Source organism: Molothrus ater, chromosome 1, assembly GCF_012460135.2.
Source record: "Molothrus ater isolate BHLD 08-10-18 breed brown headed cowbird chromosome 1, BPBGC_Mater_1.1, whole genome shotgun sequence".
NCBI classification, from domain to species: domain Eukaryota; kingdom Metazoa; phylum Chordata; class Aves; order Passeriformes; family Icteridae; genus Molothrus; species Molothrus ater.
The window spans coordinates 141,355,782-141,486,038 of NC_050478.2; the positions used below are offsets into that span (position 1 = coordinate 141,355,782).

The 130,257-nt window shown below is 43.6% G+C and overlaps 4 protein-coding genes across 6 annotated transcripts; 1 reads left to right on the forward strand and 3 right to left on the reverse strand.

The window, feature by feature from the left end:
• Positions 1-4,544: 4,544 nt before the first annotated feature.
• Positions 4,545-7,480, reverse strand: ZHX1 (zinc fingers and homeoboxes 1). The gene is given in 2 exon segments (XM_036378953.2): positions 4,545-6,553; positions 6,556-7,480. Coding segments are annotated over 2 exon segments (2,622 nt in total). The 5' UTR covers positions 7,330-7,480; the 3' UTR covers positions 4,545-4,705.
• An 18,155-nt stretch (positions 7,481-25,635) lies between these two features.
• ATAD2 (ATPase family AAA domain containing 2) lies at positions 25,636-56,111 on the reverse strand. 2 transcript variants are annotated; one of them, XM_036402501.1, is made up of 28 exons: positions 56,097-56,111; positions 51,391-51,530; positions 50,819-50,868; positions 49,311-49,464; positions 48,190-48,286; positions 47,689-47,737; positions 47,260-47,370; positions 46,720-46,798; positions 45,690-45,782; positions 44,653-44,761; positions 44,310-44,425; positions 43,414-43,588; positions 42,685-42,773; positions 42,187-42,346; positions 40,782-40,872; positions 40,054-40,368; positions 39,005-39,110; positions 37,584-37,767; positions 35,899-36,084; positions 34,493-34,628; positions 34,150-34,346; positions 32,751-32,910; positions 32,264-32,386; positions 32,031-32,171; positions 30,548-30,901; positions 29,742-29,866; positions 27,959-28,087; positions 25,636-26,547 (listed from the first exon to the last, which is right to left on the reverse strand). In XM_036402501.1, the coding sequence occupies exons 2-28, from the start codon at positions 51,477-51,479 to the stop codon at positions 26,509-26,511; spliced, it is 3,657 nt and encodes a 1,218-aa protein (XP_036258394.1). In that variant the 5' UTR covers positions 51,480-51,530; positions 56,097-56,111; the 3' UTR covers positions 25,636-26,508. The 2 variants fall into 2 exon arrangements, with proteins under 2 accessions (XP_036258394.1, XP_036258385.1); XM_036402492.2 differs by lacking the exon at positions 56,097-56,111 and adding an exon at positions 55,607-55,887.
• On the forward strand, positions 56,050-69,496 carry NTAQ1 (N-terminal glutamine amidase 1). Of its 2 annotated transcripts, none has more exons than XM_054514665.1 (6): positions 56,050-56,286; positions 56,454-56,553; positions 57,194-57,244; positions 59,242-59,390; positions 59,724-59,848; positions 63,162-64,061. In XM_054514665.1, exons 1-6 carry the CDS (start codon positions 56,213-56,215, stop codon positions 63,302-63,304), a joined length of 642 nt encoding a protein of 213 aa, XP_054370640.1. In that variant the 5' UTR covers positions 56,050-56,212; the 3' UTR covers positions 63,305-64,061. The 2 variants fall into 2 exon arrangements, with proteins under 2 accessions (XP_054370640.1, XP_036258402.1); XM_036402509.2 differs by lacking the exon at positions 63,162-64,061 and adding an exon at positions 68,110-69,496 and having other exon boundaries at positions 56,055-56,286.
• Positions 69,497-81,420: 11,924 nt separating this feature from the next.
• Positions 81,421-105,564, reverse strand: FBXO32 (F-box protein 32). Its single transcript, XM_036403683.2, has 9 exons — positions 105,231-105,564; positions 102,093-102,205; positions 100,330-100,379; positions 99,566-99,658; positions 92,639-92,732; positions 91,634-91,818; positions 88,498-88,680; positions 87,157-87,300; positions 81,421-86,479 (listed from the first exon to the last, which is right to left on the reverse strand). The coding sequence occupies exons 1-9, from the start codon at positions 105,344-105,346 to the stop codon at positions 86,390-86,392; spliced, it is 1,068 nt and encodes a 355-aa protein (XP_036259576.1). The 5' UTR covers positions 105,347-105,564; the 3' UTR covers positions 81,421-86,389.
• Positions 105,565-130,257: the final 24,693 nt, after the last annotated feature.

The window sequence follows — 130,257 nt, forward strand, 5'->3', positions numbered from 1 at the left end:
GACACTGCATGAGTTTCCCAATAATCAAAGTTACCGTCAGTAACTCTGAATTATGAATTACAGTTCATAATGCAATGAAAAAGCAGTTTTCAACATGGTACCAGACAAGGTTAAAAAAGGCATGGCCTCACTTACTACAGTGTATTAGAGATAATATACTAAAGTCTAATAATCAGGTACTAGGTATCTTTCCTTTTCTTTGCTTTCAGACAAAGTGATTTCTATGTGCGAAAAAGGAGTGACTGTAATAATTTACTCCTGTCAGAACAGAAGGAGTTAAACTTGTTTTGCTTATCAACTTCTAGAAAAGTAAATTCTGCAGGGCAAGCAAAACTCAGAGCCTTCAAGCTTTTGTGTTTTCCCTTCTGTTCACTTCTTACAAGCCAGCACTGTTAGTTCATTCAAACCTCCAGGGGAATATAGGCCTGACTTTCCTTTTTCCAACACTAATTTGGGGCCATTGAGAGGTGATGCTGGGAAGAGAGCACTGTTTAAGATGGAACTGTGGTCCTTCAGTGCACTAGGAAGGGAGGGTGAAACATGCCATGAAGCAGGATGATGCTGTCATGGTGGCTGTCCTCCCTGGCTGTAACACTGCTTTCTGTCCTTCAGCTCTTCCCCTCTCCATTCTGGCACAGAATTATCTGTATTCTCTCTTTAGCTGAATTCCAGAGACAGCACAACTGGCATCATGAGAGCAGGTAGTCCTGGCAGAAACAGCAGATGAAGAGACATGCACTAGCTTAGCTCTAAAGGAACTGATGTTCACAACTGAATTCTGATGTAGTGGTTCCCAATGAAGACTGAGAAATCAGCCACCCAGAGGTAAGATCTAAGCAAGATCAGAGTTCCTCTGTCTCAGTGTCAGTGACAATCACTGAAGCCTGGCTCATAATGAGCTCAAACCTAAGAGGTGAAGCTCCACAGAAATACAGAAAACAATCCACAGGTTCATCTAGCCACAGTCCTTACCATGCAGGAAAATGAGTAAAGTCATGTGGACACTCACTCCTGGGCAGATGTACTTTCTTTCCCTTTCCTTTCCCACTGCCAGCATAACTCAGTCCAAACAGCTTCCAAAACACCTTGGAAGTGTGCATGAACTATAGGAGGGAGCCAGGCTTGCAGGGGTGCACTGAGGATGAGCACAGAGGTGATCAGAATCATAATAAATTAGGACACTTGCTGATGTGTTTAAGTTCAGGGAGTTTCCTGGGTGTGACTGGCAGCATGAGAAGGTGCCACATCCTTTGCACCCACCAGGCCATCTCTGTTTCTCTTGGTGACTGTACAGTGCCCACAGCAGCCTAAGGGTGGCTGAGATGAATCTGGGCTAAACCACTGTTACCAGCAGCTTTGAGTTCCCACCAGCCACAACCACAAATCACAGGTACAGCTGACCACAGCACTTTCCAACACTTCCCCTGTCATTCCTGACACAGGAGGCCTCTGGAAGAAGTTTGCCTTTCTGCCAGTGCAAATATACACATGCTGTAAACATGAAACACACTGGTAATTAATGGACTCTTCAGACAGAGATAACTGTCAGACTATGGGCAATAATGAATGCACACAACTCTGTCTTCAGGCTGAACCCACCCAGATTTTCCTCATCCTTGGCACAACTGAAGGGCTTAAAATGTGCACGTAGCCCAACATGCTATGTGTAGACTCTGCAACTCTCATTAGCTGATCCACAGCACATGGTTTAATTTACATTTTATGTTCTGCAAAGAGATAATTTTCTCACTGGGCTGTAAATACTGGTATAACCAGTGGAATACATGGAACTTTAATATTTACAACAACCAAAAATCCGGCCCAGTGTGCATCAGCCACTGTCTCTGACCATTCAACTGAAAGAAGACCTCCAATCCAACTATATTTAGTCTGATAAACAATGTATTTCCTCTTCCTGTGTTTTTCAGACCAGATGTGCTAAGGCCTACCTTTGTAGCTGAGTGTTATTTAATAGAACACTGCCAAAGTGGAAAATATCCCAGTTCAATCACATAATTAACTTGGATCTTTGTATTTTCCCCCATTTTTTAAATACTGAATTCCTAGCTAACCTAAATAAGTCTCTGCTAACAAAAATGGAGATATTTATTTGGACAAGCTGCTTGGTTGTTTTGGGTTTTTTTAAAGAAAATTAATTCTGGGTCAACTTCAAGGATTAAGGCAACTCCAGATTTTGCTTGCTAGAGGCATATTCCCAAGGATTTGGTTTAATATTTTTGGAAACTTAAAAATAGCATCTTTTCCTTCTAGCTTTGTTCTTTCCTACTCAGCAAGCACAGATTTTTGACCCTGTATTCCCAACAGAGCTTGAAGCTAGCATGAGTCTTTCTTGTATCTGCTGGCATCTACAACAGCACACTATTACCATCATGCACACTATTACCACACAAATGGGGAGAGTCCCTCCCAACCCCATGCTGAAAAGGCCAGATCTTGATCTCTTCTGTACCACCTCACATGCAGAGTCATAAACACTCCTGTGAAATCTGCTGACAACATGGGGTGGCTTCTGCCCCACTCCAAAGTTAAAATGAGGATTCTTGGCTATTCGTCTCTGGCAAGGCTGGCCACTTTGTGTCTCACCAACCTGAGCCTTGGAAGCCAGGGAATAGTTTCATCATCAAATTCATGACATATATCATAAGCTATTGCCTTTTTCTCCCCAGTAATCTTAAAACAGTAAGAAGAGGTAACCCAGTAAATGGCTTTCCTAAGAAACATCCTCCTGGAGCTCAGGGAGCTTATTCAATCTGTGAGCAGAAGGGCAGCTACAAGAGTCCAGAGAGGAAGGTCTGGGAGGTTAACAACATTTTTTGTCAGACATTACTCCCTTTCTTACTTTAGCCTGGGCTTCACCCACAATCAGATATGAAAACCAGATCCAACATGGACTCCTCTGCTTCACAATATCATGACTAAAAGGGCTTTCTTGGTTTTTTTGAGTTATAACAGTCCAGAAGAAAGACTAATTCTAAAATTCTAGCATAGGTTCTTGGAGATGGGGAGACATTAGGTCTCATTTTCTCTGCACTAATCTGTCCTCATTAGTCATCAGATGCAGAAGCCTACAGAGAAGATGCTGTCAGATGTGCAAAAGGAGATTGCTAGTATCCATTAGTGCCAATGTAAAAGCAGACAATGCTGGTGACAGCAGCACCAATTCATCACCATCTTTTGACATCTAAATATAAAGTAACTTATCCCTAAAAATGCAGGCTGGCAGTAGCAAAAATACAAACTACTCTTCCTCAGAGCAACAGTCCTCTAGAATGCCAAACATCTGCCTAAACTAAACCTGTGTGAATTTGGCCCATTGTTTTAAGTTGCTAATTCAAACTGCAGTATAACTTCACAGTATTGAGACTAAATAGCTTTTTTTAAAAATTATTTTATATACACTTATTTAAGATGGGAATGTTTTATATCAGATTAAACTACTTCTGGAGTTCAGTTCAGGTGGATCAAAGCACATCCAGAAATAGGTGTGTTCACCCAGCAATCCTGTGAGCAATCAGCACAGTGTGAGTTCAGTTAGGATGTATTACAGTTAAACCTGCACTCACATCATTCAACTGGGCTACCAGTGAAAAACAATTCAACACTAACGTGTTTGTAATTACTAAGCATCTAAAAGCCATATAGCTTCATTTTGTTTGTGAATTAAACGCCATGTCATTGCCACAACTTACTTGAACACCTTTCTTACTAGTACCAAGAGATGTTTTTCATCTCTGTATCTGTGTATTCTTACAAACCCCTAGGCACCTCTGAACAACTTTCAGGCAGTTTTTGTCTTTTGCTAACCTTAGACTCAGTGTCAGATTTCAAGAAATTCCTCTTTTTTTTTTTTAAATATAGGTACTTATTTTACCATTTCCAACAAAGGAAAGAATGCACAAGATAGAAGTGAGTGTTACTATTAACTGCATCAAGTCTGTCAGGCATTTAAATTAGATTGATGTGGGGATACACTGATTACACTGACAAAAAGCATCTTCTAGCATCAGACTCATTCAGTTAGCTCACAATTATCAACAAGGAACACTTCAGTCCAAGTTCTGTAAACCCAAAACACTCTAAAGATATGCAAAAGGTGCAGATATCACCTTATGTTCTGAAACCAATCAATCTTCACCCCTAGGTTCATTGGTTCCTTTTGTCACACTTTCCCCCTTCTCTTTTGTTTTCAACTCTTTCCTTAAGAAATAAATCCAGGCCTTGAAACCTTTCAGATGAAGTGATGTTTGCAAAAAGACATCTAATGTTTTTGTGTTTTCCTCCTTCACAAGCAGGCAATGTTCTCTTACAGCAACAACAACAACAAAAAAAGTGTCTCTGTTTTTTTTGGAATTAAACAACATAAGGCAATTAAATATTGAGAAGCAGTCAGGTGTATGATGAACATGAACCTTCCCATCGGTAGTGTGGAAAAGGAGCTGAACTTGATCTGGTTTGTAACCCCCTGTCCCAGGCCAGGCCTGAGGATGTTCATCTCTTGTAGCAACAAAGCAAACAGTTCTTGCCTGCACAGGTAGCATCTTGCCCATGTACTCTTCCATGTAGGTGGAAGGAAGATGCTGAGCAGCTGCTTGCTAAACTGAAGGCCATGAAAAATCATTTGGCTCTTCACCATAACATCAAACCTAATTCATAGGTTTTTGGCCCCCAAATTCCAAATTGTACATCAGTCTGTTTTCGAAAGTTTACGTTTAACATGTCTGGGGGGTTCCCAAGTATCACTATCATCTGTTTCTTCCTCATCCTCCTGATCATCCAGCATTTCATCTTCCTCCTCATTCTCATCAAACAGCTCTATTCCAAGTTCTAATCTTCTTTGTCTTTCTGCAAACCATTCTCTGACCTGCTCATATCCCATGTGAGATTTGGCTACCAGTTCATCAAGGTCTTGCTCATTAAGGAATTTGTGCTTCATGTAATAGTCCTTCAGGATTGCTGTTCCAGTTTTAAATTTTATGACAGATACACCTCTGTCCCAGCAATTTAACCTCTTGCTTCCCCGAGGCCTCCCCCGAGGCCTCCCTCTCCCCCTCCCTTTTGGTCTTCCTCTCCCTCTCTTCCTTGCAAAGCCTTGGCCATTCAGGCTGTTTGCACTGGCACTCTGGTAATAGTAATACCATTTCAATCCACCATTTTTCCAGGCATAGCGAGTATCTCCAAACCAGCTCACAATTTCTGATCTTGGAAGCCCAGTTTCTTCTGCCAGCTTGTTGTATTCTTGTGGAGATGGCCACTGAGTACGGACAAAGGAACTTTTGAGCATGTGCAACTGCTCTGGTGATTTTTTGCCTATTTTGCTTGAAGTAGAACACCCTGATTTTGTTCCTGCTGCTCCATCTCCCACAGATGTTTCTCCAGATTCCTCTTTTGAGCTGCCAGCATTGCTTTCATTCATGTCAGCTCCCTCTTCCTTCAAGACATTTGATTTCCGTTTTTCTGCAAACCAGGCATCAATCTCTCTCCTGGTCAGTTTTGTTTGGGCTCTTAATCTATTCATCTCTTCTTCAGTAAGGACAGGGTTATTAAGAAAACTTGCTTGGAGGACTTGCAACTGTTCAGAAGTCTTCTCTTTGAATTTCTGTGGGGTGAAATCAGGAAAAGTACCCCAAGATGGCTTGCTCTGTGGAGTGACTCCTGTTGGAGATTCATTCATTTCATCACTTGAATCAATAACAATGGTGGCACATGAATCACTGTTAAGATGAATCCCATGATTATTCTTTGAGTTTCTCTGATTGTAGCGTGTATCACTGAACCACTTTTTGATCTCTCCTTTAGTGAGGCCTGTTATTTTCATAAGTCTAACAATTTCTGAGTCTTGAGGAAACTGGTTTTTAAGGTAGCTGACTTTCAATTCTGCCAGTTGTTCCTTAGTTTTTTTTGCTCGGATGCCAAAGGAGTCGGGATTCATCAGCGTGGATTCATTTTTGATTAGCTGAGGGGCTGGAATGGCAGCTACTTGTTTGGTTTCTGCAATAGGCTGAGCACTGTGAATCTGACTCTTCTGTAACTGTGTTTGGTTTGGGACTCCTGCTACAGTCAAAGCTATTGGGGCTGTTACTGGTAATGTATTTGTACCTGCAACTTGAGTGAGAACAAGTCCTGGCTGACCAACTATTTGGCATGTCTGTAAAATGGAAGGTAAACCATTGCTAGCGGCCGAAATGTGTGCTGGAATAACAGTAATGGTCTGTGGCACAGTATGCACTGTGCCATTAAATTGTTTCCTCCTTGCTTCCTCCACCTCCTCTGGTGTCCAGCTCACTCCATGTTTCAGACGCTGAGCAGAAAACCAGATTTTAATCTGCTCTTCTGTGTACTTAGCTTGAGAGGAAAGAACAGTGATTTCTGACATGGTTGGATACGGGAATTTGTTGTAGGTGTTAAGCAGAAGAGGATTGTTATCCAAAGCAGTGTTATAGGCTGGAATGCTATTCACAGGTATTAGGACTTTGGGAATCAGGTTGGAGTTCTGTGGAGCTGTGACAGCTGTTATAACCTGTGCCACCCCGGCTGAAGCACTGGTGCTGGGGTCACTACTGCCCCGGCCACATCTGCTGCACTGCACACAACTGAATGGCTTGGTTTGGGTTCAGAAACTGCCGCTGGGGGGTTTTCTACTACTTCTTCAGAGTTTGGCTCATTTTCAGTTCCCTTTTCTTCACCAGGAATGTCATCAACTACATTGTGGAAAACAGCAATACGTTTAGCCTCGGGTTTGCTTTTCATCATTTTCATGATAGGAGTTTTGCTAATGGAGATCCCTGATGAGGGGACCTCAGAAGAGTCAGCCTGTCCAGCATTTTCTTCTCTAACAAAACTCCCATCAAAAGTGAGATCATTTACTGTCTGTTCAAAGATTGTCTGGTTATTACGTTTCACCATAGTCAATTTAAAATTCTCCTCTCCAGGGTGGTGCTTCAAATTATGCTCTGAGAGGGCATCATATCTTTTGGTAAGGAAATTACATTCTAAACAAACGTAGGATGAATTTAACACTACGTTGGGGTGTTCTGAATCCACATGAAAGGTAAACATATTGAGATCTGGAGTCTGAAAAGTACAGTATTTACACTCATAACCACCTTCTACTTTATTTGTATTTTTCTTATTGTCTGAATCCACATACTCATGAGCATCCTCATCACTTGTCACACTCTCTGCTGTAGGGTTATCTGCTGGTGTGAGCACAGGTGGTCCTTCCTCCAAGTCTGACACCGTTTCTAGATCTGGATCCTGCTCATTGGCTAAGACCATGCAGGGTGTTGTTGATTTTCGTTTACTTGCCATGACTGTTACTGTGAAAATGATAACGACTGGTCAGATACAGATTAGCTTCAAGCTCTTCTTGATTAATAATAGTAATAATAAAATAATAATAATAATGGCTTTCGGTACTTCAAGTCAGTTCTTGTAAAGTCTCAACATTTCTCCCATTAGCAGCTTTTCTTTCGTAGTGCAATCAGATTAAAAATAGTTGAGGATGAGATGTTGAGACACTGTTTTAAAGTCCACATCCACCACCTGTAGTAAAGAAGAGACAGTGGAATTAGTTTAATTTAAATAATAATTTCTATTTTGCTACATATTACAGTTTAAGGTAATTCAGTCCTTTGGGGTTTAGTGTGCCACTGCTCATCCCCTGAAACCAGCAGACCCATTCCAAGAGATACTGAAGCTATGATAGAAAGGCAAAATCCAATCCACTTATTACAGACTGAAATTTGTCTCAGTTCATGTTAATACAGTGACAGACCTAAACAACAGGGTGGTATAAAACAGGTAACTTCCTGATTGTTTCCCTTGCTTCAGAAGCCTTTTTATTTGGCACAGTGCTGAGGTCACTCTTGCCCTTGGACTGCTTTGCCTAAGCTATGACAACGTCTCTCAGCTGTTCTGTGAGCTCAAGTCCTTCCCATCACTATCTTGAGCCCAGTATGACATATCCACTACTGGCTCTGTCATGTCTTTCATGTCACAGGCTGTGAAGTGTCCCAGAAAAGGCAGGTTTAGAGTATTTCTCTATTGCATTATACATGCAAGCACAATCATGTGCAAGACCTTTCTTCCATGTCTGAAAACAGGCAAAACAATGCCTTTTTAAGGCACTCTGACAGACAAAAGACAACCATCCTTTCTTCCTAGTTTCCCAAATGTCATTCTCCAATTGAAGACCAATCCCAAACCAATAAAAGTTGATTACTAGCACTTGGCAATCAACTAAAATCTGTTTTCATGCCTCTATGCATGAACAGAGACGTGACCAATTGTGTCAGCTGTAACAGAGAGAGAAAAAGCATTAAAGACTGATATCCCAAGCAGAAGCCTTAGCTTCACATTTTTTCTTCAGGCAGAAGACCAAAGTGATCATCCCAGTTCACCCAGTGCTGCTCTGTAAGCTCTGGTTTTGAAACTGTGTGTCACCTTACTGCTTCATAAATATCCTCTTGAATGTTTTTAACAGCCACCCTCTGCACTACATCTGTGACTACATCCAAAGTGCAGAGCCTCACATGATATACTTTTTATGCCAAGGATATGGTTACATGGCATTAGGGACACTGAAAATGCTCAATTAATCTTGGGTAATCATCATTCCAGGATGACAATTATTTAATGGTACTGGAGTAGAAAGATATCCTTCTTCCACAAGTTAATAGTGGCAGTCTGTAAAACTGAGCACAGAAGTGCAAAAGATATTTATTTTCATGTATGTACAAAGTACCTATTGCAGGCCACCTCATTTCTCTTTGCAGAGAGAGAACCTGTGAAGCAAAGCTGAACAGATCCATTTGTCTCAGTGTCTCAAGGGACAGGAGGTAGAGCATTATTAACTGTGCTGCTTCTCTGTGGGGCTGGAGGGCTCTTGACAAAAGGGAAGACAACTGCCAAGACAACGTTGAGCAATGCTCTGGGGGAAGAGCTGGGTGGTATTACCTAATGTTTCTGCAATTTTGAGTAAAATTTCAGAAATGCCAGAAATGCCTATTTTAAAAAGCAACTTAACAGCTAGTTTTGCTGGCTGAAGTTGTGTTTTGAGGAGTGATTGTGGTATTCTGTAGTACCTCATCCCTAGCACAGCACATAGGATCTCTACACAGGGCAGTCTGAGTGAGCTTAGGTGCTTGCCAAGAGTCCCATTCTGGGATGGCCTGGAGTGCAAGTGAAAGCAACATTTGATCTGACATGCAATATTGAAGCATGCTGAAGGAAAGGCTGGAGACAAGGAATAAAATGGAAAACCTGTTCAACAAATCAATAAATGTTCTTCTCCAGTCTCCTTGTGTACCCAATGGTGTTCACAGTGCCTGTAAGCCAAGGAGTCTATGTGCAACTGCAGCACCTGCAGGCTTTTAGCTAAATCTCTATCCCATCTCTGCTGTGCTGCAGTTTTGCTTATGGTGCATAAGGAGATTATTCTGTCCCTCCTCTGTTTACCAAGATAGCAACACTTTTCTTTGATGCAAACAGGTCTCAGAAAACGAAAGCTCCATCTCTGTTCTTCTGACTACACTGTGTAATTTTTTTTTTAAAGGATGTTGTGATGTCAAAACTCTGTTTAACTCATGGCTATGAAGAGCTGTGAGATGCTGAAGAAAGTGAGATGCCTGCAACCCTTCCCAGCCTTCTTCCCTCTACTGACTTTACAGAAACCTCCATTCCCTCCTCACTGAAGCTATATGTGATTATTCCACCTGTAGCACCCTGCTTGACATGTTCTCTCCATTTAACAGGGGATTATGAAAACTCACATTTGAGCAGTTTATCCAACCAATTATGCATCATCCTTGGACTCTTCATTTCCTCTAAAATTCCTCTCCGGTTCTGCTTACAGGAATGTGTGGGACCTTGCCACATAGCTCAACTTCAATAAGGTCTGCAACATTCTGCACCACAACTCCAACAAAATGAAGTAACAGAGTGGTCTTGCCAAATCCACCTTTCTAGGGACCTTGTTACAATTTTGAGGCTCTTACAGACTGGTTGTTATTAAGTTCTTCCTGTGTTGAGCTGGGAATGAAGATCCCTCTAACTGACCTGAGACTCACTCTGTGTTCTCCTCTGCTCAAACATTTCCCCTGGTTAAGACTGGGCAGTCCTGTGCTTGCCTGTCTCTAGGCCACTGAGACCTCCTCCCTCATGTTCCATGAATTCCTGAAGGTCATCACTTCAGTGAAAGATTCTGCTTGTCCCTTACATACCTTAAAGTCAAATATATGACAAAATATTGCAAAAGATTTTATCTTTTTATCCCTCCTTGTGAAAACTGTCATTGTATTGTGTAATTTGGTTTGCAATTAAATAATCCAGGTGTTTATTTTATGTCAAAAGCAGCATTTTTTAATAAAGGAATCTGAAGAAAAACTTTATTTACACTGCATCCCCTTCTGTAATTTCACCTCATATTTTCACAGAATTGACATTCCTAGCAAATCAGCCCACAAAACAGATGTTTGTCTAGGAACATAAACCAGGAAGTGCAGGCATACTTTTTGAAAGTCCACAATCTGATACTTTATCTTTCAGCAGGCAATTCCTCAGGACACTGTTCTTCAGAAACAGTTAGCAATCCCAATTAATGAATAATTATATTAAGACAGATTCATTCCAGAATGGAATTCAACATTTAAAGTTGTCTTGATAGCAGATTTGTATGAAGACTTATATAAAGATTTTCTAAATGGAGGCAGAAACCTTCTACCCATTTGATTACAGTTTGAGAAGGAAAAGACATAGAACTGACCACAGAAGACACATATGAAAAAACTTGCTTCCAGAAAAAAATTTTTACTCACTTTCTCCCTCCCTCCCCCAAACAGGAGTACCTGATGCAGCAAGAAAAAGAAATGAGTTGACATAAAACGTTCACTGTGTGTTCAGGGTGTATGCTTTCTGCTGTATGACACTTCCATCCAGTGTACAGGAAAAGCATGCCAAAAAAATCCAGCCCCATGTAATGTGATTTTAAGGATATGCAGAGAGTGGCTCAGAAGATGAAGTAACAGAACCTGCTTCTAACTTTTAAATCCACCTAGATTACAAATTGCCTGCCACTTCAAACAGAAAATGCTGCCTTCTAAGAACCCATGACAATATGCAGTTGTTGATCCTTTGTTTAGCCTCCTTCTACTACCCTTTACTCAGAGTAGATGAATCTATGTAAGAAACTATTCTGCAGAGCTCAGTGTAGGCTAATACACTCTGATCTGTGCTGCCTCTCAGGGAGAAGGGTGAAGGACTTTGTTGCAGTGCCATTTTCTTCACTTGTTCCTTATCTGCAAAGTTCAGAGAGCCTTACTGCTTATGACTCCAAAATAAAGCCAGATCTCTGTTAATCATGTGATATTTACATTTAATTCCTCTTTTAAAATAAGGGCTGGTACTAATCCAACATGGGAGTGAACCTTATCAAACTGATTTCAGCAGAAGTCCTCACGTATTACAAAGATAAGGCCCACTTAGGTCCTTGCTGCATTAGACTGGCAATGAGGGAGGCAAGTTCCAAAGGCTACTGTAGTGCCCACGCAGAGCTGCAGGCGGTGCCAAAGTCAGAGCCGGGATGGAGCACTGGGAAGCTGACACAAAGCCCAGCAGAGGCTGAAGGGAGCCTGCCACAGGACATGTGACTGGGCTTTCCCAGTTACCTCCTCTCAGTGCTGGTTTCAATGGGTAACAAACAGCTCCATCACAGTAAATGTCAGAATTCCATGCCAGAAGCGACCGCTCCATGACCGACATTCCCTTTCTCTGTTGCAGCACATTCTGCAGGTACCCCTGCACAGAGCACAGGAACCTGTGCCCCTGCTTTTGATAAAGAAAGCCATAACCAGGTTCTGTGTCTGACTATATAAAGGTAATGACCAAACATCTCAGAAACCAGGGTACACTGACCAAGGGGCACCTTTAGCAGGAATGGTGCATGTCTCTGCTCCTCAGTCACACAGACAGGTATTTTCTGTATGACACAGAGAGGTATTTTCTGTGTGACACAGACCCCTTGGCAGCTACACTCATACAGGCAGACCTTGATTTTATAGACTGAAGTGCCCAATTCAAACTGTGAGCACTCAGTACTTCTAATGTCAGACATCTCTGCACGACTGTTTTTGAAAGTGAGTATCAGATTTGTGTAAATGCTTATCATACCCAATAAAATGGCAGCAGAGTCAGGGATTTTTTTTTTCTTTCCATAGTTACAGCTCTATTTTATTTTAATTGCTGTGCTGTTACATACAAAACAGAAAGGATGAAGAAATAAATTACTGACATGAAGACAAATTTTAATGTGTTCTGCATCGAATAAACATTTAATTCGACCCTCCAAATGTTTCATGTTGGCTTTTAAAAAATAGAACAGTAAGAAATTATTAATTTAAAAAACTGTTTAACAAAAAAGTTTCTCCTTAAAACACCAAAACAAAAGGTTTTATTATAATGGGATTTCCTTCTTTAAAATCAAACAATCTAGCACACATACAACTTCACAAAATGCTCCTTTCAACTTCATTCTGCCTTTTTTTTTTCTTCCAGATGAAAAATTTTTAGAGCCATTCCTTTTCCCAGGCCCTAGTCCAGTGCTGCAAGTACAAGCCTTTCCTTCGACTTCCTGGAGTTTGTGTCCCCTGACACCCTCAGCTCCTCCACAGACCCAAGCTGCAGCCCTGCAGATGTCTCCTCACAGACAGCCCAGCTCATTCCTGAGTCATGGCTGGTGCTGAGCAGGAGCCCCCACGATTTTGAGGTGATTTCACAGCCCAGCACAGATTGTCTCGCTCTCCTCTCCCCTCTCCACCGATTCCAACCAACTGCACGAGCCTTCGTCACACTGGAAACCAGATTTCACACTGGCTGCTTTCTGCTTTCATTAATATTTGGCTGTCACCACTCAAAATGGAGTATTAGTAGTATTCTACCCTTAAAAAGTAGGACTGGGTCTCAGGGCTTACAGCTCCCAATGCTTTTGTACCTTCTGCTAGGCCAGGGGCATTTGCAGAAGGCCAAGGAGCAGCAGCAGGTTAAGGATGACCCTGATGCATGTCCATACAAGAACCTAGATAGAGAAGGAGGATCCATTAAATATAGGTGGTTCAAAGCAGTCTGCAGATGTGCAGGACAGGAATAAAAGCATGATCAAGAGCAGGTGATAAAACATCCTGCAGATTCTACCTTGGATACAAAAAGGTAGTGATACATTAGGACTAATAATTCTGCCTTTTTTTTTTTAACAGTGGAATGTGCTTCTCAGACCTCAAGGCCAGATCCATGCCAAATTTCAAGTTCCTATGTCAAATCCCTGAGGCACAGAGCAGTTCAGAAAAAGAAAGATAATATGGCTTTTACATGGAGATTGCCTTTCTTCCTCTCCCTGCTTCCCTCCTCACTCTGTTAATTTTACTCTAGAACCAGCTAATGTTCCCCCAAAACTCAATGAACAGGGAATAAAAGCAGCCTCAAGACAGAAACAATGTGAAAATTTCTCATTCCATCTATTGTAAGAAACTGAAAACAGGGACTAGAGTGAACTGACCAGGTGACACTAATACACACTGCTACATGCTCCACACATGCATACACCAGAACACAGACCCATAATTTAAATAACTTGTAAAGGATCCCAAAATACTTGAAACAAATGTATAAACACAGTGTTTGTATGAACCAGTGTTTTATGAATGAGGAAAAAACAAGGACTTGGGAGTGTCAATTGAAAAGCAAAAAAGATCAATTCTACTGCATGAACTATGTAATCCCATGTCAAGGTGAAGACTGCAAGGCACATTTTCAAGGTTTCAACTGCTCTTTAGAATCTTCTCTACCACTTGGTCCACTATGAGCTTTTGCTCAAATGTGCTTGCTCAGAACCTTTCCTGTGTGCTTTGGATCCACCTGCTTGCTTCCTACCCCGTGTCCTCCTTAAAGCCCCCCCAGCCTTGCAGGTCTGCTTCCACTTTGTGAGAAGGCCAAGGAGTGCAGAGTGCATGAAAACTCCTTTATGTTCAATGGCATGTGATTTGCATCTCCACTTTGGATGCAAAAATTTTTACTTCAGGTCTGGTATTTTATAAGGTTCTTTTTAAGGTGCTCCAGAATGTTTCCAGTATAATACAACAGCTTTACAATTGTAAACCAAATCACACAAGAACAGACACAACAAAGAATTGACCCACTCCCTACTGGCAGACTCCTCCATAGTGGAAAAATGCAGAAGAATTTGATGTCCATGCTTGCAAGTACAGCTGATCTTATAGAAGTTCTCCCAGATGCCATCCTCTGACCTGATCCAAGCAATGCTGGTCGTGGAACAACACATTCGGAAGTCAAAACACAACAGGTAAGTTCCTGTCTCTGTATTCAGAGTACTTGGTTTAAGTGCAAGTATTCTCAGTGCAGCACTAAATTACTGCCAGGACCAGGGTGAGACTATCAAGCTCACTCAGGCCTGTCTTTCCTTGCAACACCAACATACTCTGTGACTGCTGCAGATGCCTTTAGAGGCATAGTGATGGTGGAGCAACAGCACTTCAGCACTGGTGAGGAACTGTAACCAGTTGTCTGGAGAGTTTGTAAAAATCTCCTTGGGATTTTTAAGGAATTTCCATCCTTGCAAGTTTTAAAACTTGGCAAGACCCTGAACAACCCTACCTACCATCACAGATAACTTTGCTTTGAGCAGGATGCCTAACTAGATAATCTTCAAAAGTCCCTTCGACTCTGATGCTTCTCCTCAGGATTTTGAGGTGTTCAATCATATAACAAAGAAAAAAGAGGATAGTCCAAGCTGCCTGCATAAACACTCTTGGCAGGTCTCAATTATCTAGCAAAATACCACTGTGTACCAAGTTAACCTTTATGAAAAGCAAAGCATTTTCATTTGCAACACTGATGTGACTCCATGCCCCTGCTGAGTACTGTACTGTACTCCTTAGATACTCCTGCTGATTTCTGTGGGAGATAATGTCTTATTCTGTGTGACAAGACCAATTCCCTCACCCCCACCCCATGCCCCTATCATTCATCCAGAGAGTTATAAACATTGTTTACTGCCTATCAGCCCAGTGACAAGAAAGGTAAAAGACAGGGGACTACAGAGGCTTTCAAGTACAATATGTGGATTGGAAAGATGAATCTGAAGTACAGTCCCTGCAGAAGTCTGAGAGGTGACTGTGTACTCAGGTTACCACGGGGTAATGAAGAGTCAGCAGATCAGAACAAGGATCTCAGCCTGTGGCACAGGAACAGGAGGTCTGCAGTTCCAGCATTTCCCAGGCACCGCTGGACCTGGCGCCCGGCAGTCCCACGCTGCTCCCAGCTCACCTGAACAAAGGCCTTCAATGAGCAGCAGAAACCAACAAGTCTTTCACCAGCCTGGCTCCCTGTTCCACCGTTTCCCAGGCTAATTTCCTAAACTCTGACTGTGAACCTGACCTCTGTGACTTACTCTGTGCCCGACACGTGACCCCTCTCATCACTCCCAGCGCCCTGGAGAGGACAATCCCCGGTTTGGGAGGCACTGGCTGAGGAAAGCTGGAGGCTGCACCTTCTGCCCTGCTCTGCTGGAGCTGCCTGCCATGTGAACCACCCCTGCAGGAGAAACACAAACCTCCCATGTTCAGTCCTGGCATGGAGGTACGAGACAGGGTCACCCCAAATGGACTGCCCTCTTTCACTTTGTGTCTCTCAAGTATAATGGTGGAAAATTAGCACAACATGATTTAAGTGGTAAATATGGAATTGACTAAAACACTGTACTTTAGTAGCTGTGGAGCTGCTTTGTTCTTTTTTGCATTAGATTTAAACACCATAAGAAAAACAGATTAGTTCTGTTTAAAAAAATACAGGTAGCTTAAAGCTGCATAAATATCCTAGGGTCAAAATCATACTCTCACTGATTTAAATGAGAATGAGCAGTAAATTTTTTAAAGGAATACTGTATGTGTTCATAACACATGTAAGAGGTAACAGAAAAGCCTAAAAAACATTACACAGCACAAAACAGCATGACAGATGGGGGGAAAGGAAGAGAAGAATCAGTATTATGTTTAAAACACCTATTATTTAGACTGTAAGTTTTAAACAGAAAGATTTTGTTAATTTACATTAATGTTTCAAGAACACACTGAACACATTCCCTCATAGGAGAAACACCTATCTTATTTACTGACATTAAACCAGACATAATCATTAAAAGCACCAGTTACTGTTGGAAGTTCTGTTCTAATTGCAAACAGCTAAGTTTTTACTAATGGAATAAAAAAAATCAGTAGTATAATGGGTAGTTTTAGTTCATGTCATTACTTTTTTACTTAACTAAGGTGGAAATTCTCAGTGAAAACACTGAATTATTGGCAGTTAACAACTAACCTTATACACAAAAGTTCACTTTGTAGACATCTGCACTGAGTGAAGGTAGAAATTATTTCCTGAATGACAGAAGTTCCTGCCTCAAACTTTAAAAAGCAGGACAGCTTTTTTTTTCTGTAGAAGATCTCCAATTCAGGCTTAAGGATAAACTCTGCCAGGGCTAAAGTCTTAACAGACATGGATACATCATCATAGAAACAATAAATTTACTCTAGGGAGTACTAAAAAAGTATCATAATTTGTCTCACAAATCAGTAGGTTAAAAAAAAAAGTCATGCTTAAATAAATGTACTCTTAGATATGCTACATATTTACAGTAGTTTAGTAATACTGATGTTATGCCATTTAGGTGCATATTAAGTTAATATATAATTTTAATTTCCAAATCAAATGTATTTTAGACATAAATTTAGAAAAACAGGAACTAATCATTACCTGAAAAACAAGATATGCATAATTCACTGTTTTCTAGGAAAAGGACAGAAGTAAAACTTAATAATCTGAGTGTATGTATGTTGAGATAAAGTAACAATCCCTGATATAAATTAACCCTTTACAAAAAAATCTCTGCACACAACCACAGTATCAAACAATGAGAATCACTTGTCATTTACAAAGTTATTGAAAGCATAAATTCAACTCAAAATTAGGAGAAACTGTTTATATCAGGGTTCCCTACATTCAGATTCAAGGTATGATCAAATCACCTATTCCATTATTCTGGGTTCCATACATTAGAACGGGTTTTGAATTAATGCATTAGTTAAATAATACCTGAGTAAGACAGGGAAATACAAAGACAGGTCAGAAGAGGTAAGATGAACATGTCTGGTATCATTGTTAAATCAACCAAATCAGAAGAGCCCAGGATACAACTGGGGTGTGGTACTCAAAGAGAATGTTTATAAGAGTGTCCAAGTTTAGCATAGAAAATAGGCAGGCCCAGAAACCCCATGGGAATAAGATGCATCTGTTGTTGTAAGCAGCCCCAGAAAAATGTTACTGGTTCACTAGCCTGGGGCAAGCTTTTTCTTTTTTCCCTATTTTCCGTTTTTGACAGCCAAGTACAATATTAGCTTGCCTTTTTTTTTTTGTCATCGTCAAGCTGAGGCTGGGTGAGAATATTTTGTGTCTAGACTAATAAATGTTTGTAAGGATTTTGCAAGACTGGTTTATGGGAATAGAACCCTCTTTTTGTTTTTCTGCTGGAAAAAGCAGCATTAAAAACAAATGAGCACCATCATGCATTTGTTTTAAATTGCATATTAGAGCACTGCTATTTTGTGTGCAATCAATACATAATTTGGAAGAAAGATGCTTTTAAAATTCAAAGCTATCCCTGAGCAGCTAAGGTTCTCTTGGAAACTGAAGGAGGAGTCTGAAATTATTGTTCTTTTGTTTGCATCCCCCAGTGGGAACGGCAGCACACAACTAGAAACCACTGTGCTTTGAGGCTGCACGAATCACTAAGAATAAAGATCAATCCCCCGTCCATTTAAACATTAGATATTAAAACTGAATCTAGGACAAAGGTAAGCTAATCAGACTCCTTTTCAAGTTGTAATTGGGTTAAATATAATATCAAAGAGATTACATAAATCTTGGAACTGTCTCTATAGAAATTTAAAAAATATATTTTGCAAAACACAGCCTGTCTAGACTCCAATTACAAGCATCAACTCAAATCAGTGGAAATCACTGGGATATGCACGGACCAAAACCTACATTTTCTTTTTAATATTTGTTTCGGAGGGCGGGGTATCTCAAGATGAAATGGCTGACTGAGCTTTTTATTTCATTGCTTTGGATGGAAATGACTGAATCTTTGCACACAAAGTAGTGCTGAAGAAGCTGCTCTGGTGCAAAGCAATGTTCAGCCCTAACCCTCCAGTGAGCTCTCACCCTCAGCCTCTGTCTCTCGCCTGCTCTCTGCAGCAACAGGGCTTAAACATTGCCTGGCGAAGGAGAGGGCTCCTGTTCAGTAATTCACAGCTAGTAACTAGTATCTGTAATTGAGCATTACATCTGGAAATAGGATAGTCACTCATATAAAGCAGCACATAGCTGCAAATCCTAAACTTAGAACTACCTTGTGCCCATATGCATCTGGCTTAAACTGCAGTCAAAGTATTCCCCACTCTTTGACAGTGAGTGTGGCATCAGGGTATGGTGCTCACACTGTCATCATCCATGCAAATATCAATACTGGAAAGCTTTCAACACAAAGGAATCTGAATTTCAGTATACAGAGTAATGTAAAACTTTTCTCTCTCTGGACTTTATGTACAATGATTAATATGTTTCTAAGGGTGTGTGCTTGTGATTAATTCTTTACTACGTGTAGAAAGAGTAAACTTACTCTTCCAAACCACTCTTTTCTCCCATCTCTTCCCTCCTCTCCCCCTGAAGAAACAAACAGCTGATATTAGCAAGGCCTTATATTTCCTATGGAGGAACCAAGGAAATAGAGAGCTTAAAAAAAAAAAAAAGCTACTTGTCAAGAATCAGAGTTAAAATGAATGGTTTTGGACTGATAAATACCCAAAGTTGTAGGCATCTCACAAAAATCCTCACCAAAAGTAGTCTCTTTCATGCTAAATTACTGCTTTTAATGCAATAAAAAATTAGTTCTCTATTCACCAACTAATTCCTCCAAAAAATTTAAGTAAAATGTATTAGTAAGTCAAATTTGAAAAACACTCATAAGGTACAAGTAGTGAAGCTGTGTGTGTTTGCATCATATTTAAGCAGATACCTAAATACCAGCAGGGACCTTGTATGGGCACCAATCCCTCAAACTGACCCATGAACAAAAACCCAAACGCACATGACACTCTAAGAGTGGTGAGCCTTTTGTCAGACCAGGTCCCCCTGAGAAGTGTGGAGGACACAGAAGCATTAAGTATTCAACAGAGCAGACAAGGCTGAACATTGTGCAGTGCTGAACCCTCCAAAAATTCCACTGCATCCACACATGCATTTTACCTCGCTGAAAATCCTGCTGAGAAACAGAAACACCTGAGCTTTCATGCCTGCTCCATCTAATTCACTTGGCAACTGCTGCCAAGTGCCCAACTCCTCTTCATACAACTTGGATTTGCAGAGCACTCTCAGCTTCCACTGATTTGCTGAGGGCATCTGATCCATGTATAAAAAGGCAGTATCTTTCTACTTTGAAGGTATTCTAAAGATTGACTAGAAATCTGGAGTCTTTGAGGAAGCACACAGTTGTAACTAACATTTTACTTCCAGTCTTCTACACTCAGTAGTTAATAACTGTTCTCTCCTGACTCCTTCCCCACTGTTTCCCCTTTACTCTTTTTCAGACATACAACATTCCTAGATCTCAACTAACATAATTACCAAGACAGAGCCTTACACCCATGCTCAGAGCCAGTAAGAGAGTTTTAAAATCAACAGTATTTTGAGGTATAAACCAAGTTCTTCCATTTTAACACAGGGAGGAAAGTAATCACATTAGTACCATATTTTGTGTACGTTAATCTATTTCATAGCTTTAAGAAAGGCAAGCTCAGAGACCTCTACTAAGATTGCCTTGGACTATACAAACATGCACTTCCATCTATGAAGTTCCTAGCACCTTTCTAAGCTAAAACAATGTTAAAATAATCCCAGTCCTAACCCATAAACAATGATTCAAGCCATAAAATCTCTATGATTACCCATTCACAGAATTCACGGTGAGCTAACAGCTATTTTCCATCTAACAAACATGGTTTGAAGATGGTGGAGCTTTTACCATAACCATCAGAAAGTTCAAAAGCTCATTTGTGTCCTTGTGTCTGGTGAGGTGCATTTGGTGCTCGCAGACCGACGCCGGCTCTGCCAAGCAGCAGGGCTGGCGTTACACACTCCTCATTACACAGCTCTGTCTGCCCCCTCCCTAAACACAACTGTCAGCCTTCAAGCCTTGAGCAATGCTTTCACACTGGGGGTCCCCTCAAGGCATGTGAAGTTCCTCCAAATCCTAGAGACACCATTAGACAAGGAAGGTGAGCAGCACACTGCAAAAGCCACCAGAGAAAACCAAGGTGCATGCAGTGAGCCCAGAATACCAAAGTCACTTTCTTAAGTGGCTCCAAACACGATGCAGAAGCTGTTCTTTTGAAGTAGAATACATAAAGTTCCTTTAGACCTGTCAGGCACAAGCAGAGATTATGCTAAAGAATGTTTGCAACATTAAGTTCTTTGCTACCTTTCAGATCTTTTAAGAAGTGCAAACAGCAGCAATATTGAAAGTTCTTCACAATTTTTTCCTGAAGGCTCTCCAATCACGCTTTGGTCGTCAGCAATTTTCCTGTCTTCTGTGCTTTAGCACGACAATGTGTCTAATAATCTTAATGGTACAATAAATGTAGGCTATGTTCTGCCCCTTCAGATTATACTCTTTTACAGTGAATTATACGGAACTGTAACATTTCCTATGATCTCAAAGCTCTTAAGGATAAAAGAGTGGTACACACCTTCTAACAAGTGACAATAGCCAACTTTTGCTCAGTTTGGGCTGATCTCTGAAGCTGGTTAGAAAGAATCTACTGGTAGTACAGGCACTGTTCTAAGAAATACATTACAGTTCACTGAACTCTGAAGGGTATGATAAAGACCTGAGTGGACCCCCTGAAGTGCCATCCAGTTCCTTGACAGAAAGACCACAGAACTGGAAATGAACCATCAGTGAAAGTGGTGCAAGGCATAGAATTATGAAATGCCATCTGGTTGGTACAGGATAAGGAAATGTATCATTTTGGTGGCTTCCACCTCCACAGAAAAATAAAGAACTGTTTATGCAGCAAAATGGTTTGACTATTTGGGAAAGTCCTCAACAAGCCATGAAAATTAAAAAAAACAAGAGAAAAAAGAGAAAAGATGAATTGGAATAAAAGAATAAAAGACAGTAAATTTGAATTAATGGAACTAATAATGCTGAAAACATAAGTAGTCACATGCCTTTAATGCCTAATTTGACAATATTAGAAACTTAAATAATAACAGAAAATTGTATTCTTAGAGGTGTATATTCAGCAAAGGTGACAGGACTGACAGGTAGTGGGGAGCTACACAAGTAGAACACTACACTCACTACTGCTGCCTATTTAGGAAATAGGAAGCAAACAAAAGGGAAAATGGGACTAAACTGAAAATTGCATCACTTGTTTACAAGTCCCTGACAACTCAGAAGCAAACCACCTTGGACATTTATGGATCAATGACCCTGCATCCAAAGCACAAGGAGAGGGAATACTGGCCATTTACATACAGAAGAGAACAGCATGTCCATGCACTCAGATAAAAACATTCAGAACACTCCCTCATGCCATGACTCCACAACTGTTATCACACAGGATTTTAACTGATCATTCTGAACAATTTACAGCAAGCTCAGGATTTATAAAAATTAGAAAACATAAAAATTCTGAATTTGATACCGTGAAATCTTTACTAGACCTCTGCTTGATGGTAAAGAGAAACTGATCCCCAAAATAAAGGTTAGCCATAGCCTAGCTGCATGTGATTGTCCCTCAGTTGTATTTATTATTCACAAACAAAAAAAATCCAGAGGTAATGTGTACTTGGTTCTTTAAAAATTCCAGCTTTATAAAGCTGCAAAAAATCCTGAACTCAGACTTAAGGAAAGAATCTGACTTCAAAGATGAACGACTGTTTTTCAAATAAGACTCTTCTAAAGTTACATACAAACAAACAGGTCACCAATCAAAACTAGATGAGAAAGTTAACCCAAAATTTAAACCTTTCCCTCAGACTACTTATAAACAAATCGTGGGAAACCCAGGGGAAAATCTCAGCCACAGCAATAAGCTTAACTGAAATGCTACAGAGGGCCCAGTGAAGCAAGACACAAGAAACAGCCTTCTGGGTACATGAGGAACAAAAGGAATCCTAGCACTATTACCAAGTCCATTATTTGACAGAAATTCTTCAGTGTGGAGAATCTATAAAAGAGAGAACCGTTCAGCACATAGCTCTAAGTCTCCAAAGGTAAGTATCGTGACAAACTTCGTGATAAATATTGTCTATTCCTGTAATAAACAACAGTTATAAACAGCAGTTAAGGCTAGATATCAGGACACTGGATCCAGCTAAAGCACTCACATCAAGAAAGGTGTTGCAAGAGACGAAATAATCCAGAACAGAGCCATAAGAAACATTAGGAAAGTAGAAAAGTAAGCCTCACAAAGGAAACCTCTACCTCAAAGTACTGTGTTTCCCCAAGCCAAGTTTGGGGACAATCATAGTAAATGTTATCCAAATATCAGAGCAGAGAGAGGGCTGTTCTGTCTAGCCAAGATACAAGAACCACTAGCCTACATTTAAAAGCAAATAATTTCAGTTATACAAAATGGCATCTACTTCTAATCCGCTCAGGGGAATTCATTTAACAGCACCAGCGGAATTGACTGCCTTGCTGGCAATGTTTAAAGAAAGTAACAAAAGGGTTTCTAAATTATGCATTTTGGCTCCAAGAGGTCTTAATTTAGGGCAGTCCTCTAGTCTACATCACACAGGTTGTTTTAAACAGGGTTTCTGTAAGTACTCACAAGCGTTCTTTTTTTTGGCATGAAATCCTTCTGAATCAAAACAAAAAACAGACCGCTGGTGAAAACCAACAGCAAAGCTTTTAAAATTCCCCTCTCATTCCTATGTTTGAGGGAATATTTGTTTTCTTGTACCAAGTTTCATAACAAAATCCACTTTTTATTTACACAATGCTTATATGCACTTTGAAATGCTTAATATACTCTCTGTATATGTCTTATTTTAAGAGTAAGTGGCACCTATGCCAGCTTGCAGACCAAGACATCTCAGCCTTTGCTATTTTACATGACACTTTCTACACAGTAAACTTCCCCATCTTTCTATTTAACTATTTAACCTACCAAGCAGCTCAGAAATAAAGTGCAAGTACCTACCAGATAATAATCTCTACTGCAGATACTCTGACCCCTTTCAGAGATCCAGAACTGCCTCCATTACATGGTTTATTGAAGTTGGTGTTGGTTTCCAGTGCTGCACTTCCTGGTATAGGGCAGAGCTGAGCATCAGAACGCACCCCAAAACCCAGGCACCCCCAGAGGAGTAAACCAGACATCGTCCCCAACTTTGCCTGCACATACACTGCACTGCTCCTTCATGCTCGCCCCCGCACCGCAACGCCACGGGATGCAAGATAACTCTGGAGCCAGAACTTCATGGCTCGCTGCCTGCCGTCAGTCTGTCAGTCTGTCAGTCCGTCCGTGCTCCGGAACGCCAGCGGTGACAGCGGGCAGGAACTCGCCGGCTCCTCCGGGATTGAACTTCTTGATTCTCCTTTCTGACTGACGAGTCAGACGGATTTTCCTCCGCCCTGAGGCGAGCAAAGCCCCGTGCAGGCTCCCGGTACGGGGTGGAGGAAGGAAGAAAGGGGAGAGGAGCTCGTCCTCGGTGGGGTTTGACCCCACTGCGGGTCGGGTCGGGTCGAGGGGCGCGCACAGTCCGCCTGCACGGGATGCCAGGGCTCTGCCTCCCGCAGCCCGCCCGGAGCCCGCCGCCCTCGACGGGCGATGACCCCTGGCCGCGGGGTAGCGCCTCCGCCAGACAATGGGGAGGGAGGCGGGAGGGCGCGGCCGCCCCACCGCGCGCACCCCGCGGGCTCCGTCCCCGCGGGGCCCGGCCCGCCCCCGCCGGGCGGGAGCCGCCCCCGCCCCGGGGCGGCAGCGCTGTCCCGTCCCTACCGGAGGAGCGCCCGGCCCGCTCCCGGGGGAGCGGGGGCGTGCGCAGGGCGCGCCTCCCCGGGCAGCGGGGTCACCCTCCCGCCTCCCGGCGCCGAGAGCCCCCCCGAGCGAGTCCCTACCTGCCGGCACCGCTCCGCCTCGCCCCCTCAGCCCGCGCCGCCGCCCGCCCGCCGCCTGCGCTCACGGCCGCGCCGCCATCTTGCGCTTCACAAACTACTGCACTTCTTTCGGGGCGGGGGGGCGGCGGATGGGCCGGGAGCTCCCAACGCCGCGGCCGCCCGCGCCCTCGCCTCGCCCCGCGGCGCCCACTCGCATCCTCCCGGCGCGACGCTGCCCCGGGGCGGGAGCGCGGCGAGCGCGGACAGCGCGGCCGCTGCCTCAGCCGCCCTGGCAGCGAGCGGGGGCGGAGCCGCTCCCGCCGCCCCGCCCGTCGGGCGGCGGACACCGGGCGCGGGGGCTGCCCCGGCACCGCAGCGCCGCAGCCCGGGGACACCGGCGGCTCCTGGGCGGCCCGGGCAGGAGCGGGGGTGGCGGGGTGGGAGCTCCGGGCAGCAGCCGCGCCCCCGCTGGCAAACTTCGGCTCCGCGCTCGGCCCTCCCGCCGCGCCCGGGACAGGCTGAGGGACAGCGTCGCCCCCAGCCCGGGAAGGGCTTTGCTGCCACTCCCGCCCGGAGCTGCCGCCGAGGGAGGGCACGGCCGCAGGTGAAGACAGAAGGAGCGGCTCTAACGAAAAAGACACTTCCCACACCTTGGGTTGTTGGGGTTTTTTTGTTAGTTAAAGAACTTGGAGAAAGGAGACCTCTCTCCCTTTACTACGTACAAAATCTTTTAATCAATATTTGGGTTTAACTCTCACTGCCCAGTTCTCAAAAATGTTGTTTCCCTACACTATTTTTCTCATCACTGTGTGCTATTTTGGGTCAGACACTAAAACGTGACACTTTCCTTAAGAAAGAAAAAAGAAATATATGGGGAACGCTTAACTGTTCACAGCTGGACACAAAAGATGGAAGATTTACACAATTGGGAAGCTTTTTAAAAATCTGCCTAGGTACAAGACCCTGTCGAGCCTAGTGACAGGAAGACGTGCTCAAAACAGAAGTTTTGATCCCAGGAATGTTTCTGGTTCCTCAATTCCACACTGTCAGTTTTCAAAACAGTGCTCTTAGGAGATGCACTCAACAGGCTGCCTGCCCCGAGTCACATTGAAATTGGCAATGGCAGCCAAGAAGGAGATCAAGTTAAGGACATTAGTTCATTTATTACATTGCCAATGTCATAAACTGCATTAAAATGTAAATTTTCTTTTTTTTTTTCTCTCCTGATCTTGTCTTTGCTGTATAATCCATACACTGAGTGGAGAGGAAGCTGATCACATGCAGTTCTTATTTTAAAACCATAATATTTGTCCTTGTGTCTTAAATGCAAGATTATCAATGATCAAAATTGTTCTGTGATTAAAACAGAGCAGACAACCCACCACTAAAAAGAGATGAATTTTTTATTAATACCCACCAAACAATACAGAGAAAAAAATCTACATAGCACATGAATGTTTGAACAAACACAGTAGAAGGACACAAAAAGAGACCACTGCTGACAGAGGTAAGAAACCAAACACAAAGAAGGATTGCACAGCTTGGCATTCAGTATTGCCACACATTGTGTACATGAGGTGACAGAAGAAAAGAGTGAACGGTCATGCCACATATTTTATCATGATTTATATAAAATTTTATTTTCATATAGTTAAACTTTGTCTTAATTTTTAAATAACTATCAAATTAACAGATAAATTTTCTCTGCTGGTTTGAAGAGAAATACTTCTTCAAAACAGGGTACTGCTTTGCTTTACTTCAATATATTTATCACCAACAATATATTCACTTTTATGTAATAAACAGATATGATTCTTCCCAGGTGACTAGAAAACTATTTACAACTGAATTCAACTACAAGCCATCTGATGAACTAACAATTTGTGTTAAAATTATTTTCTCCAGTATTAAGATTGTCATTATTACAAGCATGATTAAACTTTACCTTAGAAAGTTACAGTAGTAAATCTTGCTTTGTTTCAAGTTAGGTTTCCTTTTAAAGAGAGGTACTGAAATTATCTATTCAGATCTGCTGAGTTCAAAAGGCAATCACAGCAGTATGTCACATTAAAATATACATATCTGGAAGGGAAATATCAAAGTCATTAAATGACTTTATTTGAACTTTCTTAATAAATTTTAAGATATATCTGTATAAATATATATGTAGACCTAGTATTTATTGAACAATGCAAAGAAAAAACAGCATGCAATAAAAAGAAAACATTAGAGTGTGTCAGGTATGCTGAAATCAAGTATCATGGATAACTGAAGGCTGTAATTTCTTTCTTCATTGCCTAAGAAGAAAAAAAGACAAATGAGGAGTCAGGAGACAAACTTAAGAACCCTTGTTTGCTAATTCATCAAAAGAAGCAAGAATGTGTGCACACAATTGTTAGCAATGACTTAGCCAATGCATGTGCTACCACCATCACTGTTCTGTACTCAGTGGCTCCAGCACATCCTTATGCACCCAAAATAGAGAGTAGGCTAGGAAAACTGCAGGGATCTGTATCAGGGGACTATGGATCAATGGTGCTTTCAGCAATTAGAGAGGAGACAGTTCCCAAAGAGCCACAGCTAAAAGCTGAACTGTTCTTTTCTGCACTCTGAATAAATAATTGTTAAAGTCTCTGTTTTCATACAGTAGAACTTACTCCTGGACTGACTTGTGCAATCTCTCTGAATAGGAAATATTCTTTGGTCAAAGAAGCAGAAAACAAAGAAATCAAGTTCTGTCACAAAAGCTCACAAGCACCAGGATAACAATCATGCTAAATCATGTAATTTATGATGGATAGGAGAAGGGTGCATTTTTCAGGAATGGCATCCGTGCATCCAAGTAACCCTCACTGTTGCACAATCAGAGCAAGAGCATCTAACTCTCTATCAGATGTGGAAGGAGAGATCAAGATGACCAGGATCCAAGAGAAGAGGCTTCCTGGCTTTTTTAAGGAAAACTGAGATGCATAAAAAATTTTTAACTATTCTTATGCATGACCACCTGGAAGACAAATGGATTCAAGGACTTTGAAGCTGAAGACTGAATATCCAACCTATCTAAATCAACTCAACATTGGGAATGTCAGACTGGGACCATGGGTTACTGTGGAGTATTTCTGCCAAGTTCTGACAACGTGCAAATCCTCTCTTAAAGGAAGACATTACAGAATTTGACTTGTTAGCATTAAACCTTCATAGCCAGGAAGCTCCAATATATGAAATGAAAGATGCTTGAGCCATTCTAGCTAAAAAGGAAGCCTCTTCTTGTTATGCCTCATACTTAGTTTCTTTTCAGGAATAGAATGACTGCTATACAAGTGTTACCATGTGTGAGTGCCCACAAGAGGAGAACGAGGAAGTGACAGACTGAGAAAAGCCCCCTCCTTTCACAGCCCCCCCAGGACTGAAAAGGTACTGGAGCAGGAGTGGTGACAGACTGAGCTGAACTGCCTTGAGAGGGCTCTGGGGGGACCCATCGTCTTCAAACCTTTTCCTGCTCAAACTGCCAGCAGCTAAGCCAAATGCAACAATAGTTTTGCAATATGGAGAAATGTCTTCCAGACTCTAATGAACAAATCTTTTAACACAGGCAACTAAGCAGCAATGAGTAATACTAAATAACCATGACATTCAGGGCACATGTACACATGCATAACACACACACCTGTAATAATGACAGAAAGTGCTACAAGACAAAAAAAATACCTTCACTAATTCGTTTTTGTTACCATCTTCCCGGTGCTGGTAAATGCACTGGCTAAGGACAGCATACAGTTTCTCCATGCGAAATATACTGACGTTCTCAGTTACCACGGCAATAGAATGCAGCACTTGCTGAAGAAAAAAATGGAAAGCAGAGTTCAGAATAGCACAAGATAAGCTGCAAACAGAAAAGGTAGGACAGGTGTATGGCCAACTTCCCATGTGAAACTTTTTAAATGCTGCCAAAGAAGTGACTGCATGCTCTTGTACATGTTCATTGAGTTCTAGGCCTAATATCAAGCAAATAAATGAAAAAACTCAAAACCCCAAACGAAAAAAAAACAGCCCAAACAAAAACAAGCAGCTACAGTTTGGAAGGTCACCCAGCTTATTGTCTGCAAGTGAATTCCAAAGAGGCTCTCTAACACAAACAGCAAGCTCCAGTGCCACCCCTGTTAAGGAGTCAAGTTTTCTAAAAGATCCATTTGATGACTGTAGCTCTGTCCTCACAGCTGAGACCTCTGTAAGGGCTCTGTGGTACCATCTCTGCAGTGGGCAGTACCTTCAGAGCACACACTGCTGGCACCCTGACTCCAGAGAAACCCATGTGCATTGCCTACACAGACATGAACAACACCTTCCTCACAAGGGAGTGGAGGGGCAGGCACTGATCCATCTCTGCTCTTTGGTGACCACTGACAGGACCCTAGGGAACAGCATGGAGCTGGGTCAGGGGCAATTTAGGCTGGATATAAGGAAGAAGTTCTTCACCCAGAGGGTGGACAGGCTCCTCAGGAAAGTGGCTACAGCACCAAGCTTAACAGATCTCAAGAAACATTTAGACAATGTTCTCAAGCTCATGGCAGGATTGTTGGGGATGCCCTGTGCAGGGCCAGGAGTTGGACTCTATCCTTCTAGGTCCCTTCCAACTCAGGATCTCCTATCATTCTATGAACACAAACCCATAAAATTTGCTTGCTTAGGAAGCCTGTCTTGAAAAGTTAATTTCTCTCTTCTCATTGCATTTCTTATCATGGCAGGTAAACAGCAGCCCCCTCTGGTTTGATCCATCTCCAGGACCTCAACCTGGCAATTTCCTGAATTCCCCTCACTGCAACATCTGCAGAAAAAGGCCAGGTCCTCTCCAATTCATGCAAAGGAACTTCTTTGACCCCCTGCAGCTAGGCACAATTTTGACCCTTTCACGAACTGTATTGTAGGGTAACGACTTCTCTAGGGGACTGGAAAAACCTTGTAACACAGCACCTATATGAATGTAAAATTCTGTCACTGGATTTTGAAAGTGTTTGAGAAGATATTAGTATTTATCCAGAATGACCTTTAAGTCAACCTGCTAACTTCAAAGTCTTAAAGTCATCTCTGCTAAAAATCAATGTACTCTTTCAGTTCCTACTAAATGAAAACATGCAAACAGCAAGCCACAACAACGCCCTAGTCCATCATAAAAACTGCCAAGACACTAATAACCAACAGCACTACCAGTTTGTCAGTGGGCTATTTTAAAATCTATCAAGCCCTTACATTAACAATAGGAGATAATCCAGTCTCCTAAAATTTTAGTTCACCAAAAGCAAGAACAGCAACCTACACTAGCTGTGAAAACAACAGTCATAGTCCATCATGGGCTGAATTATTTCACCAGCTATAGATCCCTTCCATACTTTGTTTGAATTGGCACTGGTTAACAACTGACTTAATTTACAACTCTGTATGTAGCAAGAAAATGTCCTACTTTGGTATTAACAAAATTAAAATTTAAACTTACTTTGAGCTCACAGTAATCCACAAACACTCTCTGTGTGCCAATTTTCACTGCCTTCCCAACACATCCCAGCTGTTTCTCTTCCACCTGAGAAGATCTTGCACGAGTCATACGGTGTACCCACAAATCTGGAATGACACAAATTTCTCAAGTCAGGATTTCTCTGAAACACAGTAAGAGTGAAGTACCCTGTACTTGGAGAAGGGAACCTCTCTGCAACAACAGAGACAACTGTTACCATTTTCCACTGATAAATGCTTGATGCTTTTACCTCCTTTCTAGCAAAAATCTCTGCTCCATGAAAACTAGAGACTTGAACACAAAAAACCCCCAACACTAGACAAAAAGGCAGGGGAAAAAAAACAGGGAAAAAAATCTGTTGCCATTACAGCACTGTGCTGTAAAACTCCAAAGTAAGTTAAGTTAGAAAACACATCTTACACTGCAAACACTAGGACATAACTCTTCTATTCCACACATGACCCTGGGTGCACACTGTTTGAAGTACAGCCTTTTAACTTGCGCTTCTTATTGCTGGAAAGATCCTCATGCAGTAAAAGAAAGCCTATGTTAGTTTTTCAGTTAGGTACTATTTGAAAAATAAACTACAGAATCAGAAACTCAGCACCTGCAGAAATACACGAGTTTGGCTGGCACAACTCAAGGGGCAGCACCACTATGCAAGAAACACTGTGCACCAATTTGAGAGACAACTGAGAACAGAAATCAGGAAGGCTAAAACCTGGCAGGTAGTGTAACCCTCCTGGGAGGAATAAGAGGGTGAATGACCTGTTTGATCTCTCACTTACCATCTGAACGTCCATCTTCAGAAGTTCCGGCTTTTTGACAATCTGGCATCTCACTCTGCTCTCTTAGGTCCGAATGTTCTCTCCTTTTTCCAGAAGGAGATTTGCCCACAAGGGGAACTCTCTCTCTTTCATTTTCTGTCCCATTTTTCTGTCGTTCTTGAAGTACATTTTCATGCTCCTCGATAGGAGTATCCTGAGAGGATGCAAATTCAGTGCAATCTGTGCCAGACTCTTCATTGCTCTCCACTTCATTTTGGTCTTCAGGAATTTTATTCTCTTTATTGAACTGAACATTCCTCTTTGCTGCAATACTTGAAGACTCCCTATTCCTTTTGCGTTTTCTTTTTGACCTCTCTATGAAGAGATACAAGCAAAAGTAATCCAAAACAATACCAAAACAAGAAGCATGCTCATCTTACTTGTCTGACAAGGAAAATGACCAAGGGAGCTTAAATACCACTGCCCATCTCCCCAGACATGTGTCTAGAAAAAAAAATTGGTATTTGAGTCAGTTAGCTACTAGATTTTAAAAGATCCAGCAACAGAATTTAATTCACAAAACCAACAGCTTCAAGAAGTTATCAAAACAGAAGTCTTACTTTAGACAGAAGTCTTACTGCTAAGCAAGATTATTAAGTGACTTAGTCATCTAATATATGTGAACATAGAAACGTATTTGAAGATGAACCTTCAGAATCTGTAACCTTCACAAAAGTTAGAGACACATTGGGAAGAGCTGAAGAGGCACTTTAAAGGGAATATTTGCTGGAGAAAAAAATCCTCCATAGAGATTTACAGCTCATAAGCTTTCTGATTCAGTTACCCTTGTTCAATACAAACTTGTCATTTTCCCTTCCACAAAACCCCACCATCCTTTGTACTCACAGAGTACCACACCAGGCCCATGGGTCAAGTCAGTGGCAAAACTCCCAGATATGCCAGCAAGACCAGGAAATGTCACATCATGTCATGTGTTTTAAGCCCTTTTTTCCCCCATGTCCTATTCATGGTAAAACTGAAGAAAATAATGATCTTTCCTTTACGTGTCTATGATTATTGCTTATGTGTCTATGATTATTGCTACCCTTTTTTTTAACCCTTTCCCCTCAACTGGAAATCACAGGAATAGTTTAATGTTTGAGGGCAGGGAAGGGGAAAACAGTGTTGCATATAACTAAAAACTAGGTAAGCATTCAGAAACTGCCATGTACAACTTTTTTGACTTTAAGAGGTATCAATGTAGGAGCCATTAAATAGCAGTTGGGCCACCAAGGGCAGTGCCTTACAATGTCAACCAGCCATTGTACTTGGACTTTACAAGCATACTGAATGAATGACCTCTGGATTTATCCCGTGTTTTGCAGCATATTAGAAAATGTAATGCCTCTGGCATGAAGAACCAGGCATCACAGGAACCTGTTAAGTCACAAGAACAGAGGCTTCAGCACCTTCTCCAGGAAAGCCTGAGTAAAACACAACTTGCCTTTAGAGCAGGGGGTACTGACATCCACAGGCACTGCTGAGATCTTCAGTTTTTCATTACACTTTGGATCTGTTTTCTTACACCCAGGAACAGAGTCCTCCTTTGGCATTACACAGAAGGAAGAAGCAGCACAGTCTGAACCTTGCAATAAAGAAGAGAGAGCAAAGAAGGTCTTGCATGGCTGGTTACAAATACTGAGCTAAGTCTTTAATTCCTCAGTGCCAAAAACTTACCTCTCTGCTTACGAGATTCTTTGATTTCTTGGCAGCGTTGTTCGAAATCCTCATCCATTTCCTCCCTCACTATGGAATAGGCAGTGTCTCTCAAAGCACAGGCTCTGTGCCTGAGGAGGCGATCTGAAATTTTACAGTCACAATTGAGTGCTTTCTACCAGCCAATGAACCCCTTTATTTTGTTTACTTAGAAAGTTTTTTCTCTTGTCATAGGTAGGTTCTGAAAGGTTATCTCAGCCAATCTTTTCAGCATGACAACTGATAAATTAATTTTTAAAGCAAAAGCAGTAGCTTCCAATCAACATATCTATCACAATTTCATGCCCAAATAAGTTTATTGTTGATACTGCAACATTCACAACCTGGCCAGAAATGCTCTCTGGGGATCTTTTAAATGATCTAATCCCACATCTACTGTGCACAAATGATACTTACCAACTTGTACATTTAAAATTTTTATCAATTAGTGATAAAACCACATCCTCACCTCCGGGATCTTTAGCTGGGTTGTACTCTAAAGCATTGCTACAGATTAGATCAATGTCTTTTAGAAAGTCTCTTGCAGTTGGGTACTGGTGCATGTCAATCTTGGAGAGAACTGTGGAGAGGTCCATGGGTTGTTTAATAACAGCATTGTAATCAGGTACCTACAAAGGAAATATACATGCTCAGACATTTAACACAGCAGCCACCAAAAATAATTATTTTCATAAAGTCAAATAAAGGACTTCTTAAAAATCCCAATATGATGCATCCAAAGATGTGGAAATTACCCAATTAGCTTCTTGAAAACAGAAAGGCTATTTCAGCTGGTTCTGAAGAGACAGGCTAGAAGAGGGGAAAACAAAGAAGCAGGGAGGTGAGAAGAATGTGTGGGGCAGAGAAGGGAACCAGCATGCAGAGTGGAACTTGTTTCACTTCCTTTCAGAAAATAACAGCAAAAAACCATTTCTCTGTAAAGTCACCAGAAATTCTTTGGTTTTGGCAGCAAGGAAAAGGATGTAGGAATTGCACCTTTGAAGAACCTGTCCTGGGCACCTAGAATGAGATAGCTGGACCCAGAGATGCCAATTTCTGTATTCTGACAATAGAAGGAGCCTAATGACTAGTGCAGATGAGGACATCTATGTTTGTTTAGATTATTCCGATCTGGAAATTACAAGGAAAGGAAAGAAGTCAGGGGACATGTGGGGAAACAGGACCTTGTGGAAATGCAAAGCTATCTCAAATTTCCAGTTGACTTGAAAGTATGTGCCCCAGCCTACACTTATTTAATGAACTAAATGAGAAGCATATGGGAGGAAGAAAAAAAAAAATCACACAGCCTTTATGGTTGGTCTTATAGCAAGGAAAGTCCCGAGAATGGAATCTGAAAATCTGACAAATTGCTGCTTTTACTCCTGTTCTTGCAGAAACTATAGACAATGAAAGAGCTTTACAATTTATTAAAACAACCCTGGAAGTACTGTTTATAATTACAGAGAAAAAGAGAGATCTCTCCTTTTTAGTGCTGTAATACACCTACATACCAAAGCCTTTTCACAAGCAAACTGTGTTGGCATTTGATATAATTGGCACTTGGACTAGATGATCCTTGTTGGAAGACCCTTCTAATGGAAATAATCTCAAGTTTTAAAGAGGTTTTAGAAGAAACACAGGGACTTCAGCAAACACTCAAATAACAGACATTTGAGTGACCCAGAGTCAAAAAAAGTAAAAGCAAAACAAAACTTCACTTCCCATATCCTGGAGATTCATAATACTATGATCCTAAAGACAAAGATAAACCTTCCTAGAAAACACACAAACACTGAGGAACACAGACACACAGAGAAATTGTGAATACACACAGGTATAATGATATTGCAGATCAACACTAAATTTACCTCCTGTGGGTCAACAGGCTTTGTGAATGCCCTGAAACGTCTGTCAATGACAAGTCTGTGAGTCACATCCCGCAGGTAAATCCTCAGTTCCCGCAGCGTGTCCTCCTCCTGCTCCTCCAGCTGTTTCAGTTCTTCCTCTGACAGCTGGCGAGGCTTTGGGGGCGGCGCTACAGGCAGCACTTCCAGTGGCTGCCGAGCTTAAATGGAAAACTTTAGTCAATTAATGGTACTCAAATACAAGCACATCAAAAATAATTGATAGAAAATTACCCCAAAGGAAACACTGTATTGTATTAGCTGTTAACTTACTGCTAGCAAAGTTTTATGTTTTGAATATCCTCACCTGGGTTGTTTTTTGATGCAGGAGGTTCAGCAGCTTGCTTCATAACTAAGTCCTCAAAAAAACTTCTTCTTTCAGCAGAGGTAGGCCACTGGATTTTGAAGACTTCTTCACAATCATTATTAAATAAAGCTTTTATCTAAAGCATGAGGAGAAAAGATATTTCAGATAAGGCCATGCACATTTTTTGTATTTTTTAATATTCTATTCCAAAAAGCTGAGTACCTTTCTAACTAACTGAGTACTCATCTGAGTAAGATAAGCTATGTAAAGTTGTCTTCTTGGCTTTAAAAAGCTTAATTTTCATAGAATGGCAAATTAAAACACCTGCTCTGAGGAATAAAACCAACTAGAGTTTAGGCTCCATGAAAAAAAGACATGATAAACCACAGAGTGGACAGTCACCACTTCCAAGGTTGGTTATTTTGTATTTACCTGCCTTCCTGTTCTTTAGCTCAAATCTTTATGGCAGCTATGGAGGGAATGGGCAAGGTTCAACATGTAAGTGCCAGCTTTTTGTTAAGCTGGCTTTTAAAATTCTGTTTTCAATTAATTTAAATGAAGTGTCTAAAGTTGCATATTTCCAGGTTGTACTCTGTTTTTCCATCTCTATTACCAAAGGGCATGGAAATAATTTCTTTCCATATTTTAGAAAGCATTCAACAACATCACAGTAAGTTTTGCTACCAAGGCAAAATAATCAGAGCATCATATTTGCATTTTGAACACCTTCCTTTAACACTCTCTGATGTTTTTCTGAAATCCCAGTGCAGCTTGAGGGGACTGGGGAGGTAATTTTACCACCACAAGTGTCCAGAAAGCTCAGCAGGTAGTCGTACTGAATTTTGTTAAGGAATACAACTAAAAATTGATTTCGAAGCTACTTAAATGGAAGTTGGACTTTATCTTTCCAGTATGTCAAGTTTTCACCTACCAGATGTAAAAAGAAACTGAAATAATAATGAAATTATTGAAATTTGAAATTACATTCCATCAGTACAGTGTGACCACTGTACTTTTTCAGTAAAAATAGCTTTCACTTTTCAGTAAAACAATCTTTTTCCTATCTCAGGCACTGTATATGCTTCACTAAGCACACACCTCACCATCTTGCAGTCACCAAAATGACTGCCTGAAGCAAATTTATACATCTGTCTAATAAGCATCAGTGTATGAGAAGGGTGAAACATTTGGGTTAAAGTCAATCTTTTTAATCAGAAAACACTTCAGACAAATGCTTTCACACCATTGCTTTGTCTAAGCAAATTTTAAGATACTTTTAAGAGTGTTTGGGTGCCTGAATAGTAACAGCATGAACTAGCTTTAGAGTGGTACAGTACTCCCATGCTTAAAGCAGTTATAAACTAAACAAACAAAAAAGGAAGAGTAAAAGAAGTATTGATAAATACCTCTTCTGGGAGATCTCCATGTTTCACATCAGTTGTTGCAAGGAGCAGAACTGGAGCAAACGTTGGAATGTTCTGCAGTAGTGTTGTAAAAACAGCTTTCACTGTAGGTCCAACAGTGTCCCACCACAAAGGGATTTGTGGCACATAAATGATGCTTGGTGCTGTTCTTTGAGCTTCTCGCATCAACTGGCAAAATGAAAGCTCAGGTAAGAAAACAACATCCTGTAGAACAGGATACTAAAAAACTACACAAACTGTCTTATGAAATAGGAGTACATGAAGCTAAAGCATCAGGATAAATCAATAAATTCACTACCCCTTAACAATACGGTAGAATTTTCACTTTGATTCAAACACAGACATGGCTACACAGACAGAAACAGACTTGAATCTCTGCCCAATTTCAAAACTTCTTATGTGTAAGAGAACTCTTCAAGAGCCTCAGCACTCAGCCAATCTGGTGGTGCACCCAAAAAAAAACCACAACCAGCCCTTCAGCAAGATGTATTAGCCTGGAGAAATTACCATACAAGTGCAACTACACCAATTTCAGTTCAGAGCACACACACAGACTCAAAGACCTATGTGAGAAGCCTGCTTATGATGCATAATTTGAAGCACATTTTATAAGAGGTGACCATTCTTTTGTCTGCCTGAAGAGCTAAATCACAACTTCTTACTACCAAAGGATCCATCAGAGCAGATGATATGCTTTGGAAGAGCACGAGCCACTGCTTACAGATGGCACCTCAATCACAGGAGACAAAATGCATCTACTGCCAGAGGGAAGTGACAAATTTCTCTATGTGCCCTCTCAGATTAACAATATTCAGAGAGTTCCTGTCAAAAGGTGGGGAAGCACACATGGTACATCCAGGCAGTCACTACACAGGGTAGTTACTCATCCACAGATGCAACCATCACATAACAAAAGGAAAATTGCTCCTCCTGTGTGACAAATGAGCCATGGAATGTGTCTGTCCTTACTCCTACAGCTCTCCAATGCTGCTACTAAATTCTGTGGATTGTGAATTCTGTGAAGGAAAAAATATTTTAATACAGAAATGCCAAACAACATGTATTCCCTGCCTAAAACTAAAGAAGAAGGAAACCAGCACTAATCTGGTTATATTTAGTTTTCTTAGTAAAGGAAAGCACACCAGTGTAACAATCTTAGTGTCATGAATTTTAACTTCTTTACTGCATGTACTGCAGTGCTGCAAGCTGTATATGTAAAAGAAGAAACCCTTTTCCCCCAAACCTTGACTGTCCTATGAATATAATAATAAACAGGGCTTCAGAAAGTGCATGATGCCATCAGGCTGATGCAGAGCCATCTACTGAGAGCACAGAGGCTTAAGAAGCAATGAAAATTTCCAGGATCCAACACAGACCAGCAGGATTTTTTGCCACAGAGAGTGCTTTATTAGCAGCACCTCCCATCTTCCAGAGCTGCTAGCAACACTCTCACTGCTTCCTTTGAAAAGGAAAACATGACTATGTATACCAGCCTTATAAAGTATCATTCCATCTAAAAAAAAAGTGGATTTCCAGACAGAAGTAAACATAAAAGCCTATTCCAACCAATCCTCCTCCATTAACAATGAATTTTGCTTATTTCACAAGTTTACATACAGTTTATATTCAGTTTATGAGTCATACCAGATTAATGAGAAATAAGATACCTGCGCACATGTTTCTTCTGGGGATGTGATACTAACAAACAAAGCAGGCAGGTCTAGTGTATAAACAGGAAACTTCTCCAGGGCATGGATTACTGCAGGTGCCAGATGAAAAGCCTGCCCACACCCTGGATCTTCAACTAATAAGAACCGTGGCCTGAAAGATGTTGGCTGGCAACGAGGATTTCTACAACAGTAAGAAGAAAACAAGTTTAAAAACAAGTGATAAATAGGCACACAGATGTTGAAGGTTTTTTTTTTTTTTTTTTTGTAATTACACTCCCTGTTCCATGAAATAATAAGCTGGACTGATCAGGAAGACTATCAAAGCCTATTTTCTCAGGAACTGGTACCATGCCTCCACTAAGAAATCCTGCCAGGCCCCAGCATGTCTGCCATTCCTTTAGCTGGGCTAAGTAGGAGCTCTTAAATCCTTCAGGGAAGCTGCCCAGCAAAATATACACACCAAACTGGTCAGTGACCTGATACGGGCAGAACAATAACTCTCTCTTTTCCAAGCACAAACCAATCTGTGTCTCTTCACTCCATGTACACTACTATTTTCAATGGGTCTTGACTTTAGGTAACTGAGATCTCTACACCTGCCAAGTTTAGCTAAAATTTGGCTGTAGTGCCTGGAGATGGTGGTAAGGAAGAAGCATACCAACATTTCCAGGAAAAAGAATTAATGTGGGCACTGAAACACATTAGCTGTATCTGAAGAAGCACACAATTGGATTGGTTAAATTACTTCTATGGTTTCCTCTCTGAATTGTCTATTAATTTACTAATCATCTTGTTTTATGAAGCATGAAACACTTGTGAAGAAGTTTGTGGGTTTTTCTACCTCAAGACTGTTGTACCTTTACTTGCTGGAGCTAAAGATTTTAGAAGAATAACTGATCCAACAGTGACAACAATAATCTACTGCTTCAGCTGTTCATTTACACAACTTCCACAATAAAACATCTTGTTAAAAGATTAACAAACTCTGTAGGTTAAAGGTACAAAATGCAGACGTTATTTTTCTCAGTTTTAACAACTTATTTCTCAATTTGATTTCTCATTTAACAATCTTGGAAGGCAGGAAGGAAGAAGATGGCTACACAAATCCTTAGGGTTCTTTTAAGCTAAAAGAGCAGACAGCACATTTTTTGGGTCTTGAACCTTTGGATTAAATCAACATGTTCTGATAATCTGTGGACCACTGACTTAGGCAAATAGGGCAGGGCCAGTCAGTTTGATGGGCCAGGGCAGTTTATTCAGTTAGAACATTTGTATCCAGGTGGATTTCACATTTCCTTCTTGCAAATAGTGACCAACCCCCACACACCCATCACTCCCTCATCCAGCACTCCTCACAAGAAAACAGTTTACAGACCCAGTCATCTTAAAAATGTAAACATAAAGGGGACAAACAAAACCTGTTTAAAGTGAGGAATTCTGCCTTTCCACGATCAGGTACTTTTTGAGTTGGATTCTCTTCAAAGATTGATGGTGATTCCTCTTCACTGTCAATCACATCATTTCCTAAAATAGGATTTAAAGATGAGAACTTTGTTGACTTTCCTGAATAGTTCAAATCTCACTCTTGCATTAATACATCTTTGAAATCAGTGCAGGAAATTATTCTCTTCTATTTTGTTTGAGGACATACACTGAATGCTATTTTCTGAAGGGTTAATTCTACCACAGATGTAAGGAGATTGCACAGCTTCTACAAAGCTGTCCTATGTCCCACAATTTGCATCAGGTTTCCCTGTTGACAAAAACTTGGGAGTTTTTTTTCCCCTTGGAAAAAATTTGATTAGGAGCAATGTCTGTACTTCCTAGACACCTGAAAAACCCAATGAGGCCACTGCTTTTTGAAACAGGTTCTCCCACCAGATGTGAGGAATGTAGTGAATGTAATGACCATAGACTTCCATTTGTCCAGAACTAGTCAAAGTATAAAGACCCACACAACTTCTAAGTAAGGCTTCTTGAAGATCACAAAAGGTCGATAATGGGAGGTGGGCAACAGAGAGGGGGTGCAATTATCCATCTCCCAGCCCCAGTGCTTTCACTGTGTTGGTGGGTCTCTGCCTCTGTTTCATCAGCACAAACAATCCCAACTCTACCAGGAGTGATACTGGGAGAACATTCTCCAGAGATTAGCACACTAACTAACTATTCACAGTCCTCCATTAATCAAGAGAGAGTGTATCAATATTGATTTGCTCTCACCAACTGACTAAATCTGATTAAGGCTGATGCAGTGAAGAGCATGAGCTCACCTGTTCTATCGAAGACAAGCCCTAAAATACAACTAAAACGCTGTGTATTTCAAGTCACTCACAGCTGCCATCCAGCACTCTGCACATCCAGGCTATAAAACTGAACTGCCATTATGGCTAAGGGGTTTATGTATGTTATTGCATGTATCAGGAGCTTTTGCATTGGCAGAATTTTAAACACGTGGATGTTGTTATACCTTGCTGTTGGTGTTTCTTCAGTGCAAGCTCTGCGTGGGGAAATACTCTCTGTAAGGCTTGTAAAATTCTTTCCAATGTGTTTTTTAACAGTGGTTTTAAAATAGGTGATAGTGCTCGTCCAGGTGAAGCCACAGCCCTCTGTGAAGCTGGAACAGTCTTCTGCATGGCCATGACAAAATCCTTTGCTGTTATTTTAATGGAAGCAATGTCCAACTGCAGCTTCTCACTCCTTTCATAGATCTGAGGATAGCGGCGCCGCAAAGCGCAGAGAGCAGCTTCAGCACATAAGGCTTTAATATCAGCACCACAGTACCCTATGAACAAAACAAGGATCAAATGTTGTCAGGATCAGGAAACACCAAAGTCAAGGCCAAGAATACTAAAGTGCAACAATGAAAGACTTTGCATGCAGCCAAAAATTAACAGGGTAAGAGATAATTTAAAGAATTACTGCACTGCAGAGAAGTTTTGATATGTGCCTCACAACCTGATAGCTTGCACTAAGGAAGCAGCCCCCTAGTCAAAACTTTACTCCTGGGAAAGAGGGCCTAAACCCATTCAGTGTTCTGAGAAAAAAGAAAACTGAAAGCAGCATCTGTCTTGGTTTGCTCCCAAGACATGCCAGATGCATCACTGCCTCGCTCTACAGCAAGGCACAAGAGTCAAGTACTGCCTGGAACAAGCTCTGGACTCAGCCATGCAGAGCCTACAGTGTTTTCAAACTCACCAACACATTTCTCAGCCAGCTCTTCAAGAAACTTGTCCAATGGCTTCAGGGTCCAGTCTCGTGTGTGAATTTTGAAAATCTCTTTTCTCGCCTGAAAACAAAACACTTGCATTTCAGTTTGCCCTAAATTTTCTCTTAAAACAACCACAACACAAAACCCCCAAAACTCTCACACTAATACAAATACTTTTCTTATCTGCTAAACTCTATTTTAAGGGTCAGTTAATATGCTGTTTTTTCAAGCAGGAAATTTCCTAGTTCTAAATTTGCTATACTAAAATCTTGCTGGGGGGCTGCAATGAAGTAAGGCAATTTACATCTTCCATAAAAAAGTGAGTTTTCACAAGTGTGAGATCCAGAAGAAAAGACTGTAGTAAAAAACACCCAACTTGACTTTAAACAGATTTTTTTTGCTCTTCTGACAGCTCCTGCAAGGAAAACAGTCCTAGCACTCCATTCCCAGTTGCTGCTGTTACTATCAAGTAGAACAATAATTATGACTGAAATTACTGTCACTCATTCAGAAAATGTAAAATGTTGCCTATCCCAATCTCTGATCTTAGCAGGATTTTCATTGAATTATTTTGTGGCACATGGACTAACTATGGCAGATTTCTAAAATTCTTCCACAGTGGGGAAGAGTGTATTAGATCTGTTTTATGGCACCTCCTCTCCTGTTCCTAACAGCAGATAAAAACTGGAGAAAAATGTTTGTGTTAAATGCACTGTTTAGTGCACTTTTACCAGCATTCAATTCAGCACTTTCCAGAAAGTGCTAAGAAAAAGAACAGTGACAGCCAGAAAGAAAACAAAAAACGCATTCCAGTTTTGCTTGCTACCTCCACCCACAATATATTTTTCATTGTCTTTGTCATTGAACTAGAAGCTTCCCTAGCCCTGCACCTGTGCAGTGACTTCACATTTTTGTCCAAGTCCCTATTACTGAGTCCCTATTACTGAGTAAGAACACCAGTTCCTAACATACTTAATTGGTTCCAGCACCAGCCTGGATAAAAGCTTTTGTTACTAAAAAAGAATTCTTGTCTGCACACCATTTCTTTCAACTTCACAATGCTACAGCAGTTCTTCTTAACTAATTCATAAAGTAATTTTTAAACATTTCTGTGAGTAGCAGCACCCCATCTTCTTCAGTGGTTGCAGAGAAAGCAAAACTAATTATTAGAGGACTAACTACCTATTACAATCATCTTAATGATATATTCAATGCTAGGTCTACCCTCCACAGTACAGCACAGTCCCTCCAGTGAGGCCCTCTTTTGTCCAAGCAGTACAATACTGAGGAGACTTTCACTGCTCCACAATCCTGCTGTGTTGCAGGGGTTTGTTACAAAGATGGACTCTGCCACATTAAGCACTGAGGTTGAGGTGAAGTTGAAGTTCTGACCTCTTTGTTTGGCAAGCTGAAGAGAAACTCTCGATCAAAGCGTCCCGGTCTGCGTAAAGCAGGATCTATAGAATCCAGCCTGTTGGTGGCTCCAATTACCACAACCTCTCCTCTGCTGTCTAAGCCATCCATAAGTGCCAGAAGTGTTGATACAACAGAGCTAAGAGAAGAATACAGTTTTTACTCAGCAGTTAATTTTCTTCAGTTCCACATCATCACCAATGCTCACTCAAAGGACAAGCTCTTTTTGATAAAATGCTGACTAGAAAAAGACAAATCATTTTAAGATATAACAAAATAGATAAGGTAGCACAGACCTTGTGGTGGTACCAAGTTTAGTGAATTGCTTTTAATTACTATTTAAAGATTATCTGAAATTAAGTAGTACTGAATTACTAATTTTCAGGATAAATGAATGTGTCACATCAAGTTAAATAGGTTGTGGTGTTCTTTTCACAGGATCAAGCAGCTTCCATGTTGATAGAAAACATGCCCTACCTATGAACTTGGTCTTGTTTACTGGAGCGTACAGGAGCAAGACCATCAATCTCATCAAAGAAAATAATTGAAGGTCGCATCTGGTAGGCCTACAGAGAAAACACAGGAATATTGACATCAGGAAAACAGCACTGTTTGGAGGAGAAATGCACAAACAACACTGTGGCTGCAAAGTCACTGGAAGCAGATTTTTCAGACCAGCATCAGGGATTTCTACTCATTGATCTAAATTAGTGAAGTGTTGTGAGTAACAGAAGGCAGGAACATAGGTCAACCCACTGAGACGGGTGACAGGAAACAAATAACACCACTGGTTTTTACAGCTAATTGGCAACCATCAAGAACAGAGCCTGGACTTAATTGTATTACAGGCTCTGGAAGCAACCTTTGTTACCAATTTCAAAATAACCATGCTTTCAGCCCACATTTGTTTCCTTCTGATTAAAAGTCACCACTTCTTGAAACGTTTTTTGCAGCTGTTTGGATTTTTCTTTCCTGAGGCAAGAAGTTGGGGTTGTGTGTTTCTTTGCAAGGTTCTCTTGACTGCTTTACTAACTAACTTTTCCTAATTGCTCTCAAGACTTCCAGCCTCTAAAAATGTTACTAAAAAATGAAACACTGACAATCCCCCTTCAATGGAAGGAGTTGGGAAAAAAAAAAAAGAATTGCTCTTGACCACAGAAAATGAGTTACAACTCAGACAGAACATAATGCACGTTTCAACTGTACCTGATCAAATAACAAACGAAGCTGTCGTTCTGATTCCCCAACCCATTTACTGAGGCAGTCAGCACCTTTTCTCATAAAAAAGGCTACTCTCCTGTCACCTTGGCTACATTCATTAGCAAGTGCACGAGCAACCAATGTCTTTCCAGTCCCTGGTGGGCCATAGAAAAGACAGCCTCTGCAATTAAAAAAAAAATTGACATAAGAAAAATATCATAGAAAAGTACCTGTGACCACCCTCATCCCTGAAGCACACAAGTGTTCTCTCTTAAACAAAGCTCTCTTCATTGTTTGTTATACTTTTATACCAGTAACTTTTAAAGTTACTGAAGACAAAGAACCTTAAGTCCTATTTCAATATAACATGACTGAGTGGCCTAGAATAAATAAATCTAACAATTAAATCTCTAATAGTTTCATTTCATAACACAGAACCCATTCAGCTGTGTAAAAAGTGGACAGGTGCATTTTCAGCCCAAGCACAGCCAGCACTGCAAGGTTCTAGTTACAAGTCCACACAACTGTAAAGCTGATACTGGAACTCTTGAAAAAAGAGTTGGTGGGACAGACAATTGGACTTCCCCCAAACAAAACTGCAGTTGACTACCACTTACAGACTGATCAAGTCCACTTACATGTAGAACTCAAAACGTCTCCACCATCCCCTTTTTGAAGGCAAGACACTTTTAAGACAGTCTCACTACACTGCAAATCTTTGAACCTACATGTATGCTGGATTCTATCCTTTTTTATAAAATTATTTTTTTCTACTGCTAAAAGAACCCAAAAGCATCAACACTTAAAATTTTGAAGCATGGAAACATAACAATACTTCAGAGTTGAATATTTTCCTGAAAACAGGTGAATTAGAATTTACAGTTTTAAATGGCAACCCTTACCTTGGAGGTTGAATTTTGAACCTCTCAAAGACTTCTGGATACAGCAATGGAAAAACAACCATCTCTTTTAAAGCAGAAATGTGGTCAGCAAGACCACCAACACCATCAAATCGTACCTAAAGATGGAGACAACAGAACACATTTTAGATGTTAAAGCTGCAACCTTGATAAAGTTCCATCAGAAATTAGATGTCAGCACAAAGGAAACATTCATGCCAATTTTCAAACTGCTTGAAACAAAACTTAAGCCAAGGAAGTTACAAACAGCTCATTACTGTGCTGTCTATAAGGTTTCATAATTACTGAAGATGTCTCAGTGAGACAATGAAGTAAGAACACTTACTGAACAATCTATTTGCACTGGATCAACATCAGCCAGACTCGCTCCAACTTTCATGCGATCTTTGTGAACTCCCTTTAAGTCACTTTTCCGAAAGTTGACAGGAAGAGACCTGATTTGAATTAAGGAGCAAAAGAAAGGTGCTTTCTAACTTACAATGTGGATTTTTGATTTTCTAATAATAGCAAGTGAATGCAGAAGATCTTATAAACGAGTATAAACTTCCTGAATTATTAAATATTCATTTCAGCTGTTTTATGTTTAATGTCTGTGAGTAAAGAAAGGACAATGGTCACACCAGATATTAAACTGAGTTAATTATTTTAACAGCTCTCAGTACTTATAAATACACATGCCAGTCAACAGATCCTATGTAGGAATACAAGCTTAAAACAAGATATTCCTTGTTTGCAGACCTTGGGCTGACCGTGATTCATGTGAGGAAGAAAACTGCTCCTCCTGACCCCCAGACACACTGATACTTTTCAAATACTTTTAATTCCTATATTCAAGAAGTTACAGCCCAAGCCGATACTTATTTCAGTTGGTTTTAACATTATAAAGGCTGCCTATCACTGCCAGTCCTTCCCAAGGCCCTGGAACCTGTGTGCCAATAGACTACTCTGAAAGACATCTGAGACATCAGGCTGAAAACATAGCTGTTAGACTGTTACTAAAATAGTTTTTCTAGAGCATTTCTTAAGAAACCAAATCCCCATCATTTCCTCTATTTATAACATCCCCTGTTATAGTGGGTTTCTCTCTGAATCAGCTACTGTAAAGCCACAGGAGCAGCAGAATTTTACATTGAGAAATTTCATCAGTGTTGCTACCTCCCCATCCCACCTAGAAATCAAACTGCTTATTAAAATCCATTCTAAAAATCCAGTTGTACAGAGTCCAGTTACAGTTGCATCAACAGAGAGGATCACCAGAATTCAGAAACTGAACAAGATGAAGATGGTAACACTACACAGTTAGGAAGACGTAAAGTCCTCCCAAATAGTCTCCTTCCTCCCCAGATCTCCAATTGCATTAACCTTCTTATATTTCTGTTCTTCCTCTGCCTCTCAAAATCCTCTTCATCATCAGATGAGGAAGAGGAATCACTGCTAGGGACTGTGTGTCTCCGTCTGCAAACAAACAAATAAAAAAATTAAAATAAACAGTAAGTAATATCAAAATTGAAATGAACACTGTCTGTTTACTTTGAGATATAGTAAATTTCCAGATTATTGTACTTCTTATGAATCTGATTCCAAACTACATTATGTGATTTCCCTAGTGACAGCAAAATTTCATTTTTATTAGGAAGGTAAAATGTTGAACCAGTGTGCAAAGAAATTTCTTAAGCAAGGTACTCTTTTTGTCCACATGCTCTCACCCACAATCAAGTGTCACTTAGCACTTTGTATCTACTCTGTGAAACACCAACCTCTTAACTACAAAATCTGGTTTCATAACTCCCTCCTTCCATAACTGCCTAATTTCAAGGATGCTAAATAAAGCACTCCTATCTAGCAAGGAATGGCATTCAACACTTGCGGGATGCTAAACCTATTTGTCATTACTATTGAAATTTGTAATTTAGAATTTCACTTATCATTTTTCTTGCTTTAAGTATAGTTTCATACAGAAACTGGAACTGATTCCAGAGAGAAACCAGAATCAGTACCTGAGTGATTAAAAAAAATTCATTAAAACTTCCATCCTCTTTCTAATTAAATTGGTTTTAGTTTTAAGAAAATTATTTGCAACCTTCAAGATAAAACAGTCTGAGATTTTCAGAGGGAGATTTTGGCTTCAATTCCAGAACAAATTAATTCAGTTATACAATCTCAGCCATAACTCTCATCACCACAAAAACTGCATTTTCTAATAAAATCTAATGGCCAATGAAACAGATGGGTTTTCTTCCAATATTTGCTTTCTTTTTTCCCTCAGACTACCACAGCAATAACCATACTGTTAATATCTAATTACCAAGAGTCCAAAAACCCTTGAAAGTAGTATTCAGTCATGTGACTGACAGCACTACTGAGAAAGAATTATCACCAACCAAACTCATACCTGTTAGTTCCCTTGCATGAATGTCTCTGTCTGACAGGTGAAGACCTGTCTGAAAAATACATCTTACGTTGTCTTGGTTCTGTTCAAATTAAAAAAATTGGGACAATGTTACAAACAAGTTTAAGAGAAAGCAGGATACTAAAAGAGGCAGAGAATGGGATGTGTATCACCCATCTCTAAGTTCTAGGGAAGTTTCAAGGGTGGGGAGGAAGAGGTTGTTTTTTAAAATCAGTGCACAATAAAAGCAAAAACACACACACCTGAGTTTTAAGAACTGAAAACCACAAGAGTAAGGTCATCAAGTCTGTTTGCTTGCTATTCTTTCAAGGATACATAGGTAGAATTTTTATTGAAAAATAACAGTAAGGATGCCAAAAAGCAAAGAAATAGAATGTGCCGAGGATATATGCATTTAACAAAATTGCAGGTAAGATATTTGAATAGAAGTGTGTGTACGTACTTTCATTCTTAAAAAACCCATAACACTCTCACTTCCATGCAAGAAATTAATTCTTAAGAGAAGTTGTGCCTATAACCTACTTTGCAACGGAGCTTGATAGCGCTCGACAGTTTTCCTCTGCCGAAAGGAGTAACGCTTTCGATTGTCTTCACCATCGTCTTCTTTGGCTTCACTTTCCTCTGAGGAGCCCCCTGCACATCAACATGACATTGCACTGCTTAAGTACTGTTGCAAACTATATTAAATTCAAAATGCACTATGCCCACAACCTTTCCTGCTGTAAGAGCTTTGGACAAACAACTTTTCTTTTCCTCTGAAAACCTATTTTGAGCTCACTATAGTACAGCCTTAGAGTCCGTGCCTGTGGCTTGTAATGTCAGTAAGCAGCACAAATTCTTTTCAATAGATGAAAAATACCCAGTAGTTCATCCCATCTCAATTATTTAAGACAAAGTTTTGGCTAGAGCATAGTCAAGAAAACTTAAAACAGACTTATCCAACAATGCTACCTTGATTATCAGCTATTTCTTCATCAGTCCTTTCCATATCAAGGCTTTCCTTAAAAAAAAAAAAAAACAAGCAAAAACCAAAACCATGTAAAACAAATCACAAATAAGCACAAAACCTGTGGGCATATTTGGTGCCTATACAGTATCATTATCAAGGCATTCCATATACACAGAAGATTTAATTATTGTACAGCAAGAGAGACCATGAACATCATTCTGGAACCCAGGATTAATAAGATTAATAATAGGGGTTTCCACTCCAAAATAGGAATGCAGATCTAAACAAAAAAAATCCATGAAAGCAGGCTATGACAACATTTAGAAAACAAAGTGACTGCCATTCAAAAGGACAGCAGACTGACTTAATTTAATAAAGCAAAACTAAAAGAGAAGAAATATGATTGCTATCATTTAATCATGAGTTCCTCTTGGGGAAGGGAAATCATCTCCCTATGTTAAATACCCTACTTATACAAAACCAGCAAAATAATTAGTATCTACTTCTTCTGTGTCATGGAACTCCTCCAGGTCTCCCATCCTTCGCCGTCTACGCATCTTCTCCATGTCATCCATTTTTTGCAAGACTGCTTCTGCAGTACTAAAATACAAAGTTGACATATGAAAGCAAAAATAGGCAAGTACAGAAAAAGCCCATTTAGAACTGCACACATAACCATCATATTTTAATACAGTGTGCACAATGCAAGGCACTGACACTTAGCCAAATTTTTCAATGCTACTTAAAAATTAGGTCAAATGTTTACCTTTTTATAGAGAAACTTAACAAATGTATGAGTATATGCAAACAAACATTGTTTTCAGGCTTATTTCTCCCCTCTTGATGAACACAGTAAAAAACCCCAATTATTTCAGTAGTTGGAAAAAAGAATTCTGAATATCACAGTAAAGTAACAAAGAAATTATGGCAGTTTTTCATAGCACTTAGGTTGCTCTGCATGATAGCACTGAGTCACTTAGTTCACAGCCTTCTTCAGACAACAGATTGCTTCTCTACACTGCTATTTAAATTTCACATTGATTTTCAATGACTACTTATGCTAGACACAACATCTTACTGCTGTTACACTTTGCAAACCTTTCAGAAAACAAATTTGAGTTTGGGCTTCACAAAGGGAATTAAGCCACAGACAGGCAGAAACACTTGGATTGCCTCACTTTGCCAGTAACCGACTTTTCTTAGTATCTTAAGTTAAATCTACTAAAAGTCACAATGCAAACTGATTGTTTTGGATCACAACATACAAACCTACCCAGCCCATACATATCAGACCAGGTGGCTCAAAGCCCCAACCTAACCTTGAAGCTTCCAGGGAGGGGGCATTGACAGCTACTCCAGGCAACCTATTAAAGTGCCTCAGCACCCTCACAGTAAATAATTTCTTCCTAACATCTGATCACTCAGATATAGCACATACATAGCAGCTCATAGGAAGTTTCAGCCTGACCAGTGAATGCAAATAGCTCTTGCTGCCAGGAAAAACAATACCTTTTCCTGCTGTCACTAGGAGAGAGTCCCTAGCCAATATTTTGCCATAGTACAAAGGGTTGCTAATAAGGCTCATGGTAGTAGCTTTGCAAGATGGTGAGAAAAACCTCCTTACTTTGTTATAAGTTTGTCAAACAGAACAGATTCATTTGTAGTGGTATAACGGCTTTGCCGAAGCCTGCAGCTGCGGCGAACCTCCAGATCCCCGTTTTCCTCATGGACTTGCTCTGCAGCTTTTGCATCAGCTCTGGTCTTCAGTGTTCTGGACACTAAAATGCAATAATACATAAAACTTTCTGTGGTGGAAAATATGTCAGCCCCTTTATTTCACTCTTGCTCTAGGAAAATATAAAAGCCCCACCTTTTATTTTAAACATTTAAACACTGAATTGAAAGATATTTTTGTGATCACAGCATTCAACTTAAAGTACTTCTGCTTAAACTACATATTTAAAAATCTGATTTGTAGAGCAGCTTTTTAGTAGACTGGAAAGCCGAGCTAATGAAAACAAACACCCAGCTTTTGTTCCATGTAGGAGGCAAATTTATTCCAGTTAGCTCTCTCTGGGAAAGTGAAAACAACAAATGCCTTCCTCCAAGGTGTTTTCCCTCTATTCATGTAAAATTCTATCTGATAGTTTCTTTCTAAAAATTGCTTATGTGAGAGGTCTGTTCCAAAGATGCCTGGTTTTGGTACAGTAAGCATGCATCATTTTCATTTTCTGCACCATGACACAAAAACCCTAGAAGACAAGAAATGCCTCAGGATAAACTCCTGAATATAAAGAACTCAAAACTACACAAACTACAGCAAGAACTTTGCTTGCTTTGAAAGAGATCTGCCCAATATTTACCAGATAGCATCCTCTGCTATGAGTTCATTATAACTGTTAAGAAAGGTCAGTGAGAGAGTAACAGATGTACCACCATGTCATTTTAAACACAGGTTGGTTTGATCTCATCACCACCAACTATAAAACTAATTTTGAGCTCTGTAAATAATAATTTACATTGCCCAAGAGGAACTTGAGTTGCTATACACAAAGTGCATTTTGGGTCCCTTCCCACGTTCAGCCTGTAGCTGGCACAATGCTGCCTGGAGCTAAAGGATTTTCCTGGCTGCCACAAAGTGGCCTCACAGCACCAAGCCTGCTTGTGTACTCAACATGGCAAGTTGGTTCAAAGGTGAAATGCTCAACTTCAGGGACACCTTCCCCATGCCACTGTGCATCTCATGACTGAATTACTTTATAACAGACTTGTGTACAGTACTGCAACATCCCCTCCTGTAAAGGTAACCAGTTCTGCAGATCCCAGAAAATCAGACACAAAGAAACATGAGCTAAGGAACAGACTCTTTAAGGCCTAAAAAATCAGGAATTCACAGTGCATTCTTCCCAAGCCTGAAAGGAATGAATAGCATCTCCTCCTATTTTCACCCACTTCTTTTCATAAAACTCACTGGAAATTCCTTTCTTTGTTATATCTATTCTCACAATTTCAGGTGATTTTGGCTGATGAGTTCAGAACTTTTTGGGGCCAAGTTAAATGGACAAAGTGACAAATGCAATCCTTCTCAGAAATCTGGCTAAAAAGGAATCCTAAGGGATTATCACTACTTACCTTCTTTATAGTCTTCCTTTTTTGGGCCTGATTTTGGCTTTGGCAACTGTCTACATTAAGAAAGAGAAGAGAAGAAAGGAGAACAGAATTATATTAGAATATTAGAAGTATTGTACAAAAGTATTGAATCACATTGCATTGCGCATTTCCCCCTCAGCACTGGGGAACTTTAATCTGGTGCTCCATGTCATGCAAAGAAAAGCCTGTAGACTCCAGGGAAGATTTGGATCCTGAGTCTGCTGTGTACCATATGCACACAGCTCTCTAAGGACAGATTATCTCCCAGCATGCTCATCTTGATGTCTCAACAGGGCAGGTAATAGCTCAGTAACCAAAGTGAAGGAGAGATCTCAAAGGACCTGGGAGGAGATACATGCCTTCTGTAGAAGCAGAACACTTTCACTAAGAAGAGTGCTTCTAGTTCTAAGACACTGGCACATTATTAACACAGTCACATTCCCCTGTGGGTTTTTAGCTGTACATTTATCATGATGTGACTCACTGTGCATGCTTTCACTTTTGCTTTTCATTCTATGACTTCAATAGAGATTGAACACCTAGAAATACAATACCTTGAAAAGTGTCGATTGACATTTTCACTTAAGATTTCCATGCTTTTGTCAAAGCTCGACTCTGAGCAGCGTTGCATGTTTTTTCTCATCGATCTTAAACAGTGTCCATTGAAACATTCAATGTTGCCAGAGGAAAATTTCTAGGAAAAGAAGGAAGGATGTATTTATCTGAACCACCTATTCCTCATTTGATAAAGTTTAGTCTGTTACACTCCTGATTCAATAGAGTTGCAACCAATGGCAGGGAAGCCTCGAACCACTTCTGCACCAAGAAGCAGCTCTGATGAAAAAAAACCACACCAGACTTCAAAGAAAAAACCTGAAATCTTTTATTTCAAAATGGGTTCAGTGACCCCAATAACCAAAATCTCACCTGTAATGTGCAATTGTTCCACCCCTTTGGGAAGAGCCAAAAATTACACTACTTTGGGGGTTTGGGACAAAAACCAACAACAACCAAACAAATAAGCAAAACAATAGAGAGGAAAGCCCCTCTGCTTGCTTTGGATCAGCTGATGGACTGTGTCACTCCTTGTCCCTGAAGGAAGACCTTTAGGCGAGGTCTGTGCCTCCCAACTGTCTTGGAACAGACCTGGGAATATTTACTTAGATCTATTGCTAATAGATCTCTGTCACTATTCCTTTGGTAACAGCACATATTAACACCCTGTAGCTGGTGCATTTACCACCAGCAATTGAGAATCTACTTTCCTTTCACTTCAATTACCTGCACTATTTGTGAATCTGAATCCTCTAAGTTCCTACAGAACTCAGCCAGGCAGGCAGTGTCCAATGGGCTATAGACAGAACTTAGGCCCAGCTGCACCCAGCTCTTCTGATCTCTGAGGAGCAGCTGCAACCTAAGGGGGTTCATTTTCTGCTAGATTTCTATATACTTAATGCAACAGAAAAATTCCTAGTACTGGGATTAAAATCTTTTTGGAAGAGTTTTCCTCCTGTCTCTGTTCCATTTATAATGACATTCAGAGGAATATAAAAAGACTTCCTTCCAGAGGGCAGCATTTATCCACAGAAAACCAAAGGGAACTCAGGATACAGTTCTTCATGGATGTTCATCTTGTTCACATTGGTGTTTCTGCAAGGAGGATGCTATTGACTTTTACTGTGTGAGGAAAGCTGCAATGACCATGGGAAGCACTTGTTCCGTTTACAACCCAAGGTCTCACTGCAAGTATGCCAAACTAAATCTCATACTAAGAAGGGCAGAAACCAGACTGGATTATTCTACTTCTTACACTGATGTTACCAAGAGGTAACTCCACTGATTGATGGAGATGATGAGTGAAGAAGGACCACAAGGATGTCGAGAGGTTATGCAGGGAGAAAATTACAAGGGCTACAGCCCAAACAGAATTTAATGTGACTACTGCCATAAAAGATGACACAAAATATTTTTACAAATATCTCAGCAAGAAAAGGAAGACTAAAGAGAATCACCATCCTTCACTTGATGCACAGGCAAATATATGACAATGGATGAGGAAAAGGCAGAAGTACTTTGCCTCAGTCTTCAACAGTGAAACCAGCAGTCCTCACGGTACCCAGAGAGGGACAGAGAGCAGAATGAAGCCCCCATAACCCAGGAGGAAACAGCCAGTGACCTGCTACACCACTTGGACACCCACACTTCTACAGACCCCAACGGGATCCCACTCAAAGGTACAGAGGGAACTGGCAGAGGAGCTTGCCAACTCAATTTCATAGAACCATTAAGGCTGGAAAAGAACTCCAAGATCGAGTCCAGCCTTTGAATGATCATCACTTTGTGAAGAAAACCACAGCACCAAGTGCCACATCCAGTTATTTCTTGAACACTTCCAGGGTGGTGACTCCAAACTTCCCTGTGCAGCCTGTTCCAAGACTTAACCACTCTTTTTGTGAAAAATTTCTTCCTGATGTCCAGCCTGAACCTTCCCTGATGCAGCCAGAGGCTATGTCCTCTTGGCCTGTCACAGGTTACCTGAGACAAGAGGATGATCACCTACAACCTCCTTTCAGGTAGTTGTTGAGGGTGATAAGGTCTTCCCTGAGTCTCCTTTTCTCCAGGTTAAACAACCCCCAGCTCTCTCATCTTCTCCTCACATTACTTATTTTCTAGACCTTTCCCAGCTCTGCTGTCTTTATCAGGACACATCCTAACACCTCAATATCTTTCTTGTCATGAGAGGCCAGCACTAGACACAGGATTCAAGGTGTGGCCTCACCATTGCTGAGCACAGCAATCACTGCCCTGGTCCTGCTGGCCCCATTGTTTCTGATACAGGTCAGAATGCCCAGACAAAAAAAGGGAACTCTGGGGCACACTGCCCTCAAATACAGGTCACAAGAACAAACTTGTTCAGCTTTGGGAATTATAACCCTGTAACTACGGTTATAGACCTGGAGATACACAGCTTCCAAAGGGACAGCAGCCAATTTGGATCTCACTGGGACCCTCACTCATGAAACTTACTGGGACTGGAAACCTGGAAGAGAATAAACCCAGCAGATATTTGTTTACCTTAGATCTCCTGTTGTATGGTTCTTACAGTCTATGGATGAAATGAGCTGTATAACTAAAGATAAACCATTTGCTGATATCAGAAAAAAAAGCAAAAGCTGCCACCACCACGTCCTTGCATATAACAAGACAGGAAAGAGGCATCAGGACTTGAACATGAAGCTTGCACCAGCTCTCATGATCTCTGTCAGATGGAGCACTTCTACATTATCTCTACAGATAAAACCCCCAGGAGAGCCCAGCATCCTACAAATGAGGTGATGAGTTCATGCTCAATGCACAGGAAAAAGGAAGGGAAAAAACCCCCAAAAAACAAACAAACCCAAACCAAAGAATAACCTTGCAACCAGTTTCATAACAATGATTCTGCTTTGGTTTCAGGAATGACTTTACATTTAGCTTCCTCATTCCTGTTTTCCACACGGAGAACAGATGCCAGCAGGATTATCTGCCTAATGCTTCACAGCCTTCCCTCCTGAGCAAAGGCTGAACTAGCCCCCAACAACCATTTCTAGTGGAGACTGCAAAAACAAAGCAGTGATCTTTAAGAAGATTCCATGACTCTTTGTAAGGGGGGTAAAAAACCCACCACTGCAAGGACTTCTCACTTTTCAGTTCAGTAGTCTTGAATATAATGGCACAAAATATAAAAATATAAAATTAATTAATACAACTGAGACTCCTGAAAGACTTCTGCTGGAAGGAAGCAGAGTCTTTGAGAAGCATCACTTCAGGGCAGGGCGCCCCTGAAGAACGGACCACTTCTGAGTGGGACCTGGTCTGCCTTTATTTGTCACAGAAATGCAAGACAGCCTGCAGAGTAGAGCCTGACTTGGAAATAGCAGAGCAAAGTTTTAGTTTTTCGAAAGCTATGTTAAAAACAATGGAAAGTGTAATGATTCAGTTATTACAGCTGCAATGCTGAGATGCAGAGAGCACAGACCACTTGGTATTTATCCTTTACCATCGTCCAAGTTCTCTCTCTTCTATTAGGGCAGATCAAGATTATAGAAAGCTCAAGTTACATTTTCACCGGTTTAGGTTAGCCACTTTAATTAAGTACAAATGAACCCTGATTTCTACACATTTTCTTTTTTAGAGCATGCAAAATACTATTTGGATACACTTGACTAAGGAGTATTTAGCAGGCCCTTCGGAGCAACCAGAACGCCTTCAGAGGTCCCATATATTTGGTGTCGCGCCGGTTTTGATGCATTTCTGTCATCTAAACAGAGAGCGCTCCATAAGCATTACTGCAACTAAAGCAAAGAGCTGTCTAAGACCTCCTCAAGGTAACTTTTTCAGATAAGGAACTGAACCAAAATAAACGGGGATGGGTAATGTCATACAACACACCAAACCATGAGGCTATGCAGGTTTGTATTCCCAAAGGCCGGCTCTCAGGTCGCTGCCACGGCTCCAGGACCAGGGCTTGTGCCGAGCCCCCTTTAGCGGAGGGCGGCCGGGAACGGAGGGCGGACCGGCTGCTTCCTCACACACCCCCAACCGCCGCCGCCTGCCCCAAAACCTCGATTCTCCCCTCTTTTTCTCCTCCACGGAACACCACTCGGCAGCGCTTTCTGCGCTCCTCCCAGCGGCTCCCGGCCAGCCCCGGCTCCCCCCGCCGCCTCTCCGGGCCCGCAGCCCAGCGCTGCCCGCCAGGCCGTGCTCACCCCACCCCCACCCGCCACTCACGGCCTCCTCGGCTCTCCTGGCGCCCCTGGACACCGCGGCCTTGGCGGACCCGGAGCGCGTCCATACGCGGTGGCTTCTGAGCGTGGGGGACTCCAGGGAGATGAACTCGGAGCTGGAGTCCAGGAGGTCGAAGGGGGGCCGCCGGCAGCGACTGTCGCGGGCAGCCATACGGGGCGGGCGGGCAGCGCTGCTCCGCAGGACCACCATGGCGAGGGGGACGCGGCCCCGCGCCCGCCGGCCGGATCCCTCCGCCGCGTTCCCTCCCTCGCGCTCCGCTCGCCCCTGCGGCCGCTACTCCCAGCCCGCGCGCGCTGCGGAAGGGCACGCGGCGCACTGCGGCTCCGCGCGCCGCAGACGTTTGGCGCCCAAAACTCGGAGCGCTGCGCCGGCGGCGCGGGGCGGGGCTGGGTTGGCTCGCGGCTCCGCCCCGTCCTGTCCCGCCCGCCCGCCCGAGGGGTCCCTGCGCCTCCCGCCGTCGCCCCGGCCGTACCCGCGCAGTGCCCGCGCCCAGCCGGGATGGCCGCGGCTTCCTCGGGGACGGCCTAGCGGCTGCTCCCGCCGGGCCCAGCGCTTCCTGCGCCGCCCTCAGCCCCGCTCAGACCGGCCATGGCGCGGCCCGAGGCTGGTTATGAGGCGGCGGTGCCGCCCCGCCCCGCCTGCACCTACACCAGCTGCTACTGGTAAGGGAGACGGGGACGGGCGGGCCGGTGCCCCTCGCACCGCCGTGAGGCGCCGGGACAGCTGGGGCCACCGCGGGAATGGCGCGGCTGCGGGCTGGTCACACTCTTGGGCTCGAGAAATGAAGTTGGAGGAAAACAAAATAAATAACCGATTTTGTGTTTTGCAGCGAAGAAAATGTTTGGAAGCTTTGTGACTACATCAGGAGTCAGGATCGGTACCCTTTAGAAGAATTTTACGCTGTTTTCATATCCAATGATAAGAGGATGGTGAGTCAATGGGATATGATCAGAGACAGCTGTGGAAAGGCTCGGGCCTTCAGACCGCAGCCCAGTGTGGGTGAGAATGGTCCCGGCCCAGTGTTGGGGAGTGAGCCTTTAGCCCAGCCTGTAGGTGAGATTCAGTCCAAACCCGTCCTGTAGCTCGCTTTGGCTCAGAGGTGTGCCAGCCACACCACGTGGGCTCTTTTAATTATGCACTGCATAAATGAGACATGGTGTCCCTGTGAGCTGTGGGAGTAATTCTGTCTGTAATCTGTCAATTTAGGAGAATAGTTGTCTTTATAAAATCATAGAACCATTAATAACTGTAAGGCTGGAGAAGATCTCTAAGACTGTCAAGTCCAACTGCTAACCTGACACTACTATGTTCAGTACTAAACCATATCCTCAAGTCTTTTGGATCATTCCAGGGATGGTGATTCCATCACACTTCTTTTTAATGTGGCCCAGAATAGTATCTCCAATTTCATCCTCCTGAGAGATAAACTAGAAAAAACTTTCTTACTGCAGCACAGATGTAAGCTGAGGAAACTGATGGGTTAGCAAAAAAAACTAACCAGTTTACCTGCAATTAATCTGTATTAATCTGAAAGATTTTATTCAATTCAGGTTCATATTTAACTTTCAGATTCCACTCTGGAAGCAGAAATCTGGACATGGAGATGAGCCTGTTGTCTGGGTAAGGCATTCATTACTCTCAATAATTTTGAGTGTGTGCCTCTGTAGTTGATAGCTGCAGGATCACACATGGACATGTAACAATCTGTTCCATCTGAATATAAAGGAACACTTTCTACTCTGAGGGTGACGGAGCACTGGAGCAGGTTGCTCAGAGGGGTTGTGGAATCTCCATCCTTGGAGATTTTTAGAAGCTATCCAGACACAGTCTTGGGCAGTTGGCTTTAGGGTAGTCTCATTGAGCAACAGGTTGGACCAGATGACCTTTTAAAGTCCCTTCCAACTCCACACATTGCATAGTATTGCATTAATATTTATAATTCTTTTACAACACATTTATAAATAGCCTAAATCTAGTGCTCATTTGCACCATCCCTCATAAATTAATAGCAGGACAGTCAGTAAAACCTATAGGTGATAAGTCTTAATTACAGTAAGAATGCATAATAGATTTGTGAAAATTGTTATCTGGGTATTGAGGCTGCCAGCTCTGTAGTGTTCTAGGTAGATGACTGTACTTGTAAGGAAGTAGATGGATGAACATATTTATGCCAGAGGATAGAAGAGTGTTAGTTATGTGTGTATTCAGGTGTCAGCAGTTAAACTGACCCATAAACAGTGGCTTTGAAATGTCATTTGCTCAGTTAATGTAGTTTAGTAATTGCTGATGCAGAATTCCTTGGTATCATTATAGGGTCCTTTCAGTTATCTGGCACAGAAAAAAACTATTTCTTGTGGCAGTTTCTGTTTCTGAAATTCTGCAGAGTAATCTGCAAAGTTGTGAAGTTTTCTGATTTCTGAATCATTCACTTTCTTCCAAAATATTGGTAGCTTTACGGTGCAAAAAAAAAAAAGTTTGGTTTAAAAAGAGATCCAACTGCTACAGAGAAGACCTAAAAGGGAATAGCAGAGTCAGGAAACGCCATGGCAGAATGTGGATTTCTGCTAAAAATTCATGGATTCAAAGGTCTTTTAACTTTGATATTTTAATGGATCATAGGCTGTATAAAGTTTGTAAACTAATTTTTCTTATGCTCTCTAATAGGTTTTTCTAAATATTGTTGAATCCAGTTGTGTATGTATATTGGTCTGGTGAAGTAGATTGCCCAAATCTTTTTCATACAAATTTCTTTGTGGTTTTAATATTGAAAGTGTCAAAAGACATTGCTCAACCCTTTTTGTGAGTGGATTCAATATAAATTTAAGTAATTTGTTAAGGGCTACCTTCAATTTAATTTTGGAAAACAGCAGTGCACATACCTGACATATAATGTCAGTAATTGCAGTGTCCTCAAATCTCCTCCTGTGTTTCTTACAAGGTAAGGAGTAAAACTGCACTGAATAACCCCTTGATAAAAAAAATAGTTGCCTTGAAAAAGTGTGATGTAGATATCTTTGCCAGCTTCAAGAGCTGCTAGAGGAAATTGTCTCACTCCTGTGGTCCTCCTGATCTGAGCTGTTTGCTGGTTTTTCAGTGGTGTGCTGGTTTTTCAGGTGCTTCTGGCAGCTGAACACTCGACACTCAAATTCACAGACCGTGTTACTGCAACAGGTACAAAATCTCTTATTAGAAGAGATCACTAGGTAAATTTAATGTTAACCTATCATTTTATCTTGTGAGTTTATTTATGACTGAGTCTAATAAAAAGTGATAACCGAACAACTTTTGTGTTTTGATGTGGAACATGAGAGAGATTTTCTGTTTTCTTAGGAGTAGTGTAAACTTTAGTTTGCTGTCTTGGCTTAAATCAAAGGAGGCTGCAAAGAAATGGGGAGAAGAGCAAGGTTTCTGGAAGAGCAGATGGGCAAGATAGACATTAGGAAATCTCTCTCCTGTTGCCAGAAATGTTACAGGCTTAATATTCAAGGACAGCAAGCAGGCTTTAAAAACTGGATCTGAACTTATGCTTTTAGAAAGATCTTTTTTTTTTTTTTCATTCTCTTTGCCAATTTCTTATTAATTGCTGTTGAACTAATGGCAATTCCCCTTCTTCCCAGGACTACCATGTTATTCTACTTCATCTTTCCAGCCGGGAGCAGAACTTCATTTATGATCTTGACACAGTGTTGCCATTTCCCTGTCCTTTTGATGTGTACAGTGTGGAGGCCTTCAGGTTGGATGACAGCCTTCGGCCAGAGTTTCACAGGTGATGATGACATGAAATATAAAGATTATGGTTGTTATTTCATGAAATCAAAGTTGAAGTTCTCTTTGTGTATGCATAGTGACAGAGGTTTCTTTACTATACTTCAGTAAAATAAATGCATTGTGTTACTTTTCTAAAGCTCTTTACTTTAGTCATCAAAAGCCCTTTTCTTTCCTACTGTAGCTTCATGTTAACAACTTGGCCCAACGTTGCTGGTTTGTGTATTTAAAAACATTAGTGCTCCTTGATGAGAGGAAAGTACTCTTATTCTGAGTGATTATTGCAGTATTGTGTACATGCATCTTTTAATACAATTTTGCATTTTGTTTTTAGGAAAATCAGAATGATTCGAGCAGATTTGTACTTGAAGACATTTGCTTCAGACAGATCTCACATGAAGGATGCAAATGGGAAATGGCAGAAACCTCCTCCTCCATACCCTTGCATTGAAACTGCAGGTGAGCTCCCAGGACTCCTTCCTGCTTACAGTGCTGAATGAAGTAGTCTTGGATCTACATGGGAGATAAATATCTTCTATAACATTTGTCCAGCCAGCTTATCACTTCATATGGGAAAAAATAGGGCTATGAAGCATTTGGCACTCTCTTTTTTGAACACATAGTCTAACATGCCTTCTGGCCTTTACTGGTATCAAACATTAGTTACTAATATTCACAAACTGAGCAGAGGGTGGAGGTAAGTAATACTGTTACAGCAGGGAACTGAAGCAGACAGGCCAGATAACTGTGCTTAGGGATCACAAAATTTTTCAGTGATTTCACACAGTGATTATACCACACTCTAGCACACAGATCCCATTCTGGCAAAGTAGTGTTGGCAGGAGGAAGTTTTCACCCTGCTCAGTGTGGTGGGTTTGCCTGCATTGAAGTTTCTGTACCCGGTGAATGGACCCCAGGATATTTTAAGTCACTGGCAAGTTCTTCCTAAGCCTTAAGCCTTGTGTAAGTGATTACCTCTCTCTGCCTGGCCCAGAGGCTGACTTGCCACCTATTCTGTAGAGCTGCTTAAAGCATTCTTATCACACAGCACTTCAGCTTATTCTAATCATCTGTTTTGCAAGCTGAGTAATATTTGCCATGTGTGTGTGTTTGTACTCTCATTTTCTTCCAAGGAAAGCATGGTGACATTTTGCTTTGAAAGAGTTTGAAAGAGTTTTCATGTTACTGCTCTGCATGTTTGGTTTTGTTGATTTTTAATAATGCAGTACTGCTATGTGTTTATGTTAGAGAAGGGAGGGTCAATGAAACATAGCTCTGTCTTCAGGTCCAGATGGTTTTAAGTTGCTGGCAAATTAATTCTCAGTCTTTGCTTTGGCTTCTAAGGAAGCTTGGTGTTTCACATGAGAGTAGAAATGAATTATGGGAGTGAGCAGGAACACAGATGTAGTCTTTGTTATGAGGCTTTAGGTGTTTTCTAGACAATCCAGGTTATGAAGCACCTTGAGTTCTAGCTCTTGGTTATTATTTTCAGCAGTTTTATGCACAGGTATTGTAGAGAGTGTAGGATTCCTGAACTACAGTGAATGGTTCTCTGTTAGCTGGAGCCTTGTAGGTGCTGAGACCTTTTTTGTCTGTGGAAACCTTGTTGTTTTGATAGCTGAGAGCTAATGAAAGTGAGAAGTATGAGAAGTATAGATGAGGTCAGACCAGGAAAGCAAAAAATTCTATTCAAATCAAAAGAGTAAAAAAACCATTACTTGTGGGTAGTAGGTTACATAATGACTCAGTTGCAGATGTGTTCACGTATCTCTAGCTGGAATACATGACTCTATAGCTGCAAACCCTGTAACTCTCCCCTTGCCTGTTGTGTCTGGCTGAGCTTTACCTCACTGGTGAGCAGCAGCCACAGGTCTCAGCCAGCCTCCAGATTCTCAGTGGTGCTGGTAGATAGTGAAGGATATGTACCTCTTACTTCCTCCTATGCTTTCATTCTTTGCTCTATACTTTGCCATGCTGAATGAAATGTCTGTTAGTTATCCAGTCCAACATCTGCCCAAAAGAGGTATTCCTCAGGGCTCTGTCCAGTCTGGTCTTGAGCACCTACAGAGATGGTGATTCCACCACTTTGTGGACAGCGTTCCAATGTTTGACCACTGGTAAACAACCAATGAATAAAAAATCCTAGTATATAATCTGAATTTCAGATGTTCCCACTTGCATTTTTCATTTCTTGTCCTGTTGCCAGGCTCCTCCAAGAAGACTCTGGCTTCACTCTCCTACCTCTGATCAGGTAGATGTAGGGAGTAGTAATGTCTCCCCTTCGTTTTCTCTTTTTAAGACTGAGGAGACCCAGTTGTCTGAGCCTCTCCTTGAATAAATGTTGTCCTGCCCCAAACAACTTGATTTTCCTTTTCTGGGCCTACTCCAGTGTGTCCATATTTTGGAGGGTTTTTTTTGGGCTGAGCTCCAAATGGACACAGCACTGTGCTGATGTGCTCTGGTCTCCTGTTCAGTTGGCTGAAAGAAACTTGTTACCCTGCATCCACTGAAGGTGAAAAGTCATTCACTAGGGAGCTTCAAGGTCTGAGTCAGAACAGGACTAGATTGTCTCAGATCTAGGACGTCCAGTTCAAGTTTTGGTTCATTTAGTACCAGTTCCTCCAGCTTTACTCTTTTGTCTTCCCTTTGTATTCACTGAGATACTTTGTAATGATGTGTGCTTCAATGTGCACAGTGCTGTGAGTCTGTGAGGAGTCTGGGTCCAACTGTAATGTCTCAGCACAGTTTTATCAGGCATAAAGCTGCCTTATTTTTAACTTGATGTGAAACTGGGTGGCAGACCTTTTGTTATCATAAAAGAGCCTGGGGTATTAATGTTTGTGTCCATGCCAAATTCCATTGCAGATAACTTTTTTCTCCCTGCCGTTTCACTTTGATAGAACAGTCTGCTTTCCATGTTGATTTGTGTTTGCATAAGATTAAATTACTTATATATTTCATGTTAGAGGTGACTGCAATATAATGGCTGACAGAACTGACCCCATATTTTTTTAATACCAATTTATTTGTGAGGCACGTTTCTATCAGAGTGGGTTTGTTTTGTTTTTTGGCGTTTTTTTTGCTAGGTTTTTAGAATAACGAAATTCCTAAGCTTTTGAGAATATGCAAGGTTTTTATATTCCTTTTGTTTCTTATTTGTGTTCTTTGATGTTCGTGGCAGTTTACCCTGCCTGGATGCCAGGTGCCCACCAAAGTTGCTCAGTCACTCTCACCCACAGCTGTACAGAGGAGAGAAAATGCAATGAAAACTCGTGAGCTGAGATAAGGATGGGGAGACATCACTCACCAATTACTGTCATGGGCAAAACAGACTCGACTTAGGGAAATTAGTTCAATTTATTACCAGTCAAAATCAGAGCAGGATAATGAGGAGCAGAACAAATCCTAAAAACACCTTTCCTTCACCCCTCCCTCTTTACTAGTCTTAGCTTTATTCCCAATTCTCTACCTCCTCCCTCCCCCCTCAGTGGGGAATGGTGGTCACAGTTCATCACAGGTTGTTTCTGCCACTGCTGCTCAGGGACAGGAGTCCTTCCCTTGCTCCAGTGTGGGGTTCCTTTCATGCAGTTCTTCATGAACTTCTCCAATGTGAGTCCATCCCATGGGCTGCAGATCTTCATGAACTGCTGCAGTGTGGCTCCCTTTCCACAGGATGCAGTCCTTCAGGAGCAGGCTGCTCCTGCATGGGTCCCCCACAGGGTCACAAGTCCTTCCACCAAACCTGCTCCAGCCTGGGCTCCTCTCTCCATAGGTCTTCAGGTTCCTGCCACCAAACCTGCTCCAGCCTGGGCTCCTCTCTCCATAGGTCTGCAGGTTCCTGCCAGCAGCCTCCTCCAGCATGGGCTTCCCACAGGGGTCACAGCCTCCTTTGGGCACCCACCTGCTCCAGCCTGAGGCTCCTCTGTGTGCTGCAGGGGCACAGCTGCCTCACCATCATCTTCACCACGGGCTGCAGGGGAATACCTGCTCTGGTGCCTGGAGCACCTCCTGCCCCTTATCCTTCACTGACCTTGGTGTCTGCAGAGTTGTTTCTCCCACATATTCTCACTCCTCTCTGGCCACAATTACTTCTGTGCAATAGGTTTTTAAAATTTCTTAAAGGAAGAGGTACTACAGCAATCAATGATGGGTTCAGCCTTTGCCAGAGGTGGGTCCATCCTGGAGCTGGCTGGCACTGGCTCTGTTGGACATGGGGGAAGCTTCTAGAGGAGCCAGTCCTACAGCCCTCCCCTGCTACCAAAACCTTTTGTAGTTGAATTGAGCAATCTTGATCATTAACAAATGAAGCATTTTTCTCCTACTAGTATCTCAAAGGGAATAAATCTTAAACTGTATTTGTCCTGCTCATGGGGTTGCAAAATAAATCATCAAAAATAAGCTTACACGGAGTCATAAATTCCAGTCTATGCCTAAAAAAATTGAAGCTGGCATAAGGTGATTTTTAAAAGCATTTCTCTAAAAGACAAACAGCTGCAGTCCAACCAATAAAACAACAATAAAAAAAAACCCCCAAACCCTCTCAGACTCCTCAGTATCTCCTCAGAACTCACATGCTAAGCATTAGCCTCTTGCATCTGGCTCTTCTCTAGCTGTTTCCCAGAGTTAGGCCTCTGTGTCTTTTACTGGCATTGCTCTGGCCTCTGTTCTGCTCTGCTGCCATGGATTGCAGGAGGGGCTGGCCAGCCTAATTGGCTGCACCAGCTTTCTCACCCTGCCCTGTCCTCAAAGCTGCTCTGCTGGAATAAACATACCTGAGCTGCAGAGCATTCCCCTGGTCCCACCTGTTTGCCAGTGACCTCCTGTTGAAAAAAACAGGATATTTTGTTAAAATAATAAAAAAACAAGATTTGGTGAACAGATTCATTATTCTAGAGCTGGTGAGCCCAACCTTTGGTTTTCTTTTAAATCTTCTTTCCACAAATTAACGAGTTCTGATTCTGTTTAGTTTATGACTTAGGATGAGATCAGCCCTCCTTACTGCAAGCCTGTGCAAAATGCAGCTTGCACAGTGCATTTCAAAATTACTCCAGACAGATGGTTGTGTGGCTTATGTGCAAGTGTTAGCAGCAGCTCTAACACTGAAAAGCACTGGTTTGAATTTCAGTTCTCCCAAGGTGTTCAGTAACACACTTGCTGGATTGATTTGTAAAAGCTTTTTGTTCTTTTTATTATTAATAAAATTCCTGGTAGTCAATAATGATGAGATTTTTCTTGGTTTTAAAATTTATTTTGAAGAGCATGAATAGGACAGCTGAGGAATTCTGGAGACACTGTGTATCAAACATACATGTAACAGGAAGTCTCTCAGACAGAGACCCAGCAGATGTCTGCAGTTGCTTTCTGTATCTCCTCTCTGAAATGGCAGCAGGATCCTAGTGAAAGTGAAAAGGCACTGATAGGGATACCAGCAGCTCCTGTGCACTTCATGGGAACCTTCTGCTGCTCTCATTTGAGAATAAGACTCCAGTCTGTGTAAAGTTAGGTCCTCACTTCGTAAGCTTTTGTGGAAGTAATGAATCAGGTAAGATAGATACAATAAAGACACAACTGGCAAGAAGCATTTAAATTGCCAGAGTGGCTTGTTGAAGTTACACCACTTTCTGCAAAATATAAAGTGGTAAGTTGTGTTTTACAGCCAGGATGGTTTGCACAGTCAGTTTTATCTTAGGGGTGGAGACAGTAGCCCCCCAGCTGAGAGTGGGAAGAGTCCTTCTGACTTATCTCCCAGCTCAGACGAGGGAGGAGGATCTGAAGAGAGTTGTAAACACCTACACAAGTGTGTGAAGAGTCCAGCTTTCGTTTAGTTGCCCCCAAGGTTTTAGGCATCAGGAGAACTGATCTTGGAGGCTTTGTTCCAGACTTCCCTGCTTCCAGCAGCCCTTGGGCAGCTGTTGTTACACTGAGTTAGTCCAAGGTCTGTGAGCCAAGCTGAGGCTTGGCTTAAACGCTGCTTTCTAACTATTGTTGGCAGAAGCCACAAGTATCATGGCTAACAATGCCTGAGATAGTGAGTGGCCTTTTATTTGCTTGGGGTAAAAGTGGCAGACGTGATTTAAACAAAAATAAAGTTATGCAGGAATCCCAAAATGGGCCAGACTGGTCTCATTTGGGGGGGGTTGTGTGTAACAAAGTTTGGTCAAAGAGGAAGATGGAGCTGTAGACATTGCACAAATGCAAGCTAGTATAGCAGTCACAGCACCTGAGGGGGACTGCAAGGGTAATGTAAATCTTAAAATAATTCTGTTGCCGTTGGTCTTGTAAAAATGTTGTAGGATACATGCTCTGTGCTTTTGTGGAGAGACCATCTCCATCTTGGTTTGCCAGCTGTAGCATCCAGGTGTATCTTTTTAAAATTCTGATGTTTGTCATTCTTACCTGCTTCGGGAAGAGGACTTTGTGGTATTCTCATGCATTTTTGCCGAGCTGTTTCCTAACGCTATAAGGTCTAACACGGCATGCACGGCGTTCAGATAGGAAAGAGCAGCATAGAGGGGCTGTTATTACACGAATAAAACGGGAGAGGTCTCACTAAGGTTTTCCCTACGGACACCTCCTGTGCTGCTCCAGTGCCATCTACCGACAGGTTCTTAGGCCGTCGCTCTTCACAGGAATGGACTTGTTTGCTTTGGTAAAACAATCTGCCGCAATCCGTCCGAAGTTAGAGAAAATTTCATTTCCTGCAGGCATTGTGGCAGCAACTTCCAAGTTGCGAACAGCAGCTGTGTTTGTAACTACTGGAACAATCTCCTTTGGACTGCTTTCCCATTCACAGAACGGTTTTATGAATTATTTTAGTATGCTCAATTCACATAAAGCAGAGAATTATTTATTTATTTATTTATTTAATCTTAACATATATGAAGAATCACATTAATTTTGAAAAAGCATCTGGGAGGAAAAGAGCAGCTTGAAACTGGAAAACAGATTTAACAGTGGGTAACAGATTTAACAGATTTAACAGTGGGTAACAGCTCCAGCAAGCAAGAGCTGTTACCCACTACTAATTTGTTCTTGAGCTATGACAGCAAATTGCTGAGCTTGTGCTATTTTAAATTCCCACATAGGCAGAAATGATCCCTGTTCTGCCAGACTCACTTCAGCAGTAGGAGCATGCTTGGCTGGACATAAGGATTTTCTGTATACAGAGTTCAAACAGGTTAACAAGAAAAGATTTAGGGGCCATACCTCAGAAAGGGCGAGAGCTGGGATTAGGCAAATCACAAAGCTGTGCTTTAGTGTAGATGTGGTGCAAACAGAGGCCTTCAGGGGCTGGATTATGCCTGGCACTCCTGGGTCTGGGGTTCCTGAATATCATCTTCCTTTCCTTGCTTACACTGTCCATAATGGTAAGCCTAGTTACACAGGCAATTACACAAAGCATTTTGCAGCTGAAGCAAATTCCATCCTTTGGATTTTATAATCTATTCATTAGAGCCTCCTCTTGGTTGATTCTTTATTCTTAAATGCATACATTAATCATCCCTGGTAAAGTAAATACTTAATACAGTGGGAGAGCCGTTAACAGTAAATCTGTAAAGTAAAAGTGTAACAGTGGCTTTACCATTCTGTTCCTTAAACTCATTCTCAGCCAGTTTTCTTTAATGGTCATTTTAAAAGATTATTTGTGCACATCATTGGTAAGAAGTCAAAACAACAAGCCCTCAGATGTTTGTTATCAGAACTGAACCTCTGATCAGCATGGTTCTGAGTCAGCAAAGCTTGTACCAGGCCAACTCTGGAAAAAGGATGTATAAGGCACCTAAACCCAAAACTGCACACCAGCACTTTTCCAGTGAGCTCTCTGGGATCCATGAATGGGACAGAATGGTTTCCACCCCTCCTGCAGGAATCAGAGCAGATTAAATCCTGCCAAAGAGCAGTCATGATTACTTTTCTCTTGAAATCCTGCCAGTTAAACTTTTCCCCCTGACTTAATTCTGTCATTCAGGATTCACAAAAAGTAAGTATTTGCTTCCAGCCTAGTTTGTGCTCCTCTTCACCTGAGCATCCCTCTAGGCTGGGACTGGCTTAGGTCATCCATCTCCTCCTCTCTGCATATTCTGGCCCTGCAGTGGGCCCGTGTTCAGTGAGGAAAAAGTTCAGGGCTGGAGGGAAGATAAATGCTGTAATCTGGAAAGTAACAAACTGCAGGTTTGCCAAGGGACCAATCACTTCTGAGAGACAATGAGCAACTTGCAGTTCTGACTGCTGCTGTCAGCTCGTTCCTCCGTGCTCAGTGCAAAAAGTGACTCCACTGACTTTGGTTCAGAACTTAAATGGGTGAATAATATCTCCCTTGCTTTTGAGTCAACCCATTTGTGTGAATGCAGGAAGACTGCATTGCACTTCCCTGTGTTGGTTGTTGTTTGCACTCCAGTTCTCTAACACTACTCGACCCTTCTCAGCTGCTGTTGTAGGGAAAAATCTTACCCACACATGCTAGTTTCTAGTGACTTACTGGATGCTTACTGATCCTGTAATGTGATTATTGCCTTGGGCAGAGAGGGGAATGGGGGCAAAAGTGCCGTTTCAGAGACTGGAAATTGATGTTTCTGTACCACCATACAATTTGCAGAATCTTGCTGGAGTGAACAGAACTGTTGAAGAGGATTTTGGAATGTTTTCTTGAAAGATGTGTACCTGTGCTACAGAACCTGCATGTGGAACTCAAATATTTCCATTTTCTGGTCCTTTTTTAGATTCCAAGATGAACTTGGATGATTTCATCAGTATGAATCCCGAAGTGGGATGGGGCTCAGTGTTCTCCCTTTCAGACTTCGTGCATCGATTTGGCAGTCAGACTGATTACAGCTATTCCTTGGAAGGACAGTAAAGTGAGCAAAGTTCCTCTGGTTCTGGGTGGATATGTTTTGTTTTGCTGCTCTTACATTGTATTTATGGTTTACATTTCTGTACATGCAATAGGTATTTGGAAAAATAGAACACCCAGACAAAAATATCATGAACTGAATAAAAACCTTTATTTTAATTATGTAAGAATGCACTTAGTTTTTAATGTCAAATCAAAGGCAGACAAGCCTAAGCAATAAGCATATTGCTTTTCCAGCTACTGTGCCGAAACTGAAAAGAGCTGCAAAAAAAGCTTTTGGAAAAATATGTGCATAAAATACTGAATATTGTAGCCTAAATTGCTACATGTTGTCACATTTTAAAAGTGAGATATGGTTTTCTTCATGTTGTGATTGCTGTCAGTTATAGACAGTGCAGCTCAGTTTCCTCACTAGCTTTACTGATTAGTCCATGTTTAGTAGAAGTGTAAAGGGAAAATTGATTTAGTAGTTCAGTTGTGAACTCCCATGCACTATGTAAAACCAGGTAAATATCCAGGTTTCTGTGCTGTGCCAGAGGAGAATTAAATCCTTCCATTTCAGTGAAATGTTCTAGTGCTGACAGTTCCTGGAAGATGCAGTTGCTATTTTTTGCTTGTCCTGCTGGCTGTGCATTCTCACCTGCTCCCATCTTCTTGCATTTGGTGTTTGTTTGGCCTTGTGGTAATTCAGGGTAATTCTGACAGAAAGAAGGAAGTTTTGTTGAGGGTTTTTTTTTTTTTTGCTTCTTGGTTCCTTGAGCTGGCCTGCCTTGAGGTCAGACAGCTGCTCCTGCTGGTGTAAGGAAATCAGCAGGGCCATATGGCTGGGGGGAAGGGAGTGAGAAAGCCTCCCTGTTCAGGGCTGTCTGCTGCTGAATATCCTCAGAGGTGATACCAAGCTGCATCCCTGCAGGCATCCCAGGAAACCCATCGTGCTGACTGAGGGTTTCTCACACTTCTTAGAAGAGTGCACTAAACATGGAATTGCAGAAACAGGCTAAAATGAGGTCTTTAATTCTCAGCTTTGGACCTATTCTACTTTATACTCTAGCACATCACAGACTCACAGGTAAAGAATACTGGTTAGAAGGGTCAGGCAGTCCCTGGTCCAATCTCCTGTTCAGATCAGCTCAGACCAGGTTGCAGGGCTTTAGCCAGTCAGGCCTTGAAAACCTACTGGGATTGAGACTACAGTAAACATTTGTGATATATTTCATTCCTGTGAAGAAAAGCACAATAAAGATTTTAAGTATTAAGGGGTCATTTTATTTGTAAGTAAAGAAAAATATCAAAACTTGTAAGAATCTTGTATGCATTACCTAGGTTTATTGTTACATACATAGTGTATTACACGGGCTAGTTAGGAGGCCAGTTGTTGTGACACTCTCCTCTGGAGTGGGATAGTTCATCTGCAGTTTCTGTCACTCTGAATCAGCATCACCAGAAGAAACTGAGATGAAACTTGGGATTCCTGATAAACTGGTGCATGAACCCTCCTGAGTGGGAACAGCTGGATTTATATATACTCCTTTGTAAAAGGTCTGATGTATCCATGTTTGGATGAAATGGCAGCTCTTGATGCTGATGTAGCAGGCACACTGGGGGAATGCAGATGATGGTGCTGACTGGTTCTGAGTGATGCTAAGGCTGGTTGTGCCACTGCAGAGCAGCAGCAGTTTGCCTGCTCAGCTCCCTGTAGCTGCCGGTGCACTGGGTTAGACACAGCAGAGGTGAGAATGCCAAGATCCTCGTTTCAGATGAACAGGTTGTGTTAAGCACTTCTTTCCCTTCAAGTGGTTGAGTCTCATAGACACAGAGTTCCTGTGCATTGCTCAACAGGCCCTTTAAGTTGTTACAGAACATGAGGTTCTCATCCCTCCCTACTTGAGTGTGTCATTTGATTTAACCTCAGCTGGTTTCCGGTGCATGAAATCTGTGACACGCTCCCTTTAGTGGGGGTCAAGACACAAGAGCCTGCCTGGTTTAATCTAGTTTCAGCATCAAGGCTGTAAAGAAGAACAGTCACAACCATTATTCAGACTATGCAAGTTTTAAAAAAACCAGTGTGAAGAGATAGTCCTTTTTCTCTGTAATCATTCTGAACAGGTGCTTAATTTTACATGTAGCAGGCTGGGTGTGTGTGATTATAGCTTTTCTATAATTAACCATGGCTCTTGTAAAAAGTTGTCATTCCAGAGGGATCAGTAGAAGCCAGAGAATTATTTAATTCAGTGCTGAGGATGGTGATAGTGTGGTGCTGTCTCTCTAGCCCATCAAGTCTGAGGGCATTTCATCACCTTTCAGGTGGGCATGATATCAGAAGGAAAGAATTTGGGAATATATCAAGTGCTCATTTAGAGCCCAAAATACAAAGAAAAGCTTCTCACTTCACTGTAATTATCAGAAACCAGCTCTTTTCTGGTGTTGTTTAGTCCTAGTGTCCCATCAGAGGGACTAAGTGACTTTCCTCCCCTCTTTGGTCCTTTCTCCAGGTAACCCTGACTGGAGTTAGTCAAATAGTTCTGACTATTTTGTGGAATTTGCTGTGTTTAACCTCTCCTTTCAACACATATTTGATGAATGAGGTGGCCCCACCAGTGTGGCTTCCCCACTGAACACTACAGTAAGTTGCAGACAGAAGAGCAAAGTTTGCTGAGAGCCACTTTGCCATGTACCTGCAGAAGTACAAGCAAAGACCTTCCAGTGTAAATCTGATGGCAAGGAGGCAACTTCATTGCCAGACATCACTAATTGTCAGCTCTGTGACCGGTGATGTATCTAAACAGTTCATGCCGCAGTGATAGGTTCATGTGTGGGGTACACTGTATGGCAGAGCACAGCTGCTGCTCCTCAGGTGCAGCTCCAGGCTGGCCAGTGCAGCCACCCAGCTGAGGTGGTGCTGAGGGAGGGCCTCACTCCTTGATGCAGGGGAACTGGGCTCGTGCCACTGAGAGACAGGAAATAACAGGAAAGCATTGGTGGCTGATTGTCCGGGGTGCACTGGCACAACAGGATCAGCCTGTGCTCACTTACACTCCATGCTGTCCATAGCCCTTGAGACTTTGAATCTTTACTGTGTCCAGATGCTTTCCCACTATGTCCAGGACAAAGATGTGCTGCTTATGCACTTTCAGTACAGTGATTTCCTAGTGCATCTTACCTTCCCATTCCCTTTCAGCCTTCTTTACTTTGTCCTTTTCCATAGTGATGTCTTTCTTTTATCCAGTTATTACAGTTTTTATGAGCTTAGAGCTGTAAGTGGTGGCTTTTTGAACTGGATGATCCTTGAGTAAGGCATTGCAGAAAGCAAGGGGAAAACCTCCTGCTCTCAGGTCAGTTACTCACAATCCCATGGTCTCCCAACTTCTGTATTCTGTTGATCACTGGAAATTCTCTAAGCCTTTTATTTCTAGACATCATAGGGTGAGACTCTGATAGCCTTATAATGGGGGCATATCCCATCTCCCAGGTGGTTCCTCCCATCTCCAGCAGGCTATTGCAGCAGCACAAGATGGAACACCCACATCTTTCCTGCCTTTTTCTGTTCTTTGCTGCTGCTTTTTACCTAAGAATATAGTTTATTTGATAAATAACCTCTTTTATTCAGCTGTTTGTGGCTTTTAGAAAAATAGACACTTTTTTCTGGCACGCATTTGTTTGGTCAGTGCATTTTTGCAAACTTGTATGTGACCAGGTCTGTCTTGAGAAAATCCCATTTCTTGGTTGGCCAGCAGAGAGAGCAGTCAGCCTTCAGTGGAAGTGCAGGTTGGGACACTGACAGAGGTGGTCCCCTGCACACTCAGCCCTGCCAGTAGCTGTTACAGTTAGAAATGAATCATTCTGACAGCATTGCAGAGGTGATCTGTACTTGCAAGGTTGTGGCTGAAGGCTGAGGTATTGCCCTCAACTGCCTGAGCCTGTCATGGCAGTGCAAGCCCATCCTGCACACCAGGGGCTATATGGCACCATTGTCACACCACGTGCCAGTTTGGGGGACCCAGTCAGCAGATCCCCAAATATATCTGGTCATACTTCTACCAAAACAGGCCTGTAACACCTTAGGATGTCAGATCAATTGATTAGCTGTCAGTTTATATTTAGATACCTGGGGATGCTGCAATCTGACCTGGGCTATTCAGGAAGCAAAGGGGCAATGGGGTGCATTTGTGTGAATCAAATTCCAGGATGAGAGCCTTGGGCAGGGCATTTTGACATGTGTGGCCTCCTCTCCTCCTACCCTCATTGTCCAGCCAGAGCCTCATGCATGCTCTGAAGCACCATTGCTCTCCAAGCTTCTACTGTAAAATGTCCATCTCTGCTTTTGGACATTTTACAGGTCAGGTTTTCCTTGTTACAACAACTTTGATGCAAATTTTCTCATTTTTCACATTTTTTCCCCTACCTTTTTAGGAAACAAGGATTGTAGACTAAATGACTTGAGAAAACTGTACCAGGGAGTAAGAATGAGGTGTGAAAATACCACCATGTCCCTTCAATAGTCCCAGTTACCTTGCACTGGGTGTCTTGCAGAACCATTACTGAGATACTGTCCCTGACCCAGGTGGTGGCTGTCCCCCACACCTGGCATGAGCCACAGTGCTGGAGGGGAGGACCTGCAGAGCTTCACTTCACATGTCACCCAGCAGAGCAGATGGATCCAGCTTTGGTGGGCTTGCCCTCCTATGACACTTTGGATTCTCAGGCTTGGAGAATCTCATCTCCTCTCGAGGTGAAACCTGCCCGGACATCTGTCTCTCTTCAGGTAATTACCTTCTCAGAAATTTGAGGGAGAGAATGCTGGTGATTTTCTTCTGCCTTCTGGCTTCCTCCTTATGCAGGACTTAGCCCAGCTGAGGCCAAGGTTAATGGAGCACACCCGAGGAGGGAATGTCTGGAGACATCTGCCCAGGTTTGTGTGCACTTCCCTGTGAAGCTCACCTCTTTTTCTTTATGATCATGGAGTCAGAAGTGAAGCACTCTATACAAATGCAGCCTTTCAGCCAGTTAAATGCAGCTGCAGTAGTTCTGGAAAATCTCTTCAGTTTGACCTAAGATAAACAAATATGGTTGTTTAAGTATCCTCAATGTTTCCTTATACTTACAGTAGGAAATACCTTGGATACTGAGGGCAGTTAAAACAAATCTTACTTGGTTATCTAAGGCCTCTGGCAAGTCCCTGAGTTTCTGAGCGAGCTAAGCCACTTCCTAGGCATGAGGTGTACCAAGCTTCATTTTATAGTCATAAAAATAAGCATTAAGGACCTGGGCTGTGAACTGCCACTCACAATGTCCAACTGAAGTGACATTATTCACCTGATACTTGTGACGAATGTCTGCTTCCTGCTCTGGAAGATGAGCAGGATGTTTCCAGTGAGCTGGATTCCTGACATTATATTACTTAAAAGCAGGAAATGCTCATTTTGCTTGGTTCAGCATCATACCAGCCTTCCCATGCAAGGCTATATCTGGAACCCAAACACTGCAATAAGGCAGGAATCATTATATGTTATTTTTTTTCAAACAGCCTACACAGTAAGAAGATGGTAGTTATCTCAGCCTTCCCTTCTTTTTAGTATGCAATTGTGGTGGCGTGCTTCCCCCTGTCTCAGCCTGGCTGCTGAAATGGCAGCACACCAGCTCCATGCTTGGAGCCGTCCCGAGAAAATGTTCTGCTGTGGCTTTTAACCATTAAGCTGTAAAGCTCCTGCTGCTTCCACCATTCTAACTGCTGGGGTGAAGCAAGGCTTGCCAGTCCTTGTTTACAGCAAGTGTAATCAGTTCCACTATTTATACTGTACTCATCACAGAGCACTTTGCTGTATGAAATGGTCACAGTTATATTTATACCAGTACAAAAACAAAGGCGTCACAAATCGAGGCGGCAACATTTAGAGTAATTTTTCCTTGCTGTGTGACAATGTTTCTTTGGCAATTCAAACTTCTTTCAGGCAAAAAATGGGAAGAAAATACAGCCCACTGTAAGTCAGGAGCCCACCAGCACACCATCTGCACTTGTGTTTTTGTCTTGAAGGAAATGAAGGAAATGCAACTATTTAGTCATGAAACCTCTACCAGTTGCTACCTCGGTATGAATATGCAGGGCTGCCAGCAAACTCCGTGGAGTTGTGTTAGTACAGCTAAAAGCAGAGTTCAATCTGCTTTGCCAGAAGTACTAAAAATACCTTTTAATATGCTACAGTGTGAGTCTGGCCAGAGTTGTTTTCAAATGCATTGTCCATGGAGTTCCCATAAAGTAAACAGAGATCAATATGCTCGGTCTTGAGATGCAAAATAACCAATGCTGTGGGGCCCAGCTGTTCTCCTTGCTGGTGTCACCAGCAGGGTGCTCCTCCTGCCTTGCTCCCAGCAGGAGGCTGAGATTTCCAGTGCCCTGCCTGCCATATTTGTCAGAGATCCTTTGCAGGGTAGATTGTTTACTTGTCATTCTCACTTAACTTATTTGATAATTATTAAATAGAACACCCCAGGTTAGGTGCTTTTGAGATCTGAAAGACTAAGCTAGGGACTGTTGCCATCAAGGAAGACTCACTCACATTCCCAGCCTCTCCTGCTTGCCAGCCTTTCCATGCTCTCATGGTGCATGGAGGTCAGATCCACGCACAGAGGCAAAGCTGCAGCCTCCTCTGAGCTGGTGCTGTGTGAGCAGGGGCACCCTTCCAAGACACAGAGCCTGATGGAACCTTTCTGCCAGTGTTCTCTGTGGCCCTATTGCCTTGAACTGCTGTGGACATCCAGGGCTGTGGAATGGCTCAGCCTGGTCCTGGCCACATGGGTGCAGGTCCCAGCCCTTGCCAGGGACCACGGGGTCCCCTCTGCTCACTGCCTGCAGGGGCAATGCAGACAGTGGAGGTTGCAAGACATTACTACCCTACTAATGATCACAGAATCATAGAATGGTTTGGGTTGGAAGGGACCTTAAATCATCTAATTCCTACCCCCCTGCTGTGGGAGAGACACATTCCACTAGACCAGGTTGCTCAGACCCCCATCCAACCTGGCAAAGATGCTTGCTGGGCTTACAGACATCTTCAGAAATGGGGATTATTTGTGGTCATTCAAAAAGTAAATGCCCTGGCTTAGCACGTGGAGTCCAAAACATCACATGTGGAGACTGCCCAGTGCTGAGGAGCTCTGAAGTCTGACACGTGACAGAAGTACATGTGTGGGTCCAACAGAGGTGTCACCAACTTCACTTGGTTCTCCTCTGAGCTGGAATTGTTGTGTCTCACAGTAAGGTCATCTGCCTGGCCTGCACACTGGAGGAGAGCCTGCTCCCAAACACTGTTAGAGCTGCTCCTTGCTGCTGCTTAATGCCATTGGGAGCTCCAGGGCTATGGCCCTGGCACATGGCTGGATTAGCAAGTGGAAGCTTTGTTTTGAGTTTTCTGTAATATAATACCATGCTGCTGGGGCACACAGCCTAGCTAGGGTTTCACTGCCCACTTAAGAAAATGAGGGCAAAGGGTGATTAAATATTAAGTGGGATGCAGGATCTCAGTGCATGCAGTTCATGTGGTAACCTGAGGATGGGCTGAGGTAAATGTGGATTCCTAGATGCCTGAGAGGATACTACAGCAACGCATCCTGGCCAGCAAGAGGAGCTTTGGGGTTTGTCCATCAGTCTCTAGAGCCAGCAGACCTCAGGGGAGACCGGTGTGGCCATGGAGAGACACCAAAATGAGGATCCTTGGAATACCTGTATCCTCTTCTATTTAGCTTTCCACCTCTTCTGTAAATCAAACACCATTTCTGGCAGCAGTAGACTGTCAAGCAGGTTACACTGACATCAAGCAGAAGATACTAATGAAAAAAACCAGAAAAGACATTAGTGATTAATGCAGAAACTCCCTCCCAGCCCCCCACTCCAGGATGAGCCATGTCCTAAAGCCTCTCCTTCAAGCAAAGCTACTGCTGACAAGAAGTTATTGACCTTCCTTTCCCTGCAGAGCGAGACTTCTGAAAGGCAGCTTTTACTCTGTGTGTCCATCTGCATGCACGTGCCCCTGGGCCTCCCCAGGCACACAGAGGTACAGACAGCTCCTTCCACAGCAGCTCATTTGGCAGTGGGTGCTGGCTCCTGCTAATGCTTTGGCATTAGCAATAGGCAACATTGAATTATTTCCTCACCACTCCCCTTAGCAGCTGGCTCTTCCTGGGGAGGATCCACACCTTGGCTGCTGCTGCCCGGTCAGGTGCAAGTGCTGCAAGGCCTCCTGCTCCACTCCCTCCCTCTCTGGCACAAGCCTGGGCAAGTAAATCTGGATAAATGGAGGCTCTTTCCTTGCTGAGACCCTTAGGCCAACATTCTACAGCTCTTCTAGTGAGTTTAACTTCCATAATCCCCCTTACCCCACACCCCCTTGGAAACACTTAAAGATTTTTTTTTCTGATATAAGCTGTGCCAAAGCTTGGTTCCTCTATGAAGACAAACTGGCAGTGGAAACATTGACAGCTATACAGGGAAATATTGTATTGCTTAAAGAACTTTATTTAGACTACTCCATTGCGGGGACAGTTGTTTGCTGGTTGGGTTGGTATTTTTTTTTCCACTTTGGACGGTGCTAAAGACGCCATAAAATTAACTACACTATTATTCCAGTGATTTGTACACAGCACGTTCATGTGCCTTCAAAATTAAAAGGAATCATGATAAAACTAAGCAAATAAATAGTCTGGAGAGGACTAATCCCTTTCCTCCATGCTCTCAGCAGCCACCAAAGGCAGCGGGATCCCAGGAGGGCAGGAATGGCAGAGCCCGGGCTGAGCGGCGCAGAGGATCCTTGGGAAGGCTTTGTTGCACTGCTCTAGGGATATTCATGTTCCTGGCCAGCTGACAGCACGTCAGCGAACGTAAACATCTGGCTCCAGCAGAGCCATGGACGAGGGAGGCAAAGCTGTGCTGTGCACACCATGAGAAGGGTCCCTGCGGCAGCTCCGGCTGCTCACAGCCTGCAGGGAGGAGCGGGCAGGGGCAGGGACACGGGGAGATGCCATCCAGGAGGGACAGCAGTTCTGCAGCAGAGCAGGCAGGGGCACAGGGAGATGCCATCCAGGAGGGACAGCAGTTCTGCAGCAGAGCAGGCAGGGGCACAGGGAGATGCCATCCAGGAGGGACAGCAGTTCTGCAGCAGAGCAGGCAGGGGCACAGGGAGATGCCATCTGGGAGGGACAGCAGTTCTGCAGCAGAGCGGGCACGGGCAGGGGCACAGGGAGATGCCATCCAAGAGGGACAGTGCTCCTGCAGCAGAGCAGGCAGGGGCACAGTGAGATGCCATCCAGGAGGGACAGCAGTTCTGCAGCAGAGTGGGCACGGACAGGGGCACAGGGAGATGCCATTGGGGAGGGACAGTGCTCCTGCAGCAGAGCAGGCAGGGGCACAGGGAGATGCCATTGGGGAGGGACAGCGCTCCTGCAGCAGAGCAGGCACGGGCAGGGGCACAGGGAGATGCCATCCAAGAGGGACAGTGCTCCTGCAGCAGAGTGGGCACGGGCAGGGGCACAGGGAGATGCCATCCAAGAGGGACAGTGCTCCTGCAGCAGAGTGGGCACTTGCTCGATCCTTCTGCAGCCTCCCGGGTCCAGGGAGGGTTAAGAAACCACATGAGGGGGCCGGGGAAAGCGCTCAGAGCCTCTGGAAGACGCTGGCAGCACCGCTCTTGACCGCCGTGTGTTTTGCATCGGACAACGGCAAATTTGCAGGGAATGGGGGCAATAAGGGGGTAAGGAGCACCCCGGCCAGCTGTCCACACTGGTTCAGCCATAATTCATGCTCTGGGTTCATTACAGCAAATTTTTAAAGCCTTACCCTTACATGCTCAGCCACTGCAGTATCCCTGTGCTGCTGCTCGGGCCAATGAGACTTTGGGCTCTTACTTTCCTCAAGGGCCAAGCAAGGGAATTTTGCATTTTTTCGGTGTCTAATCAAAAAAACCAAAAAATAACTTTGTAAATCTTCAAAAATACCATGAGGCCTTGGGCTGCCTGAGGAGAAGGGGTGCAAGGTGCTGTTATACCCAGGGGTGTTACAGAGCTCTCTGCCTGGCTCAGGGTGCTGCAGGATGTTGTGTAGTGGCTGCTCTCTTGCAGCTGCACGTGTGCTGGTGCATGTGTGTGAAATGGGCTAACTTGGCTTTTCCTTCTTCTGAATGTTCAGCATAAGCAGGGAATAATAAAATGCAATTTTTCCGCAGGGACCAGAGGAAACAAATTACTGCCCGGGTGTAGCTGAGGGCAGAGTCTGGTGCATTATTTTCTGTGTAATAATTCCCACAAGGCCCTGTGGAAACCCAGCTTTTTTTTTTTCTTCTCATTTTTCTACTTCCTTAAACTTTCCAAAATACTCTGCTGTAACATATTTTCCTCAGTCACATGTGTCAGTGAGGAGAGAAAAGGTTAAATTCTCCTTTCCTACTATAATGTAATTCATTTCCTGTTTTTCACAACTGTCTAGACACAGATCTAACGAGCATTAACCCTGAATCCCACCATTGGGTTAAAAATAGAGGCTTTAAATATAAAAAGTGTGTGGTAAAAGTAAGATTGTAGGTTTCTACCTACCACCAGGAGACAACGTTTTTGAATGAGAACCATTTAATTAGCTATAAGTAACAAAAAAAAAATTACTTCAGTTTCAGAGGTTTAAAAAGGCTCCTGGTTGCTTTATATATACCAGCAGTAACACAGGCCCTGCTGAGCTGTGGCATGGACAGGTTGATTCCCCCTCAGGAGTTATATTTGTCTGGATTTACACCTCCAGCTATATTAAAAAAAGAAAGAATAAATTCCACTTCAGTTGGAGAGCTATAAAAAGATTGGGAGAAAGTAATTTAAGAGAGGACCAATACTTGAAAACCTTGGTCAGCTTCTGGTGGGAGACCCATAGGCAAAATGTGTCCCAAACTCCAGGGGAAAAAGTGATGGGTCTGGTACCAAGAGACAGCTCATACTGAGAAAGCAAGGCCACAGAGTGCTGGGTCCCAGGCTGGCACAGCACTGGAATTCCTGCAGCCACGACCAGGGCCAGAGGGGCTCCAGCAGCTTAGACTGGATCATGTTTGGGCTGGAGGCTGGCCCCAGGCTGAGCCAGGCAATTGCCCCCCCGTGGGTGTGCAGCCTCCTCTGACATTTCCCACCAGCTGGGCTGCCACACTGGAGTGGGAGGAAGGAGAGAAAGAGGGTTCTGGCTTGGAGCATGAGCTAAATCCCTCACAAAAGTGAGTTTTGCTTGTGGAGGGAAAGCAAGAAAAAGCAAAACTGTAGCCCACCCCAGCTTGGCACAGGGTGCAGACAGGGAGTGAGGCAGCTTCTTGGCTGACAGTTTATTACACACACCTTTCACATCAAAGATTACCCACAGAGACATCATATTTTATGAACTTTAAGAATAAAAATAAATGCTGGTAAGAATTAGCTTAACTCAATGCTTAAAAGCCCTGCTAAAATAAGTCAAAATTCCTGGTGTGTTGTGACAAGGAGAAACTCGCATTTCCTGCACTGACTGCGTTTCTCTGTCTGCAAACACAAGTCCCATGGGGTGGTTTGTTTATTTGTCCTGTGAAGCTGGGAGTGGGTGTCTTTCCTGTCCCACCACCCACCTCCAGCCTCTGCATGAAAGCAGCAGCACCATCAGGAGCTCTGGACTGGACCTGGCACCTCACCTGCAACCTGTGTGTGCTGCTGTCTATGTTCAAGGTCTATACTGACCAGAACTGAAATTATCCGAGGAAAACATATTAAAAAGATATTTGCTTGTTTTCAACTAAAAAGTGCAGTATGCTGTGCATCAAGAATGGTGAGGAGTGAACTAGTGTCCTTCCAGCCTAGGGAAGGCCTTTGAACCAACATGAGTTATTTATAGAGCCTTTTAGAAAACAGCTCTTTCAAAGTTCTGCAATTTTGATCATAAGAACAGCTCAGGTTTTGTCAAAGCAATCCCCTACATGGCTCACTGGGGTTCACCCCTGTAAAGCAAAGAAGTAGAAATGAGGATTAGGGAAAGCTGGGGCAAAGCAGAGTCACAATTTTAATATTCATTGTATAAGAGGTTTTCAAAATGTTTTTTGGCTGAACTTCTTTTATTAGGCTCTAAGACAGGCAGTGAGGACACTCCAAGGAAGTGTACAGGGTGACTTGTTACCATTGATCAAGGTAACAAGTAACAAACCCTCATTCAGGTTTCAGGATGCCTCTCCCTCTATCCCTGACTGCACCTAAAAGAGTGGAGGTGGTAGCAGCAAGAACATAAAAACGGGGCCCAACATACTCCTAAAAAGGTCTAGTATTCCCCTTAAAGGACTTAGTCTTTGCACATTTAGTCTATTAAAATAAGTAGAGCTGGCTATTAAAAAAAATTGAATCAGAACTATGTCTTAACAAGAGCTTTCTCTTGTTTAAAAGGCTTTGTGATCTTTTCCCATACTGGGTTTCCAGGGACTTGTGTCCGGGGGGTGCAACCCTCTAACTGCAGATCTGAGCCACAGCCTCACTACAGAGACTTAGGAAACCACTCAAACATACCTTATACGACAGTGCAAATGACACTGAAAACAAAACATCTGCATTTTGTGCTTATTTCCATAGCTGGCCGAGCTTTCATGAGACAAGTAATCCTGTTTTATCATAACTTCTGTTCCAACCAGAGGCACATTTCATTTGCCTTCTCAACTGCTTTTCCCCAATTCATTAGGAGTCACTTCAGTGGGCTCCTACTCACATTCCCTCTGAGCAAGAGCCTGGGCCAGGCTGTTTGCAGTCCTGACACTAACAAGATGCAATCATTCCCCACACCCCAAAAAAGATTTAAAAATAATCACTCAAGTGATATGACTGGAAAAACCCTAGTACTTTATAAGCCATAAGGTGGAGCTGAAGGTCTCAGATCAGTGTGAGCACTGCTGATCTCTTTTGGGGCAGGAATCTCTCCTGCGCTGTGGGCACAGAATCATGAGCACAAGGCTCCCTGGGAGCACGGGTTCTGTTGGATGCCAAGGCTCATTTCCCTTTGAGACAGGATGAAGCAATAGCTCTATCTGGGATCTTCTACTGTGACAACGAGCCAAGTTCTGGATGTTCCTGCAGAACAGTCTTTGCTTACAGTCATCAGGAGCTCAAGGCTGATAAGGTCACCACCTTGGAAGCAATGAGACAACCAACTCTGTGGTTCACATTGTTTGAACATTTATTGCAATTCAGTGTCAAAAATGTCTTACAAAAATACTGTCTGCACAGAACAGCTATAAAAATCAGTTGAACATGCAAGGAAAGAGGAAAAAAGTGTGCAAATTTATAATGGAAGGATTTTAACCACACAATAATATTAAACAGAAGTCTAATATAAGGGATGCCTTTCACTTCATATCATCTCTAGTTAAAACTTCAAGGAAAAATAAAACAGAACACACGCTCTCTTCCATATATAAGTATTTATAATTACTGTAGATTAGTTCCTAAAGATGAGCATATTTTCTATTTCAAATTAAAATGTTCTCTTGGTAGCTGACATGTTAGCATTCTGTGCAGCACAGGATGGCTAAAGAAAGGCAAATTCCACCCTCAGTTGCCCTCCCAGGAGGAGAACCACAACACTTGGTCAATAGAGAGGGAATTTCTCTGGTGTCAAGAGTATCTATATACTTCAGACTGCATGTATCAAGGACAAGATGGATTTGTTCTCCTGCAAAGCTGATTTGCTACTAACAAAATCACTGGAGGAAGACACTGGATAGAAATTAGGTGCTGGTAAAGACTCAGAGCCAGCAGCCACAGACTGACAGCTGTGTGGAAGGGCTGACCACAGCTTCAGAGCCTGGAACCAGCATCACCACAACCAAAGAGCTGAGAAAGCAGCACAAGCAGAACACCAGAGTCCCAACCCTTGAAGGAGGGAGTGAGTCTGTACCAGCCTGATCAGCCATCAGCTCCACAGGGCCTGTGCTTGTGCAAACAGGCCAGCTACAAGAGGGACATTTTAATTTAAAGCTATGTCTTTCTGGCAAGGTGCTGATCTACAGAGAAGATGTGCAACACATTTGTAAGGACAACCGCAGAGAACAACGCTGCTTTGCTGTACCAAGCAGGAGATCAGTGTGAAAAGCACATCTGGTTTGTTTGCTACACAATAGGATTTGAAATGCTCCTGCTCTAAATGAAATTCTAGCAACTAAGGGCCAAGGAATTTTCTGGGCAAGAAAAGCTGGTTTAGTACCTGTGTATGTTCTAAAAGGTGACAACTTCCCAAAAGTAATTGAAGTCAAACAGAAATGGGAATACAAACAGTTTAAACCTGGGGCAAAGAAAAACAATATAAAATATATTCCCATATACAGAAAGTGGCAGGGTGCAATTAAATGTTTACATACAAAGCAATGTCTTCAGAGCAATACGCATTTTCCTAATCACTTTACATAATTAAGGATCTAGCAACTCCCACAGTTAAAAAAAAAGAAACCCAAAAAACTTAAGAGGAGGTACACACGCTTTATGATCAAACTTCAGCATACCATAGTTAGTGTAAATGGCTTAAGGTATGTACAGCTGAAATCGTGCCTCTTGAAATGGCCACCACATCAAAAACTGGCCTCTTCTGGAAAGCTGAAACAGAGATCTCCAGGATCTCTCCCTTCCTAAGCCTCCTTCCCTTGCATGGATCTATTTTTCCTCTTCAGAGCACCATGTTCTATGCTTTTGCACTAGTTAATACATCCTCTAAAGACAATGAGATTTCCCTGGAGATGTTGGCAAGAGAAAACCCCAAAGAGAGGAAAAGCTCTCCTTTTCTAGTATAAGAACTGATGCATATCTAATGGAAATGCATCAACTAACTGGAAAGTGAAATGCCATTTGAAAAGAACATCCCATTTCCAAAATACAAGCAAAAGTCTGTTTTTCCCTTCACCACAGCTTTGCCACAATTGTCTTAAAATGAAGGAGTCCTTTTTGCCTGAGAGCAGCCTTAAACCATCCCACCTGGAAGCCCCTGACATCACTGTCAGTTCTGTAACCCTGCCACCCTCAGCCAGGCAGATGCCTTAGCACCCCTAAAATACTGATGGCTTTGTTGTAAATGAGTAAGGTATTTGGATGCAACAGCATTTTGCTTTTAAATACAAACCAAGAGTCTTGAATTCACTGCAACATCTCCTTGTACCAGCCACTCAAGAAACAATGGGTCCCCAAAGTGAGCAAGGCCATCTTTGACAATTGCTGCAGCAGGAGGGTAATGACTGAGGCAGTAACTGAATAAGGCTTATTCTGTTTCTTTTTGTTTAGTCTGTTTTGTTCTGTACAGTAGTTGCTTGGTTTGCTGCTAGTTTGGACACTGACAGCAATATCCCAAGACCTCACACAAGCAACAGACAAGTGTCCATGTATAACAAATCATCTTCAGCACTTTGACCCTTACAGTGCTAAGAAATAAGTGAAATAAGTTTTAAAAATAGGAGCCTCAGTTGCACATTAAATCTGTTGTCAGTATGACCCATGGTCTCTGGGTAGAGGAGGCCAGTGAAGGGTTGATAGAGGCAATGGCTGGAGCCAAGACCTTCCCAAATCACAGCTCAATGTTGAGAATTCCCATCTTCTTACGCAAGGAATGCAGTAGGCCAGATTCAAATCTGAGCTTAAAATGCACTCAGTGTCACAATCTCCCAGAGGGTAAGTGCTAAGCACAGATGCAGAGTAGGCAGAATGCTGCAGCCTTTCATACCAAAATACTGTTGCCTTCCCATCACAACAGGCTGGCTCACCATGGGTGGCAGAGGCAAAACTACAAAACAAACCAACCCCAAGTCAGAGCTGGAAACAAAGGATGCCAAAGGGACAGGTCTTCTCACTGCTGGAAAAAGGAGCTACAGGACTCTCCAAATTCAGTGGCAATGCTTCACTCACTTCACTTGCAAGTTTCACTCCTAATGTCCTCACTCACTGAAGCCAGATTTCAGCCTTGTCTACCCGCTGCCATCAACGCAGGAAGGAAAACAGAAACTGGCCTCCTTTACTCACAAACATCCCCCCCCAAACAAGCACAAGTGTTTTTCCAAGGTAGCAGTTTTTAAATCACTTTCAGTTGACATGGGTATGATCAGGAGGCTTATACTTTCCACCAGCAGTCAAACTGATGAATGGGGCATCAACACCAAGATAAAGCTTGTTATCCTGCATGTGTTTTCCCCTCCTCTCTGGAGAGTGACAAGCTCTGGGCTAAGGGTGGTGCAGGCTCACAGAACTCTCTGGAAGAGCAAAAACTCGGGATTTGCTGTTAGGCAGCTGGAGAAGGGCAGTTCTTGACAGCATTTTCCACGTTTTCTTCCCCTCTTCCCACTGCTCCATCTAGAGGCAGCTTTTTTCCCTTTTCACATCTCTTCCAAGAATATGCAAAGTGACTTAGTTTGCAAAAATGCAAATACTGTCATTTTAAAATACAAACAGCTGCAGAAAAGTGTTCAAAGTCAGTTATAAAAATGTAAAAAAAGGAACAGCATATTTAACAATAATTAACTCAAGTAGTTCTTCCTGAATTGTCCTGAGTACTCCTTCTCCTCAAAATTTTTGTACAAAGTCACACACAACCCACTAAATATTTACCCTTATGAGGTATCCTGCTTACATCATACACAGAGAAAGTGCTATACAGGAAATCTACTAGCAAACAGCAAAAACTTTCCACTGCAGGTTTTCAGACTGCTAGGAATGAGCTGGATTCTTCAAGCTCCACTGTGGAGAAAAGTGAAGCATTGCATGCAAAAGAGGAGACAGTGAACCAGATCACAACCATGGTGAAGTGGCCACTTACTCTGTAGGACTGAAAATTTAGCTCTGGGTTAGGGTCAGAAGATCCCACAAAGCAGCTCAGCACTGGAAGCAGAAGGGACCAGGGTCCTTGGGTCTTTACCCCTGGCATGGACAAAGAACCAAAGATATCAGTATTGTTGGAAATCCCTTGCTTACCCAAGCCCTGACTGCTAAATACCAATCACTCCCTAAACTCCAGGGCTCTGAAACAAAACATTTGCTGCCAGTCTTCCAGTGAATAAAAACCGCATCATTTAATGAGATTCAGTGGCCCAGTTCCCCCTATATTTTACCAGCTCCAAGATGACTGAATTCACTTGACAGCAGTGGGAATACAGAGCAGTGTCTATCTTGGAAAACATGGGCTCGAAAAAACAGATTCTAACCTCACTTAGGATTTTAACTAGTGCAATTAACCTAATGAAGCAGATAAGAATTTACCTTGTGAGATTAAATCCAGTCCTTTGTTTCCCTATCATAGAACTTCCTCCCTTAGAGATAATGCTCATCCTTTTGTCTTCTCTTGTCACATTTGCATGGTCTTTCATGAAACCAACAAATCAAAAGAGGATGGAGTAAATTCTTAGGTATTCGTATGGTGCCTATTGTCTAGGCATTCAAGCACTGAGTAGAGCAAGAAAACTAATGTAAAGAGGTAAGCATTAATACAGGAAAAGATGCTTACTATCACAAACATTTCCCTTTAAATCATTGTACAAAATACAAAAGTTCACATTGTACACTGGAGTTTTGTTTGAAAGGTACTCAATCTGTTGGAGGTAGAAAGTGGTATGTTGCGATTCTGTCCTGCAAGTAGGCTAGATTTCTATCCTAAGTATTTTAGAATGTGTCCTTTTAAAAACACAAAAGTATTATTAAACTTGTCACAGGGATATTTTTCATAAATATTTCTAAAATGTCATACTTATAAATATGTATGCTAAATAAAACCAGATGGAGGAACAGTTCAACAGTCCTAGCCTCATATTGCTTTCTCTCTATTAGAAACAAACCAAAAGAGTTCTCAAATGGATGCGGGGCAAATTCATTTTTAACTTCTAAAAACAAAGAATGAAGGTCTTTTTGCCCTGTATCTTGTACTCTGATGATAAAAAAGGGACTCTGTACAACATGCTGTATTTATACACCATTCCTATGGAAGTCTGTATTCCTTAAGTGCTGCTTGTCAGTGAGCAACTTCACCTTTCTTCTCCGAGATCCTCTTGTTCCTTGACTCAGGAGCTTCAAGCAAACATGAATATTTACACTATTTACAAATGGAGTGTCCAAGCTCTGTGACAGTGTCCTGTAGGAATTGCATAGGCTGCGCTGACCCAAGTTCAGAACCTGAACAAGTTGATAAACTCTTGTGGTGAAAGAGAGGTGGAGCAAGTCTCTGGGTTGTTGGCTGTGCAGGGGTGATCAGTACCCTGGGAAAGAGAAAACAATTCTATTTAGAGAGGCTGCAGAAAGGCTGCCAAAGCATCAGCCAACTTAGCACTGCCCCTCTGCCAGACATCCCACGTGCAAATAGGTAGAGCAGAGCCCAGAATAGTAGACAGCTCAGAACTGGAATTAATATCTTAGGGGCAAGTCATCAAAAAAAGCAGCAGCAGGGATCCAATTAATTCTGTTCCCCTCTTCTGAGGGAAGAGAGGCTAGAGCCTACCATCAGCTACTGGAGTTTAACTCCAGAGACATGCCTTGCATATCACCACAGTGGTCAGCAGATTTTTGTCCCGAGCTGTTTTGCAGCCATCAGCTTTCATTCCAGCTAATCCTGTTGCCAAGACCTCCATTTGCATATAATGGGTAGAGGAAGCTGCTGGCAGTGCTAAAATGATTTCTTGCAGGCAGCCCTAAAACATTCCCCCGATTTTCCAACCCTCTGGCCCCAATGGACACTACTCATGTTCACGACAAAGCTGGGATCTCTGAAGCACAGAGAAGCAAGGGTCTCAATAGCTGAGGGAGAATTAAGATCAGGGATTCACTAGGCTATGCAGGCAAATGAACTGCAACACCCTAAGCCAGCTGCACTCAGAGGAAGCACTGGATGCCCCGTGGCTCCTGCCCCAATCAAGTCTGTCCCACCAGCACCTCATACCTTCCAGGAAAGGATGTGGCAGTGTCTGCACAGTTGCAGTGTGTCACCATACTGCTCCTTCCGTGGGTAACACCTTATGAGCTTGAAGTACATCTTTTTCCAATCCAGCTGTCCTTTGTCAGATAAGATCAGACGTTTGCGAATCTTAAAGAACAGATGCATCCAATTATAGCAGGTCAAAAAACTGATTTGTTCTGTTCAGCTCATGATGTTCTCTCCCTCACATGTCAACCCTGCCAGCCCCATAACAGTTGCCTTGCAACACTGAGAAAGCTCTTACATTGAAGACTCCCAGCTTCTTTGAGCTAAGAAGCTCTTACTTTCTACTTATAGCTGAAAAAGCTATAAGCATTTTCCTGATGGCAAAGCCTCACTCAGTACCATTGTGAGGGTCTGTTCTGCCTTCATCAACCTCACCATAGAAAGCCTGAAACCCTGGGAGCTCTTTCATGCTACTCTGACCACTGTTTCTGGCAAGCAGCACAGCAAATAGAGTTGCATTTAATAATTGTAAAAGTTGGGGTATTTTTGTCTAAGAGACAGTAATTTATCATATTAGCTTGGGAGATGATTTCTCTTTCTCACCCATTTCTCTTTTAGGGTTCATTAGTTGCAGAGACCGGATTTGAATTTACTTAATAGAAGAAATAACTCCTCCAGAGTCACTTCCCAAGTCAGATGCAGAGTAAATAAAGCCAGGTCAGCAGAGAAATCTGGCACATGGTTCCTGAAGTGCAGAGGTCTAGTATAAACATCCCAGACATTCACCCATAAACAGAGAGTGATTTTTGTTTGTTTGCTTTTAAGTTTAGATGATCCCAGATGATTCCCAGCCTGCCAGAGATGTTTACACAGGTACAGTGGGCAGCAGCAGGGCTGTTTTCCACATATCATCCCATCACTCACAGAACAGCTCAGAGGGGATTTCTTGCTCTAAAGGGCAAGGGAGTGTAGCTCATAGACCACATCCACAAAGACTCTCTGCAAGGGTGTCAGTCCCTGGGACATCAGGGTGATTGCTGGAGCTTGCCTGCACGTTTTCCCCGCACACGTGGGGCAAGGAGCAACTGCAAGTCATGCAGTTGTTCCCACCTGGATTAGGATTGAAATTCAGTGTATGATTAATTCCTCAAGATCCTATTTCAGGAATCATTGCTGAGACATGTAAAACCCTCTATATAAATCATCTTCACAGCCATTTCCATGCCAGCTTATATTATCAGCTTGCTGCACAGTCCTCAGATCCAAGAGACAGCCAAGTAAGAGAACAGGCAGGGCAGACACTCTTTCTGGGGAGGGGGTACACCAAAAACTGAAGGTATTTTGCACCTCTCCTCATACCTGTCTGTCTGTGAAGTGGTATTGGCACAGTTTCTTCCACAGCAGCCTGTCCTCACTGAGCACTTGGAGGTCAGGAGCCACCTGGCCCAGGCTGACCAGGTCCCTCCCATCGCTCAGCCGCTGCATGATGTTCAGTTGTAAACACAACGGCAGGTCCGTGAGAGTGGTTCCTTTAAAGGCAGGCTGCAAGAGACACACAGAACTGAGCTCCCAGGAAGCTGGAAACCTAAGAAATCCTAGCTTGCAGCATAGCTACTGCTTTTTTAAAACTTCTTCACACAGAGAACAAAGCAGCAGTTCCCTCTTCTACATAAAGGAGACATTTTACATGGAAATATTGGACCTTCTGCCCCATAACTGTTTGAGATAACCTCAAGGAAGAGGACGTGTATCTGTAGTACAATAATTAGGAGAGTTGCAATCCAAGCCTCCTTCTCTCCTTTTTGTCCACCCTACATCCATACTTGTGAGACTCTGCTCCCTGAAGTATCACCATCAGCTTTCAGTACAGCAGGACATTGGCTGTATTGTGGTATCAGCTATTGTCCACCCAGGTCTTTCCATCACCAGGCAGATGGGGATTACTTCTCAAGTTCAGCTCTGGTTACACTGCTGGGAATCCCATGCTCTTCTGACATGTTTTAGCTTATATCATCACAGAGTCTTGCTGCAACCACAGCAGTGGCTGGTGAGTACTCACAGCATCGGTTCCCAGGTCACTGCTGGCAGGGTTAGCTTTTCCTCTAGGAACATTTGAAGGACCTGCCCCTTTCCCACAGCTCTGGTTTTCCAGGCTGTTCAGCCTCACAAAAGCAGATCCTAGCCTAAAGAGACAAAAGGCGCCCCCATCCACCTTTGCTTAGCATCCACAGGGTCGAGGATTATTTTGCAAGTCCACCTGGGGTACAGCTCCAGGGCAAATTGACCACAGGAGATCTGCATGTCCTGCACTCAGGGGAAATCCAAGCTATACACAGGAGCAAGGCATCAGCAAGGACCACAACCTGGGCACCAGCTGCAGCTTCAAAACCAGCCCCAGCCTTATTAAGGCAAACAGCAGCTTCTAGGATTGGGCTCCAACAAAGAAACAATGTTAGACAGATGTGCCAAGTTCATCCTGCACAGAGCTGTTGCTATTTTAAGTTGCAGAGTCACAGCACCCACCTCATCTTTGACAGAGCTATTAACTGTTTCAAACAAGCAGCACACAGCCCACCAGCAGCAGGGAAACACTGCATGAGGCTGCTTTTAATCATGTGGTCCCATCCCCAGCCATCCCACGGCATGGGAGACTCCAAGGAACAATAAGTATGTCTGCACAGCAGCAGCTCCTGCCTTCCCTCAGTGCCGGCCTGCCCAGAGCAGCGACACTGCCCGGGACCTGCAAGGACCTGAGCTCCTCAACCAAAACATCCATTTCTGCATCATCACCTGCCAGGCAGACCTGACACAATCACTCCAGGAGGAGTCAAATGTCCCTACAGTGTCTGGAGGACATTCCTTTCCATGACAGCCTGGCACATTTTTTGAGGGAGGACAAACGCACTGGATCCCTGGATCATGTCCCACTGCCCTTCCTTGCCAGGCTGTATTTTGCATTCTTCTGAACTATGACTGCACATAAGCTTTGCTAGGGCACAACAGGCAAGAGTAAGCTCATAGACTCTTGGGTCAAGAAAAAAATCCCAAACAAAGCTCACACTTGTATATCTTCTTCTGGGAAAAAAAAAACCAAAACAATTTGTGTGACTCAAGCAAATCCTTACAGGTTTTCTGGATCAGGCCAAAAGCTTATCTGCTACTAGATTTCCCTCAGTACTCTTTTCCAGAACTTTTCAAGCATTACTTTTTTTTTTTTTTTGCAAAAAGAACACAGACCAGAACAGATCAGTAAGTTGTCATTTTCTGGGCAGAAGTTTGTCTTTTTTTTTGAAGCAGCTATAGCACATACAACATTTTTCAAGGTTGGTTTTACATTTTCTGGGTTTTTTAAAAAATTAAGGTCTTGGGTGTTGCAAGACATTTCCCCTTTCAGAAACACCACAAGTTCACTGCACCATAAGTAACTGGCTGCACAGAGCTCAGCTTCTTCCTTTCTCTGAATTCACCTGGTTTTGTTCCAGCTTGAACTGAAGTTATCCTCAGTGGTATGAATTTTTTTTTTGCATGCTCAACATGTATTTTCTTTACTTTAGAAAAAATGTCTGCAAACCTACACAAGTACATATAAAAGGCAGTTCCTTTCACAAGCAATATTCTGATCATTTTTGCCTGAATAGGCAGAGTTCTTCAAGATTACAAGGAGAACACCAACCCATATCAGCATGGGGGGAAAGCTTCAGCATTTCAGTGGAGAAAGTATCCATTTGAGACAGAAAATGTATATATAGTCCTGGGCAACTTATTGTTTGTATCCCTGCTTGAGCAGAGGGGTTTGACCAGATGACTTGCAGAGGTCTAGTCCAACATCAAAGCTGCTGTGATTGTGTGACATGAAACAAGTTCAGATTTGATTCCCATGTAAAGCCAGTCTAGAAATTTATCATCTAACACATCGTTCCCATCCCCACAGATGCTGTTGGAAAAACAGATGTTGTAAAAGCAGGACTCATCCAGCTGGAACAGGTAACTCCAGACTACTGGAAGAATCATTGGTATTTTCAGCCAGGAAGCATGAAGTTATGCAGCTATTTGAAAATTTGCATTTAATTTATAGATTAAACAAATCTAAAAACCTCAGCTGTCTGGTAAACAAGTTTTGAAGGCAAATGCTCAATTTGAGAAAGCCTAAGTTGACTTTTCACACTGAGGCCTGGCCTCTGAGGACTGAAGAGGGGGAGATCATTTTTTGTCCAGCTCTGTTCACACAGCACTTCACAGCCATTATGGACTCAAGCCAAAGTCTGTGACCAGTAACCTCAAGCATGATCCTGGGTTATGTACATTGAGTTTGAATTAAGGGAGTCAAGTAATGCTAGGAAAGCATCCAGTTATTTTGGCAACTCCAGGTCCTTCCAAGTCTGTGCTTTTACTGGGAGTAGAGTGGGAAGCAGTCACCCAAATGAGAGCCGTTGACAATAAAAACAAAGGTTTCATGATGGAGAAAATATTTTTAGCTTTCAGGATTTGTGCTTACCCTGGTGATCTGAATGTTGTTCAGTTGCTGCTGCCAGTGAAGAATGCTCTCCATCCTGTGCACCCACATGTTGATGTTTCCAACCAGGACAGACTTGCCGACGCGTTGAACTAATGTGCACAGGGATGTGTAGAGGGTCTGCAGTAATTCCCTTATTAGCCTGATGTTCTGCTGATCTTCAAGGACTTTGGAAGAACAGGAAATGTTAAAAATAGGAATTGTCAAAATCCTTCTCTGAATCTACATGTTTCTCAGGCAAGTTATTTGCTGTAATTTCACAGGCCAAGAGAGCCAGCCTGTGCTTTTCTTTTTAGAGGAAAGCACTTAAACATTAGCCAGTCACAGCAGGTTAGACAGCAGATGGAAAGAGAGCCTCCCAGGATAAGCAGATGAGATCTGCTGCACTTCCCTTTCCAGCCTCTGGCAACCAGCCAGTTTTCCCCTCTGATACTGTGCAAGAAGTTATCTATGTGCACCTTTTCCCCATCTAATGCACATTTCTCATTATGTATAATAACAGGCTGCTGTCCATGCCCAGGCTTTAGGGACAGCTAAACATCCACAAAGGAAGTACCACATCTCAACCACAATTCATTCCCCTGAACAGGTGAAGACACCCCTCCAGAGCAGTGGGAGCAGTAGGTACAGCACAATGCCAGCAAGGCAGCAGCAGGGACTGCAGATATGCCTGGCCAAGGGCATGAGCTGCCAGATCTTCTGCAGTCAGAAATAGGACTCAGTAGGATGCAGAAGGGGTGGCAGTGAGCAAAGCTGGGAAAGGAGGAGTCACCTCTCAGATACCTACCAGACTACAGAAATTCCTTCCCATTCCTTCCCCTCCCACCAAGTCCTTCACTGAGGGAAAAGAAAGCAGAACTGCACTACAGAAATAAACAGTGGAGCCCCTCTTCACCCATTTAGCATTGCCTGACTGTTTTTAAGGATGTGGTTCACTAAAGTACATCAGATTAAATCAGACTCCCCCTCACCATTTCCGTTTCTTACCTTTCTGAACCACTTTTTCCAAAATGTTCATGTAGTTTTTCTGGGCAATGCCACTCAGTGACGTCAGCTGAGACTTTGCTATCAGCTCCAACAGCTGTGGATAAAAATAGAAGTTGCAAGCCTTAGAGCACAGAGATACCTTTCTAATCTTGACTCCTAGTCACATGACACAGCAAAACAGTCCAGAGACTTGTTTGCTGCTTGAAAATAAAAAGGAGACAGAACAACAGAGCAAAGTAACACAAAAAGGGAAGGAGAGCAGAGGCCAAATAATTAAACTCACATCAAAAGAGGTAGGGGGAAAAAAAGGCATTTTAATTATCTTCACTGTGGGGGGAGAGGGAATTTGATTTCATGGTTCAGAGATGCACAGAAACCACAGCGGTGCTTGGACTGGCAGCCACTATTCACACCAAGGGAACAGCCTCGGCCAGCGTCACCATCCCACACCAGGGCACAAACAAGCAGCGTCATAAGGGAGCACGAGCAAATGCCTGTGTGCATGGGGACATTATTGACAGACCATTAATGAGAATCAGACTCCACAATTTACGTCACCTCCTGGGTTGCATGGGTTTTGTCAGAGTGCTGTTGCCACGACAGAAAGGTTAAGTACTGTAGAAAGAACAAAAATCCTGCCCACAACAAACCCCTTCCCTCCCAAAGTTTCCTTCCCTGTTTAGCTCTAACAACTACAGTAACAAACCACCTTTCCCTGTCTGCCCTGTTTACTTGTTAATCTCCCCTAATGAAAATCTTGCTTTTACTTTCAATTAGAATTTACTTCCCATCATTGACCTCCTGACTCTTGAGCAAGCTGAGCAGTGAATTTGGGCTGCAGTTGTTAACGGAAGCATTTCCCATAGGGAAGGACACACTCTCTCTTCCCCATCTCTGTGCCACAAGAACAGCTGGGGAAATTTCCTATGGAACACGCTCTGCAGAACATGTGGCCTGTGATCTTACAAGCCTTTCTCCCTTCCCCCAACATTATATAAATGCACAGCCTGCCCACGTGTCAGTCCATTTGTTTTGGATGTACATAGACTTCTGTTTTAATTTAGAAAGGAAAGGAAAAACCTTTTATGCTACAAATCAATCAACACATTGCCACATGACCAGCTTATTAATCCTTTATCATCTGCAGCGCCAGTATCCCGTTGCTGGCACCACAGAGAGTCCAGAGAAGGTGCAACTACTTGTGTCAAGTAACTAAGATGGCTTTTGACTAGACTTGATAAGTCATGAGCTGAACTGTTTGCCCTGCTAGAAGAATGACAGAAATGCATCCAAAAAGTCACCGGCAGTTTGCCATGAAGCAGGAGCTGAGGGAGAGGTATTACTGCAGCCTGCTCTGCTCATCTGGGGCACTGGCATGTGACTGCCACTTAGGAGCAGTGAAGTTGCCTCAGTGACCAATCTCTTCTGTTTAATATCCAGGCCAACACCACCATCAGATGGCTTTGAGTTTACATTCTATTAATATCTTGCACCTCACATGACCAAAAAAAAACCCCAAGATGAAAAAAGACCTGCACTAAGTCCTGTCAAGGGCAGGCTGCTTGTTTTCTTGGCTTGTTTGGAGGAAATGAGAGATGCAGGAGAGTTGGGTAATATTTGGTGCACAAGCATCAGTGGATTTTCTGGCTGTATCAGCTTAATGAGACCACAATAACTAAATACAAGGCAGCTTGCAAGATGTTTGAAAAGTTAATAAAAGGTCTTATTTTTTGAAATATGGATGAATAAGTGGGAAAAAACCCCAACCAATGTCCCACAGTAGTCTGTAATACTCTGTTATCCTAAACTGTTTAGCCTTCAGACCTTTGATTATAGTGATGAATTTGCCAGACTCCATCTGTACACTGGCCACACATGCACCCAGATCAGCTTGTCTGTGCACAAACAACTGCTGTCTCCAGATTGCACTGTTCTGGAGCTGGCAGAGAGACAGTTTCCTCCAGGCTGGGTGTTAGCAATATTGTGCCCCTTACCAAAAACACCAAAATGCATGCAGCAATAAGAATCATGTAATGTAATAGCAGAGGAGTTGGACACCAGGGCCATTCTTTTAGAACAATGAGGATAAAAATCTCAGTTCCTTGAGGAACACTAAATTGGTACAAAATTAATTTAGCTAAAGGAACAGATTCAAATTTGCCCTGTCTGTGTTTACCAAGGTTCAATTTATGTTCCATGAACTAGCTCAGATATCATGTGTCACCTTCCCTTCTCCTACAGCAATAAACACAGGATGAAATTCCATATGAAAACTATGTTGTGAATACTTCTAGGGCTACTCCACTCCCCAGGAAGCACTGACTGAAGCAACTAGCTAGTCCTCCAAATCAAAAGTTATTTTATTCTTCTGTGCTCATATAATACACAGAAACCAGGTAAGCAGTACAGTTCATCTGTGTCCCACATGCTCCAGTGCATTGGGGATCTTTTAGTGTTGGCACAGTCTCCAAGTATGACCTCAGTTAATGGATTGCCAAATTGGGGTCTACAGCAGTATAAAAAAAATAAATTAAATTGCCACTTGCATAATAACTAAAGCAGACAGATGAATTCAGATTAATGCTGAGTAGGGTAAAAAGACCAGAGAGAGAACTACAAGCCTGTGTTATGATGTGGCTGCATTAAGTCCAGCCCACGCTCAACTGAGAGGGACAGATGGTAGGAGAGAGTGCACAGGGAAAGGTTAAGAGCAATTTTAAAAGGTCTGCTTTTCAAATACACTAAGTAATTGCATTCCAGCCAGTTTTAACTGGAGCTGGGAAGTCTGCAACACCTCTGGCATTAGATCCAAATTCACTCTTCCAGCTCCTCAATTTGAGAAAGCTGACCTGGTAGCTCCACAAAAAAAATCCTTCCCTATTTTATTTGCTATTAGAAGTTTGCCAGAGCTGTAGGGAAAAGGCAAGAGATGCAGTAGGCTATCCCAGAGCCTACCCAGCATGGTAGTAACCTGCTCACTTCCCCTGAGTGCAGTGGAGCTCCTGCTCAAACCCACCAGCCATCCATCTGGAGCAGCAGCACAAAAAAGTCTCTCAGCTTCAGCAGCAGAGCAGATCCTTCTCCTCCCATAAGCACAAGATAAAAAAAGGCAAACAGAACAGTGCCATGTGGCAGGGGACTAGGGCTCCTGCTTCAGGGCCATGAAAACGCTGCTGTGCACCCATGACTACTGTGTGCAGCATTGCTTAGACCTGCTACAGCCAGATGGCACTTTGGCCACAGTCTTGGTTCAACCCAGGGGTGTGCAGGCAATCCACACCCCAAATAACCACTGCTAGGGCTCACAGCACAAAGAGCCAAAAAATCCTGCTGTGCTGAGCAGGACAGTACAACCTTGACTCAAAAAAGGCTTTGTAGTGATTAAAAGTCTCACAAGTCTCAAACTACTGAAGTGTAAATTCCCCACTGAATACCTCAAGCCAGCTATATGAAAGCTGGACTGCACCTTGTGGGGATCCATAAGTTCCTGATGGTTGGGGATGCAACTCCTCACATCTGGACTGCTTCAAAAAAATAAAAAATTCCTCCTCTAGCCCCATCTTGCTCTCACAGCCCTTCACTTTTGGTGGCTGAAATGTCACATTGGCTGTCAGCTGACAGGTGGAGCCAGGGCAAGGCGAGTTACAATGATTTACAGTACAGGTGCTGACAGATCTCCATGAGACAACATCCAGCTGCTATTCTTTCAGGACAGCATAAATCCAGGACTCCTGGAGCTAACTTCTATTAAAACTTAAGAAGCAAATTTAAGAGACTACTTTAGAAGGCTGCACACAACCTAGATAGTGTTATTTTACAAGAGTTGTCCCCAGGCTGCTTAACATGACCTAAGCTTTTATGACCAGAAACAGCACCTTCCCTTGGGACTACACAACCATCATATGAGAAATCCCTTTCTGAAGAAGCACGCTGCTAAACCTGTCTTTGAACATAGTGTTCCTGAAGGAAAACCAACTCCTGGGCTGCAGGCACCTTTGTCTCTGCTCCCACTAATTATGCCTACAGAATGCTTCCAGTCTTTTCATTAAATCTCTTAAGACCAGAGAAACCAGGGCTGCTTCAGACCAAAAACAGTTTGGGTCCTTTGGGTCAATCACATACTTCCTTATAAGCCCTGAAAAGGGAACACTGACTGTTCTCTAACATGTAAGCAGATGCACTAATTTGAAGGATTAGCAAGGACCAAGTCACGACACCAGTACCTATAACTTGGCACTTCCAGAGCTGCACCAGCAGATCATCAAGATAAGAATGATGTTAGAAGAAAATTTTTTCTGCTTCACTTACATAGACTTACTGGCTCCAGCTGATGGTATTTGCCCATGAAAAATACCTGCCAAGTTTCTTGCAGCTCATACCTCCACCCCACTTGAAGGAGGTGCCCATTTCACCTGTGCACCATTAGAAACTCCAAGAACTTAGTTTGGGTGTATCTAAAGTAGAAACTCCTGTGACAAGAAAGCAAGCACTGAAGACACTTAAGGACTGTTCACTTAAGTTTGGAGAAATTCAGAAAGGTGAGCTCATGTTAAGCCTGAGAGCCCATTTTGCTACCAGCAAGTGATGCAGCCTATGTCTCTATAGGGCAAGCTTGGGTGTAGCCAGCAGAACCTCAAACCTGCAGCTGTTTTTCTCCTTTCTTCCCCTACAGGCATATTCTTTCCAGCCTCCAATTCCAAACACCCCTCCTTGAAAAGCATTTGCTTGATGAATTAAGTAGCATGACATTAGTATCAGGTACCCTGAGCAAGGAGTGGAACTAGAGAGAACAAGGAGAGGGAAGGAAGGGAAAATTTTTTTCTGCCAATATTCAAGGCATTTTCCATGTGACAGATTGCCCATCCATGTGCTTTAGGAGGCCTGCGACTTGCAAAGGACCATAAACATGATCCACATCTAGGCAGAGCTTTTCATGAGTAAATCTGGCATTTAAGGCATTTTATGAGCTACTATCCACTGGAGACTTGGCTGATACAAGCCTTTCATTTTAAGAAGTCAATTTTACAGTTTGATCCATGGTACCAGGTTTAATATCTTCTTTAAACTGCCAAACCACAAGTCAACCTCAATTAGAAACCTTCATACTTCTCAGTAGTACTATATCTGCAAAACTACTGGGGGAAAGCTACTCTTAAAAGCTCAGAAGAGAGGTAATTTGTAGAAACAAGGACACATGTCAGCTTCCATAGCTTTCAAAACTGTTGTTTTTGATAAAAGCATCCCAAATGTGCTGTGTATGAAGTCCTCATGAGAAAAGAGAAGGTGGCCCTCACCAGACTGCACTGACTTAACTGAAATTTAAATTTGCTCTTCAAAAAATTTAGTGGGACTTCTGCTCCACCTTTGCAGTCCCATATGAGACATCTATCACATTGGGCCAAGCAGCAGAAGCCCATCATGTGGCACAGCATGACCTGAGGTCATGCTTAGCAGAGGTCTTTGGAGTTCTTCACTGTCCTAACATAGTCTGCCAAAGGGATATCTGCAGCACTAAACAAGTTTTATTTTACATTCCTTCTTTATATTTGACTAAAGGGTTATGGCCTTGGCATGAACTGTTCCTTCTCCAGTAATCCCCCTGAAGATGACACGGCTGTGTGTGTGTATATATATCTCTCCAATATCAGGAAACTCCAACTACCTCAGCACTGGTGATCACTTCTGCACAGGCAGGAAAACAAGTCGTCCCAAAATCAGCAGAGCTAGGAGAGCCTGAGTTTACATGACTTGGATCCTGCTTTGCCTCCCCCAGAGTCCCCATTCCCTGCCACCACTCCTGTTGTGGGACATCCAAGTGACTGCCCTTCCTATACAGCCAGAGGGTCATCATCCCTAATGCCTGTACCCTTCCCAGGGTGACAGAAGTTTCCACAGGTGACTTGTCACCTGGACAACCTAGGTGGACAAATCAAGGTGAGCCTGCTCAGGTAATTTCTTCCTTAGACACTTTTCATGACACTTGACTCAAAGGGAAAGCAATACCACTGCTGCTTGCTCCAGAACCTAACACCTGAGCAGCTGTTGCCTCACCAGTGATCAACTGCTCACAAGGCATGAAAAGGAGCTGTTCATAAACAGCCTCAAGTAAATAACTTTTTTTAAACCTTACTGAATTCCAAATCTTGCTAAGCATTCTGAAACTCAAGATCAATTTGCAGATCACACGCAGATAAACATACAAGTATCCACCAGCTCTCAGGACAGTAAGTCCCCCAATCACTACCACCTCCTTGGCCACACCAAGCCCTGACCTACTCTGCAAAGCCAGAGCATGGGAAACTTGAAGCTGATGACTCCTTTATTAACTAATGTTGTCAGGACTAAACAAATGTTTCACCCACTGAAACCACTCCCAGTCACAAAGGATTAAGAGCAACTGTTAACCTTAACAGAGAAGATCAGTGCCACCAAGAGGTTCAGCCCATCTCCTCATTCCAAAAATGCTCAGCTCTCCTGAGTCTCTCCTGTATCACATCAATGGAGACAAGGCTCCACAGACCTCGGACTGGAGCTTCTGGAGCAAAGAGGTCTCAGTGCCCTGTGGCATCTGCAGACAGCCCATGCTCTTTTTCAGAAGCTGAACTGAAAACTCAAGAATTAGAAGCCAAGCCTTTTGGGTTTCAAAAGTGAATGACACAATTGAAAAGTAGTAGGAATTCTAGGGTAAGGACAGCTCATCTTCGATATTATCACCACTTTACTTTCTTTCCATTTTAATAAACTAAAGACAAGATTTGGGCATCTATCCACACACACAACTTCCATTAATTACTTCATGCAGAAAAGCCTAACATACTTGCATACTCAGACAGCTCTTCTTTGCCAGTGCTTCCCGTTACCCAACTGGTGCTCAGTTCAGAGCCTCCAGCACCATCACATCACAATAGACCCTGGGCTTGGACTCACCCTGACAACGTAGTTGAATCTCCTGGAGTCCAGGATAGCACTGGAGAAGTCAAGGCGGTTGAAGGCTTCTCCCAGGGTGCAGTAACCATGGCGCTGAGAAGAAAAAACACTCTGGGTCATGTTTTGGCAGACTTGAGTCCAGCCAGCACTAGGTAGACCTGACCCAGAGCAACTCAATTTAGCAAGCTGATGGGTACAAACCATGGGAGCAGCTCACAGCCAGAGGAGGCAGGCCTGGCTCCTGCTGAGCTGCACTTACTGACATCAAGAGTGGGCATGGCCCAGTGTAGATTATGGTAGTTTCCCAAGAGAGACCCATGCTCTGCTCATGACCCATGAATTTACGTGTGAGAATGAGACACACATTCCTGGGGTTCAATACACAGTGTGAGTTCAGAGCAGTCTCCTACAGCAGCTTCTCTCCATGAATGCAAGCGAGCCCTTGTGATAAATTCCAATGATTTTCCATGTTAGGACTGTACTGGGTGAAAGCCAAGAACAGTATTATGGCTTGGCCTGCAAATGGCTGGTTTTTTTTTAAATGAGGGAAGCAAACAAGTCATATTTTAAACACATGTACAAAGCCTTGTACATCAAGCTCTGGATCCCTGATAGGGGCTTAAAATCATTACTGAAATTCCAGCCACAAGCCAGATCTTCCACTTATCTCTTAAGAGCTTCTGCTGATTTATATCAGCACAGGATCTTCCACTGCTTGTAAAAATCAGTAGAAAAGAGAACAAAGAACCTGTAGAGGCACTCACCTCTTTTGTGCTTCCCTTGTGAACATAGATCCACTTCTCCTGGTGGAAATCTGTTTGGACAAAGACATTTCACTCAGTTAATCTTCCACCTCAGAGAGCTGTATCCCTGTTCTGCTCATAACATCCACTATCTTTTACTATAAATTAAATTATTTTGTTTACACCACCACACTTGAAACCAAATCTAGCAACTTGCTGAGCTGCTTTGTTTCTATACAGCTTCATTTGAGACTGTAGCCCTAAGCCTCAGAAAAGGCTTCTGTTTCATTGACACAGCTCAAGACTTTAAATGTTTAATCTGCCAGCCACAGATATACCATAGCACCTCCTCTTTGGTCCCAGACAGTAAGTGTGGCTGACAGCCAGGTTTTGTTGTTATTGATTTTATTAACTATTTATTACCTTGGTTACAGGCTTGGGATTGTATGTCAAATTTGAAGTTGAGCAAAAATGTCACGAGACACCAGGCATGTAAGAGAGAGCTTTCAGCAGTGAGGTCAGGCTCAGAGGAGCATGCTTATGCTTGCAGCTAACTTGCTAAAAAAGAAAAAACTATGTGGGACCTAAATTTTCCTATTTCTAATTGCCCCTCCCTTCCCTCAGAATGGGAGTTGTCCCATCCATTCCCCAAAATAACTTCCCAATACCCAGCACACACTGCTAACTCTGTTTGCAGAAGAGCCTGTACTATAAGCAGTTATGCTGCTCAGTCCTTCTCCCACTCCATTTTCACATGGGCTTTTGACCCTACTTCTACCACACACTGGCAATTTAACTGCTAGTACAAAAAAAAAAAAATCTCCTCTCCACCCTGCTAGACTCCTTTCCATAAAGAAAATATTGAACTCCTAAAGCAACCTGTAAATTAATCTGAAGCTATGGAATGTACTCCTGCCTGGTACTGTAAGTCCAAGGACAGACCCAGTCTCAGTTACAGGCATGCTGACCCTGCATCAAGCCCTTTTCAATGGTAGGTCACAGCAGAATCCAGCCAAAAACTGTCATGGTAACATTTGTTTGTTCTGAGAACTGAATACACTGAGGGGCCAACTTTTGGCAACAGTTTCCAAAATCCTGGGGGATGCACAATGAGTTAATAGCAGTGTGGGAATTGCAACTCATTTCCTCTGGCTATGTTTACATTTGTAGCCCTCACATGTAACTCCAGTACCTATCTTGCAGTCAGTCCAGCACAGGCCGTGCTGTCCCTGCAGGCTCCCGCGGGTGCTGCCCCAGGGCCCCATCTGAGACCCCGGCTGCTCGCTGTGCACACAGAAAGATTTCAAGCCTTCTATTGTTTTGAGTGAGCTGAAATCTTATTTCATTTTTCATGCACTCCGCACACAGAGATAGGATCAAAGCTTACATTCAGGCTTGTAGCCTCCAGTAATGTAGATTAGTGCTCAACATGCATATGAAGGAAGAATAAATTTAGCCTGCTGTGCACAAGGAAGTCTACAGGGGGAAAATACTGGAACTGGTTCATTTGAATGTACCATAGGAAAAAATTACCCTCCTGACAAACAAATGACAAAAATCTGAACACAACAAGCACAACTCCTCAGAACAGGGATTACTAACAGGGGCATAAATCTTCACGTTAAACTGTATCCAAGTTCTCTACTTAGGTCAAACATGGGCGCAAAGCCCTTCAAGGCTCTAGAAGGCTCTTCATGCACTGCGCAAAAAAACATAGATATAGAGCATTTTCCATTCTTCTGCAGCAACTTTTGTTTAAAAAGAAGTCCAAAAAGATGTCTTACATTGAGTCTTGGCTTTGTTATTCAGCAGATCTTTTTTTCTCTTCTTGGCAGCAACATCATAGTTTATGCTGTTGAAGAGATTCTCTTTGTTGTGATCATCTTTTTTACAAAAGCTGTGAATGACACAAAGCAAGGATTCTGTTTAGTTCTGCATTTTGTTGAACACTGTTTCCTGCATGGAGAAAAAAACAGATATGTTTTTATTGTGGCCTCCAAAGCTGCCTTCTTGCAGGCTGCCTCTGAGAAGTAGTCTGCACACAGTTTCAGCATCCAGTATTGGTATTTTTAAAGGAACCTCTGGTGCCTCAATTCTGGGCCAGCCAAGATACCCATGACAGGAGCAGGTAACAGATTACACAGTTCATGCTGGGACGCTGCTGAGCAATGTTCTTTTCCACTCTTTAACCTATTTCTATCCTTAAGTAACACCATATCCTCCCAGTGTAGGTAGCAGATTGCTCTGAGCCAGTCAGACTGCTACAGAAGGACATATTTAGACATCCCTGAAGACATATATATGTTCTCAAAGTATTTACTAACAAAAGAGTTCCCACAAAATACTATTTCAAGCTTACAGGAAAAGCTTAGCTGAAGTTCAGACTCATCTGATGGTTTTCCAGACCCCACACAGTAGTGACTACACAAGTTAACAGCTAGGATCTCTTGTCCAAGACTGCCCATTGCCTGCTTCTGCTCGAGCTCTGCTGTAACTGTATTATTAGTGAAGGGAGCTATAACCCCTTATTTCCTTCAAGGGCAATGAAAGGCTAGCTGTAAAGAGGCTGTGCATCAACATCCCCACATACTGCACACCTGCAAATCAGCAGATCCAAGCCACAACTCGAAACTAAGAAGCCCCTGGGCAGCCATAGCACTGCTGCAGAGATCCCTGGGGTGGCAGGGGAGGGCAGCACCAGGGGCTCTCAGCAGAGGTCCAGCACAGCCTGCTGCCCAGGGCTGCTGGGTGCCTCACAGCTGCCAAGGAGAAGACAGGAGAACAAATCAGAGCCATCTCCACTGCTCTAGCAGCTCACAAGGGATGAACCATGGCTGTGTGCAGACCTAAACTTGAAGAAGGACCCCAGACACCTCACTGCACCTCTCAGTCACTGTGGCACAGACAGCCCCTGAGCTCTGACAGGTGCCAAAACATGCTGCTGCTGCTTCAGCCCTGGGCAAGCTTCCTCTGAGACAGCCACAAGGACCCTTACACAGCCAGGAAGCTTCCCGTACAGACCATGCGTTTACACTGCTTAATCTCAAACAAAACCCAAACACAAGCACCATACCAAACACACCTCTGACAGCTATTCAGCACAGCCTCCTGCAAAGGAATGAAACCTGTGGGACAAGACTTCTTGTTTCCCCTGTTCACTGGCTGTCTGCATGGCCACACCACCAGCATATGCAAAAGTCAAGTGACCAAGTCAGAGTTTCAGCCCCAGGAGGGATCCAGGTCCCCCTGTGGCATGATCCAGCTGGATGTTCTGGTTTGGCACCTACACATGGCCCCAGAGGTAGAAGAAACCTCTCCCAGTTTCAGAACACCCTGACCCTTGGTTCCCCCTTCCTACTCTGTGTCCCCCTTGCAGGGCATCCGAGCTCTGGGAAGGCACCACTGCCATGGGCTCCACCACAGCACGGCAGAAGGGGAAAAGCAGCAGCATTGAAGGTGAACAATATTCACAGAAACGACCATTTGGGGAACCAGACACTTCTGCCAACTGCAGCTTGCTCAGAACCACCTAAACCTGAGAGCAGAACATCTCAGCTGCTCATCCATGCTGCTTCCTGCTGTGGAGAGCAATACCTGAGAACAGAATATGGCAGCAAGGAAGAAGTCGTTTTGGAATATCCAAGCTCATGTTTTATCATGGTTGCACAAAATCAATAGGGGGTCAGGTTAACACGCCCCATGCAGTGGCAGAATCTGAGCCCAAGAGCACAAGATGGATCTGCTTTAAATCTCACATGTCAACAGCACACGCTTGCCTGTTGACTTCCTACTGAATGACTCTGTAATTTGAAACCACCATAACAGCAGCAGTGGACGAGCTCCAGCATGGGAGGAAGATTATTACCCTGTTTATGTACTGCCAGGTTTCCACACAATTCTTCACAGCATCGTGACAGGTTGAGTAGTTGGGCAGCTGGACCTGAGCAAGGACCTCAGCCCGGGGTCAATATGTCACCTCTTTGCTTTTAAATGAGAAAAGGGATGTATAAACCCAGACATTTTTCTACCTACTTACAAATTGCAAACCTAAACTTGATTTTTACTTACAGCTGACATGAAAGAGAGCAGGAGATACCTGCTACAAAAGCCTCCTTGCATGATAACATCTCAGGAGTGGCTCACAGCAAATGTCCTCTTACTTCAAGTCCCTTTGTCATGGACATTCCTGACCCTTCCCTAGCAGTGGGAAGGTGGCAGCAACCCCAACCCTGGCAGCACACAGCTGAGGACAAGATGGAGCTCTGTGAGAAAAGTTTGCTTTTGACAGGAGCGATCTTGCTGGAGCCCACGACACCCACGCTCCTGCAAAGCTTCCTGCCCGCACCATCTTGGGGGTTTGTTGATGTTTTGCAGCCAGATTAGTCAAGCGGCACGTAAGGTACATTACTCATGGCCTGGGGAGGATTTATGGCTTCAGACACATCATCCTTCCGAGCCCGGGAAGCCCCAAGCAAGGTTGTTTTGGGGGGGAGGGGAGGGTGGGCAGCCACCCCCAGGGCCCCCAGGAGACGCCCGGCGATGCTCGCCAGGGCTCCCACAGCCCTGTGGCCGCGGGGCAGGTGAAGGTTTCATCTTCTCCTCGATTTTTCGCTACTCTCCACAGCCATAAGGACAGCCCGGCCGCCTGAGGAGGAACAGCCTCCATAGGGACGTGGGGAGCCCGCCGAGGGCTGAGGGACCCCCACTCGGAGCTTCCTATAGGCCCGGAGGGGCCGCCGAGCCCTTCGGCCGGCAGGGCCAGGGGTCACCCAGACAACGACCCCGCTCCGCCGACACCGGGGCGGCCCCTGAGCCGGCCCGGGGCGAGGGGCCCCGTCCGCCCCCACAGCCCCCCCGCCCCGGCACCGCGCCCCCTGGCGGCACCGCCCGGCAGCGGGGCCGGACCGCGCCGCCGCCGCTACCTGCTGATGTCGCCCACGAAGCCGCCGCTCTTCTCGTCCAGGAAGCGCGTCCAGCCGTCGGCCGTCTTCACCCAGCTCTGCCCGGGGGAGCGCCAGTCCTGCCCCAGGAACGGCATGGCGACGGCACGGAGCGGGACCAACACCGGGACTGGGAGCGGCGGCGGCGACTGGAGCGGTGCGTAGCAGACCTGGGCAGAGCTCGCTGCGGGGCAGAGCAGAACAGTACCCGGAGCGGTGTGGGGCAGGACCGGTGCGGGGCGGATCAGAACCCGGAGCGGCGGCTGGAGCGATGCGGTGGCTGCGGGCGCGCTCCGCGCTATTTATGTGGCGGCGGCGGGCGCGTGTTGCCGGAAGCGCGGGCAGGCCCCGCCCCCCCGCACGTGGCCGTGTTTATCGGGGCAGGCCCCGCCCGCGGGGTGGGGGCGGGGCCAGCGGCGCTGCGCGTCCCCGGTTGAGCGCGTCCCCGGTTGAGCGCGTCCCCGGTTGAGCGCGTCCCCGGTTGAGCGCGTCCCCGGTTGAGCGCGTCCCCGGTTGAGCGCGTCCCCGGTTGAGCGCGTCCCCGAGCCCCGCGCGCGTGCGCGGCGCCTTCGCGCTGTAAGCGTTGCGTGGAAAGCGTCGAGTGCGAAATACAAACAAACGATAAAACCGTGTTTTATGTGTATCTGAATGCCATATATGGCTCCCATATTCGAGTTATTGGTGCAAAAGATATAAATATTTATGCAGGCATGTTTTCATAGGCTCATAAATATGCTTTAGGTATTTACGTCTTGTAATATTGCACCATATAATGGTATATATTAATGTAATATGTAATATAAGTATTGCAAAGTTATCTTTATAGAAGCACACGGAATCGAAATCCTGCTCTGCAAAGGGGGTTAAGCCAGGCAGATCCATGTCACTGGAAATCCCGTCATCCTTTTAATGAGGATCACTCGGCAGCTCTGCAGCACAGTTGGGTTCGATCTGCAGGAGCAGATAAAGAGAGACAGAAATGCTAGGGAAGACAACACAGAATTTCTTCTGTCTCTTTTAAAAGACATCAATTTAGAACCTTGTGAAAACAAACAGAATAAATATAATGTTACATATTGGTTCTATATAGAGAGCACTATATTTAAAAAATAGGGAATATTTTCTAAGTATATTTAAAAGCATATAATGTATGCTTTATATGTATTTATATTATACTTGTAATGGTTCATATACATTATCTGTATATGAACAGATATATTTTATGTATCTGTTTTATATATTCATGTGGGCTTATGTGTACTATTTTACATTCAGTGCTATTTATTTTCATATTTCATAGATAATTATGTATGACTAAAAGCTAAATAAATATATATGACAGTGTTATATGTGAAATATACATGCTGTTTACACATAGTGTATTTGGTGCATGTACCAGCACTTTTTAGTAAAGCTGTTATTTATTGAATGTTAAAAACACAGAGTTTTTTGCATCCAAGTCCAGGCTGAGGGAGTACCTTCCCAGCTAAGAGTGTGCTATGGCACAGTCCATAAATACAGGACACTTTGTATTAGGATTATGACCTATTTGCTATGGAACATGTGTCTCAATACATATATTTTGTTTTTGCCAAGTCAGTGTTACTCGGGGACAGTGTGCATGGGGTGTTTTGGGTGGCTGGAGCAGCTCCAGTCCCCGGGAAGGGCTGGGTGGCTGTGGGGACAGGCCTGGCCTGGCTTGGACTGAGGCTGAGGGCTCAGGGCTGAGGCTCAGGGCTGAGGCTGAGGGCTGAGGCTGAGGCTGAGGGCTCAGGGCTGAGGCTGAGGGCTCAGGGCTGAGGCTGAGGGCTGAGGGCTGAGGCTCAGGGCTCAGGGCTGAGGGCTGAGGCTGAGGGCTCAGGGCTGAGGCTGAGGGCTGAGGCTGAGGGCTCAGGGCTGAGGCTGAGGGCTGAGGGCTAAGGCTGAGGGCTCAGGGCTGAGGTTGAGGGCTGAGGGCTGAGGCTGAGGGCTGAGGGCTCAGGGCTGAGGGCTGAGGGCTGAGGGCTGAGGCTGAGGGCTGAGGGCTGAGGCTCAGGGCTCAGGGCTGAGGGCTGAGGCTGAGGGCTCAGGGCTGAGGCTGAGGGCTGAGGCTGAGGGCTCAGGGCTGAGGCTGAGGGCTGAGGGCTAAGGCTGAGGGCTGAGGCTGAGGGCTGAGGCTGAGGGCTGAGGCTGAGGTTGAGGGCTGAGGGCTGAGGCTGAGGGCTGAGGCTGAGGGCTGAGGGCTCAGGGCTGAGGGCTGAGGGCTAAGGCTGAGGGCTAAGGCTGAGGGCTCAGGGCTGAGGCTGAGGGCTGAGGGCTAAGGCTGAGGGGCTGAGGATGAGGTTGAGGGCTGAGGGCTGAGGCTGAGGGCTCAGGGCTGAGGCTGAGGGCTCAGGGCTCAGGGCTGAGGGCTGAGGCTGAGGGCTCAGGGCTGAGGGCTAAAGCTGAAGGCTGAGGCTGAGGCTGAGGGCAGCAGGGCTGGGGGGATAAGCTCTGCTAATCCTGTCCTGCTGTGGCTGCTCCGGCTGTGCCGCTGCCGCCGCGGGGCCTTCGGCAACATCTGCTGCTCACAAGTGACAGTGTTACATATTTACCCTCAAAAAACCAGAAAAACACCAATAAAAACAGGCTCTGGTGGTGTGGGGAAGGCTGAATCCACTGATGCCGGGAGCTTCACCCCAGGGTGTTGGCTGCCCTGGCCACGCCATGTCCCATCCTGCTGTGGCTCACCTGTGTGGGTGTTAAAGAGGTCAGTAGAGGACGAGGGAAAAGCAGCTAAAAGCAGCCACGTCTGAAGGATCTGAAGGGTTCTGGCAGCCCGTGGTACAGAGGCTGTTTGAGAGCAGGGGTGAGCCACAGTGCATGTGGAAGTTAAAATCCAGATATGAGGGCCCTGGGACTGAGGTCTCTTCCTTCTGCCCAGCTAATCCACTCCTATGGAGAAGTGGTCTCACCTTCTCTTTCAGGCAGTGTCAGCTATTTCTTGAGTGTCAGGAGATACCTGAGCTGCAAGAGCACTTTGAGCTGCAAAAATCATCTCTGGCTTTTTTCTTCTGCAATTTAAATGTCCTAAGCATCTTTCAACAGTATCACTGCAGGTCACACCACCCTCTACACATCAGGAGACTCCAGAGGAGACCAGATCTGCAACAGGAGGTGCTTGGGGTGAGACCACCTCTTGTGTCCTGAATGTCTGTGGTCATCTGTCACCACGTCCTGCCCTGTGGAGTGGATGTGCTGGTTTTGGCTGGGCTAGAGTTAATTTTCTTCACAGTAGCTGGTCTGGGGCTGTGTTCTGGATTTGTGCTGAACACAGGGTTGATCATGTAGTGATGTTTTTGTTATTGCTGAGCAGGACTTACACAGATCTGAGGCCATTCCAGCTTTTCCTATGGCCATGCTGGTGAGGAAGCTGGGTGTACAGGGGAGGCTGGGAGGAAACACAGCCAGGACAGGTGACCCAAACTGACCAAAGGGATATTCCAAACCATATGCTCATGCCCAATAAATAAAGTGGAGGGAAGAAGGAGGAAGGGGGAGATGTTTAGAGTGATGGTGTTTGTTTTTCCAAGTAACTGTTTTGTGTGATGGAACCATGTTCCTGCTCTCCTGGAGATGGCTGAACACCTGGCTGCCTATTGGAAACAGTGAATTAATTCTTGGTTTTACTTTGCTTGTGTAATTGGCTTTTGCTTTCCATTTAAAATTGTCTCTGTCTCAATCCACAAGTTTTCTGGCTTTTACCCTTCTAATCCTCTCCCTCATGCTGCTGGTGGGGGAGTAGTGAGCAGGTGCCTGGGGCTTGGTTGCTGTCTGCGGTGAAACCATGACAGTGGGTTCAGCCAGGCAGATCCATGTTACTGAAAATATTGTCACATGTCACTGTCACTGAAAATACACATCATAAAAAATGTGGATCAATTGGCAACTCTGAAGTGCAGTTGGGTCTGGTCTGCAGAAGGGGATGAAGAGAGAAATGAGTGCTAGGGAAGGCAGATGCAAGGTTTAATTTCTCCTGTTTCTTAAAAAGCCATTGTGATCTGTCACAATAACCCACAAACACCATCAGCCCTTGTGAGCAGCCAGGGAGCTGCAACAGGCAGTCAGATGCTGACTGAGAGCACTGTGTCAGACCAGGACTCAGTGAGAGCTACAGGTTCAACAGAGCAGGTGGTGTGTTCAAACCTTTAGAGATTTGAACATGCTGTGGCAGGAGAGCTGCCACCACTGCCCCTGCAGTGCAGCCTGACTCAATGGTAAAAAATTTTATGACTGAAAAAACCCAACAAAAAAGCCCAGAGTGAAGCTCACTGTGCAGGCATACAGGTGCAGAGTCAGAGTTGGCCAGGCTGGACCCACTGCAGGTACTGATGTTGTAGAAATGGTGTCAGAGAAAGAAATTGGAGATACTGCTCCAGAGCACAGACCCTTTTCCTGCAGGCCAAAATAGATCCTGTCATGGCTGAGCTCCTCCTCCTGCTGGGCACAGTAGCAATGGTCTGCAAGGAGCAGGTCAATGAGGGGTGGCTTTCTTGAGGGCATCTCGAACAGCGTGCTTCCACACTGGTGTGTTGCAGGGCAGCAGCCACCTTTATGTACTTCAGCCTTTACTTAGCAGCTACCACAGGTGCTTGAACACTGCCCTCAGTCCTCCACAGACCATTGGTATGCAGGGGTTAGTGAGCAGGGCCAAACCCATGTGCTGGCCTGGGAAGGTGCAGGGATTTGTAAAGGAACTGGTGGAGGCATCACCCTCAGTTTTTGCCCAAAGCTGGTACACCTGTATCCAATCATGGCTCTGTGTTTACAGATCTGGGAATCAGCAGCAGAGGGATTAAAAGCAGCATGTTTAGCTGTGAAAGAACATCCCCACCCTACACCAATGTGGTGGCTTGTGTGCATCCCTTGCTGCAGCATGTCCGTCACAGCTGGCAACTGCGGAAGCCAGCTGCATGAGCTGCCTGCTGTGCATGTGTGTGTGCAGACATCAAGTGTTGCACAGACATCAAAGCAGCCCTTTACTTGCCCTCCTGGAGTCCAGCACACAACCCACCTCCTCCACCTTGAACCCCTTCAAGGCTGGGCTCCTCTTGCCAAGGAATGAGTTTTATCTCAGGGCACATGGAACAGCTCAGGGTGGCTCTGCCATTGCCCAGTGCTGGTTGAAGCCAGGGGGAATTCACCACACCACAGTTTCAAAAAACCCCCAAACCCCTGTTTTTTGGGCCAAGCTGATGCAGGGTGGCATTGCAAAGTTGCCACAGGTTGCAGCTGTGGTGGTGCACCCAGTCCTGGTGCTGTCACTCTGCATGGGAGGGTGGTGAGGGCTTTATTCCAGCAGTATGTCAACATCAACCTTTTAGACTCATGCTCAGCACATACAGATACCACAGGGGAAATCTAACCGTGTAAATCAGCTCTGGTTGCAAAAATGGGCACTGAGGCTGGGGGTGAAGGGTGCTGCACTGGGCAGTGCAGAACAAAACCTGGCAGCACTGGTTTGCAGAAGGGCCATGGGTGATGCTGTGACGTGGGTTCCCACAGGTAAGTGGACATCGGCAGAATTATTGATGTGGTCATCAATAATTCATATCTATACAATATCAATACAATACAATATCAATGTATGCATTAAAGGATGCATTTCCCATATGAGAATAAAGACAGAAACCTTTATTCAGAGCAAACTCTGGTCAGCAAACCCTCATTTGCCACACCTCAAAGGATCCTGCCCATGCAGGACTCCGGCCATTCCAGGTGTGCTCCCACCATCTGAGATGGGAGAGGTAGGGAACCCATGTTTGGCTGTGGCAGCCTGTGCTCTCAAACCTCAGAAACATACCCATTCCTCTTACCTAAAAAGTGATCCAGGTGACAGATACTTCCTGAAAGAGGCAGATCTGGTGGCCTCCATGCCCCTGACATTCCCAGTGTGCTGTGGCTCACAGTGCTGTGGGAGGTTTTGCCATTTGGGAAAGCCATGCAGTGATGATGAATGGCATCTCACCTTGAGGTCAGTGAGTCATGGTAGAGCCCAAGCTTTATTGTACTACACCTCTTGTCCCTGAAAGTAGCAACTCACTGACTGAGAGCAAATGCCAGAAATAAGCTTGGCTCGCTGGCCTGTGTGCTCCAGGGATGACTTAGGGGAACTGGTTTTACCCTGGGACTCTCTGGATGCTTGGAGGTGTCCTGTGGAGCCTCATCTTTCAAAAAATTCAGTAGCTCTACCCTGGATCAGGCCTTCCTTTGTCCTTAGGCATGGGAGGGAACTCTCATGCCCCTGCCCAGTAGCCTCCCAGAGACTTCCTGGTAGATCTGGGTCCTTTGAGGTACCCAACAGTGAATTCCTTTGGGATCCTTTTGGAAGAGGGATGTCACACAGACACCAATGGCACAAATGCCTCTCACCATGGAATCCTGATGTGAGCATTACCCAGGCCTGGACTGAGCACAGGTCTAACAGCAACAGCGGCACCCGGCGATGTCTGCTCTTCTTCTCATCTTCAAAGCATTTTCTGCCGGGAATTAATCCTCATACCAGGCAGGCAAGTCTCATGACTCTCGCTCCACAGAGAGGCAGAGTAAATGATGTGATGAAGGGTGAATCAGGTCACAGCTGCGATGAAATCACAGCAGTTCCTGCCTGCCCATCCTGTGACCATTAGCCCTTATGTACTCATCCAGGAGGTAGCTAGCATGCAAGGATGTGCAGAAGCCAGCCTCTCCTCTCCAAGCAAGTTGCACAGCCTGCAGGGAGGGGCTGGGCCATGACTCACCTTTGAAAGCAGGTTCCAGTGTTAGATGAGGTCGAGGAGTCGCTGAGTGCATCCTCCAGTGACTCACTCCAAGGGTCTGGCAGTACAAAGACATCCAGTAAAGGATGCTGAAGGGCTGAGGGAGGCAGCTCTGGGCAAGGTGAGAATGCCAAACCTTTTCTTTGTTGCCTTTGAAAGTCTGAGCTTAAAATTTTAACTCTCTGGGTGGGATCTAGGCCGCTGATATTGGGGTGAGAGGGCCATTTGTGTTAGTCACTAGTGGGAACCTAAGCCAGGACACTGGCCCCAAGGGCAGCCTGCTGCTGCTGTACCTTGAGTGAGTTACCTGATCTCAGGGGGAGAAGCCTGCTCCACACTGAAATGGGAGCAATGCTGAGCAGCAGCTCCTTGGGAACTGGAGGGAGAGGAAGGAATACAGTTTCCTGGGCAAATACTTGTAAGAGGGTTTGGTGTGAAAATAAAGAACATTTAGGAGAAGTAAAATGATGCTTCTCTGAACCTCGGTTCACAGGAATGTACTCCTAAACACACGGTGATGTGCTTAGGATAGACAATAGAGAGGAGAAAGCCACAATAGTACTGGCAGTTCCCCATGCACAAAAGACAAACAGTGGGGTGTTGTCTGAGAGCCAACTTCTCTGTTTGTTGTATGCAACGGGCCAGCCCATCCTCCCTTTTCCCCGTGCTGTAGGTAGACCTGAAGGAGGCAGGAGGCTGGCAGCAAATTAATGTCACCAAACCAACTGAGAAGAGGAGCAGCCTGAGGGACTTGTATCTTGTCAATCTGGGAATTATTCCTTGCTTATAGTAAACTGTGCATGATGTAGCTGACAACAGGCTTTGGGATATGATTTCATAGAAAATATATATTTTTCCATGTGAAAGAGTGTCTCCACCCCCTGTTCACTGTATTAAGTCCAGAATTTTGCAGTCAGGAGCTGTTAGTAGCGGACATTCAGTTCCACAATGCAGAGGATATGGAGTACAGAGCTCCAGTGGGCAAGAGGCCAGTGGCATCTGAACCAGTGTGGCAACAGTCCTGCAGGATGCAGGTTTCTCTGTGGGACAGCCACAAAGCAAGCCAAGAGCTGGATCAGCATCAGGGCCTCCCCAAGGTCCACAGCAGTGTGTGTGGTGCACTGCCAGTGGTGGGAAAAGCAGAAGGCACTGAAAGGCACTAAGCTTGAGGCTATCACACCTGCAGAGATCAAGTCAGCAGGGGAGTTGGCTTGGCCAGGCTTTGTAGTGCAGGTGAGGGTTGATCTCCTAGAATAAACAATGTAATTATCCTGGGGACATCAAACAGTGGCCATGCCTTTTATCTCTTCTGTCCTCTCTGTGGCAGATCAGGGCTGTGGCTCTTACAATAAGTCTGAAGTTTGCTCTTGGTGTTGCAGTGTTTTCTGTGGCTTTTGTGGCCCCTGTGTAACAAGCATTGCTGCCTAGTTGGCCACAGCCTCAGTGCACCCAATTTTGGTGCACCCAAATTCTCAATTTTTTACCCCAACTGCTTCTATTCTCTGGATGCCTGTTGCAGGGAGGTGGTTAATGTCAAGCACTCCCTTTTGCAGCCTTGTTGCATCTTCATTTTCCTGTCTCTTAAAGTGATTTGGAGCTTTCTCAGGTAGAAAGATGGTGCAAACCAAGGGCAAGCCTGCTACAGAGGACAGATGTCCCTGGAAGGGAAGGTAGGAACACAGATGGAGGGAATGGAGTGTGAAATTTCCACCCTTCTGTCCCTCCAGCAGCTTGGAGAAAGCAGCTGTTTCCATCGTGGGAAGATGCATCCCTGGGCAGGGCAGTTTCTGAAGGTGAGAGGTGGCCCCAGGCGAGACCTGGGAAAGTGCCAGGGCATTACAGGCATGCTGCCTGTTCCAGTTCTCCATTTAACATCATGAGGGAGAAAATCCAAAATCCCCTTTCTGTTAGACCACACAGCACATTTACCCTCCCTCACAGGCTCTGGAGAGCTGTTTCTCTCACTGTGCAAGTGCACATTTCGTGGTCATGCTACAGAAAGTGGTGTGGGGGAAGCAGCCCAAGAAGCTGTTCCTGGCTGGCTTTGAAGGTGCCCCTTAGCTGACCCTCTTGCCTCTTAGATGTTTCTAACCCAGAACTACCTGTTTTACAGACCAGGTCATTTTCCATGTGTGAGAAAGCCCTCTCCTGCACCAGCAGGTGCTTCCATGAAAGCCAGAGTGTAACTGCTAAGTCTCAATGAAGACCCCGCAGGAGTTTGGATGCTCACCTCCATTTTGGCAGAAAGTTCCAGCCTGGATTGCTCTACATTTTGCTTGCCTCAACACCACCTGGGCAGTGTCAGTGGGACACAGTGAGCATCCCTGCCTGAGAGAGGAGCTCTGAATAAAGCTGCTCTGAAGTAGTTGCATCTCATGGGTGGCCAGTGCCCGGTGCAGCCTCAGGAGCTGGTTGCAAGGAGCAGCAGGGTGATTTGCTGTGTAAAAACCCTGTGGTTATTAGAGAGTTCCGATCCTCCACGTTGTTGGTAGGATACACAACTTTTCCTAAACACAGCCTGTCCAGCCACATTCCTGAAGAACACATTCCTTGCCAGCAAAGCTCACCCAGAGTGTGTCCAGGAATAGCACTGCAGCTTCATGTGGGACCTCTCCCAAATACATCTTTAATTGAATGGGGCCACTTGGCCCATGTGCTTGAACTCAGACCAGGACCAGTATTGTAATTACTGGTCTTCTTGCCATTTCCTACCCAAGGCCATCTATTTTTTATCTCTCACATCTATGACTTATAAGCACCACTATTTCAGCTTTGTTTTCTGTATCACTGCCCTGTTTTTGGCTGCCCCTTGGGCAGCATGGGTGCCAGTGACCAGGGACACTGGTGGAGTCACCTTCTTGAGTTCATATAGTTAAGGCTTGTTGTTGTGCAGCCAGAGGTACTAATTTCTGTCTCTGAAGCCACATAGCTGAGATTCAGTTGGCTGTTCGTAGCCACAAAGAATGCTTTGCTGGAAGGAGAGTTGCTGGCTCTCTGATTTTTATCATAAGCCCTGTGATAGCTGGCTTTCTCTTGACAGCACCAATATCTGGAGCATAGTTTTGGGGTGAGAAGCTCAGCTTTCAGTTAAATCCAGAATGCACATTTGGAGCCCTGACAATTGCAGAGAAGATACAAAGCAACTTCCAAGCATGCTCCCATGACTCAGAAAATGCAAATTACCCCGTATTTTGGTTAAGAAGACAATCAAGAAGGAATACTATGTTTTTTAAGGCTGCACAGTGATCCTAGAGTATTTGGCACTGGCAATCTCAGGGAAAGATGCCAGTGTATCAGGCTTTTTTTGTTATGGAGAAGTTCTGGCATAATTTTGAGACCCAGGACCACAGGGATTTAAGTGTCCTGGAACAGGTGACAAACTCTTCCTTTCACTACTAGGCCATGCTTAGCAGGGCACAGATGCTCAGTGGGCTACCTCTCATGCCCAGGACCTTTCAGAGGAGCAGGTAGGAGGCAGCATACTAGTCTGGGTCCTTTCTCTTGCTCTGCTTATCACTGCCCACAGACAACCTTAATGCCAGCACTCTTAATCTGAATATATACAAGTAAGATATTTTTGTAATACTTTTCTTTTTTTATGAGGAATTTTCATGAAAACTGAGCTTTTTCTTACCAGAGCTCCTGCTGAAGGCCCACTGCACATGTGAGTTTTCCCCTTCCAGTAGGTACTGAAGACATTAGTTATGGGCTTTGGCTTCATCTCTCTCAGACTTGGTATTGCTCCAGTGCAGGCAAAGACTTTAGGGCTCAGCAGCAACAGTTTTAAATACTTATTTTGTGCTTCTCTGTGCTGTGTGCAGACATAACCACAGTGGTCAACCCCTGCTTTCAACTTCCCCTTTAGTGCCTTGTGATGTTTACATGGTGTGCAGTGTTCTGCAAGCATCAAACAAACAGAAATAAAAATCAGTGTTGGTTTGCTTTTTAGGAGCAACCCCTGGAGCCAACAGCCATTCACTCCTTGTAACCTTTAACTCTCACAACATGAAGGGGCTTTACAGAAGAAATAAATAGAATATCAGCTTAGGGTTCCCATGTGTCTTCCTATGAAAGCATTAAAAATCTCAACGCAGCATGAGAATGAAGCAATAAAGCATCTGGACTTTCTTGGCCAGGCACAGAGTTGAGCATGCCTGATTTTTCCACAAAGCAAGTGGATTTGCAGAGAAAAGTGCCAAGTAGTCACAACAGTGTCACTGTTACTACAAGGATGGATTTTTCAGCACACGCTGTGCTGAAGTGATGATGGGTGGCTACTGCATTTTTGAGAGCTCTTTGATTTTCTGCATGCAATGGGAACTCAATTTCTAGAAGACACTGGCAAGGGGGAGGCAGTCCAGAGATAACCCAAGAGAGATACTCTGCACGTTTTTCATCAGTCCACAGCTGGTAGCTGCAAAGAAAGGGCACAATACTGATACCTGCAAAAGGAGGAATGAAATCAGAGTAAGTATTTCTTTGGCTGCAAAATCTTTTCCAAGACTTAGCTAAGAAAGAGGAAGTCTTCTTGTAAAATAGAAGGAAGATTTTAGTACCAGATATATCTTTATAAATACATATCTAGTGGCTTGGTTTTTTAAATTTGAAAATATCACTAAAACTGCAGGAAATAAAAAAAACCTCTGCTGCTTTGAAGGTCTTCCCATTCAGGAGACAAGAATTATACAGACTTGTGCTCATCTCAACACTTGAGTGATGGGCAGAAGCTCTTTTTAGAGAATATCACAGGTTCCTTTCACAAAGATCAAGGAACAAGCCATGATAATACCTCAAGGTCACAAAAGGCCCCTTTATATTCTGCAGTGGTTCAGATGGTTGAAGTTGATGGAAAAAATTATTAATCTGGGCCATAAGAAAATTGTGATACAGGACTGCAGGACTCTGAATAACTCAGCAAATTCAGTGGGTTTGTAAGTCAGATGTCCAAACAGGCCACCTGCATAGCTGGAACATCAATTTTGGCTTTTTATTTTGGCAAGAGCTGCTGCCCACTAAGAGCCCCTGAGCTCTGCAGAAGCAGTTAGGCGCTTTACCCAGCCATTGCAAACTGATCTTAAAGGGGAAAAAAAGTTACCTGTCATTCTCTGTTGGCTCATGGTAAGATATGTGAGCTGCCACATTACAATTAAAAGCCAGTTGAGGAGAAAATTTTGTTCCTCTGATCCAAAATGCATCACCTGGCCTAGAAGAGGACTTTTCTGCTGTTTTATGAAAGCCAAGGTGCAAAATGGCCTGGGTTTAACTAGTCCCTGGGCACAAGGAGAGCTGGAGGAATGCTGTGGCTCCATGCGTCTTGTGTGCACCAGCTGTAGAGTGATGGAATCAGCCTCCCACTCAATCAGAGCACCTTGGTTCCTGGAGTCAGAAGTCTGCTCTTAGGACATTTATCCTGAATCAGCTCACAGGATGGAGATTCTTACATTTCACTAACTAACTCCAAGAAAAAAATTATCAGCTGAGTCTGTCCCAGCCTGCTCTTTAGGTTACAGGTTCCTGGGAGCAGGGGTAGCTTTTTTTTCAGAGCTATATTCTCTAATTGGATTTCCCACTCATATCAAAAAAAAAGGTGAGTTCTCATAAGTTTGCATTTAATTTTATCGTTCTCCTGCTCTAACTCATGAGGCATTTGCCCAGGCTAGGTGGGACACAATATCTGTATCTATCTGAGAGTTCAAAACACTCTCCTCTTCAGCTGCCAGTACAGCTAATGTGGCATCTGCAGCTGCTGTTGGCAACTTTCCCACTGATATCAGTGCAGCAGGTTTTGATCTTAAATTTGCTCTGTGTGTCCCTAAAGAATACTCCAGCTTGAAACTCTGTGGTGGTTCAAATGAGGCTTTTTGCTGATGGCCGCAGTCCCCTTCCTCCAACCCTGCTGCCTAGGGCAGAGCTGGTGGTCAAGAAAAAAGATTTCCCAGAAGATATTGTGCTATGTATTGGAGGGTGCTGAGCACTGTGCAGTGTGTGCTGACTTTTAAAGCGTGACCACTGTAAAGTTCACCAGCTGGAGCACAGGGAAGGGAAACACTTCTGGATCCAAGTTTAGTGATCAGCTATTCCATTGAACATGAAACTCCTGTGAGTTCTTATAGCATTCATCTTTTGGTTGAATATCTGGCAAGAATTTCAGCAGAATTAAGTTCAGATAATACAACTGTGGTTAACTTAATGAAGAAAAAGCCTGGAAGACTTTTCTGGAAGGGGATGTGTTGCATGTATCTTTATATCTATATCCATTATGGGAAGGACATTAGCTCTGGTGTGGGAGGGTAATGACAGACACATGGGCCCTGACAGAGCTCCTGTCATGTGTCTGTGGAAAATACGTATCATCCAAGGCAGTGTGTAACGTAGGAGAATTAGGAAACCTTGAAGAGGTGACAGCTGATTAAACAGCTGAAGTTTTAGATCTCTCTGAGCTATTTGATATGCAAAGATACATCATAAGACAGCTACCTTAAGCTGCCTGATACCAGTTTTCCCCCCCCCTGTTCCCAGGCACTGCCTTTTACCTTGTACAAAGCTGTTACTGTTTAGTCTGTGCAGAAACAGCCTTTCTCATCATATCTTCCAGCTAAATTAGATCATTGTAGCAGTGTAGACCATATACAACCCTGCAAGCCAGAACATAAATTTATTAATTTTCCCATAAAACTAATTTAATAATGTCTTTGGAGCAAGCATCCTTACTGTCTTTGATACAGACCATTTAAGTTGAAGAAAGAAAGGGAAGGTAAGTTCAACTTAAAATCTTCAGTCCCAAGATTAGCCCTAAAGCATTCATGTCATCAGAGTAGGAAACCACCTTATCTTCTGGTGTGGTTTCACTGTAGCTGAATGCTTAAAGAATGACTGATACCATGAGAACATTTGATCCCTATTCAGCCTTCCCCAGTGCTGGGATTTGTGCAAGATCACAGTCAAATGTATTTCTCAGGAAAAGTCAGCTGGGGATTCCACTCAACTCCCTTATCTTGATGGACCTTCAAAGCCATTTTCCATCCCAATACTCAGCCTTATCTGGATATAAACAGATATGCTCAGTGCATCTCTGGGCCATCTTCCCCACATGGTCACACTGTACCATCATCAGCTGTTTCAGCAGAAGTCAGTGTAAAACCAAAATGGCTGAAAGATTTGTAGGCTGTAAAGAGGGACAAAATGCAAAGCACAGATGGATACTATTCCCAGAGAGGAGCGGAGTGCCTGGGGGGAATTTGTGCTCTGTGTTGATCCTTCTTTACTGAGGTGTATGGGGTCTGGATGGACCTTCCTGAGAGAGCCTTGGGTAAAGACTTGAGGATTTTGATGATATCAATTGTGCTGTGAATTTGTGAGCCACTGCACACTGTTAGGAAAGCCACAGTGCCTCTAGAAAGGGGAGCCCATTTTCTGTCCTGGCAGGGGCTGAGGTATGGAGAGCAGAGGATCCTGCCTGATCTATCTAAGCCCACATAATAGGCTTCACATCAGAGGCAGACAGTAATTGCAGTAACATGGGCTTAGTGGTGAAAGCACGGATTGCCACAGGTACACCCCAGCTGTGGAAAATGGCATTGTCTCTTCTTATTGCTCCTCACCACATAGGACTTCATTTTATAATTTAAAATTGTAGAAATTGTAATTGGCACCACAGATCAGAACCAACAGATGAAACGAAACCTGATAGCCCCTCCCTGCTTTTTAAAATAATATTCCAAAAATATCCCCCTGTTTCTCAGGCACGGATATCACAAAGGGCAGAAGAGGACATCGTCTCCCAGACTTTCTCTTTCCTCCATCTGTAGCCTATGTGTTGTCTATACCATGTGCCTAAATGTTTCCATCATTGACAACAGAAAGGAAAAAGGGGTATTCTCTCAGCAGGCAAAATGCCTGGCTGCAATATTTCCACCAGGAAAAGGTTAAATTCAACTGTATGACTTTTTTCATGAAGTTCCTGCTTTCCAGGGAAACTCTGGGGTTAGAAACATTAAGAGGTTGCTACAATTGTGATGTTACCTCAGTGTGCCCCAGGAGACAGGTTTTTTTATTTCTCTGCCTTTCTGTCCTTTTCTATGGGCTGTCCTTATGAGACACTTAAAGTCTCTGTGATGCACCAGCATCAACGACTCTCATAATACACCATCTTTTTTCTCTGGGAGGACAACTCCAGTGCTTCCTGGGGATTTTGTTCCTAACCAGTGAAATGGTTCATACAACTGGCAGCATAAAATGCATTAACAACAGGTTCCATAATGTTTACTGGGGATACTGAAAGGTAGCCCTGGAATTATGCCTCTTCACATGGAAATCTAATTTTCTGACCAACTACCTTCATGGTTTTAATTTACTTCATCCTGCACATGCTATCAGCAGCAGTCAGTCTGGTAGCAAGCTGTAGGTTTTTTCCCTAAAAAAAGCCAGACAGAGATTACATACAGGACTGGAACAAACTAACCTGATGCAAAAGACATTCAAAAGAACAAAAAAATGAGCCTGCACATAAAAGTTTTATAGGATGCAACTGATTCCTGCAAATAAACTGTATCAGTCAGACCATTATTCTGGTTTGCTGGACTAACAGAGTGAGATAAAAACTCAAGTGGCAGATACCACATTTGTGGCCTAGAATGTACTTCTTGGACTAAATTCAAAGACTAAAGTACAGTGTCAAAGGCAGGAGCTTATCCAGTAACAGGTTGGTATGTTCTTCTGGAAAGACATTGCTTTTACCAGTGAACCAGAAGGACATCTTCTCTCAGAAAACACTGCTGTGAACTTTAGAGACATTGTGTTATATCCAGTGCTCATCTCTCTGACATGTTGGACAAAAATACTCTATCCAGAATAATAAGGTAATTGTCTGCAATTTAGCATATTAAGCAATCTGGTCTTAAAAGCCATCAGAGGACGGGAGGACTTAGCCCCTATTACAGGCAAACATGGTGTGTGTTTTAGTGGTGCAGGTAGCACTAGAACTGCCCCCTCTCAAAGAGATGATATTGTGCCCAATACAAAATTGGCATCAATTTTCTGAGACCAATTGTCTCAGTATTTAGTATTTGGAGAAGAATCCTGCTGGTCCTCCATTATATGTTCCAGACATTTTTCATTCCCTCTCAGATAAAATGCCCTGCTGATCTAATGGTAGAACTTGGCTCTCAAAGCTAGAAAGCTCCAACTGTAGCCAAAATAATATCCTAAAATAGACAGAAAAATGAGAAAGCAGAAATGTTATTTTCCTCTTTCAAAAGTTTCAGCAGGAAGCTAGCAGTGAGAAACCACTAAAATGGCTCTCTCCCAACTACCTCTCCCAGTCTGGGCATTGCCTGAAACGCTCAAATATCCCTTATCCTAAGGTCCAAAGGCACCTTGGTTTCATGCCTGTGTCTCCGGTGTCACTGGAAACCACCTTAAGTTAATTGAGCTCAGGATTTGGTCTTTCTGTGTGAATCAGTTCTAGGGAAGCTGACAGCTACAAATCCCTGTGTTTTTGTTCTGATGAAAACAGCCTGAAGATCTAAATTTAACATTTGGTTTCACAATGCTCATTTTTGACTGTAAGTAAAATCACCCTGGAAAAATAGCTTAGAATAGGAAGAGATATGTTTTCCGGATGCTGGAAAAGTGAATGAAAAAAAAGCAAGCATGACAAATTTATCCTCATTCACAATTTAGGTTGCTTTTTACTCTCTGCTTGGTATCATTGGATAAATACTGTGAATAAAAATTGCACTAGTTACAGAAGGTATTCATAATTTCTGACCCCATTTCAGAGGAAGATGTAGCACATATCTGTGGTGTTTGGGTCACAGGAAACAATGCCTGCAGATCAAATCTCTGTTGTGAATGGTTTTTTTCACATGAGGAAACCAGGCAGAATATTTTCCAAGATGAAAAAGATTCTTCTTCATGCAAACATTTGTTCTGATTAATTTCTTCTTGTAGACAAATTATCCCTTTCACTTACCCTACGGTCACATTACTACACTTTAGCAATATAAAGAGACCATGGAGTGGATGTAAATATAATTTATAGTTGAAGAATGGCATAAATCACCTGCACATTATGAGGCAATCTAGTGTAAATAAGACTGGGGCCTCTACAATGAAAATCTGCTCCCAAGAGTGACAAATGGCATTTTCTACTCAGCTTTTTGTATTTGAAACAATGTCTGCTTCCAAATAAGCCCAGATGTATTCCAGAGGATGACCTGATCCTGCTCTTCCTAGTGCATTGTCAGCAGTTCACCAGGCTCTAGCCATTCAAATTCATGGAAGATGTTCATATGCCCTTGGAAACAGGATTTTTATTTGGGAACATCCTGAACCTTGGATGCCAGCAGCATTTTCTCAGTCTGGCATTAGGGAAAAAGGCATTGCACCTATAAACTGAGAGCAGCATAGACCTTGAGCTACTTGAGAAATTACACACAGACTTTCATAACACAGTGCCACAGCCCCCCCAAAACAGGGGATGTGGAGAATGGACCCTCTGTGGCTCAGGGCCTGCCTTTGGCCATGTCCTGCTGATCCAGGGGGTGACAAGTGTCCCCTCTGCCTGTGCATGTGCACATCAGCACGGACACCTTTGGGAACCTGGTTGGGAAGTGGGTGCCAAGGGCACAGGTATGGTCCAGGCTGCTGTCCTGGGCTGAGTCCTGGGCCTCCCCTGTCCTGGGTTTTTGGGGGTGTCTCCCAGGCTGGTAGATGCTCGAGCATGAGTCATCCTCATCTTGCAATTCCTTGGAAGCAGCTGTCCCAAAACCATCTGTCCACAGATGGGGAGCGACACCACCTGTCCACCACCTCTGTGAGCACCTTCTCTCCTGGAGGAGCCCCTCCTGCATTGCCCAGCAGGAGAGCTGCTGGTGGGAGGGCTGGCACTGGGACATGAGTGCCTTGGCAGGAGCTGGGTGCGGCCGGAAGAGCGGCACTCACAGCAGAGGAATGCAGAGGAATGTGAGGCTCCTCCCTGGGCTGGCAGGTTGCTGGGCAGGCTCAGCACTGCTGCTGCACTACCAGTGCATTGCTCTGCCTGCATGTGACAGGTGAGCAGGCAGTGTGGCATGAGGCTGCTCTCTGCCACTGGTGTGGCCCATTGGAGCAGCCATGGGCTGCTGCCGCCAAGCAGGATGTCAGGACGGACAGCCCAGTGGTCAGGTCCTTGTAGCAATCCCACCATTTGTCCCACCCCCTGTTGCTCTGCTCTGACCTGCCCTCTTACATCACATTTCTGCTTTAGTTAAGTGTTTGGTTCTCAAGACAAATACAGGAATAAAAATAACTCTTTTTCCATTGCTTCTTTACCACAATTGTGCCAGTCCCTTGGACCTTTAGTTCAGAGCAGACTGCAGCTTGTCTGGTCAGCCTTGTGGCTGCCTTGAGTGTCAACCTCCTAATCCTGCCTGGCTCAATCCTGGCCCTGCTCTTTGAGCTTCACTCTGCTTTGAAAGACCTAAAAAGAGAAGGTCTTTGTTGGGCCATGGCTCTTTCCTTGGAAGACAAATTCTTCCTGCTCTGAGGACTTGGTATCTCCTTTGGAGAACCCACAGGCTCAGGTTGGAGCTCCAGCCACTGGCAGCCCCAGTCTGCCAAGGACTGCAGAATTTATAGGGCCAGGAAGTCCAGGGACACTCAGCAGTGGACCTGTTGTCTTGGGTATTTCTCAGGCCATGTTGTCTACTCCTTGTTCTAGAGCTACAGTTTGATTCCTCTGAACAATCTAAAGTGAGGCTGTTAATGAAAATTTTAAAATATAATTTGCCATAAGGGACTCCTTACAGTACAAGAACTGGTTTCGATGACAAAGGCCAGCTCATCAGCAGAATTAATCAGTGCAGCATCAATTTAGCATCAGTAAGGCTTTGTTGATTTGCAGATGCAGAGGATTTGGCCCCAGTGCCTGGTCTATATTATTTTACAGCAGATAATGAATGCAGCATGCCATGCTTGCTTTTCTTACCCTTCTCGGAAATTGCAGTTTTACTGACCTGAAAGTATTTTCCCACTATTAAACTTTCAGTCAGGACATAAGTCTTTTTTAAGATGCTGAACACCACAGGATGCCCTCTCCTTGTGTGGGAACAGCTCTGCTGTACCAAGAGGAGGTGTGATCTTGACTTAGGGGATAGAGATTCCTTGTGGCACTGACTCATACACTGTAAATTTGTGCTCATTTTCACATCTTCCTCCTGATCCTGTTTTAGGCTGCGTTTCCATTACTCCTCCACCCTGGGGGAGGAATCCTCAGCCAACACAGCTCTAACCCGGAAACCACAGGGGATGAAAAGACCTTTCATAGCAATAATGATGCCATGTTCCTCTCCTCTGCAGCTGCATTTTGAAAACAAAGGATCAGGAGGCAAAGTCACCACCCACAAGCAGAATTTGCAGCTCTGCAGCCATCGGGGACTGGTGCAAACAGGCCTGATGCAGATGCCAGAGAACATACTTCCTATTGACAGCAGGGAACAACAAGAACTGAAAGTATAACCTAATCTAGGGTGAGAACAATGTCTACTTTTGCATATTTAGCAGGGATAGCCTTGGGCCATGAGCTGAGGCTTAACTTTGCCCACACCATAATTTATCTTTCATATTTTTGTAATCAGCTGTTTGGATCAATCTATTGTAAAGACCATGTAATGTCTGCAAAATAAGGTGGTGGATGCACTTCCAGCTTGATGCTCCTTACCCATGCCTGTGCACATTCCAGCTCCAGTGTCCATGAAAGATTTCCCATAAAACAGATAGGAAGACACTTGGAAGTACCTCCAGTAGTTTGGTGAGTCTGTAGTTCAACACAAAGTGTAGGAAAACAGGTTGAAGGCTTTGGATTATGACTTCTTTCTACTACAGCATATTGCTAGGCCAGGTTTATCTGCATGCTCTGGGCTGAAGCACTCCTTGGGACTTGCCTTTCCAGCATGGATAGCACTTTTGAACTGGCAAAGTGTAGGTGATTGACATCAGACAGAAGGCCTGATTTCATCAAGGCTTTGGCATGCCACTTGCTGGAAAATGTATTCCAATAAGAGCAACCCAGAGTTATTAAATGTGGCACCGAAAGGTGAACAAAGTTCCTGCCAAGGAACTCCACTCTGGACTGGTTTGGTCTCTGCTCCTACAGGCAGGTCTGATGTTAGTCATCAATAGGAAAAGGTCAGTGGGACTAGGGAGGGTCTGGCTGCACATTTTGAAAGCCCTGGGCACATGGCAGCAGTGTAATCTTGTAAGCTTAGTATGTTAAAATACAGCTCTTCCTTCTCTTGGGCAGCCTTCAGAACATGAATTGGAGGTAAATGATGACTGTAGTATTTTGTGGTTACTTTACGTGCCAGTGCTCACATGAGGGGTGGAATGGTGGAGAACCCAGCTCAGTGTCCATATGAGACACTGAAATGCCTATGGGAAGTCTTTCTGAGCTTCCCCAGAGACTGTTTCAAACCTTGTGCTAATTGTTTTCTTCTTGACTGCTCTGAGTTCACTCCCATAGCTGCCAGGGCTTGATAATCTCTGCTTGGGTTTCTATCACAGTTTCTGTGTGACCTGTCCTCTGCTGGGCAGAAACTTGCAGGGTCACATGAGGTGCCTCTGCTGGGCTGGAAATGGGGATGGGTTGTTTCTTCTGAGTTGAGTGGGCCCCTAAAATACGAATCTCATTTCAAATAGCATTTGACACAGCTGAGTGCATTTGTCTTCTCCAACATGCAAACTAGAGACCAGCTATTTTCTGCTCAGCATGGAAAGGAAACAGGAGAACTGAGACAGCAACACCCACGTCTGTGAAGGTATTTAAGCACTTGCTGGGATCCATGCATTGTGGCCAAGCTGTTTGTTGATAGTAAGACATAGACTGGGCAGCAGGTGCCTAAATCATGTTTTTCCAAAGTCCTAAGGTACAGTCTTTATCACTGGGTCAGATTTCTCCCAAGTTCCTTGCAGGACCAATTATAGGAAAGGGCTGATGCTACATGTGCAGGTTCCTCTGTTTATTTTCCATGGTGCCCCATCCCTGCAGACACTTTTCCACCCCGTGTTGTGCAGGCGTCTCAGCAGAGGTTGCTCTCAGCACCCTGCACCACTCGTTCCTTGTGGATGCCACAGAGGAACCACCTGTTACTCTAAATCTGGCAGTGTTTCCTCATCTTCCCTGCATCCCCATTTCAACTTCTGTAACTACATCTGTGTGACCTGTTTTCTCCTGCTATGTAGAAACTTGGGCAGTCACATGGGGATATGTGGGGTCACTCGTACTCCCCTGACCCCGTAAATGTAGAAGGGTTAGTTTATTTCCAGAAAGTATGATTTACATATGGTTTTCCTTTCATTATTTTAGATGTCAGCTAGAAGGGTTCTGCTTGTTCCCTTCTGTAACAGCAAGTAAATAGCCGACCTGTTTAGAAAAACTTAACACTGGAGACCTGGAGAAATCCTTGGATGCAAGATGCATGCTGAACTGTGTGTGACCCTCTGAAGAGAAACATTAGCTTAATATATTAGTAATTGTTTTTTAGTGAAGATAAAAGAATATTAGAGAAAATATACAAGGCTTGAGGTCCAAGTTCCCTGTGTAGTCCATTTCCCATTGAAATCAAATGGCCGAAATGAAGAGGTCAGCAAAAGTTTGCTTGAATTCTGACTGAGGAAAACAAGGAAAGCTCTTTGCTCACTCCAGGCAGTGCTGTTATCAAGGGGATCTGGTCACAAAGACCAAGGCCGGAGTTTTCAAAGGCAGTTGCTTGATTTGCTAGCCCCTCTTGAAGCACACTGACTGGAGCTGCTTTTGGGAAGTTGTGAAAAACGGGGAGATCCAGGGACCCCTGTGCTAATTCTGGGAAACTTAGTCAAGGCCACAAGGCTGCTTTGAAGCCTTTGGCCTATCTACTGTCAGGTCAAGCTGCAGGGCAAAAAGTAGGAATTCTGGCTTGCACAAGTGCTGATGAAGTTTATGCTGTTGAGCCTCCTGGGTTTCCAGCTTTGGCATCTTCACCCTTTTGTGACTGAGACACACATGCAGAGGCCAAAGAATGAAGATGTCTCATGTTAACTGTAAGATTTCAGGCTGAGTTGAGCTTACCAAGACAGGTGGTGAGTGCAGGCACCCAAGGAATCATACTTGGAAGACAAGATTGAAGGACTCCTGCAGTTCACAAATGCTACTTGGGAACCGGATAGTCGAGTACTGCCAGTTCCTAGGATCAGCTTAAAGTTAATAGAGTGATGGCAGGTGCCCAAACATCTTTGCAATCCTACATTTGCAGAGATGTTTTCATCACAGAGCAGACAAAATAAAATGGTTTTTAAAACAACACACCCTGCAGGTCTCTGTCTTTGCCACTGAGTATATGAAATTTAAACTAAAAAAAAAAAAATCCTAACAAAAAAAGGGAATGAATTAATATAAATAACGTAATTAGAGAAGCTTGAAAGCAGCAAGAATGTGTGAGACTTCAATGCATTTTTATCCTTATAAAATAAAACAGACGCTGAGAGGATGTTACAAGAAGGCGTCTCAGAAAGGCTGGTGTAAAAACATTGAAAGAACAGAGAAACTTGATTTTTTCCAGGAAGACAAGCAGGGACCTGGTTCTCCAGACCTAGGATGTAGAAATGGATGTTATGGAAATGCTGTGTTTTGGTATGATCTGAAATTGCAGACTTGGGAATTAATTGAGTGTGTGGAGTGCTCCATACATCCATACATCATTATGCTGAATTTGGAAAAAAGTTTCAGATGACCTCAGAGGGTTGATTTTCAAATCTTCAAGCTTACTTGGAGATTGCCTCCAAGCAAGAAAGCCTTTCCTTAAGTGAAAGCATCACTAGCCCATGGGCCCAATACACCTGCAAATCCTGCTAGTGTTTGTGTCCTTTTGATAAGGTCCTGTTTTCCCCATGGGTCTACAAGTCCATAGTCAATACATCCTTGACTTCTTTGGAAAGCAGTGTTAAAACCTGCTACATCTTAGGAAAAGGAGATGGGGGCTAACTTCAGCACTCCAGCCCTGTTACCTTTCCTTTTTTTTTTTTTCCTGGGGGGGTGGGTAGCCTCAGTCAAAATCAGTCCCATATTCTTTTCATAAGTCTTTATGCTTATCCAGATGAATTAATGTAAGATCATAATTATATTAATTAAGAGCACTGTTTCTACAGGTGTAGTTAGTTCTTAAAGAGCAAGTAGCTGCAGTAGGATTGTGCAAAAGCAATCTCTGACAATTCACAAAAGGCAGAGTTTTTTTAGGCTTTTGTAAATTCATTTGAAATGCCCTTATGGCCTTTGTATTAATTGTTATTTTAATAATGTGGCATTGGAGACATGAAAGAAACAATGTTTTACCCACAATCACTCAGCAAGTCACATCCTTTCTCACTTACTGGTGATGCCACATAACTGCACTGCTGATACCCACTAGCAAACTAACTCTCATTTCACCATTAGTGATAACCAAGAGGGTTTCCTCAAGTTAGACTTTAGACAAAATTCGAAGTAGGCTTTGAGCTGATTCTGTGGTGAGACATCATCCACAGGCAAATGACATGACCAGAATGAGAAGGGGTGCGATCTACCACAGGACTGTAAGGCTAATAGTTCATAATTTGTCTGTTCAAGAATATTTAGTTCATTTCATGCCACTAAAAGAGCAAAATGCTGTCCCCTTTTAATAATAAACATTATATTTCACTAAAGAAGAAGTAAGATAAGAAGTGATAACAGAAATGCCTCTGAAAATAAGCTATTTTTTCCTGGCAGATGCAAATCTATTCTGTCTCTCCCTGTTTCCCTGTTCAAATGCACTTGCGTGGGTCCCACCTATTCACCAGGCAGGGAGATCAAGATCTGGCTCCACAGGGATGCTTTGTACTGTCCTGAAAGCAATACTTAATCCAGGGAGAGGATAATGCACTCTTGAGTTACTGGCTCCTTCATCCTTGTCTTGGACAAACTTCCTCTCATCTCCAAAGAGTTATCTGAGTACAGGTCTCAGTATTCTCCTCCCTAGAGTTTATTATGAATTTATTTTAAAAAAATACAATCCCTTCAGCTATGAAAATTACCCTCATTTGTCTATAAATAGGCTTAACCTCTTAAACTGTGTCAGATGCTGCAGATTCACCAATTTGATCTAGATCTCCAGATCTTTTCTGCTCCTACAGCTCCAGGGCAAATGACTCATGCTGTTTGCAAGTGCCTATCCCACTAAGCCTGGCAGTATCAGTGTGGCTGAAGGCTTCTACTAAAAACTGGGCAGGGATTTTCTCCTCATCAAGCTGAGCTCACCAACATACTGCAGCCACAAATCAGTGCGTTGTACTTACATGAAAATCCATGCATTTGCAATAGTTCAGCCACAAATCAGTAAATGAAAATGTGTTCTAGAGTCAAACAAATATGATAAAGGCAAAATCCTATTGATCCATGTAATCATTTTCCCAGCTGCATTTTCCTTCACCAGTGGCAGTCCTAGGAAGATTGATCTGCACTACCTATTACCTTAGCCTTGAAATTGCTTTGGAAATATGAAAGGGAAATGTCAAAGTATTTTCAGAAAATCTAAATGGCTTTTATAGCTTGTTCCTGGAAATCATAGTTCCCTGAGCTGTCTGAATGTTTGGTCCTTACTCTATAAATCACTTGTTTTTAGAAGCAGAAGGGATCCAATTTCCCAGGTGTGTGCCCATTCCTAGAGTTGTCCCACCCCTTCTGCTACTTTTCCTGGAGAAGGGAAAAATCTTGACATGGAAAATCAGGGGAAAAAAACTCTTCTTCCAGCTATGAGATACCTGGGGATAGAAAGGTTGGTGCAGCCAGTTTTGTCCAAGTTTCCAGAAAGTCCTGGGCCTTGGCACTTATTTGATCATATTTGCGCACTGATCTGTGGACCAGGGAGACACATGGAAGAGCTGAATTTTATTTTATTTCATTTTATTTCATTTCATTTCATTTCATTTCATTTCATTTCATTTCACTTCTACTTCAGTTATGCAGGTTATAGCATAAGGTGTTGCTCTTGCATAATGAATGAGCTGGATGCTTTGGAAGTCCAGCTGATGGTGCTCTGAGGGCCATCTGTGTCCTCAGCTCCCAGTTTCTCATAAGCTCTTTGGAGTGAGGGCCTGTGTGTTTTATGCTGCCATCACAAATAACAGACTCTCAGCTTGATATCCGTGGTCGACTGTGCATGTCACATTTCATGCCATAAAAAACATGTGCACAAGGTTGGAAG

Bases quoted from the DNA above. Each gene is read 5' to 3' on its own strand.
- ATAD2 (XM_036402492.2), bottom strand. From the start codon at position 55,813: ATGGTGGTCCTGCGGAGCAGCGCTGCCCGCCCGCCCCGTATGGCTGCC. The intron at 51,531-55,606 runs GTGAGTGGCGGG...TTCTTTTCCTAG, and splicing joins CCAGGAGAGCCGAGGAGGCC to AAATTTTCCTCTGGCAACAT. The intron at 32,387-32,750 runs GTGAGGATGTGG...GTAAAATTTCAG, and splicing joins CCCAGCTAAAGATCCCGGAG to ATCGCCTCCTCAGGCACAGA.
- NTAQ1 (XM_054514665.1), top strand. From the start codon at position 56,213: ATGGCGCGGCCCGAGGCTGGTTATGAGGCGGCGGTGCCGCCCCGCCCC. The intron at 56,287-56,453 runs GTAAGGGAGACG...TGTGTTTTGCAG, and splicing joins ACCTACACCAGCTGCTACTG to CGAAGAAAATGTTTGGAAGC. The intron at 59,849-63,161 runs GTGAGCTCCCAG...CTCTCTCCATAG, and splicing joins CCCTTGCATTGAAACTGCAG to GTCTTCAGGTTCCTGCCACC.
- FBXO32 (XM_036403683.2), bottom strand. From the start codon at position 105,346: ATGCCGTTCCTGGGGCAGGACTGGCGCTCCCCCGGGCAGAGCTGGGTG. The intron at 100,380-102,092 runs GTAAGACATCTT...TTGTCCAAACAG, and splicing joins TAACAAAGCCAAGACTCAAT to ATTTCCACCAGGAGAAGTGG. The intron at 99,659-100,329 runs GTGAGTGCCTCT...TTTTCTTCTCAG, and splicing joins ACAAGGGAAGCACAAAAGAG to CGCCATGGTTACTGCACCCT.